Source organism: Dipodomys spectabilis, unplaced genomic scaffold (assembly GCF_019054845.1).
Source record: "Dipodomys spectabilis isolate Male_0828 unplaced genomic scaffold, ASM1905484v1 ptg000043l, whole genome shotgun sequence".
Lineage (NCBI taxonomy): Eukaryota > Metazoa > Chordata > Mammalia > Rodentia > Heteromyidae > Dipodomys > Dipodomys spectabilis.
The window spans coordinates 15665215-15809393 of NW_024870720.1; the positions used below are offsets into that span (position 1 = coordinate 15665215).

At 39.7% G+C, this 144179-nt stretch overlaps 1 protein-coding gene across 2 annotated transcripts; it reads right to left on the reverse strand.

Moving 5' to 3' along the window:
- Positions 1-39091: 39091 nt before the first annotated feature.
- Positions 39092-84609, reverse strand: Kdr (kinase insert domain receptor). Of its 2 annotated transcripts, XM_042678072.1 has the most exons (31): positions 84490-84609; positions 80568-80661; positions 77888-78084; positions 74773-74903; positions 74395-74563; positions 73685-73824; positions 72874-73057; positions 71446-71560; positions 71195-71358; positions 68820-68976; positions 67827-67950; positions 67087-67195; positions 66339-66680; positions 64614-64760; positions 63888-64019; positions 60468-60574; positions 59904-60039; positions 59437-59541; positions 58317-58430; positions 57509-57597; positions 56771-56924; positions 54751-54848; positions 52572-52694; positions 52314-52425; positions 51963-52062; positions 51401-51506; positions 50135-50286; positions 44295-44394; positions 43722-43807; positions 40698-40932; positions 39092-40666 (listed from the first exon to the last, which is right to left on the reverse strand). In XM_042678072.1, the coding sequence occupies exons 1-30, from the start codon at positions 84575-84577 to the stop codon at positions 40710-40712; spliced, it is 4098 nt and encodes a 1365-aa protein (XP_042534006.1). In that variant the 5' UTR covers positions 84578-84609; the 3' UTR covers positions 39092-40666; positions 40698-40709. The 2 variants fall into 2 exon arrangements, with proteins under 2 accessions (XP_042534006.1, XP_042534005.1); XM_042678071.1 differs by having other exon boundaries at positions 39092-40932.
- Positions 84610-144179: the final 59570 nt, after the last annotated feature.

The following is a 144179-nucleotide window of genomic DNA, read 5'->3' on the forward strand; positions in this document are numbered from 1 at the left end:
AATTCAAACTCCATTACTGAAACAATAAAAAGCAGTCAGAGCAAAAAATCACAGAGGCACAAACTGAATTGGCAACTAATTTCTCATTAACCATAATGAAAGTCAGAAAAGATGAAATATTTTCTAAAACAAGAGGAGAATAATTATTAACTTCAATTGTCTTTCAAGGAGACACTCAAGTCTTTCAAGAAGATTCTTTCAAGTAATTTTCAGAAGAAGGAAAATTGGGAGATCCTTTCTAAAGGAATTGTCTGAGATGTCTTGCAGGAAGAAGTAAAGCAGACTCTGGGGAAGTCAGAGACACAGGAAGAAACAGTGAGTCAATGGAGTGGATGAGTTTCAAAAGCTGTTACAGTGCGTGGACTGAGAAGGGCCGTGTCAGTTGAGAGGTTATGTATAGAAGAGCTAAAGTACTGGACACAGTAATTGCAGAGAGTTGTAAGCTGCGAAGGAGAGAACACAGTTAAAAGTATCTGAAGATTCTGTTAGAGAAGAATAAATGGATAAATTAACTTTGGCTTTTGTTAAGGTAAAACGTGTTCTAAAATTTCTGGGGAATCGCTTAAAAATAAGAATAGACATAATCTCTGTTTAATTAAGGGAAAAATAAAGTGAGAAAAAAGGCAAACTGAGCCCCCCCAAAATGAAAAAAGACACCAAGGGAAAGGTTCAAAAAGAAATGGACTCATTACCTGATTTATGTAACTGAAGTTCTTCTGTACATCACCCTTACAATAACAAGAAAATACATTGAAAAAGAAAACTAAAGACATGCAAAGACAAATAGAAAGAAAAGACAAATGAAAACACAATACGAATGGTAAAAATAAGTCCAGTAATTAAATGCAAATGCATTGATTCTCTAGTCAAAGTTAAGCACCATCCAACTGGAAAAAGCAGTAAATTCGTTTATATTTTATTTATAAGATACCCAGTTAAAAACAGATATACAGTAGGTTGAGAGTAAAAAGAGGAAAAGCATCATGCAAATATTAAATAAAATCTAAGCTGATATCAGAGAATTGATTGAAATGAATAAGCACTGTTAAAAGGCAAATATCACTCTGTAATTTTTAAATTACATCTTGATTTTGGCAAACTGGCATTACTTTCAAACATATATAGAATGTGTATGAAAACAGACTATGTATGAGTCATAGAATAAGTCCCAATAAATTTCAAAGAACTCATACAAAGCAAGTTAACTGACAGAAAAAGCAATCACGTCAGAATTCAATAACGAAATATAGCCATATCCTCCTTTACAAAAATTCAAATATATTTCTAAATGACTTCAAAGAAGGAGTTATGACGAAAATGTTTAGCTAATGAAATATGGTAAGATGCACCTGAAGCAATAAATATCTGAAAATTAGAAAAGGTAAATTCTTTTCTAAACAGTGAAGATTTTAAACGTTTGCAAGTTAAATATAGAACTGAAGAGTCTAGTAACCGAACAACAGAACATATAGAAAGCAGAAAGAAAGAAGTAGTAGATATAAAAGCCACTTAAGAAAAATTTAATCAAGGAGGTGATCTCTACACTGAAAACTATAACACACTGATGAGAGAAATTGCAGAAGACACAAATACAAGGAAAAAGAGTCCATGTTCTAGATTACAAGAATTTATATTGTTAAAATGTCCATAACACCCAAAGTGGTCAATTTAATCCCTATCAAAATACCCAAATTGACCAACTTAATCCCTATCAAAATATCAACAGCTTTTTTCACAGAAAAGGTGTTTAAATGTTAAAAATTCATATGAACCATGAAAGACCCCAAAATAACCAAAACAATTTTCAGCAAAAGCAACAAAGCTGGAGATATCTGATTTCAAAATATACTAAAAGGCCTGTGGCTCAAGTGGTAGAGGCATAAGCATAAAACCCAGAGTTCAAATCCCAGTACTGTCTAAATACACCGCAAAGCTATAATAATTAAAACAGCATTGCACATGTATAACAACAGACATAGAAAGCCTTTGTATATTTTCCTCAACAGTGGTCTTGGAACTATATGCCCATGGATACCAACTGTCTACTTTATAGAAATAAGTGTTCACTATCAGAGAAATACAGAGTAGAACTATGACATAGATGAGTAACCTTATAATCAAGCAACTTTAATCCATTTTGATATGGCTGGTTCATATGGTAATTCTATGTTTAATTTTCTTTGAGGTTAGAATTTTATTGGCTATATTAATTTACAACACTACAAATAGAATTGTAAGGATTTCTATTCTCCATATCAGTGCCAACACCTGTTACCATTCATCTTTTTAATAATAACCAGTATGACAGGTAGCGGGTGATATCACAAACCTGTCACAAGGTGATGATATCGCCTCACTGTATCTTTTGCAAGTATGAGATAATACCTGAAGTGACATCTCATTCCTGTTAAAAGGTGATCTCTCCTATGGCGAGACTGGCTATTATTGAAAACGTGGTGATAGCAGGTATTGATGGGAATGTAGAAGAAATTAAAATCAGCATACTAAGAGACATGCTCCATGTCATGCTATTCATAATATTCAGGATGCAGAAGTAGCTCAAGTGTCCATCAACAGATGAAAGTGGTAGATAGCTCTAAAAAGTGGGAAATCTTCTCTGACAACATGGATGAGCCTAGAAGGTCATGATGTTAAGTGAATGAATCCAGGCACAGAGAGACAAAGAGTATATGATCTCATTGACATATGAATCCAAAACATTGGATTCACTCAAGTAGAGTAGAATGGTAGAGGCTGGGAGAGAGGAGCAGTGGGGGAAAAGAGAGACCTGGGTCATGAATACAGAGGTACAGTGAGATAGAAAACTAAGTCCTTGTGTTCTACTACACATCAGGGTGACATAGTGGGTACTGTATTGAAAACTAGCAAGCAGAAAAGATTGCAAATGTCCTCATCACAAAGAAATGAACAATGCTATAGGGGATGGATAGGCTAATTACCCTGATTTGATCATTCTACAATGTACTGATGTATGGAAGATTATATTCACACTGATTATTCACTGATTATTCACTGATGCATTGAGATTGTGTTCCACAAACACATGCAATTGTTATTTATTAATAATAATCCCAGGGAGGGACTCAAGGGGAAGGGAAAGTGGGAAAAAAATGAGAGAGGGGGTAACAACATTTCGACAAGAAATGTACTCATTACCTTACTTATGTAACTGTAACTCCTCTGTACATCACCCTTACAGCAAAATAAAAGTAAATTAAAAGATAATAACAATCTTTATGTACAATACTTGTAATCTCAAGAATGTATTCCAGTATTCCTCATGAAATTGGAATGAGCTGTGTCCTTCCCCCAACTTCCCATCCTCCTGCCTTTTTATCTGAACTCACCACCATCCTGCATACCCTGGCCGTAAAAAGCAGTGGGTTACATGTAGACATTCCCTAACAAGCTTTCTTTAGCATTGCTTGTGTGTCCACGGATAGCAACGATGCTCCATTAACAGTCTTCTATATATTTCCTGGTGCCCAAGTCATAAGAATTTCTCCAAAGTGGAATTGCCAACTCAAAGAAATGTCACTGGTATCAATGCTAGATTTTCAAAGAACCTTACTAACTTACAATCATGGTAGTAATAGATCATTTCTTTGGAGACATCGGTTCCTCTGGACTGTCACAGAAAGATGGTCTCAGAACAAAGACTAGATCAGTACAGCTAGCACAGCCAGGGTTCCAGTTCCATCACTGTCTCCCTCCAGGATCACCACCCTCCCAGTAAGGAACAGAGGGAACGGTAGCCATGTCTACACCTTTAGTTCAGTGTGAGCAGCACTGGGGGAGGGGTCTGTTTCCGCTCATCTCCACAGTGGCAAAACACTCCAGGATGTCTATTCTTCTGCTGCATATGGAATTTCCTGGACTCCACTTCATTGCCTGGGATGGGGGCTGATTAGATGCAGCTATTTCTAGGCATCCTTTCCTTTGCTTTCCTGAAAAATGATTGTGTTAGCAACATATTTTTAGGTGGGGCTACATTATTCTCATACATTTTCTTCTTCACCCAAGAATTACAAACCAAGTTCTCTTCCAGAATCATAACATCCCTATACCCCATTCCCACACCCCCACACTAGCAGCTAATGCTGTTTTCAACAATCTTACTACTTATAATTCTGTTTATGTATTAATTCTGTATTTCTATCAGTTTGAGGTCTTTTTTTTCTTGTGCAATTAAATGCATGAGGTTTCCTTCCACCTTCCCACCCACCCTCACCCCTTCCCACATATCTATTTATGGATTCCTATTCCCTTTTCCAGAAACATCCTTTCAGTAGCAAAACTCAGTGCCCCAGGGATACTAGGCTCCACCATGATGAGTAAATTTCTTTTCACTCTCTCATTATTGGCTGGCTTCCACCAACAGCAGCTAATTTCTTTGTAGCTACTTGGGGTAAATAGATTAGATTACAAGTGTTGCTACTTATCTCATTCTAGAATCAATGATCCAATTCACATGATCACCCACAATAAATCTGAAGAAACTATTACACAGAAGCCCTTGTAGTTGATTGGTTAGTATTTCCTCAAATGCATCATTTACAAAAGCAATGCCTTTTGTCGCAGCCTGTTTCTGAGACAATTAGGAACTATTGAAATGCTTATGTGTTTACTGTTGGTTGATGGCCATTTCTTTTCAGTCTAATGTTTGAATCTTATCCTCCATTTCTCACCAACTCCTCTGTTTTTGTTACCTCTGTGTTCTGCTTGCTAAACCCTTTTCCAGCAGATGCCCAGTTTAAGACCCAGCTGATCCTCAACTTCCATCTGCTCCAGTGATTTTAATGAAACTGAAATATGGTCATTTTGATCCTTGAAACAAATCATAGCCAAGATCGTCTGCCTTCTGCCTTCCCAGGTCCAGCTGGCCGTGTCAGAGGAAGGCTGCTGAGGGCTGAGTGGGTGGACACTTGCAAAGTACCCTGACTGTCATTCCAAGATCTGCATGGTAATGGGTGTGCTAATGGAGAACGCCTGTTCTTCCTCTTTAGGGTTTGCCTAAGGCTGGAACTCCTGTTTTCTCCAATCAGGTAAGCGTGGAGTATTTATGATTCGGGAAGGAGTTCTGTATCTAATTACAGACTGGGACTTAAGATTCGGGCAGGATAAAAAAAGATGGATAATAATTTCTCCCATAGGTTGAGTGTGCGTCCTATGAAGAAGGCGACTTGTGCTACATTTTAAGCAATATTCTTTCACTTTGTTTTGTTTTGCAGGGGTTGAGGGTCAAACCCACGGTCTTACATGTGCCAGCAAAGTGCCCTTCCATTGAGCTGCAATTCCCCCAGCACTCACTTTTTCCTATACTTCTTGTGTTAATATTCTGGGTATTATTGTCCACATGAGAAACCCAAATCTAAGGAAGGTTGTATGTATCTTCTACATTATTCAATTAATCCATACAGACATAAATTCAGGTAAATCACACGGAGGCTGTTAGTCACGATACCATCCTGCCTTCCTCCTCAAAAAATAAATCATAAGCCAGAATTATGTGGAGCTGCCTGAAAGGAGGTTACAGAGAGTTGGCAGTACATGGGCCTAGTCACGAGCTATTGAGAGCATCATTCTCCATCATGACTCAGTATACACATACATACCTGGGACAAAATTTTACTTAGCCCTAAAATTTCACATGCTCTAATTCTAGTTGTGCACTCCATCTTTCTAGTTTAATCTTCCTCTGAAAATAGTTTTGGATGTGGCTATTAAATGGACTGTACATTGCATAGATACCAATCTATACACAGGAATAAATGTGAAGATTGGGTCTCCAAGGTGTGTTAAAGACCCAACAGAGGGTTTTACAATTCATAATCCTTGATCTCCTGGGTGATGTACCAAATCACACAATATCTGAGTAGCAGCTCAGATGGAGCCCAGGTCTTTGGGCTTTCCTGAACCAGAGTGGTTTTGATCAAGGGCAATGTGTCCAAAAGGATGGTTTCTCTCTTGGCAAAGTCTTCACTGGGGTGGAAGAAACCTCAAGATTGTGGGAGTCTCACCTACTCCACAATGAGGCTCGCCCAAGGTCACAGGATGCCAGAGCACAAGCATCTCAGTCCAATCCCAGCCTCTGTGTTTATATTGATCACTCAGCAAAAATCCCCTGGAAAGCTCTTCCACCATACCAATGGCCAGGCAACCTAAGATTAATTTAATCACATTTCTTAGGGGAGGGGTGTTTTCTAAAGTTTCTCCCAGCTGGGTTGAATAACAGAGCTACTACCTTAATGCAGTGTAGACGATTATCTCTTAAAACTTCTCAGTAATCCCTCAAGCCCTCGGAGATAGCTCTTTAAGGGACCTGGAGTCCTGACTCAGATTCACAGTCAAGAGTAACTGCCCTTCCATCCAATTCATCTGGTGCTACGAGATCCCTTTAGCCCATGTTTATCCCTCTGCTAAATAACACACTTAACCAACGCAGCGCTTATGTCTTACTCATGGCTGTATCCAAGTGTGCAATAAATATTTACAGCATGCCCTTTGTTCAGATGGCACTTCTTTGCCAAACCATCCAGGCCCCTGTATCTACTGTGCTTCAGTTGTCACTCCTAACAAGAGTGATTAAAATGCACCTCAGTGTCAGCACTACACAGGATGAAAAGGAAAGTTCACTCCAGATGACAGAATCTTGACAGGCAGTGAGGCTGCAGACTCCCTTCTCAGGTTCTTTGGTTTGCTCTCCACGTCTGCCCCTCCAGTTATCTTTCCTGCTTTTTTCAGATCCTCCAGTGTATTTGACAAAGTTAGTGATGCCCAGTGCAGTGTGCAGAGCTTTGAACAGGAAGTGGGGAAGGAGGACTTCCTGTCCTGGTTCAGACCCATCAGTGTACTGTGAACCAGGGCCTCACCTTTCCGTTTTGTTCACTTGGAATGACAACATTCCTGATTCAATTGTCACCCTCAGTTCCCTCTCCCTCTTGGGGATTATATAAGAACCCCTTATATATCTATCCATATAAACAAGCTTCATTCAGGTCCTTGAGATTTTCTGAGGACAACCATGTATAAATATAAGGTACCTTTTGTTATTGTTTGTGGCCCAAGGGATTTGCAGAAAGAAGTTGGGAGCCAGCCATGGTAATTTTTATAGGCAGAAAATAGCAGTTGGGAAAACAACGTGATGTGAGGAGCACAATGTTCTTATCGAGCAGACAGAATTATCTTTCCCAGGCAGCCATGAACACAAAACACCTGGTACACACGTTTCCTGACCCTTCACATATTTTGAAAGCAAGAGACCTTTACCCTGACCTGTCAAGCAATGATCTTCATGAACTTCTGTCCAGAGACTCCACTGTTATCTTGGCTTGCTTCTGTGGGCTGAAATGGTAAACACCGCTGATCCTTACTAATAGGACACCTTCTATCCTAGCCATCACTCAGACCTTATCAGATGCGCACATGCATTTTTTTCTTCCTTCAAACATAGCTGCTGGATGGGGCTCATTCACCCATGTCAGAGGCAAAAACAATCCAGGGGCTCCCTGCCTCCAGCCCAACTCTGAGTTGGGTACAGTTGAGGAGGTAGGGTCTGGAAAGTTTACCTGATAACTGTTTAAAGTCTTTTGGGAGAGTAAACAAAATAAAGTCTCTGAAAGTCTTAAGATAATAATAGCAATCTATTCATGATAAATGTACTGCCTACCTAGAAGGCACAAAGGTGTTTTTTTTTAATGTAGAGATTAGTATAAGAATGAAAGGATGTGGTCACAGGTACTCAATGATGTCAGTTAAGTGACTGAAGGAAAATGTGAAAAAAAGATGAAAAGCTTTGGAAGTGGTGGAGAAAGAAGTGAACAGCCATGGCCAGAAACACAACTCAGCACAGTAAGGACTGATTTGGAGGCAAAGCAGATTAGCCCTGGTTTGCCATTTTCCAGCTATGTGACTCAGAAGTTTTGTGAGCTCTCTGCACAGTACTTCTTTAACTCTAGCACCAGCACTTCCAAAGTAAAGCTAGCACAACTTCCCCAGACTTAAACTACTTACTTCTTTCTTTCCTGATGTTGCCCAAATTAAGCATGTAGTGGATGCATAAAAAATAGTTCTTACATGGATGAATGAGCTCTGACTCAAAGAATAGCTTTTACAAGATGTAGTGTAATTTACTTGTTAGAGGAAAGAAGGAGGAGCTCCTCAAAAGGATGAGGGGAGGGAATCTTGTGTACAGTTTTTCTGCATCCTCAGATCCCAGTAGGCTTTAATCCAAAGTCTGACAAGTGAATGAAGTTCTCCTACACCCTTTGCACCACGATTTTCCTCACTCAGTATTCTTTCTTTCAGCTTCTCTCATTTTTAAATGCTGGATTGGGGAAAAGGAAAGGAAGAGAGCAGTTGTCACATCTCTCCAAGATATAGCTGTGGATCTGAGAAGAACAGGTGGAGCCTCCTGTCTTAAGTCAGAGTCCATAGACTCAAGGGCTGAGATAGAGTGAGTATCTTTGCAATTGCTATAAGGGGAAACTCAGAGGAGGAGAAGGAAGCAAAACAGAGCAGGGAAGAAGCAATAGTGGGATATGGGCTCAACTACAGTGCGTCAGTTTGGTCCTACGGGTAACTCAGGAACAAGAATGGCCTCCAGAATGCCCCACCTTGCAGACAGGGGGCTGTGCTGTTACACCTCTGTATTACTAACTGGCTACAAGCCACACTCAGAGGGAGGAGCTAACCTCCCAGGTATTTCTGTGGACCAGGGCAGGTCTACAGCAATGAGTACAAATGACACCATTGGTCCTAAACACAACAATGAGTGATGGGGGAGCTCGCCTGGTAAAGGATCTGAGCAGCACAGCCTCAGCCCTATGGTACACTGAAAACAGATGATACGAAGAGTGTGCCATGGTGAAGTGTATTGTGATGGTTGGAGCACTAGAGTGCATATATCCCTTTATACCTAAGGCTCCATAGTAATTCAATTTCCATTCTTCAAGAGTACTGAATTAGCCAGCTTTCCTTAGCCAAGCCTTTACTTAAAGTCCATGGACAAAGGTTGGTATGCCCAAGGGAGAACTCCAATGGTGTAACTCCTCTGAACAACTAAGAAACAGTTTAACAAACAACAGGAACCTGAAGCATGTTTTGTCAGGGAAAGTGATAAAAGGGTGAGAGCGAGAGTTCAATAAATGGAGAGAGGAAGGGTGCATAAATACAATCATTATAGTCAATGTATAGTACGGAAAAGTTGAGCTACATAACTTAACGGTATGCCTGGGATTGGGAAAGATGAAGGGAAATAGTAGCAGGGTGACACTGATCAAGTTTCATTATACTCATAATCCACCTTGTTGAAATCCCTTTGCACAAAAATAAAAATAAAATAAAACTCATGGACTCCTGCTTCACCAACAAGTCTAATCTATCTGGACTGGTTCCTCACTCCTTTCCAGATTAGGATCAGCCAACTAGAAAGGGCACAGAGGTCTTTGATGACCAGAGCAGAAACACAAACCCTCAAAGCCTCTGCAATCTGGAAGTTTGGGTTGAGAACCCCAGAGAGTTGTGAGTTCGTATCTAAAAGGGTTAAGATTTACAACTCAATGAAAATGCTATAAGTCAACAAGAGAAGGTGTTCTTTTTTTTTTTTAAAGGCTATATTTGGCATTCTATGTTCAAGAACACAACTTATTTTTTAAAAGATAATCATCTGAAATCTGGAAGTTTAAGGTGAATTAATAATTGAATGGACATTTTATATCCATAATATCTTCTGTCAGTCATGCTAGAGAAGAGATGTAACCAACTCCATTCAGGAGCTCACAGAGCCTTTTCAGAATGGGCTGTAATTTAAAAGCTCCAATAATCTTGACTCTACCTGGCATGATTGGAACTGATAGAAGTTTCTACAATCACTCATTGGTTCAGTATAGAGAGCTCTAGTGTGATAGCAGCTCAAATCCCTTCCCTGTCATTAACAGCTGTGTGATCTTCACCAAGTCATTTATCTTCTCTGAGTCCTGGGCTCTTCATCTGTAAAGAGAACTTGCTAGTACTTATTACATTCATTAATATTTATATTGCCATATATTATACGATGTTTTGTTAAACTTAGCATGATAACAATATGATCATACTGTCTCATGGGTCCATTGTAAGTAATGAGTAAAAAACACTTGTGAAATTTCCTTGGGAGGGGCTAGTGATGATGAAAATAAAAGCAGAGAATTTGGAAAAGCATTCTTTCCATCCCTTCCTTCTGTACAGTGAAACATTTGAACATTTTTATAAACCCATCAAGCTGGTGAACTGCACATGAATGTTACTTTCTGCAGGGTTATTTGGTCCTGATGCATTGCCATCTGGCCTTCTATGCTGCCCTCCCAGGGGCTGACCTGTCTTCCATTTCTCTGTCCTCTTTCAGAATGGCTGCCTCTAGAGAACAGGGCTTCTCAGGAAGGAATTGCACAATGAGAAATGCTAATCTGCCAAGGCTGGAACATTTTTTTCCTGGAGCACTTTCAGGAATGTGTCATAAGAGGTGGGAGAGATGGGCAAGGAAACAGAGAGGACTAGGCACCGGTCACCAGGTAATAAAAGGTCCAAACATTCCTTCTCCAAATCTAATGAAGACATCAATCTTCATTAAGTCAAAGAGTCTGGGGTCCCCAGCAGTGAGGTGTTTTTTTTTTTTTCTGGGCTATTTCAAAAAGCTGGAGAAACAATGACCAAAATGCAGGCCATAGACCCAGAGGCAACAAATTCTAGAACTTGATGATATCTGTTTTCAACAAGGGTTGAATTTGCCCATAGTTATCATCACTGAACATGGGCTTCAGGCTCAGTGGTGTTCCAGACCCGGCCCACACCAATGCCCTATTCACAACTCATCCAACTGCATGTTCACCAATGTCATATTGGTCATCCTGGGGGCAGCATTTACACCATGGAAGTCAGCAACTGACACAAATAAGGCTGTATTTCCCCTTAGAAAGTCATCTTACCAACTTACCACCACATAACTACACATCCAAATGTCGACAAGATGTCTGGAATTTGGAAATAGCTTCCAAAAGATCAGTGTTGTTCTTGAATGTCCTTGCTAGCCAGTCAAAAAAAAGTAAGTATTGTATATGTAACAATCAGAAATTCTTACTTTTATGATTCCAGATTCATCTTCTTCATACAGAATTTCTTCTTTTTTCTTCAGGTAAAGGTGGAGATGAAGGTGAAGCATGAAGTACTGTTTTCTCCTCTGCTTTGCCCACCTGGCTAACTTAGCCATCAGTGTTTCCTAGGCTATGCCCACACAGGTGCAGAAGATGCTCTAGAAAGCAAACTCTCTACAGATAGGAAATGCTACAAGCTTGGAGCTCACTACAGGAAAACAAGAGATAACATGCTCTTCTCCACATACAGAAAAAAATTGTAAAACATTTGGATTCAGCTCAAAATGAAACTTCGAAGGAGAATATGCCTTTTCTCCTGCTTTCCATGGTAGGAAGGTGATTTTTTTTAAAACACAAATGTACATCTTTCCTGGACTAACATCCTGTGGCTATAGCTGATGCTTTTCATCACATGAGGCTGGAAAGAAAAAATGAACACTGATAGAGCACCTACTAGGTATTAGAATATTTTATTTCATTATCACAGAAACCATGCCAGGATGGCACTGATAGTTCCACTTTTCCAGGGAAGGAAAGGAGGGAAGTATTTAAAATTACCTAGTCTCTTAATCCATTTATTGTTGCTATAACAGAATGCCTGAGACTGGGTAATACATACAGTAAAGAAGTTGAGCTCACAGTTCTGAAGGTTCACAGATTTGCATCTAGTGAGAGTCTCCTGCTGGATAGAACATGGTGAGAAAACAGGAGAACCATGAGCACATGCAGAAAGCACAAAACTGAAGGAGCAGGCTTGCTTCATAGCAACCTACTCCTGTGAGAGTAAACACCCTACCCCTGAAAAAGTGTGGATCTCACATACCAACCCGATCAGTTCTTAAAGGCCCCACTACCCCTCAATACTTACACCAGAGACCAGATTTCAATATAACTTTCAAAAACCATATTCAACCACACCATTAACTCATGGCTTGGGGGCTGGAATTATAATACATGTCTTACTTCTGGTATGTGTTCTTTTCTTTCCAAGACTTCTTTCCTTTCCTTTCTTTCTTTCTTTATTCTTTTCCTCTTCTTCTTAAATGTACTGTGGTTTGAACTCAGGGCCTCAAACTTGCTTAGGCTCAACTCTCCCACTAAGCCATACCTCCAGCACTTCTAGTAGCTGAGCTCAACTACTATTGATCAGATCAATACAGAGACATGGCATAGGCTGATTGTGGTCCGTTGCAGCTAGACTTCCATAGGAATATGAACTGCATTGTCTAATGAAAGAAAGGCAAGGGATTCCCCCCATATTACAGCTTGTAATTCTTAAAATCCTTAAAAAGTTTTGAGACAACCACCAAACCATTGTTGTCATAATCATTAAAAATATGTAATAGGAGACAAATGTGTTTATCAGAAGAGAACCTTAGACAAGACTTATAACGGTATTTTGCTTTTAAATGCCCCTGTTCTAATAGTATAAACCCACTTCTCCTAACTCCAGCCTCCAAATTGTGATTTGGTTTTCTATTGTTATTTAATGGAATAGTTGTTGTTTAAAGAAAGAAAATACTATTTCATCCAGTAATTGTACAGTTAGAGAAAATACCTGGCAGCTTGTACTTGTCACAATGGCAGTTGTATTATTTGGGAAGATTGTATCATAGCCTTGGCTTATTAGTATGACATATTCCCCTTAGTTTCCTGGGTTATACCCCAACAAAAGAATGTTGTCCTATCAAGTTGCAATGATAGAGATGTCATGATGCTCATACTTCATACAGTTTGCTAAACCCTTTTGAAATAATTTCCTCAAAAGAACTTTAAAACCCATTGAAATTAGAAGAATAGATTATTTTACATTTTGTTTGATTTAGAGGATATATTGCATTGATTTCTAAACAATATGCCTAGTACAGCTGTACTACGTTTTTTAAAAAGCCATATGCAAGATAAGTTTAGAAAAAAATCACTCATACACACATAACAATTGAATCAATAAGACAAACAGAAAGAGAACATCTTAAAAGCAGTGTTCAAATACAGATATATGTGTCAGGGATAAGAATATGAATTATTTGTTATCAGAAACTATGTAAATCAGAAGACATGCCAGCAAGAAATAGAGCGGCATCATGGAATTCTGTATGCAACCAAGAATTATGCAAAAATCAAGGTGGTATAAAAAACATTTGCAGAAGAAAGAAGGCTGTAAGAAAAAAATTCCAGAAGAAAGAATTTAATGTAAGCAGATCTACACCACAATAGATGCTGGCAATAATGTGTCAGTCTAAGAAGAAATGATACTACATATAAATGTATACAGGCAGGAAGGAAAAAATAGTAAGGAAACTAGGCTTTAGGGTTCTCATTTCCAGCTGGGTTTATAAGTTCCCACTCTATCATAACAACAGGTTCGATGAGCTATGACTTCAACCACTCTTTCTCAGTTCCTCAGAGAAGTCCCTGCCAAAACTAGAACAACAGGCTTATGTGCAGAGAATGACAACTTAACCAGAACTGAAACTTGTAAGCAGAAATCACCTCAGAAATCGGCACTAAGGTAGTTACACCTACAGTGCATCTAAAATGATCATTAGCTGGAAACCACATAAACAACTCTGGGAATTTAAAACTCTGGAAAGACCCAATCATAGCAAGGTTCCAACACTTCCATGAGTTTCATCATCAAAGCCCCACCAATTACTCACAGTAAATAGCAGAGAAGAAGAAAAAAGAGCTTTTGTGCTCCTCTAGGAAAAAGGGAAAGCAACTATTTTGAAGTATGCCAGAGCATTCTGTTTTTCATAAAAAGGCTTTCTCTCTGAGAAATTGTTTTGCCAAAGCCTAACTGACCTAGGGCAAGAGAAATATCCCAGTCTGGCCAGTTCTAACCTTTCACAAAGAGCCAGGAAAACACCCATCTTCAGCTCCCTCTAGCCAACCTATACCAAAAGTGATGAGGATGGCCACAACATTGAGAAGTTCCTGTAAAGCTTACTGCCCAAGGATGCAAGCTGACCTGACCGTAGGACCATAAAATGCTTCTTGCCCTCTCCTCTACCACCACTTTGATAATGGCCCATTTGCTATAATTCCTTGTATCAACTACATCATGTCCATTCTTTAATCCCAAATTACAAAGCCTAATAAATCTTCAGATTGAAGACTGAACAACCTCAAAACCAGAATCAGAGTACAACAAAAAAATTGAAATTAGCATGCTAAGAAGTATTTTTAAAACTATGATTAATAGGCATAGAACTTTAATGGAAAAGCAGAAAATATGCAAGATGTATAATGCAAGTACAGAGGTAGAAATTCTAAGCAAGGACAAAATAGAAATGTTAGAGATCAAAACCACTGTAACAAAAATGAGAAATGCCTTTTATAGGATCATTAGTAGACTGGGCATGGCTCAGCACAGAATCTCTATGTTTAACTACATGACAAAAGAAACTTCCCAAACTAAGGAATAAAGAAAAATACACAAAGAAGAAAATAAAAATGGGACAAGATATTCAGGAACTGTGAGGCAATTAAAAAGATGACAACATATACATAACAGGAATGCTAAATGGATAAGAGAGTACAAATAATGCTTGAAGCATTAGTGATAGAGAATTTTCTCCAAAATTAATACTAGAGATCAAACTACAGATCCAGAGAGCCCAAAGAGCATGTAAAAGAATCAATGCCAAACAATTACACCTGGGAAGAACATAGTTAAACTTCAAAAAAATAAAGATAACAAATAAAATTTTAAAAGAAACCCAGAGGCTGGAAAGGTGGCTCAGTGGTAGAGTGCTTGCCTTGCACGCATGAGGCCTTGGGTTCAATTCCTCAGCACCACATAAGGAGAAAAAGTCGAAAGTGGCACTGTGGCTCAAGTGGTAGAGCTCTAGCCTTGAGCTGAAGAGCTGAGGAACAGTGCCCAGGTCCAGAGTCCAGGCCCCACAACCGACAAAAGAAAAGAAAAGAAAAGAAAAGAAACCCAAAGGAATAAGTCACCTTTCCTCTAGAAGAGCAAATATAAAATTAGAACTGATTTCTCATTATTTCTTCTCATGCAAGTAAGATAATAGTGGAGTGAAAACTGAAGTATTAAGTGAAAAACATAAAACATGGTCAATATAAAATACTATACCTAGCTAAATTATCCTTAAAGGGGAAGCAGAAATAAAGACTTTTAGGCAAAATAAGAGAATTTGTTGCTATTAAATCTGCCTTATAAGAAATGTAAAAAAAAAAAGTTATTAAAAAAGGAGATATTTCCAAACTCAGATCTACATTAAAAAAAGAAGAGCATCGCCTGGTACCAGTAGCTCATACCTATAATCCTAGTTACTCAGGAGACCTAACTCGGAGGATCTCAGTTCAAAGTCAACCTGGGCAGGAAAATTGGTGAGATTCTTGCATTCTTACCTCCAATAAACTATTAAAAAATCAGAAGTGGAGCTGTGGCTCAAGTGGTAGAGTATTAGCAAAATAGAGTGGTAGAGAGAGCAAAATAGCACAGGTCACTGCCCAGGCCCTGAGTTTGAGCCCCAGGGCCAGCACAGAAACAAAAGAAAAGAAAAGAAAAAGAGCATCATATAAGAAATAAAGGTAAAAGATAAAACAAAAACTCTTACTTATATTCTTAATTGGCAACAGAAATGATTTGTTCAAAATAGTGATAACAATATATTTGTACCCTTTTGTATGTATTTATAAATAATTTAAACTAAGTTTAAAGACAATTCAACTTTCAGAACTTGTAGTATATAGTGAAAGCAATGCTTAGAGAGAAACCCATGGCACTGAATGCATATATTAGAAAAGAAGGTAAGTAAAGAATCTTACTTAGGAAAAATAAATAAGAGTGATTTGAATCCAAAGTAAGAAGAAAATAAATACGTGTGTGTGTGTGTGTGTGTGTGTGCAATCCTGGGGCTGGAATTCAAGGCCTGGGCACTGACTGTTCTTGAACATAAGCACTACTACTTGAGTCACAGCTCTGCTTCTGGCTTTTTGCTGGTTAATTAGAGGTCAGAGTCTCACAGATTTTCCTGCCTAGGCTGGCTTTGAACAGAGATCCTCAGATTTCTGAAAACCTAGGATTATAGGTATGGGCTATTGGTACCTGGTACAAAAAAATAATTTTAAAAGACTAAAAATCAATGTAATTGAGAAAAAATAAAAAATATATCTGCTTAAAAAGATCTGTAAGATTGGTATGCATCTAACTAGGTTAAGAGGCCAAAAATTAGTAATATCCGAAGTGAAAGGAAACATCACTACAGATTTCACAGACGTATAGGGATAAAGAATCTTTTTTTTCTGACAAGGACCATTTGGTTATTAGTAAAACTTTATGAGCCATATAAATTTATCAATATAGACATACATCTGTAGGCAACTGACAAAATTCTTTATGTATCTGTTCTGTCATTTACCAAATGTTTCAAGGGCCTTATAGAACTCATGGGCTGGACTTCCTGCTTTAGAAGAAACCCTATTAACAACTTGCTCAGATGAAGTGAGTTGCCCACTTAGATGAGGGAGACCAATTTCTTTTTTTTTTTTTTTTTTTAAATTTTATTTTATTTTATTTGAGAACATACTGTACAGAGGGGTTACAATTACATGGGCAGGATAATGCATACATTTCTTACCAAGCATTGCAGCCTCCTCCTTTGTTTACCCTTCACCTCCCTTCCCAGCCTCCCCCCTCCCTCCCAACCAATCATACCCCCCCTCCCCCCCCCCCACCAACATTGTAAAGCTGGTTTTGACATGACATTTTGTACTTCTCATTGTTGCAACAGGTCCACCTGAATCCTTAAACGACTTGTTTGTCCCCATCTCCTCCACATGTTATACTGACATCAAATATAGTGAAAGCGGGGGTTACACTGTGGGGGAGGGACATACAAAGCAACAAAGAAATAATCTTATAAATGCGTTAGAAACACATGCATGAAAGAAACAAAAACATTAAAATACATATTTGAGGTTTTGTTTTCCTAACATCACATTATCTGACTTTTTCCGCTTGACTCATACCTATACTAGATATTGCAAATAAGGGAAACCATGGGACCTATGTTTCTTTGGGCCTGGCTTACTTCACTTAATATAATTTTTTCCAACCCTTTCCATTTCCTAACAAATGGGGAAATGTCATTCTTTCTGATGGAGGCATAGAATTCCATTGTGTATATATACCACATCTTCTTGATCCATTCATCTACTGAGGGGCCAATTTCTTGAAAGAAACTATTTGGCAAAATTCAAACATAAAGAAATTGGGGTATAAATAAGAAATGGAGTCAACAATTATTAATTTTCTTCAAATTGAAAGTACTACATCCAGATAAGGTCACTGGTAAATTGTAACAAACATTCAATGAAGAAATTATACCAATTTTCTGCAGACTCTTTTAGAAGATAGAAATTGATTAATTTTAAATTCATTAAGGCATTCACCCACAATGAATCAGAAGATACTCTTAGCGGAGGAACACAAAGATGAAATGCTTCTGTGCCTCTGACCACATAAAATAATATTTCTTAAAATGAACTCTAGAAAAAGTTAATGAGGATTTTTTTCTCTTCTTTTTGTCTTGTTTGTTCACTTATCTGTCTTTGGGAGGGGGAATAAGTGGGCCACAAAACTGGAGGGATAAAGGGTGAACAAATGCTATAGTAGTACTTAATAGACATTATGTTAAAAATGAACTATACAACTTGTGGGTGGGGATAGAATGGAAAAACTGGGAGAGATCAAAGGAAGGCGTGACCTTGTCCAAAAAGAAATATACTCATTATGTGACTTACAAAATGGTAATCTTTTCACATACCACCTTTATAATAATATTAAACAATTTAATTAAATTTAAAAAGAGAAATGGCATGTTTTTAATTATTCCTCTCAGGGAATCATTACCTAAATACCAAGGCTAAACAAATACACTATAAAGAAGGAAAACTACTTAGTCTCTTATGTACATAGATGCAGAAATCCTCAATAAGTATTAGCAAATTAATACAGGTGTAACTATACAACATTATACAGTGGAATTTATTCTAGGTATGCAAGGATGGTTCAATTAATTTAAACAATTAATGTAACACATAACATCAACAAGCTAAAGTAAAAAAAATAACCCACACACAATTTTATCAATAGATACAGAAGAAAGTACTGAAGAGTCCAACACTTCCTAGCAAACTCATTTCTAACTGCAGTAGTACAAAAAAGAGAGAAAGGCAGAAAGGTACGAAGGAAAGGAGGGAGGGAGGGAAGGAAGGAGGTGAAAAACACACATATTCACTCACTCATGATTTTAAAATAATGAGCAAACCAAGAAGCAAGGGAAATTTCCTTGTCTGGGTAAAGAACACCTTTTTTTAAGCCCCTGCAGCTAACCTCATACTTAATAGTGAAAATTTTGTAGATTTCCTGCTAAGAATAGTAAGTAGGCCGAGCTAGACCCTCCCAACACTGTTCTTCATCATTGTACTGAAATTCCTATTGCCTGCCATCTTCTAATACTGGAGACCAAACTGTTAACTGAACCCTTGGAAGCTATGCTCAAACCTTATACAAACCATAAAAAAAATTTTAATGAATATTACTAAGTGAAAGAAATCCATCTGATATAGATATATACTATACAATTTTAGCCATGGCATTCTGGAAAGGCAATATTTTCAAGTATGGAAAAAGATGAGTGGGTCCTATAGGTGTCAGGGACTAGATCAGAGAGAAGAACAAACAGAAAAGGCTCAGATAATTTTTAGAAGAGCGAGATTGTTTTATATGATACTGCAGAGGTAAATACATGCAAGCCATAAAAGGAATACCATCCTGACGTGACTTAGGGATTTTGGATGATTATGTCTGGTAATATTTGGATAATGTCACTGTAACACATGTGCCCCTGTGGTTTAGGATGCCAATGCCATGCATTGTTTGGATAAAGAATGTATGGAAACTCTCACTTATTTTTTTCTGAAAATCTATGGCTTTTCTAAATAAAATAAAGCTTATTCAGTTTTTTTTATTAATGAGTAACTACAAAAGATAGATTTTGTTCCTTTTCTTAATGTCCTTGAAGGTAATGTTACTGCATTGTGGCATTTATAGAAATAGATAAAAGTAAAATATATGATGACATATTGCAAGAAGACAGTGAGAGACAGTAGTGGAGTATGTTATTGCAAAGTTATGAAATGATATGGATTACTTCAAATGGACTGTGATACGATAAAGTATGTGTTATAGGAAAGAAAGACAGAGGCAGAGACAGAGACTGGTTGTATGCATCTATAAGCCCAAAATTTGGGAGACAGGCACAAATTCAGGACAGTCTAGGTAATACAGTCACATTCTTTCTTTTAAAAAATTAAATTAAAAAGAATAAAATAGTGTAAGAAAAGAATGGAGGAAAAGAAGTAAAATGAAGAAAACAAATAGACAACTTGACCCTATTATTTAAAATATATAATGTTTTCCAGTGATAGCCCATAGAACATTTACCATAGGCCATATCTTGGCCATAAAACAAATTTTAATAAAATTCCAAAACACTGAAAATTATAAAATATTCTCCTACCCATGAAAGAAATTAACAAGCAATAATACCAAACATACCTAATAAACTTCCTGTACATTAAGAAATCAGCAATGTGCTTCTTTCTAAGTAATCCTGGATTTGAGAAGATACATTACAAACAAAGTTAGAAAAATATTTCAACTAATATTAGTGGAAATATAATATGTTCTTTATGGAGATCAACAAACGTAAAAGTTACAACTGATCATATGATTCCAATATACTCTCTGGCCTTTGCCTACCCCCAATGTAGTTAAATCACAACTCTCACACATGGATTGAGGGAGTACAGAATGAATGGTACACTTACTTCAGAACAGTTTGGCAATGTTAAGAAGGCTTTATAAAGTTATGTAGATGCCTATTGACTCATCAATTTCAATTCTAAGTATTTACCCCTAAAAGATCAAACTGCAGTTCCCAGAGGACTGGTACAAGACTGTGCACAGTGGCTCTAGTTACTAACATCCCAAACTGGGAACAGTCCAAGTGTTCAGAGAAGAAAACTGTCATATTCATGACACGAATATGGCTCCGTAAAGTAGATGAACTACTGATGCATATAACAATATAGGTGAACCTTAAAAATATAATGCTGGCATTATTTACCATAGCTAAGATATGGAACCAACCCAGATGCCCCTCAGTAGATGAATGGATCAAGAAAATGTGGTATATATACACAATGGAATTCTATGCCTCCATCAGAAAGAATGACATTGCTCCATTTGTTAGGAAATGGAAAAACTTGGAAAAAATTATATTAAGTGAAGTAAGCCAGGCCCAAAGAAACGTAGGTCCCATGGTTTCCCTTATTTGTAATATCTAGTATATGTATGAGTCAAGCGGAAAAGGCCAGATAATGTGATGTCAGGAAAATGAACCCTTAGATGTGTATTTTAATGTCTTTTTCTTTCATGCATGTGTTTCTAACACATTTATAAGATTATCTCTTTGTTGCTTTGTATGTCCCTCCCCCACAGTATAACCCCTGCTTTCACTATGTTTGATGTCAGTATAACTTGTGGAGGAGATGGGGAAAAACCAGTTGTTTAAGGATACAGGTGGACCTGTTGCAACAATGAGAAGTACAAGTTGTCATGTCCAAAACGAGCTTTACAACGTTGGTGCGGGGGGGGGGGGGGGGGGGAAGGAGAAGGATTGGGATTAGGGGGGAGGGGGGAGGCTGGGAAGGGATGTGAAGGGTAAACAAAGGAGGAGGCTGCAATGCTTGGTAAGAAATGTACACATTATCCTGCCCATGTAACTGTAACTCCTCTGTACAGTATGTTCACAAATAAAATTAAATTAAAAAAAATATATAATGCTGATTTTTAAAAATGCTTTTCTTTAATCTTTTAAAAAATTATTATGGTGGGATGATGTATACAGGGATTACCGTTATGAACTCAGGAAAAGAGTACATTTCTTTTTGAACAATATCACTCCTTCCCTCAGTCTCTCCAGTTTTTCCCTCCTATCCCCTCTCACAAGTTGTATAGTTCATTTTCAACATTGTATCTAGTGAGTACCATTGCTACATTTGTTCACCCTTTTCCCTCTTTTTCTGTGCCCCTCCTTACCCTCCAAAAGACAGCTAAATGAACAAACAAGGAAAAGAAAACAAAAAATACAGCAACAAAAACTCTCTAGCTTGCTTTTCCTGGAGTTCATTGTGATAAATATTATTTTATATAATCAGCTGTACAAAGCCATTGTGCCCTTGAGATCCTCTCCTAAGAACATCCTCCTTTGGTTTCACTCTGTGTGAATGCCTAGAGTCCTGTATAATTTACCATGTCCCAGTGTGTGTGTTGTTTTTTATACTATCCAGTGTGTTTATGTATAGATTTAAAGGCACATTCTAATTACCATGCAACCTATGTTTCTTTATGTCTGGCTTACTTCACTTAGTATAACTTTTTCATATCTTTCTTTCTGATGGATGAATAGAATTCCATTGTGTATTTATACCACATTTTCTGAATCCATTTGTTCACTGAAAGACATCTGTGTTGATTCCATATCTTGGCTATGGTAAACAATGCTGCAATGAACAGGGTTGTGCTAGTAGCTTAGCCTTGTCTGTGTTCTATTGAAAAAATACCCTGGAGTAGAATTGCTGGGTCATTAGGAAGCTGTATATTTAGTCTTTTGAGGAACCTCCATACTGCTTTCCAGAGTGATTGAGCAAGTTTACATTCCCACCAACAGTGTAATAGTGTTCCCTTTTGGCCACATCCCCACCAGCATATGTTATGGTTAGTTTTCTTGATAATGGCCATTCTAACCAGAGTGAGATGGAATCTCAATGTTTAAAATGCTTTATACAGAATGTGCACTGTATAAATTCACTTATTCAAAACTCTACTATGAGAAAAACTAATGTGTGGTGATACCTCATCAGGGGTATCATTGGTGGGTAGGGGACTGGAGGGGCATAAGACAATTTGCTGGTTTGATATTGCTGTCCTACATCTTCAAAATGGTCTGAGGAATATGTGCACATACATCATCAAAATCATCAAAATCACTAATTAGGTATATGTATTCAATATAGGTTTGTAAATGTTACATAAAATGAAATAATAAAGAGAAGCATTATGATGGCTAGATTTTGCTTAACTACACAATAAAGAAAATTATGCATGGATTAATGAAAGGGTAAGTACTTGCACAAATAATATATTTACTTCTATGTTAATCATAAACTCTAAGCAAGGGCATAAATTGCTCATTTTAAAATTCTTTCAACTATGCTATATGTTAATTTTTTAATATTAAATATACTAAAAAATACTCAGGCCCAAAAATATTTTAGGAAAGGAGGAAGAGACAGGAAGTGAGTGGTTAAGGAGTTGCTTCTTTTTCTTTGTGGTGATTCTTGCTTTATAGATAGAAGAAAATGTTTCTATAAAAATTGAGTAAACAAAGATCCCAGTAGAGTAGAATTTTACAGGATATCTATATTAAGTGGCTTCAAATCCTTCCAGAATATTTCGGAAATGCCCAGGTTCCTGAAGTTGTAGGATATTTCCTTGCCTGAATTTGCCATGGTCTGTTCATGGATGGTAGCTTGAACTAGGAATTCCAGATGCAGTAAGCTTTGGCTTCCAAAAACACTCAGGCTGGGAGACCTATTGAAAGGACAAAGTCTATAAATGGATTGCTCAAAAGATCTCATTATTCCAAAATTGCCTGAAGAATAGCTCTTACATATTCCAGAAAGGATACCAGGGGAACAAGCCTTACACCTATCTTGGCCACTATTTCATTCTCAGTACTTAACTGCAGTGTCTAGCACAAAGTAGGTCATATTAAATATTTGTAGAATAAATAAATAAATAAATACCTAATAATTGCTCTTGGAAATGTCTGGATAACTCTCTACATATGAATCACACATTTCAACTGTTTACTCTGGAACACACACACAAAGCCTTCCTTGAATTAACAACTTGTAAATGTTTGTCTAAAATGATTGATATACCTTCTCAATAAAAGAACTGAAACAAGAACTGCTGCTACCATTGGTTGAACTACACTATAAATGCTATCATATAGAAGTACTCTGAAGCTGGTAATTGTCAATCCTGAGGGAGGGATTAGATTAGCAAGCTACTACCAAGGTAACTAAGGAAGGATAAACTGCAAAACTAAAGCATCCAACTATACGTCGCCTCACTGTAAAGCTTATTTACTGCAAACAAATAAAACAGCAGAAAATACACTTGCTCCATACAATAGAAATCATAAATGAATTCAGAAAAGCTATGATATAGTGAAGTTGCCTTTCCCCATGTGCATATATGGAGAGTCCGCTCTTGGCAAACTTTGGCTGTAGACCTTGGTGTGTGATGTATGTAGTATCTGCCCAAACAATTACAAGGAGGAAGGAAGCACATCCTTTCTGGCCTTTGGCCTCTCCCTTCCTCAACCTCTAATTCACACACGCTCATCCAAATCAGAAAAGCTGTTTCTGCTTGCAGTAGAAATAGTGGCTTGGGGATCATTCTTCTTCTCAGCAGAGTGTTTGAGTGTGGGTGTTTGTTTTTTGTTTTGTTTTGTTCTGTTTAGACATCTGTACAATGAGAGAAGACCACTCCTGGGGTTTGTTGATTCTCCATGCCCTTCCTCAATGGAGACTAGACCTCTCCCTCTCCCTCAAGGAAGCGCTGTCCATCACTGGGCAGGGACTTATTATGACATCCCTAAACAACAGGACAAGAATAGAACCCACATGAGGACACAGGGACCACATACCTGAGGAAGATGCTTATACTGCCCAGAGTCAGGAGGTGCCTCACCTTTGTCTTTACTGAAACCTTCCACTTCCCGTTATTGCCTCCTTTTCTCTATGCTGGAAACTTTCTCATCCAGTTGGCATCTTTTTTAGGTGGCATCTTTTTTATAAACACATGGGCCTGAGTTAATCCATGGTAAAATGCCAAGCTACTACAAGCAGACTCTCAGGAAAAGAGTCACTATTATATTAATGACCAAGGTTCCTTTACCACAGACGCTCGTTATAGCACATATAAAAACTGATTGAATGAAAAAGAAAAGTCTAATATTTTTAAAATATGTATATAGATGAGATATGTTATAATTTGGAGTCACTCAAGCTGTGATCTAAGGATTAAGGTTTGAAAGCCAGCAAGGCCAGAAAAGTCTGAGTCTTTTTTCATCAAAAAGCCAAAGGTGAAGCTGTGGCTCAAGTGGTAGAATGCCAGCTTTGAGAGGAAAAAGCCAAGTGAGGGCTCAGAACCCTGTGTTCAAGTTCCAGTATTGGCACAAGAAATAAAAATTAAATGTGTGTTGCTCCAAATGATCAGAGCAGTGAACTCAAATGTCTCTGGCCAAGGGAAGATTCCAGCAGCACTGCCAGTTGGTTGCTAACTTTCACCATGTTTCAGAATCTACTAGGAAGTTTAAACAATATGGACCCCAAGTTATTCTAATGTGAAGTCAAGTCAGAGACAGACCTTTCCTGGTCAGCTCTTTGATTCTTATCATGGGATTGATGTGGACACATTTGTGGAAAAGCCACCCATTGTTTTCCTTCAGTGCTCAAGAGATCTGCTTAGGTATCAGCCACAGTCTCCCCTGAGACTGACTGAAATCATAGCATTTACATGGATCCACTATTGCTTCTGTTTCTTGGCTGTTTAGAACAAAACTCTCCCAAGGTGAGTTCCAAGTAATTCTGGATGCTTGTACCATGTTAAAAATCCATGATGTGAACTGGCATGGTAGTATATGCCTGAAATCTAAGTACCTGGGAGACTGAATCTTCCCTTGTGAGTTCAAGGCCATCCTAGGCTACATAGCAAGCCCCTAGCTCCAAAAGCAAAACAAAGAATCAAAGACATGATTAAACCCGCTACTGATTATTTTATAAAAGAGTTCATTATAATCTCAAAATAGTTCTTCAAACACCAAAGGGTTTGGCTCAAGTGGAAGAACATGAGTTCAAACCCCAGTCTTGCAAAAAAAAAAAAAAAAAAGTTTGTAAGCTGTTGCCTTTAATACAACATTGTACATTTCAGTAAACATTGAGTTTAAGTTTGGCTCTCTACTTAATATTTAAATATGTTGAGCTTGGGGTTTGTACATTACAGAAGGCACAGTACTCTTAAGGCCGATTTTTTTTTTTAATGAATTGCCAACCAGCTTCAGAAAGTGTGAGTCAAGGATATTCAAGTTGCTCTTAGCAAAAAGGCTTTAAATAGCATGTGCTTAAAAGAGGTTTCAACAAGCACTCAAATAGCACCCAGAGCATCAGTTCCCAAACCCAGAACATGGACGGTTCCATACTGAACAGCTGGTGGATGACAGGTGAGATGGGGTAATGTTTTTACTGTTGAGACAAAAAGTGAATAAAATCATTGAGCCCCAAATAAGAATGGGCTAGAAGCACACCGGCCTACAGAGACAATTATACACCTAGGCACTAACTCTTCGCAGGCACAGCTATAACAATTAATATAAGAAGTGGGCTGCCAATAAAACACAGTAAGCCAGACTCCAAACATACCAGGATCCGATGTGGGAACCTGGGCAGACCTGCCACACTACTGATGGTTTTCGTGCCAGTAAACAGCAAGTGAGTTAATCATTGCAGTGGTTTATCTCAGCGCTCCCTGAAGCTGCTAGTGCTTAGCTCATAGGTAATGTGTTCATCAGTAGGCAAGGGGAAGGCTTTATCAGAATGACTTTGTGATTGTTACTAGGCCTCAGGGCAAAAGTACCCTTAAGGGCCCCAGCCAGCTCCTGGTGAGACATTATCTCCTTAAAGGCTCTGGAAAAGGGGCCAGGCATTTAGAAGATTTCCATCATGCTGGCCCCACAACACTCCCACACATACTTTTGTAAAATCTAATGTTGGGCTGCCTCAAATCACAAAATGGCAATCGATAAGATATGGAGAGGACTGTGTTTTCCTGTAGCATTGCCTGACTCACCTGGCCACTCTATGTCCCAGTCCTACCTGGTCCTGGCTGGCTACAAAGCCATATGCTTTCCTGCTATCCTACACCTGGTGTCCTACTGTCCCCTGGTAGAGACTCGGTGCTGTATGATACAGCCTAATTCTCATAGACTGACAACCCCAATAGGTTACAGAGGCCAGCAGGGCTTGAGACTTAATTAAGAGCCCGGTGGAAGAGTTCACTTGCTATTTAAGAGAAGCTGCCACTTAGAGTGATTCCATTTCTAGAAAGTTTCCATTACATGTCAGTGGATGGGAGACCCCATGAGCCTTGTAAAGAGAGCTATGAAGAGCTATGATATCACTATCTGTGTCCACAGTAAATGCAAACTGAATTTTCAGAGTAGGCATTTTCAGTGTTCACATATTTCTGGTGGGAATACCCCCAGAAGAGAAAGAAAATGCCAGTCTTACATTTCAAACCAGGTGTGCTACTCAATTACTCAAGCTCAGAAAGTCTGAGAGGCTTTTACTTCCTTCCTTTCTTCCCTCCTTCCTTCCTTTCTTCCTTCCTTCATTCCTTCCTCTCTCTCTATGTGTCTCTCTCTCTGTCTCTGTCTCTGTCTCTCTCTTTGCTAATACTAGGACTTGAACTCAGGGTTCTTATTTAGCTTTTCACTCCAGGCTGGTGCTCTACCACTTGAGGCATATCTCCACTTCTGGCTTTGCTGGTTAATGGTGATAAGAGTCTCTCAGATTTGTCTCCTTGAACTGGCTTTAAACCAGGATTGTCAGATCTCAGCCTTTTGAGTAGCTAAGATTGTAAGAGTGAGCTACCAGGACTTGCCTCAGTGAGCCTTTCTAACTGCAGGGCTAACTGGCCAATCCCAAAATTTGACCAAAATCCTGTCTCTGCATCATCCCTTCCTGACTGTTAATAAGTGAAAGGGGGTGGGGGAAAGGGGAAGAACAGGTCAAGAAAGCCATGGATGTGGGGAGGTGAATATATTCAAAGTATATTGTATGTATTTAGGACGTCACAGTGCAACTCACTTTATTTATTTATTTATTCATTTATTTATTTATGTATTTTTGCCGGTCATGGGGCCTGAACTCTGGGCCTAGGCACTGCCCCTCAGTTCTTCAGCTCAAAGCTAGCGCTCTACCACTTGAGCCACAGAGCCACCTCCGGCTTTTTCTGCTTATGTGGTGCTGAGGAATCAAACCCAGGGCCTCATGCTTGCAAGGCAAACACTCTACCACTGAGCCACCTTCCCAGCCCACAACTCACTATTTTGTACGGTTAATTTATGCTAGTAATAAATGAAAACAATCCTGTCCTGATGTGAAAAAGAAAAAAGAAAGCCCCACCACTAGAAAATGGAGGAAACACAAAAATAAGATAACAAGTGGTTTCCACTATGCTGGATTCTTTTCCATCTACGGAAGTTCCCAAGCATGGGGAAGATGGCTCAGTGGTAGAGTGCTTGCCTAGCATGCATGAAGCCCTGGTTCGATTCCTCAGTACCACATACACAGAAAAAGCCAGAAGTGGCACTATGGTTCAAACGATAGAGTGCTAGCTTTGAGCAAAAAGAAGCTCAAGGACAGGACCTGGCCCAGAGTTCAAGCCCTAGGACTGGCAAAAAGAAGTTCCCAAGTGACATACCATGAACTATGACAGGAAAGCTCCAGTAAATTCTGAAAGATCAAACCCCTCAGCTCAAGGAGAAGGTAAGTAGAAGAGCATATTGTTGAAGCTTCTGCCAGTCTTCATTTCTACATTGATTCTGGGTTGATTTTGATAACAAACTCTAGGATCCATGTCTCATGTCTATACCTGAATCTTCTATTTATTAATCGTAATTTTGAATAGAAAACTCAAGTTGTCTAAACCTCAGTTTACTCATCTGTAAATTGACAATAGTATTAAGTTCTAGCTATAGGGCTGCTATGAGAAATACATCACAGAACAGATATACACCTGCTTAGTACTACGCCTAACAGAGTAAGCTCTTAATGACAGATTGGCCAGGTACTGATGGCTCACTCCTGTAATCCTAGCTACTTGGCAGACTGAGAACTGAGGATCCCAGTTCAAAGCCAGCCTGGGCAGGAAAGTCCATGAGACTCTTTTTCTCCAATTAACCACCAAAAAAGTAGAAGTGGAGCTGTGGCTCAAAGTGGTAGAGTGCTAGCCCACAACCAACCATCCCCACCCAAAATTATAGATTGTTGTTGCTATTTTTATTAATAGTAAATCAATAAAAAGTAATCCATGCAATGAAGGCTTTTAGTAGTTATTTGAGTTTGTGTAAGAGCCCTTCCTTCTGACAGATGGTTAACCCCTATGAAACAACAGCTTTCATGCTTTTGTCTAACCTCTTCTTGGCCATTCTGGAGGGAAAGTAGCCTTCACCAAGATCCCTTGGTCCTCCCAGACAACCTAACATCACAGAGTGGAGCCTTGAAGTTAGCAGAAAACACTGAGTGCCCTACCATGCTGAGCCTTGATATGACTTCTTCAAAGTCTCCCTTATTGTGGAAACAAAAGGTTTAAAGGCTCTTGGTCTTTCAGAACTGTGGCTCCTCCAGACCTATTTCCTTAAGAGCTAAAACTACTGTAAGCCTGGCCTCCTAATCCATCATCAGGTGCCAGTCTAGCAATCTAGCAGGAAGAGATACCTGCCCTCCGCTTGGTTCCTCTGGGGCGAGCTCACCGTAATTTATGAGCCAGAAGAGCGCCCCTTTCCACATCGACTTAATATGCTAACAGCTAATTACATTTGTGTAGAGATTATACTTCACATTGTCCAGCTTTATGGAAACAAACTCTTGGCTTCCTCAGATTCCCTGAAACAGCTCCTTATCTTAGAGAGTGAGATCTTTATCAGTGCCATATGTTCCAGGGCCTGGGCAGTTTCCAAATGACCCTAGCAAAGCCTCCTGGGCCTAATCAGTCTTCAAGCTGGAGGAAGGCCTAAATGGGGGTCTCAACCTGAAGTGGGGGGGGGGTAGGGGGAAGGAGGTCTCAGCCAAGAAGATTTGTTCCTGCCTTCTGTCCTCCATAAACCTGTCAAAGACCCAGGGTCTGGACCAAAAATGGCCACACATTAGCTCCCCCCCCCAAGGTGATCAACCCTTCCTTTGTCAACCTTTATTCAATATGGAGCCTGAGTGTGCAAATCCCAGGGAAGGGGCAGGGGGTGAACTTACTTTAGCTGAGACAAAATGAAGTCTTCACCTTTCCTGGATTGCTATGGAAGGGCTATTTTAGTAATACCCTTGTGTACACAGGACATGTCTTTGGCTTTTAACTCACAAGTTAAGGCTTTCCAACCCCAGAGGAAATAAGTCAATGTTACTAGTTTCCTTTCTCCATGATGGTGGCGAGGGAGGCTCAGCATGCCACCATCATAGTGAGGCAGTCCCCAGCATCTGGCCACTCAGCATTTCACCACAATGGCCAGGGAGGCCTCAGTTCTCAACACCATTTTCTTAAGGCTTGGGAATTCCCCAGCCTTGGCAGACACTGAAAAGACTCCTTGCCTTGGTTTGTAACAATTCAGTTCAAGACTTTGTCTTAAGGAACTTGAACGGGGGCTGGAGAGTGCAAAGAGCAGGAAATGTCTCCCCATTTGCAAAACCCAGGGGCCAGAGGAACACCACTGGAAAGCTCCAGCCTGTGACTCACAGGCTCACTTCCCTGCTTACCCTAGCCTGGACTCCAGCCCCTCGGCCAGAGTCTCGACTCCTCTTCCTGTCTCCATTCCTCCCAGACCCCTGAACAAAGCAGAAGTCCGGAGTCTACGGCAAAGACTGAAGTGTTGTGTATATACTTGGGCGTCATTTGTGGAAGCAGCTATTTGGAAAAAAAATAATCATAACTTCCTTGCCCTCAGGAGAACTTAGTGAGGTCTTAGACATTTGTTCTTAAAGCCCTTGAGACAGAAACCTTGTTATTAGTTCTCAAAAAAGGAGTCAGCTTCATGCATTGCTTTTCATTGATTTCTTTTATCAACTGCTTACATGTACCAAGTGTTGTACGAAATACTTTATGCATATTATTTTAATTCTTACAGTCACTTTATGAGTCATGCACTATTATGATCTCCTCTTTATGAAGATGTGGACTAAGGAAAGCTAAATGAGTCTGCAGTGATCGCATGGTGCAGCTCAAATCCAAATGCAAGGGCTGTGTCACCCAAGAACCTGCATGCTTGGTCTCTGATGTGTGAGGCTGAAAGGGTATTTGGAGCCTCCTGGTCCAGCCCAGATTCTCCCTTGAGCCCTCTCCAGCACCTGTTTTGTCAGAACAGCCACCACCTGCTCTAGGGAGAAGAGGAATCAAGAGGTCCAAAGAAAGGACACGTGCTACAGAATCAGATGATTTATGGCGGCAGCATGCAGGTGTGCTCCCATTACCACTTCCACATGCTTATAAGCATCGAGGGTCCAAGTCCAAGTACATCTGACCAGCATGGAGGGAGCAGGACACCCCCTGCCTTTTGGCCATGTTCAGTTGGAAAACCCAACACACCCCCAAAACACAGTCCACAACAGCTTCTGAAGAGATTTTTGCACTTGCTGGTGTTCAGGAGCGCAGGAATCAGAATTCTATCAGTCACTTTGTGAACAGAACCCCACCAGCTGGCTAAGATTCTGTTCACTAGGTGACTGATGATATCATGGCTGTCCATCGATATTTACTGCGTGCTAATGATCAGGCATTGTTTTAAGTGCCAGAAATACAGCAGGGAACAGAAGCAGTCTAAGGTACTGGAAATGATTCAGCCATTTTTAACTTTTCTCATGTCTTCTGGATGTCATTTTCAATTTTTCAATATTTGGACATTTTTTGCACTCTTGTGATGCCTCATGTGACATATATCTTACTTTTACACTTGAAGCAATTGGCAGGAAAAAAATCAGCATTTCAAATTGGTGTGATTAGTTTGAATCCCGACACAGAATTTCATCTTAATGGCAAGTACATAATATAATCTTACCCTGAATCAGCTATTGAGAAATGATTCAATAATAGTCATGAAAAGTTTAAACCCATATCCCTCAACTTGTAAAAAACCATGGCATAAAGAAAATATGAAAACTAATCTATGAAATTTCCTGGAAATTGTCATTTCAAGTTACTATAAAATTTTAAGACTATTCTTAAAGGTTTTGGTTTATTAATAATTTTAATTTGATGAGTTTACTTATTGAGTAAATTCACCATGTAAAAACTGTAATAGATTACTGTTTATTCTGACAAACTAATAGTGTTTATATAATTCGAAGTTACTTGTTTATTTTATTTTGTTTTGTTGCATTTTTGTGGGGTGGTATGGAGAGTCAGGGGAATACAATTGCTAGGCAGGTACTCTATCACTTGAACCATGTTCCTTAGTCCTTATAATTCATGGCCATTTCCATCTGAAAATTTATGTAGAAAACTTGTATAGAAAAATCACCTTATTAAGCCAACTAAGCCGGACCCAAAGAAACATAGGCTTCATGGTTTTGCTAATTTGTAATGATTAGTATATGTCTAGGATAGTCCTACACACAATAGCTCAATATCTATGTACATATGACCATATAAAGTGATGCTAATTGAAATGAACTCCAAGATATGGAAACAAGAGTTGTGGATTTTTGGTTTTTTGGTTTTGTACCGTGTGAAGTTATTTCTTTTTTCTTTCTTTTTTCCCACCCTTTAGTTTATACTCTGCTGTCACTGTTTTTGATTCTGATACCCTGTGTCTTATATATATTTATCTGATTTGGGGAAGGGAAGGAGAATAACAAAATGATGAGACAAAAGACAAAGGGTGAACCAATGCAACAGCAATACTCACAAGACACTATGTTGGAAATGAACTTTACAATTTGCCGGGAGGGAAGTCGGAGGGGAGGGAAAATGGGAGAAAATGAGGGAGGGGGTAACACTGTTGGACAAGAAATGTAGTCATTACCTTACTTATGTAACTGTAACCCCTCTGTACATCATCTTTACAATGAAAGAAAAGATAAAAAGAAAAATCATTTTAACTTTTTTGACCCAGCCTCCAAATCCTGACCAGTACACTCTTCCTGAGTCAACTCTCTTACATGATACCCTGCTCAAACATGTCTTCTACTAATTTAAAATAATGAGTCTACATTTATAATTCAAGGGGACTTCACTGAGATAACTCCATAGATGTGTTCTGTACTGTGAACAAGCACTATTGCCCATGTTCCCTTCCTTCCACTCACTATATATATATATATATATATATATATGCATAATATATATATAATCCTATTTATCCTCAGCTCATTTCCTCCCCTCCAGCTGATCCTCCCACAACATATAATTTCCCTTTTACATTCATGTCAGCAGTTTGTTCTTCATGATAGGAGAGAAATATCAGAGAAAAACAGTACATTCTACTGGAGACTTTCATCTGGGTTGTCAGTGGGAAAGATTGTTAACTAGAAGTCTATGAGAACTCGTAGGTCACAAACTGTAAGTGAACCTAACTTGACTCACATCCGTTGACTAATCTCCATGGGGACTCCCATCAAGATGTTCCGTAGTAATTAATGGTGAATATTGTTGACTAATAATCTTTAATAACTCTTAGTAACATCATGATAAGGACATAATGGTAGCTAACATTCCTTGATTGCCTTCCACCTATCAGGTGGCATGTTTCATGCTTTACATAGATCCCATTGAATCCTCATTCCGATGAAAAGCATAAGGTTCAAAGACAATGTAACTAATGTGTGACACAGTTTCTTCCTTTGGGGAGCCAGGCGTTTATTATGACATTGACCTTGTATGTTTATTCATTGCCCAATAGATTTATATTGTAGGTAACACTGCCCTAAAGATAAGAATTTGGAAGGCAATACTTAGATTTTTAATAGCACTTGGTCACCTTAACATGTAATGAGCTTCAGCTCACTGCTTTTAAGAGGAAAGATTCCATTCTGGTTCTTAACATGTCTCCAAGGTCTTCAGTAAACTAGATTGAATCCTGGTGTGATCTTGCATATGGAATCTTAAAACCTCAACAGCCAACCTTCATTCATCATCTGATTAAAACAATACCCAGCTGAAGGTGCTCATTGCAAGGATTTCATGAAATAATATATGAAGCAATGACTGGCAATTGGTAGTAATCAACATTAGTTCACCACCCTTCAAAGTGCCCAAGTCTAACTAATGGCCTATCACCATGAAATAAACATAATGCAAGCAATAAATATGTGTGTGCTTACTAAAAATTCGATCTTGATTAAATTTGTTCTAACAGATAAGCCGCTCGAAATTAATACTCATGGAAACTTTCTGAAGGGAGTATTATTAGCAACCTGAGTAAGATTTAACTCAGGAGTGAGTTCTGGCCTGCCACTTCCTGCCTTGTTCCTCCAGCTAAGCAGCAGTATGTTCTCCACTGCTACCCTATTACCAGAGACTATAAGAATTGAAGCAGGGAAGAGCTTTGAAATCCACTAATAAATCAGGTGAAAAGAGAAGGAGAGTCCTTTTTTCTTATTTCATGACAGCTCTTCAAGGTAATTTGCCAAGTATATTGGACAGGACAGGGCCAGAAAAAAAGCACAGTATTGTATCACGATCTACCTAGGATGAACTGAAGAAAGATGCATTTCTTCTAGTACTAGCTGCTCAAAAGAGTCTCAAGATAATTTATACAGAACCACACTTCATTTGGTGAAAAAGGTGTCTTTGGGAAGTGTTGCACACTGCCTGATCACCTTTTTTGAAATGCTCAAGAGGAAACCACTGAAACAATTCTTACTAGAACTTTCTTAAGCAAAACTTATCATGACAATTGGATTTATTCTTTCTATATCCTGGGTTTTCAACCATTAGAAAAGTTTTAAGTGCAGAACAGTAGTATAAAGGACAACCCATGTTACCTATAATAACACCAAAGACTCCTTCTGTGTGCTCTTCAGTCCCTGCCAACATGGAACTCTTCCAAAGCATTGTCAGACTCTCTTCTTGCTTTACAAGTCCCATGCAAATTTGCAACAAGGTGAACTAGATACAGCAAAGCCTAATTTTCTTAGCCTACAGCCAAATAAACAAAAATGAAAATAAAACCCAGCTCTTAACTCATTCCTCCCAGGTGCTTCTTGAGTCTCAAATAAGATTAGATGACTTACATGATAAATCTATGTAATACAATGCCTAAAACAGTTTCTGAACACAGCCTAGAATGAGCCAATAAGAGACTCTGCTCAATCCACAAAGGTGAGACTATGAAGATGCAGAGCGTACTAGAGTAAGAGTAGAGTTCTTCTCCACTATGATTCTGTGGGCAATCCTTAACCTATTTATTTCTTTTTGGTGCCAATCCTGGGGCTTGAACTCAGGGCTAAGGTGCTATCTCTGGGCTTTTTTTTTTTTTTTACTCAAAGCTAATGATCTGCCACTTGAGACACAGCTTCACTGTGTCTGGTATTTTGGGTGCTAAATTGGAGATAAGAGTCTCATGGACTTTCCCGACTGGGCTGGCTGTGAACCACAACCCACGATCCTCATCCAGGATTATAGGAATGAGACATAGGCACCTGCCTAAGAAACTAATTTTAACCACTACCGACCTGTAGGTGTCCAGCATATACCTAATTCTCAACAACACTTGTGGAGACCATTGCCTGAGAGCCCTCTTGCAGACCCTGCCCTCACCCACCCAATTCACACTGTGACACTTAGATGTTCCTTTAGGGTCTTTATTACAAGAGTTAATATTAATATACTTTTAGAAAGAATATCTGTCACATTGTAAGCACTTAATAGATACACTCAAATATGAACAAACAATTGCTTATTTGAAGTTCAGAAATAAGAGCTGAGCTTCTGACACTTGACTTCAGTGGGAAGCCTTGTTTTTTACCCACTATCTGCCAGGTCATTGAACACCAGCTTCCTGTATAGCCTGGAAAATGAATATAGGATATTGTTGTTGATCTTACAATGAGTCTGAATTCTCTGCCTTGTCTGGACTTCTATTCCCAGTTATATACTCTCTGTGTGAATGAGTCAAACATGAAATGATGTTAGCCTCTTTTATCAGGATATGTTATTTTGGCTTAACAAGATTCCATGGTTCTATTAAACCTCTCTCTAAGCATTAGCTTAGAGGATGAGTTAGTTCTTGTCTAATGTCCTGTGAGCCCAAGAGTTAGTACCTTTAGCTAAAAATTTAAGCTTCCTTCTTTTTATTCCTCTGCTATGTTTTAATATATTTCTCCAAAGTTCATGTGTTAAAAAATGTAATCCCCAGAGTCATATATTAAGGAGAGTTGAGACTTTAGGAAGGTAATAGAGGACCCTATGGTGGCCTTCATGGCTACATAGGAAGTGGAAGACAGATGCTGGTAGACCAGCAGCCCACTTGCTCTTTCAATGTGTGATATCTTCCATCATATTGCGATGTAACAAGAAGGTCTTCACTAGAAGCCAGCACTTTCATATTAGACTTGCCAGCTTTCTGGAAGCTATATAGACTACTCTTCTTTGTAAATACCTGTTTGTGGTAGTCAGTTACAGTAACGGAGGGTAGCATAATACAACCCCAGAAGTATTACTTCCTAGGGAAAAAAAGGGACAAACAGAACAAAGCTGGAAAAAACTAGTGCAAATGCCAGTTTCTACTCTCTGCCCTTTTTCTAAAAGTTAAAAGCTTCCCTCAATGAAAGTATGAGATTATGCTGTCAACCAGTTGGGGTAAGTACACTGATTACATGTTCTAAAGTATTTGGTGTAAGCAATAGGTCAGACTAAGATAAAAAGAAAACACATAAAGCCACCTATTTTGTCTTCATTCTTTTATATCTAGCCTTAAAAAATATTTAGTAAAATCACCAAATTTGGCATTGTCTTAGAGGCATCAAAAACTGTCATGAAAATCCTATGTTATACAAAGTATAGGAGTAAGTCAGGTTCAGAGTGACACAGGAAACATGTGTTCTCTCCTACATGGAAGTTAGATAAAAAATTATAAACATATGAAAACATATACAGGGTTATATGTATATGTACACATATATATGCACACACATAAAATATTGTCTAAAATATAGTATATCCAGGGGAGGATCCCAAGGGTATAACTCCTTTCAATAACTTATAGTTTAACACAATGATACTAGGAAGTTGAAATACGCGTCATTGGGGATGGGGGTGAACACATGAATAGAGAGGGGAAGGGTGAGTAAATGCAGTCATAATGAATATTCAATGTACCTATGTAACAATGGACCCAGGTAAATGAGGGGATGGGTGGGGTTGGGAGAGAGGGAGGAGAATGATAGAAGGGATGACGTTGATCAAGATGTATTCCACTTGCAAGCTGACACTTTGAATTGAAACCCCTTTGTACACTACTTAAAGACAAGACTTTAAAAAAATATTTTAGAAAAAGCAGCTCAGGTACAATTTGATGGGCTGGAGCTGAAGTTTACTGAGTGTCAGTCAGTTTCCTACAGCCCTTGTCTTATCAGTACATTCCATGTAATCCTTCCTAAGGCAGACCCCTTATCTCTGAGTCAGACTTCTGCTGGACTGGTATGTTCCACCTCTTTAGATCCAGAACTTCAGGCCTGAAGTTATGAAAGCTTATGAAAGTTTTCTCTGAGTTGCTCCTCCCAGATTCTACTACCCCATTCCATTCCAGTCAAAATATGAGCAAACAATTTTTATCATTTTAAAGTCTTTCTCACTTAAAAGCGTTCTATGGCCTTTCCTAGAATTTGGACTACAGATTGCTTTGAAAAAAAAATCTGTATAGATTTTTATTACTTATGCCTAAACCCTTCTCATGGAGGAGATTTCACTTAACATACAATTTCATCAGAAACAGGCTAGTTCCCGTTTTGAGCTATGGTTAGGGACTAATCCAAGAATGCACTGACATGCACCCCGCCCCTAAGGGAATGCTGCAAAGGGGACATGCAAGTGTCCACGCTTGTGTAGTAAACTCTGCTTGCTTTTTTAAGCTTTCTGAATTCCCTTATATTTTATTACATGTGATGAATATCCAAGTCAGAGAAAGAGAGACAGACAAGCTAAGGAGACAAGGGGAAACTGGATTCAGTTAGAAACTACAAAATTGCAGTCTTACGTTGCAGTTTTTACATTTTTTCTGTCCTTCATTGCCAAGGATAATGGAATGGGCAATGATAGGGGAATCTAATTTAAGGGTCATTGACTTGAACCTCCCAACATGCTCCCCTCTCCTGTCATGCTGTGGAGGAGAAAGGCTTCCAGGGTTACCCTGCAGTGAAGAGAAAGGTTAGAGGGTAGAGAAAAAGAAGGCAGAGAGAGACAGAAGCTTTGAGAGGCAGGAGGAGGAAAGAGAGCAAAGGAAGGCAGGAGGCCACCGAAGCTGTGGCTTCGATCTTGCTCTCAAATACACCAAATGCCTCCAATTAACACTTTGAAAGTACATCCATGCAGGAAGCACTTTTAAAAGCCACATTTTTCCCCCTTCAATACAGGGCAAGTAAGGTGAGAATTAAAAAGAAAAAGAAAAAGGAAAAAAAAAAACCTCTGAACAAGACATGCATGACGTAAGGCAGAGAGAAGAGAAAGGCCCAAACCACTCCTCTTCTTTGTCCTGCCCAACGTACAAGAAGCTTTGCTTTAAAAAGTGTGAAGCTGTAGCTGAATGTAAAGTCTTGACATTGGAAACCATGCCAGGAGCCACTCAGGAGAAACAACCCTTTATTAAAAAGTGAAGAAAAGCTTGTTTTCCTACCAGGTCTTTCCATCCTGAAACACCTCATTTTTCTGGAAGAAGCTGTGGACAGGGAGAGATGAGTAACTCTGCAGAGCCAATCCTACCTTGAGTTTAACAAAGTTTGGCAGAAGACCCTTATCCCAACCAGTTCCTTGGGCTTGGTTAAATGATGTCCCCAGGAACCACACACACAGCCTTCTATTCCACTATCATGAAAGTTGTGCAGAATGTCTTAGTGAAATGATAAGGACTGAAAAATGGTACCAGGCAGACAATTCTGATTTCTGGGAAAGAGGTGTAATTTATAAATAGAGTTGTCACAATTGATGATTTGGTTGGGAAAACAGTCAAGGCAGATCCTATCTCACTCCATATATGAAGATAAATCCCAAATAAGTTTAGATGCCATCAAAGAAGAAAATTTAGAGTAAAGAGTTATTGGAGAACATGTCTTAGGATAAAATAACTAAGGAGCCAATTTAAAACAAAAACAAATAAAATTTGACTAGACAAGCATTTGAAAGTCTGATATTTTTAAAAAATGAACACAAACAATAAGACTACTTCTTGATATCAATGATGTGTTACATAACAATGCTTTCTCAGTTCAGGAAAAGGTAATCACTAAACATTTTAATAATGGTTGTTGGGTCTAGGAGCTCATGCCTATAAATCCTACCTACCCAGGAGGCTGAGATCTAAGGCTCATGGTTTGAAGCTAATTCAGGCAGACAAATCTGTGAGATTCTTATCTCCAATTACCCACAACAAGCTAAAAGTAGAAGTGCAGTTCAAAGGGTAGAGCACCAACCTTAAACGAGAAAGCCAAGCAAGAGTGCAAGGCTCTGAGTTCAATTCTCAGTACTGGAACACAGAAAAAAAGTGTAATGGGTATGATATTTTAACTATGAAAGAGCATGAAACATTACCAGAGACAGTGTGTCTGCCCTGTGCCTCTCTGAGGTCTGGCTGTCTGTCTCAATCATCCCTTACCTCCTGAAGTTGAATCAGTATTCTCATAGACATGACCTTCCCTAGAAGACCACAGAATCTCCTGAATACCTTAATAGCACTTAGGATAGGACACAAACGTGTTTGTGTGTGAATTACTTGCATAATGGAAAAGAGCAAGAAGAAGTAATCTCAAACCAGAAATTATTCTCCTCAAAATAGTTTTGATAATGTTATTCTATCATCTATTTTACTATGAATATGTTTATTGGCTTATGAAGTATGTGAACAGTTTATGAAAATACTCTATAAGGATAAAAAAATAAGTAAAAAGGACAACCATATTACATCTATTCCCTCCTACTCCAGTTTAGTAATGAAAGAAGTGATGGGCAGATTAATACAACCTTGGAAAAGAGTTCTTTAAATTTTTTGTTTTTTTTTTAATAAAATGACATCAGTTGTTGCGAGCATTACAATCTTCGTTATGCTACATAATACTGATACAAATGTGAATAGTACAAAGTTCATTATATATAATATAAGGTTTTAATATATTACATTTGTTCTACATAACTGACTATAAATATATGTGCCATAGCATGTTTTATAGTCATTGTTTCCAGCGTTTCACACTATGGTACCAAACAAAAAAATACATTTCCTTTAAAAAAAAAAAAAGAAGGGTAAAAATCAGTAGAAAACAGCTTTACATGTTAAAAGTCTAAACAATACAATAGATGTTGTTACAATTTTGGCTATAAGGGAATCTGAAATCTGGCTAGTAGAGAGTAAACAAACCAAATCAGGTTATCTGGAGGGTAGAAGCCACAAACTAAAGTACTGATGAACTGGGTGTGAGAATGCTTGGGGATCATGGAAAGAAAAAAGAAAAAAAGATGAATTCTTCTTGAAACTTCACCCCATAGCTTAACTCTGAATCCACTGCGTTCAGTCTCAAACATCTCCCGTGGAGACAGATAAGTGGGTATTCACCCAGAAAACCCAAAAGTCGCTCTGTCCAGCCTGGACTCTTCAACACCACAGGGAACCTCAAGCCCAATGTCATTTCTTTGTGGTGTTCTGAATAAAGGATCAGCCTGGGAGACAAGGCAGCCAGAGCAACATCATTTCCTTCCTGGAGCTGGTCCAGGGGCCACGTAAGAGTCCGGAAGGAACTCTCATTAGGAGTCGGAAACAGCACAGGGACCTTGCCTTTAGCCCAACTGGGGAGAGCACGCAACCTTCTAAAAGCAGGATCTTCATCTGCAGCTTTTGTATTTCCTAACCATCTCCACCAGACCTAACACAATGCACAGCCAGGCTCCAGTGCTTTTGCCAAACGGGCTGGCGTCTACCTTACGATCAGTCCCAAACCACACTTTCAACAGAGCCTTTCAGGTGGACTCGGCCCTACAAATCCTGCCCATCTTTAACACCCAAAGCACTTCCACTGCCTGGTTTATCATTTCGTTTTAAAGAACTGTCCACTCCCTAGGGATGGCTATGGCTTGGGGACTGGGGGAACCGTTTCTTGACCATCTTTTGTTCTAACTCGGAGCAAGACCTGCCGCAGGGTGCCTTCTACATGGTTTTTCAATGAATCAAAGACAGAACAAGGTCAACTGTGGAAGGAGACACAAACACATTCTTGGGTCACAAGCATCTTCTCAGGAAGTGCTTAGAGGTATAGCTCCCCGACTGTCCAAGGTCCTTTTCCTATTCTTTTCTTTTCTTTTTTCCTGAAATGAAATTCAAATGTAGCTACTTCCTGGTGGTGGAAAGATCAGCACTTGAAAATCTGAGCAGCAGCACCTCGTGTGATTTTTCAGGAGTAAGGTATGTGTGTGATGGCTGCTTCATTTTAAGCAGGGGAGACACTCAGAGTGGTCCCCAGGTCAGACTGGAGGTTCTGGCCCGGGCTTCCAACTTGCACAGCAGACTCTACCAGCTTTAAAAGTTCGGCCTCCTCACTGGAGTACACAGTGGTGTCTGTGTCATCAGAGTGATACCCGGATTGGTAGCCACTTGTCTGGTTGGAGCCTTCCGATGCAACAGACTCCCTGCTTTTGCTGGGCATCAGTCCACTGTGGGAGAAACACAACCAAATGAGCTGGAGGACCGAAGACATTTCTTTGGCTTCTTACCCTAACCCCATTGCTGGCTTCATGTGGGCTGTAATCTCCCTGGAGACAACAGCTCTGCTCTCTCCCAGTTGTTAATCAGCATATCAAAATTTACGCAGACAAGGTCTATTTTCAGGTACGAGCATGAATTAGTAGTTGGAGATAAGTCCTCTTATTCAGGTCCAAGTCTTTCAAGCCTGGGGTGAGATGAAAGGCCAGTGCTGCTGAGCTATGCAGCGTCTCTGACCAATGGAACATTTTTATGGCCTTGCTGACTGACAAGTTTGTATACAATGATAGGAGCCAATAGGCCCCTTTCATGATATTAAAGAAAATCGGGGTGCTTTGAAAGCTCACTTGTGTTTCCTCCACTCCGTTGATTAGGAGACTACGGGGCATGCATAGTGTTAATAAAGTCCTTGAGCAACTTTCAGCTCGAATAGCTGGAAGCAGTGTGCAATCAAACCAGATATGTCAAAAACTGTTTTTTACCCATCAAAAGCACATTCCTGGGATGGACTGAGGACCCATCACTCAGCAACAGCCAGAGAATGTTTTCAGTGACAAAGTAATCGTGCCGAGGCTTACCCATGTCGGCCATGTTAATCTAAGACCTCAGTCTTTGCAATTTCTCTAAGGTTTCTTTTCTCCTTAATATATGTTTTATTCAAGTTATTCCTAGTAAAAAACTGACCAAAAAATCAGGATTACAGGCTCATGCCTGTAATCTTAGCTAGCAGGATGCCAAAATCTGAGGATCGTGGTTCAAAGCCAGCCCTAAGAGGAAAGTTCATGAGACTCTTAGCTCCAATTAGTCACCAAAAAGCCAGAGTGAAGCTATATTTTAAATGGTAAAGCACTAGCCTTGAGCAAAAGAGCCCAAGGATGGCATCCAAGCCTTGAGTTCAAGCTCTAGACCTCTCTCTCTTTCTTTCTCTTTCTCTCTTTCTCTTTCTCTTTCTCTCTCTCTCTCTCTCTCGCTCTCACACACACATACACACACACACACTCACACACATATGATTTTAATAACTCTGTGTTCCTCTATAGCTTAAAAGCCTTCTCAGAGAACTGGAAATAGGTATTCTTTTAATCCAACCTCATAAAAGTTGTTTAAAAATGTCTTTTTTTTCTTTTCTTTCCTTTTTTTTGCCAGTCATGGGGCTTGAACTCTGGGCCTGGGCGCTGTCCCTCAGCTCTTCAGCTCAAGGCTAGCACTCTACCACTTGAGCCACAGTGCCACTTCCAGTTTTCTGAGTGGTTTATTGGAGATAAGAGCCTCACGGCCTTTGCTGTCTGGGCTGGCTTTGAACTGCGATCCTCAGATCTCTGCTTCCTGAGTAGCCAAGATTACAGGCGGGAGCCACCAGCACCTGGATAAAAGTGTCCTAAACAGTGGTTTGACAACTGACACTTAGTAGTTACAAAATAAACATGTTTTGAATAGATAATGAACCATCTGAGTGGTTTTCAAATTTTCTTGTCAAGCCTTAAAAAAATAAAATCACATAATAGCACACTATTCTTGTTGCTATTATTATCACATAAGCATAAGCATCACTCAAAAACCCATGGATATTCATTCCCATTTCTTATAACAACTACATTACAGATTGAAAAAAATCTTTTCTATTCTTGCCAAAAAGAAATCCTCTTGCAAATATATAACAAGTTTTACCCTATACCTATTACGATTTTTCTTTGTGAGCTGGTCCTGAGGCTTGAACTCGGCCTTATGTTCTTGCTTAGTTCCTTCTCCCTACCCACTTACAGACTCAAGGTTGGTTCTCTACCACTTGAGTCAGACCTCCACGTCTAGTTTTTTGCTGGCTAATTGGAACTAAGTATCTCATGAACTTTTCTGCCTAGGCTGACTTTGAATCACGATCCTTAGATCTCAGCTTCCTGAATTGCTAAGATTACAGATGTGAGCCACTAGTGCCCACCCCTATTGTTCTTATATAGAAATGTTCAGTATTTTTTGTGTTAAAATAATGTGCACCTTTTAAAAGCAAAAGACAATTTTTGTTGCCCCATGCAGGGGAGGTTCCATTCAAAACCTTTTTTTTGTCTGGTTCTGGGCCTTGAACTCAGGGTCTGGGCACTGTCCCTGAGCTTCTTTTGCTTAAGGATAACACTCTACCACTTGAGCCACAGCACCACTTCTGGATTTTTCTGTTTATATGGTACTGAGGAATCGAACCCAGGGTTTCATGCATGCTAGGCAAGCACTCTACCACTAAGCCATATTCCCAGCCCCTCAAAAACAAATTCAACTTTCTGCATGATCAAATACTTAATGATTTAAACAATGACATTTAAAGTTTTAAGTAAATAAACCTATATCTATTTATATGCCATACTTCTTAGGGCAGATGCATCCATTTGTGTACTGGTTTGAAAATTTTTCTGAGTCCACAGAGATATTACTAATCAATCATCTTGGTAATGAGTTCTATAATACCAGAGCCATAGAAACATGGTAATAATAAATTCATTCAGAAATTCCCTAGTAGTCATGAATCTGTTCATAGAAATTGACTAAATCCTCAAATTTACTGTAGAATTTTTTTACATTTGTCATTTCACTGATTCAGCCCTTTATTGGGTTGCTAATTTAAGGTTGCTAATTTCACCAGCCATCAAACATGAAAAGTAAAACTGAACTTACATTAAAAGTCCTAAGTTCCTTCCTAAAGGTCCTATGAAAAATTGTCCTCCCCCCCCATACACACATACACAAATCTTACCCAAAAGATGGAGCTAATTTGGTTCTGTCTTCCAAAGTTTTCAGTTCTTCTGATGCAAGAACCATGCCACTGTCTGTCTGGTTGTCCTTTTAAAGAGATAGTGAGATGTCGCCATTGATTGAGAGTATGCACTGAGCAGTTATTTAATTAAACTCATTTCTTAGCCCATTTAGCAGATAATACAGGCCAACTTCCTACCAAGAAAGGTAAAGCTATCAGAGATAGAAATTGTATATGCCATAAAAGGAAACAACTGTTTCCTAGAAGTAGAGTGAGACCAAGGAGAAGAGAAAACATAGAAAGTAACTCAGGATGCCAGCATCTAGCCTTCTCTTTACTATGCTGCCAATTAGTGAGATTGGATATGATGCTAAACTCTACTGAACTTTGGACCAGGCACTTTTCTTATGGAAAACCCAAAGTTCCTTCTCCATAATGTCTCCACGATGCACGTAGTCTCAAGGATAGCATTATAATGAAGCTCCAAGACTCAAATGCTTAGGCTAATATTTATCCAGATAGTGTTTCATCCTTAGTATTATTTCTAAGACTATTTTTAAAAGATGTACTTACATCTGGGATTACTTTGACTTCTGGTTCTTCCAGTGGGATATCTTCAAATGTTTTTACGCTCACTGGCCGGCTCTTTCGCTTACTGTTCTGCAGATACTGACTGCGAAAGAACAAATATTTATATTTGAGTGGTGGTATATTTGGTTGCAGATACCGCAAATGATACCTAAGTTCATTATCTTTCAACCACAAGTTTAATAACAACCTTCAAAATATCCTCTGGAAAAAGAAAAATAACTTTTAAAAACATCTTTCTTTGCTAAGCACATACTGAAGGCTTAATTTCCTGTAAAAGTCCATTTGAAAGTATAATATAACTCAGAAGACTCTGTTCCTTTGAATTGTGCTTCTGAGGTCCAGTGTTGGACTAGAGACAACAGCAGACTAAGCAATCAACCGCCTTCAGCCTGGCCTCCCACTGCAGGCCATTCCTTCTCTGTGCTCTGGACATATTACCAGGTGGTTCACATCTTTCCAGCCATCCCCAAAGAAAGTTGCTCTGGAAAATAAATGCTCACGGAACAATCTGGGCAGAGGAAACATCACAGGTCTTCCTAAAGGTCACATAGTCAGCCATGATCTAAAGACAGCTTCTTCCTTCCACATGTAGTCTAAGTGCAGAAAGTAGGGTGGACTGAGTCTCACTCACCCCTATTTTTAGCTCCCTTAGTTGCCTATCTGAATCAGGAAATAGAAATGGCTTAAGAGTATCAAAAAAAGAGTTTCAAGATAGCTTGTGTGTTTCTGACAACACTGATACCCAAGGATGTTAGGTACACTGATTACACAAACTTGAGAGAAAGTCATGAATAGTTCTATGCCTCAGTTGCCCCCTCCCTTTAAAAATAAAAGGTACTGGTAAGTCCTATCAATGTACATTAGAGGCACTTACGCAAATATCATGAGTCCTAGCTTTATATAATCAATACACACTAATAAATATCAAATCATTTTTAACACTGGTAAAAGCTACCTCTCCCTAGTTTACAAGGAAATCATGGCAAACCCTGGAACTGGTGTCTTTACCAAGAGCAATGTTCTGTCAATCAAAGCTTGTTTTTCCACTCTTGAATTTCAAAGAGTATCCATTTCCTTCAGGGGTTCAAATAATGAGATGTGTCAAGCAATGCATCACCTATTCCCTGGAGGTTATGCCTTCCCTGGCTGTCACTCGGCCTTCAGGGAGACCTGTAACCCTATCAAAAACTGTGGGAGGCAAGTGGAGATAAGGGAAGTCCTCATAGGAAAGGCCCACAGAGATAGTAAACACATTCTTTACTTTTATCCCAGTGGACTTTCCAGGCAAGCAGCTTTCTGAAGCAAGTTGCAAACATCTCAGCCAAAGGAGAAGAATGGAAGCTGAAGGTCTCTTCCCGAAAGAGTTAATTCCTCATTGCCCAGTGGTAAGAATGAGATTTATGGGAAACATCCTCACTCAGGAGTCCCCACAAGAGAGAGGACATAAAATGCAGGGAACAAGACAAGTAAATCCAGTCCCTAGAAGTAGTGTGTGTCAAAAACTGCTGGTGGTATGGTCAGTCCTTCATTCACTCATTCAGGAAGCCCTTCCTGAGACTCTGCGAAGCACTGTGCTGAATGCTTCTCCAAGCCTCATCTCTTGGACTATTCACCCCAAGCCTCATCTCTTGGACTATTCACAGTGGCCCATTCAGGGGAAGGGTGTATTATCAGACCAACTTTTCAGAAGAGGAAATTGAGGCACCGAACAGTGAAATTGTTTGTCTACAATCACACAGCTAGAATTTGGGATTGTTACACGGAGGGCAATGGGAATCCATGGGAGACCTGTCATTGACAAAGTAAGGTAAGATTGATTCTGGGCCAGGTACCATGGCTCACACCTATAATCCCAGCTACTTAGGGTGGAGGTTGTGAAGAGAAGAAGATCCAAATCTGAGGGAAAGCCAGACAAAAGCATGAGACCCTGTATAAAAAACATACTAAAGCAAAAGGCCTAGAAGCATGGCCCAAGAGATAGAGAGAAAGCCTGTTTAATAAGAGTGAGGCCTTGAGTTGAAATCCCAATACTACAGAGAAAGAGGAAGGGGGAGGGAGAGAGACAGAGAGAGAGAGACAGAGATTGAGACAGAGAAAAAAGAAAACTGATTCTGGATTGAGAAGGGTAAGCCCAGAGGCAGGGAGACCAAGGAGGAAGTAGGAAATATTACATTTATGAAAGAAGGGCAGCTTAATTAAATAAAAGAAATAGTTTCAGGGGGCTGGGAAGGTAGCTCAGTGTTACAATGCTTGCTCTGCATGCATGAGCCCCTGGGTTTGATTCCTCAGCACCACATAAACAGAAAAGGCCAGAAGTGGCTCAAGTGGTAGAGCACTAGCCTTGCGCTGAAGAGCTGAGGGACAGCGCCCAGGCCCAAGGTTCAGGCCCCATGACCAACAACAACCAAACAAACAAAAAAGTAGTTTCAGACATCTAGGTACAGAACCCAGCAGAGTCCGTGGGTTTGGGCAGTAATGAAGCTGCCTTAGAAAGAACAACTCTTTGAATTCTAAGCCCAGTAATTAAAAAAAAAAACAACAGGCACAGTCCCTCACAGCTGACAAGTCATTTTCACAGATATTGTTGCATCTGCTCCTTACAAGACTACAAAACAGATCTTCTTATTTCCCATTTGGAAATGAGGAATCTAAGACTGTGTGTGTGTTGCGGGGGTGGAGGAGGTGGCTAAGAAAGGGGAGAAGTGCGGCTCAAAGGCAGGTTTACAGACTCTTAGAGCCCATGTGGGGTTTTCTTCCCTGACTCCACTCCCTTGGAAGAGTATCAGGAAGGAAAGAAGTGAGCAGCAGGCAGGATTGCTCCAGGCTCTGTTGAGCTCATAGGAAGCGCACAGTGCTCTCCTCATTCCCACGGGTGTACTGACCATGTGGCGGGCAGGGTGGAGAAAGGATAGTCCTCTTTCAAACCAACTAATAGGAGATCCAAATTCATGGTCATCTATCCATCAGGCTGTCCCAGGCATCCTTTACCATGGGTATTTAATCATCACTAGCAATTTACCAAAATGAGGAAAACTTATATATCAGGGGCTTTGCTTTCTCTGGAAGAAAAAAAAATGCCAAGGAATCTTTGATAAGGTGCACAGAGTGGGAGGCAACACTCCCCAGAGGAAATGACAGAGCAACCGCAGATGGTCCCCAAGCTGCCCTTGATGAGAGATGAGTCCAAAGAGTATATACTTTGTTGCAGGAAGCATGCAAACTTGGGGCCAGCGTTGACCCACAGGGGAAATTAGAAACAAAGCTAAGTCTAGACATAGTGGTCCTTCTCCTCCACCCCCTCACACACACACAGACACTTCTCAGCCTCTTCTCTAAATAAATAGTGAACAAATATGTTAAAAATAGTTTTAAGGGACAACAAATCATGAAGTTGGCTCCCACCATCATGTTTTTGTCCAGCTCTAGTTATAATACGATGGAGTTGAGAATTAGGAGAAAGCAAGCGAGAAAGCCTCAGCTTTCCTACTTGGCTGGAAATGTGAGGGGATAGAACAAGGCCTCAGAGAGTCCCACAGGCTCTTTCCATTCTCCCCAGAGAAACTGAACCTCTTGAGAACCCCACAACGAAGCACACAGTGTATAGATGCCACACTACAGCATTTCCTATAACACAGATGATTTCAAGGCAATCAGGAGAAAAGAAGCAGGGAGTTGGGGCAGGGAGAAGGAGGATAAAAAATTCTAATCTAATTTTTTTCTACTTATGGGTAGCTAAAAGAGGAAATAGACTAGAAAGATCAACTCAGAACTCACAGACAGAAAACCAGAGCTAGGCCAGAGCTGGAAACATGGTGTCACATTTGTCCACGTTTCTGGGGATAAATGCTAACAGTCCCTTTTTAGACCCATTATCACTCTGGCACTTCCATTATGCAAACAGGATTTCATCTCCTGCTCAACACCATCTGAAAAAGCACCCAACATACCAAGAGGCTCCAAGTGGGAGCTTCACACAACTTGGTCACAAAACATAGGGAATATCATACACCACCGAACATCTCTCTGATTAAGGAGTAGGTAATACTATCATGGTAGGACACAGAAAGCCAGAGGAAACTGAACTTGGATTCTGTAAACATGGGAATCCCATGTCGTGATTCTTGCTATCCCAGACCCCTCCTGGGACCAGGGGAAAATATCACTGAGTTAGACAATAAAGAACCTGAGTTGATCTCAGGGTTGTGACTGTAAACAACTCACTAAATAGCTATTCTTTATTAAGTGCTTTCAAGTGCCAGACACTAAGAAACGCATTATGTTATGCATTTCTCCAAACAAGCTTTTGCAAAGAGCACCCGTGGCCTTACCTCATTTCACAGATAAAGAAACTGAGGGAAAAGTTAGATGGCTTTTGACACACCACAAAGTAGTGAAAAGGTAGGACTAGAGATCTCACCCAGATGTACTTGCCTCTAATGTCTAGCTCTTTAATCATACTATTGTGTGGTTCCCAGGTAATTGAGCTGAGCCTGGGGTTCAACATCTGCATCCAAAATGGATCGTAATTTTTAAAAGTTCTCATGTGTGCAAAATCTGGTAATATATGGAAAACTTCTTTGAAAGATGCCAAATGCTCTTGATATAAATGGAATGGTTATCTGGGCACCAATGGCTCACTCCTGTAATCCTAACTACTCGGCAGGTTGAGATCTAGGGATCATGGTTTGAAGCCAACCTAGGCACAAAAGTCTGTGAGACTCTTATCTCCAAGTAACCACTACAAAGCCAGAAATGGAGGTGTTGCTCAAATAGTATAGTGCTAGTCTTGAGTGAAAAAACAAAGAGCTAGACCCTATATCAATAAGCATGCATACGTGCGTGCATGCGCACGCACGCACACACACACACACACACACACACACACACCAGAATGGACAACTCACTTGTTGGTATCTAACCTTTCTAAGCTTTCTCTCTTCTCCTTCCTCACAGTTCCTACTGCCCTGCAGGATTCATGGGACAAACTATCTGTCCCTAGTGCTGCCTCCTCAGCCTCTGTGTTGTGACAACCATGCCAAGGGCTTTACACAAAAGCAAGCTCTTTGCTCCTCTCTGTAGTCTCAGGACATTCAGAAGGCCAGTCTGGACCCATACTATTAACCACTAGGACAACACCCATAGCAAAGTGAAGCAGTCCCAGGCTTAAGAAAATCAATTTTAATAATCTATTGTAGAAAACCTTATCAACTCTTTTCTAATGCCCAGGTGCCTGGTAGGGGGAGGTGGGAGAAAAAGAGAAAGCTGTCTGCACAATCCTTTGCAAACCAGGACAGGACTGTTGTACAAATGTTTGAAATAAGCCCAGACGTCCCGTTATGCAAATAAATCCGACTGGAGAGAGGATGTAGCGTCCACTCTAATTCAGAACACTGCACCATAGCGTGATGTTTCTTTGTCAGAGAGCCATAAGTGTGTTCTCATATATGTACAGAACTCTTCTTTTCTGAATCTTTCCTAAGCCATTTAATTCACATTAATAAAAGCATACATGGGGATAATTTTAATACAGATGCCTTGGTGAAATTGCCTTCTTTTTGTGGAGATTAACGAACTGTGGCATTCTAGCTATTTACAGCTGTGGGGCTTGGGATTCCTAAAGGCAGAGCTGTGGCAGCAACATGGGTCACAGATGGGAGGCGGCTCACCTACCCAGACCTTCTTCAGGGAACACTCCAGTTAAAAGAGTATCAGGACTTGAATTACAGGGAAGTGGAGCACAGCAGCCTTATAAAATATCTTCCTTCCCCCTCCCCAGATGGCCTTGATGTCCCCCCTGAAGGGATGTTGGCCATTTACACTACCTGATTCCTGCTGTGTTATCATAATGGAATTTGGGGTCGCACACTTCCTCTTCCTCCATACAGGAAACAGGTGAGGTAGGCAGAGAGAGTCCAGAATCCTCTTCCATGCTCAGAGTCTCTGATATTGGAAGAACAATGTAGTCTTTGCCATCCTGAAACAATAAACACCCAGCGCCATTGTTACGGCTTCAGCCCTTCAAGGGCCTTCTCGTGAAAACAAAGGGCCTGGAAGCTATTGGCTAGGGGTGCCTTATTTCCTATATCTGAATGGGAGTCTTTGAGTTAGTGTTAAAACACTGACAAAAGCAAAAGGGCACTTGCCAGGCCTGTGTCTATGAAGGTATATCAAAGGCACTAAATAAAAACAAGATGGGTAAAAGGACCACAGAGAATGGTAGTGACCAACAAGACAACCCAAGCTATGGTAACAGAGATAATGACAAAACACACAGAGCTATGCAGAGCTGAGCAATTGTTTCTCCACCCACTCCTCTCTACACACACCAGCTTCTCCAGAGCCTAGCATACATTTTAACCTCTACATTCCAAGGCAATAGAAAAATGGACCATATTCTAAAAAGGAAAGCACTACAAATGGGTAGGAGAATGGCTACTGAGGAAAAAAAAGTAGCACATTTTAATGTTATTTCTCAAAAGAAAGGGTAATCGGATATATTAAAATGTTTGGAAGTTTTTAATGGATGAAAACAGATTTGACCCATTGTCCTCTAGCTGTTCAAAAGAAAAGAAAGAGGATATTGGCTTCTGTTTGTAGTAAGAGCTGTTGATTGGAGATGAACTAACTTTCTAAAAGTTTCTAAAAGGCCATAAGTCTAACATCATACAGTTGAAGCATGAGAGAAGGTCTGGGACTTTACCAGTGGGGGACAAAGAAATCTATCATCCACACTTTGGATGTATTTTTGCCTGTAAAATTTATTTAAAATTATTGAAAATTCATTCCATCATTGACATTCTAAAGTTCAACCCATTTTTTTGTAAAGTTAGAACAGCATTTGGAGATATAACAAAAGATAAGTAGTTGGAATAAAAGTTATTTGTTCCTAGGCTATGGATTAGGGGCTCACTCTCTAAAAGGATAATTACAGCTTTTAAAAAGCACTATTACTCAGATTTGGAAGAACAAAACTCCTTCTTCAGTGGCTAAGAAGATGTAGCATGGAGCTATGAGGAGGTTTAGACAGAAGCAAAATCCTTACAATGAAGTTATTTTTGTAGAAGCTTCTCAAACAGAGGTTTACAAACCTGCTGAGCATTTGCTTGTAGGAGATTTCCCAAATGTTCCACCAGTTCTGAAAATGTGGGTCTTTGATTGGGCTCTTCATGCCAGCAATCAAGCATGGTCTGGTACCTAAAGAAGCAAAGTAGAGATTGCATCAACTGCCTCTTTTCTTCAGGATCTGATGCTCAAATAAGCTCTTGAATGGCAAGGATTTAGCGAGAGTCCATCCTGAGCTGAGATGCTAAATAGAGATGCAAAACTGTGTAAGATACTCAGAGGTCCCTATGTGTATAGAAAAGAAAATATCACACACACACACACACACACACACACACACACACACACACACACACAAGAATGTAATAAAAACTATTTGGCATGGCTAATAAAGTACTCAGATTTCAAGAAGCAGTGGCTGTTCCAAGACCTCAGTGGCTTGAGATTATTAAGAAAGGTTCCAAGGGAAAAGAAGGACACAAACTAGACTATGAAGGAGATCTGTATAAAGAAAATTCCTCTAGGCATAAAAAAATTTGGAAGCAAAGAGAGAAAACAAGAACTAAGTGATGTTTTTTAAAGTCTTACATTTCTGGTGTGGTGTAGTCAGGAGCCCTCATTCTAGTCCCTTCTTTCAATCGTCGACAAAATTCTTCATCAATCTTTACCCCAGGATATGGAGAAGCACCTAGAGCAAATCAAGAAAGAGGGCTTATGTGGTTTGTTTTTCTCTTCTATAAAGCCCTGAATTCGATTCTTGAATAGCCTCATCATCTATGTACTATATCTTCTGTGTTTTTACTTGTAGATTTTGAAATCCAAACCTTTCAAGAAATTTCACTTGATAGAAGTAAAAAGACAACAGAGGAAAAGATGTATTAGGATCATGAACCTCTATCATCTTAGGCAAAGTCTGGACAGAGAGACAAAGAGACTTACCTAAGGAAAATATTTCCCAGAGCAAAACACCAAAGGACCACACATCACTCTGAATTGTGTACACTCGGTCAAAGATGGTTTCCGGGGCCATCCATTTCAAAGGCAAACGGGCCTGGGAGGATGACAGACAACAATCAGAACCCAAATTAGCAAAGAAAAAAATTTTTTCTTTGCCCCTCAACACATGTTCTTCAATCTGCTATGAAAAGTTCCAATTCTTCAATTTAATAGGTTACAGTGTTCATCTTAGAAACTTACATCTCCTTTTCTCACATAATCTGGGTCTTTATAAATATCCCGAGCCAGGCCAAAGTCACAGATTTTAACCACATTCTTCTCCGACAAGAGGATGTTTCGTGCTGCCAGGTCTCTGTGGATGCACTACCGAAACAACAATATGTGTATTAGGTCCCTACACAGCTGATCGCTTTTACATCTGTTGTGATCTCATGCTTCAGAAAAAAATCCCACATCACAGAAGCAACTGATTAACAAGTATCTTTCATCAACACTTCAGGAAAAATGTCCGTGAGCTTTGTGGAGACACACATCTGCTTATTTCATAAAGAGCCCCAGCCTTTTCAGTTAAATGATTAAGTCAGGGTATGATGATGGTGTCATATTTTACAATGTGTTTCTGATCACATCCACACATCCCTTTTATCTGGCACCAAATTTGGTTTAAAAAAATACCGTTATTTTAAGGAGTCCCCAGAATGGAGTTCTCTTGAGTGAATGCACAGAAATTAGAAACAAGGTGCTCTCCTTGGCTGCGGATCTTTTTTATACTTTCCTAATCCATTGGAAACTGGAAGTGGGCTGGCTATGATGGTGGTTCCCAGAGCAGCTCACACTATTTCCAAAGTGTTAGTTATTACCATAAAGGCCTTGGAAGGCAATGCCAGCCTAACACACATCGAGCTGGTTCTCTAGCACAGTAGAAGGTAAAATGGAATTCACCTTAGCTTTAAACCTTCTCTTCAACTCCTCAAGTTCTTTCTCTCTGTCTTCTAAGTCCATCTAACTTCATCTACTAAGCAGCTATCATAATTACGACCAAAATCCTCATTGAAGCACCACAGATAAATCTGTGAGAATAAGAGTCTCATAGAGCATGGGGAATGAATAAAAACTTGATACATTTTAGATGAGACTCTGTGTGAGTGCAGAGATTATCATGGAGGGCAGGCATTTTCCTGACCCCATCCAACCACCTGACACCCCAGTCTGCAGAGTACTCCCTTATGGATGAAACATACTCAGAAGAACATTGACTAGTATGATTAACCAAAATTAGCAGGTCCATGTAACATACAGTACTTCTATTTTCCCTTGTACTGAAGAGCTTTTCTTTCTTAATCTGACAACTAGGTAGCATTTGAGAAATCACCTGGTAGATACAAGAAAAACTTAAGGGTTCCCAGCTTCTAACCACCATCCCAATCCCTTCCTAGACTCCAAAAGGAATCCTATTCAATGATGAGTTCTGGCCTTAAAATAATAATGATGATGGTGATACCAACAACAACAAAATCAAATAGCTAGAGATTTCATTGTAATTCATAACTAAAAAAACATTTAAGTGTCCCTTTTCCTAATAGGCTGCTACACATGTATTGTGTCAACAGAAAACTTTTCCTGAATATTAATTTGAGTCTTTCTTGCTTAATGTAAACGTATTCAGCTTACCTTCCCTCCATGACTATGATGTTTACAACCTTTGTAATATTTGTAACTTGTCACGTCTCCACCTCTGCCTTTGTTTGGCCTACTTTCTAATTTTAGTTCTTGTAATCATTCTCATCTGAAGCCTGTCTTTCCGGCTTTCTAATTATACTACTAACAAATACTTTTTGATGGGTGGTAATGAATATAAAATAAATTAAAAATAGACTCTCCTACACCAAGATAGTTACAAGGCTCAGTCCCCACCCCCCACCCCACACTACCTCCTCTAGGTTATTGCTTAAATGTCATATTCTCAGTAAGTTTTTCTCCCCCACCTTGTTTAAAATTATAATACACACCAGTAGAAGCACATGTGCATGCAAACATGCCACTTCCGTATACTCTACAAGCCCTTCCTGATTTATTTTCCCCATGGAGTATACCTTCATCTAACCTGCTATGTATGTTGCTTGTTTATGTTGTTTATTATTTGTTTCATTCACCAGAAATAAGGCCATAAGAATGGAGAGCTTTGCTTGGTGGTCAGCACAGCAATGTTTATACTGCCTGGTATTTAGCAATGCTAGCTAGCTGAGTATTCTTTATACAAATTAAGTTCATGAAATCCTTTCATTAGAAGAAAAAAAAACCTCACTAGGAGAGCTCTTCCAAAGCCCTAGAAATCTCTGAATTTCCATTTCAAACAGGTACCAGGCTGGTGCTGGACACCAAGTCTGTGATCTGCTCATACCTCCGTGATTTGTCTTACCTTCCTTGATGCCAAGAACTCCATCCCCTTGGCCACTTGGAAACTGTAACAGATGAGGTGTTCCAAGGTCAGAAAGTCCTTGTACAAGTCCTCAGACACTGTCAGAAGAGGCAAGAGAACACGGATGAATATGCCCATAGTCAGTACATTAGTATTCTAAGTCTGCCAGAGAAAATTTCAGGAAGGAGAAGCAGAGAGGAAAGTGCCTCTCTCATCTGTGCATTTTCCAAAGCCTAATATGATTAGCCTTCATCATACTGATTTCTTTTTTTAAGAGAAATACTGGCTTTTCCATTTTAAGCAAATTGAACTGGGTAAACCCAGAATGGAGAACAGAGAAAGAAGACTTTCAAATTTACTGTTTTAAGCTGTTACTGGTTTTTATTCCTTTTTTTTCATGTATCCAAAAGGACTAACAACAGTTTCATATCAAGAACGCTAAAAATAAAACAACAATATTCAGGGCCATCAAATCTTTTTCTCTCTCCGGGCTTTGTCTTGAGACAAAGACCACAGGTCAAACTACACTCTACAATGGGTAACTAAAAATACCAGGACAAGATTTACTTCTGTCACTTCCAAACTTAAAAGTGCTGCAAATACATTAAATTTGACCAGCAAGGATATTTTATTTTCCCTCCAAGGATATGAATGCAAGATAACAAGAACATGAAAGAAAGATGAATTTATGTAAATGGGTAATATTTACTTCAGGGCAAGTGGTACAAATAAATACTAAGACACTGATGAGTATTTCAAAATGATCCACTAACTTTGGTCTGGTAAGATAAGACTTATGGTCTCTTGCCTGGATACAAAAATCAGAATAAATACAAACTTAGTTGTAATAATAATAATAAAAGGCTACAAGTAATAAAAAGGCTAAAAGTAATAAAAGGCTACAAGACTTTTTACTCAATGAATTTTTATACTTCGAGCTCAAAGGCTCTATGGGAACCATTCATGAAACCTTCATTTATAAAAAATAAAGCAAAATACTGAGCTTATCATTCTAGGCCCTTTCTATTCCCAACACCACCTTACTCCCTTGGGTTTTCAGATCAATGGCCACCTTTGTGTGAGCAAGGAGAATCAGAGTAGAGATCACTCCACTAGATGTGGGTGCCATTACATAAGGCCTGCACAACCTCCCCATGCTCCTCCGGCCAGCGCCAGCCTCATGGTGCCTACTTCATCTTCTAAAGGAAAGAAGTTACATATAAGTTCTAGCTATAGACTGTTCTATCTGAATACGTGGGTTTCTTCTCTAGGGAAGAGAAGAGAAGAGAAGAGAAGAGAAGAGAAGAGAAGAGAAGAGAAGAGAAGAGAAGAGAAGAGAAGAGAAGAGAAGAGAAGGTAGAGCCAGATGTCAAGAAGCTTCATCTCTATGTCCATAGCGCTGTCCCTTCGCCTTCCAAGGAAAGCAGTCATTCAGGGTATCCTGGAACTAACTCAAGTCGTAGAGATTGCTGAGGCCACAGATCCAACCACCCATAAAAGACCACTAAGATCTTTGGGAACTTAACAGAAGCAGACAAATCTGCTTGTGAAGATGAAGGCTGGTTAGAAGATGAGGGAAGAATGGAATAGAGACAAAGGATGGCTCCTAAACTGTCCCAGGGAAGGTTCGCTGAAAGGGTCCAGTTGTGCTGATGAACAGTACAAAGGAGGTTGAAGCACTAAAAGCAATGGGAAGCTAATCAAGTTTCAGACAGCCTCCTCTCCCTTCCAGAATATGGCCTGGAGTCTTTCCTGCCAATAAATCCTGGTCCAGTATTTGAAGACTGTTGGTTTGATTATTGTCAACTGCTCTCCCTATTCGGCTCCCTAGATTTCTCAGAATAGCCTTGTTTGGCCTTCCTACTTCAGAGCAGACCACATTTCACTTTTAAAGAGACTGAGTAGAAGCCGACCAGGAATAAATATCTTTTTATCCCATGACCAAGTCCTTGCCATGCCCTGATCACTGGTCCATCCTCACAAGCACATACTTCAGCACAGAGCAATCAAGGATTGGTACCTTCTTCCTCCTCCACATCACTGAGAGATTTCTCCTCAACAAATCCTGAGCTGGCTGAGCTCTGGCTGCTGGTGATGCTGTCCAAGCGGCGTTTTAGATCCACGGAAATTTCACCAACATAGTCTTTTCCATGACGGAACCGTGCACCTTTGGTCTGTGAAGAAGCAGATAAACTAGTTCATTGAATAAAATGTAGTGGAGTATAGAAACAGTTGAAGTACTCACAAAAGCAGAACCAAAAGAAAAAAAAGACATCAATTTCAAGACATTGCAGATCTGAGATGAAATTGAGGACAAGTTTTACACATCATAGGGTTTCTTTTCCACAGCCAAGCTCCTTCATTAGCTGAAAATGATAATTGACTCATTTCACATTGCATTCAGATGTATTCCCATTCGAGTACCCTCATAGGTACTTCTAGGACAGGTACTCTTGCATGTCTGTCTTCAGAGGAGGAAGAATAGAATCTTCCCCCAGTTCTTCCCCCTCCTTTGCTGTCCCTGTTCTCTCCCCAGCTCTGATACCTTCAGGAACTTTAAATCACAAAAATAAAACATAAGGGAGCATAGGTCTCTCCAGAAGGAAAGAAGAGGGAGTTACATAGATCAAGAGTGCGAGTGAGACATCCCTCACAAGTTCCCCCATCGAATCTCAAGTGAAAAACAAATGCAGACCAGATAGAATGAGTCTTCCTCCATGCGACAACATGGCCAAAGAGCACTTAAGAAACACTGTACCTTGTAGGGAATGAATTCATTCCTCTTGCCCCGTAAGTAGGTTGAGAGGTTGCCGAACTTGCAGAATTCCACAATCACCATGAGAGGGCCTGCAGATGGCACGCCATGTTAACAGAACATATATTTTTGCTTCTGTTTCTCACTAAGTGCTCAGTAAATCGATCAACCCAAAAATGTCCCAGAGGACATCTGTATATGACCTTTCATTGGAACAGAGTCACATAAATTGATCCTATATTATAAAGTGATCCTATCTTATAGCTTTTCTTTTTCCAAAAGGCAAAATCTACCACAGGATTAGCCAAATGTCAGAAGAAAACCTATCTACTCTCATTCCAATGCAATTACCTGAGGATTTTATTTTGGGGGGAGCAGTACTGGGGTATGAACCCAGGATCAGTGCTAAGTAAGCACTCTACCAACTAAGCCATGCATCCAGCCTTTTAGTTTGTCTTTACATTTTTACCTGGAACCAGCCTCAGAAAGATCTTCCAACCTCTGCCTTCAGAGAAGCTAAAATAACAGGTGTACCTCATTACACCTGGCCCTGAGGATACTTTTTCTTAAGGTCCATTGCTTTCAATTGTTGCTGTTTATTTTTCTCATCTGTATAAGTACTGTATAAGTTAACAAATTGTACCATAGTGATGTGACAGTCTTTAATTTAGAGGAAGATTTAGAACAATGTAACTGTAGTGTCCACGAAATTTCAGAATCTGAAAAGTATTCAGAATCATAGCTACAGTAGTTGCATTGTTTCCCTCAAATACTGGCAGAGAAGCAACCAGAAATACACACAGGGACTCACCTCCTGGCTTTGTGCAGGCACCTAGAAGATTGACCACATTGAGATGGTGGCCAATATGAATGAGGATCTTGAGTTCAGACATGAGGGCTCGGTGTTCGCTGTGTGTTGCTCCTTCTACAGATTCAAAATAAAAAGGGAAATCATAAATGTGGGCCTCAACCTACAAAGATTGCTTCCCCTCCCACCACTGCATGCAACTGTATACCTTACCTTCCCAGGGTAACACAGCTGTAACCTAGTAACCTAGCTGTAACCTATAGAATGGGTGCATTTTCTTTTTTTTAATAACTTTTTTATTGTGAAAATACCGTACAAAGGGGTTACGATTACATGAGCAAGGTAATAAGTACATTTCTTATCAAGCATTGTTGCCTCCTCCTTTGTTTTTTTCCACTGCCATCCCTGCCCTCCCATCTCCATGGCCACACTCCCCATCCCCAAAGTTGTAAGGTTCCTTTTTCAACATAGATTTTGTACATCTCATTGTTGTAATGGGTCCACCTGTATCCCTATTTAAACAATTTGTTTTTCCCCTCCTCTCCCCAAATTATACCAACATCAAATACAGTGAAAACAGGGGTTATACCATGTGGGAGGGACTTATGAAGAAACAAAATAATCATCTTATAAATATGTTAGAAACAATAGCAAGAAAGAAAAAACCACTTGTGTCCTCATCTTGGGAATCATTCTCTGAAGAACTAAGTACAAAACCTGTTTTTGAAATTCAAAATTAAATTCTTACTTTAATGGACCCCAAATATTTGATATTTAAAGGACTCTATTCCAAATTCTTCTTTTCTTTTCCTCTTTGATATCCTTTTTCCCTATCCCCAGGACTACCAAGTTCAATTGTGTGAGCAAGCTGAGAAGTGCAGAAAGACAGCCAAGACTCCTAGTTAGGAGTGACATCTGCTCCTACCTAGGCTTGCCACACCATGAACATGGACATAAAGTGACAAAGCAGGAATCTGCTTCTAATTTTCACAAAGGAATTATATCTCCAGGCTTGATTGGTTGTCCAATGTAAGATCAGAGCCACTAATAGAAGCTTGATATCATGTCTAATAACTGGATGAAACGCAAGGAGAGAGACACTTCCATAGAATTTTGCTTTTACCTTTCAACATCTTGACGGCCACTGTCTTACAAGTTGCTACCTTGTCAATTCCAAAGGCATCTGCCTCTATCACTTGACCAAAAGCACCACGGCCAAGAGGTTTACCTGGAATCAATGGTCAGAAAATGGACTTGGGTTATCACATCGCCAAAGTGATACACAAACAGTCCAACTGGGCATGGTGGTTGTATCCCCCTATTTAACATGGCAACCCAGTTCATTCCCTTGACTGGGTTTAATTATGTACTCTCCATGTATTTTCCAAATGCCCTGCTTTGGGTGGCTAATCAAGGACCCTCCCCCTAAGAGATTAAATCAGAAATTACCCAAATTCAAGAAATAAAATTATTATTTAAGAACCACAATGCTTAAAAATCCAAATAAACTAGATTTATTATTGTTATCATGAAAGAGGAGGAGTTGGCCTGGTCAACCCAAAACCAAATTAATATTAATTGAAAATGCACCTAGTTTTAGCCGGTCTCTGGGAAATTCCCATTTGCTGGCATCATAAGGCAGGCGTTCACAATGTTCATCCAAGGGCAGTTCATCTGGATCCATGACAATAGACAAGTAGCCTGTCTTCAGTTCCCCTCCATTGGCCTGGAAAGCATCAACCCTTCCAGTCACATACACCCTGTTGTTTAGTAGTTGTTTTGTGTACTTATTGCTGTTGTTTAATAAGAGCTTCATTTGTGACATCTCATTTTCTAATAAAGCTCATGGAACTTGAGAGTAGTCCTATTAAACCCCTGCTTCCAGTGTACCCTTAAGCCCCAAATGAGTTCAGATTTTTTTTTAAAATCTTAATTACACAAGACAGTCCAACCCCTTTTCCCCTCTAGTGGCTCCTATCAATTAATGCCCCATGATCCAGCCAAAGAAAATGGGCAAGAATGTTATTGTATTCAAGTAAAAATGTGCCCATTGAGCCAATAACAATGGGAAGAAACATCTCAAAGAACCCCAGTCCCCTTTCATTAATCATGAAAACCAACATGTGAGGGACAGAAGGGACATTATTTCGTTACCCGCTTAATGGTCCGCAGAACAATGACAAGTAGTAGCCAGAAGAACATGGCAATCACTGCAGTGCCTACGAGAATAATGACTTCCAAGTTGGTCTTTTCCTGGGCACCTGGAAAAGGTGAGTTGAATGCATCACATCACAATTGAATGAGTGTCAGCATTTGGAAACTCATAGCTTTCAGGATCAGATGACCTCAAACTTACCTACTTCAGATGGAGTCCCAAGCATTCTTAATGGAAAATTTAAGGCTTACAAAACACTCATTCTGAGACTCTCCAGCAGTACACTCACTATAAGAACCTCCGGCAGTAAAATTCTAAAGTAATTCAGGATAGACATACAAATGTCTATCCTTCAAATGTGTTGAGAAAGAGTATTCTTCAATGGAAAGAAAACAGATGATGGTCTACAGAGAAAAAAAGGAAGTCTGTTTGGGGAAAATAAAGTCTAATTTTACCTATCCTGATACTCAATGTCATGACATGAGTAGAATTTGAAAAAGGACTGTTTAAGAAACCACACAAAGAAGTAAATGTAGCCCTTTGACCAGAGATCTACTCACAATCACACACCTACTATATACTCATTACTTTAAAAATAGCACCTCATTAATTCAGATAACAAAACAGAAGATCAGAGAAGTTAAGCTACTCAATTGAGGACCCTCACCCTAGTCCCTGGGTCAATCAAGAGGTGACCATGCCCTTGCTCTTGTGAGAAGAAGCAAGCCTGTGTTAGAAAAAGAGGCATGGCCCAGTAATGAAAGTTTAAAGGCAGGTGTGGAAGAGAAAAGAAAACACTTGGTCAGGGAAAGCCACAGGACAGCTCCAAGTGGGGAAATTAAATGCAGAAGGAGGCTTTCAACCCAGAGTGATTAGCACAGAGATGATAAGGAAGCAATTATCACTGAGGATCTCCCTCTGTCTATTCACACTGTGCAGTGTGAATCGACTGCTGCCCAAGCTGTGAGAATGGCCCACAGCCGTCTCAAGTCCTCAAGAAGGCAATCAATTAATTAGCTGGAAAAATAAGTTAGCAGTTGCAAGGCAAGCTCTGGGGATGTCTAGAAATAGATTGTTTCATTGGTGATCCTAGGGAAGTAATTCTTTATCTATATGTATAGATTTAAATGTCCATTTATACAAGAGAGTAGGAAGGTCCAAGATCCAACTGGCTAAGCAAGTTCATGTATTAATATGCCCATAAGAATCCTTGGGAGCCTAGAAAGCTTATTAAGAATCCCTGTCCCCTTGTCAGGCGCTGGTGGCTCACACCTGTAATCCTAGCTACTCAGGAGGCTGAGATCTGAGGATCACAGTTCAAAGCCAGCCCAGGCAGAAAAGTCCATGAGACTCTTATCTCCAATTGACCACTAGAAAACCGGAAGTGGAGCTATGGCTCAAGCAGTAGAGCGCTTGCCTTGAGCTAAAGAGCGCAGGGACAGCACCCAAGCCCAGAGTTCAAGCCCCATGACCAACAACAACAAAAAAAGAATTGCTATCCCTTCTCTTACTATTCTCTATCATCTCTGTGCCAATGTGCTCAATTAGGCATTTGTAACCAGTTGCAGACAGCTGACAGAGGGAGGCAGGGCACCAGAGACTCATCTTAAGACATCAATCCCTTCAGAAATGACAAAACCACTGCATCCTTTGAAGTCTGCATTTCCAACAGCAGTTCATGAAATAGTAATAAGCCTATGAGTTGTAAACATGTCAATCTGTCTAGATGCAATACTCCACAAATAGGTGTGACTTATTACAGAGAGCAACAGCTAGAGTTTGAGAGACAAGTTAGGATGAGTTCATAGAAATTCGTCAGCCCCTTCTATCACCTGCCTGGCTTTCTTCCCCTTGCACACCATCCCATCGTCTACACACTAGTTTCCCTGTTTCCCTGGTGAGTTACGAAAGAAAAAAGACAGAAATATATTTCTTCTTAAGGAAAAATAGTCTGCCACAAATTACTGTTCCACAGGGAGAAAATGCTAGATTTTGTATCTCTCTTACACACACACACACACACACACACACACACACATACTTTCTTCCAAATCTAGATAGGAATACACATTTTCCCATTTTAAAACGGCCATGACTTATTGTTTACAAGGGAATCTTAACTGTCTCTCATCCAATGAAAATTCTGAAGCCTTGTGACTGATTGAATAGCACTGACTTTTGTGATTAAACTGAAATTCTGAGTAAATACAGAAGCATCTTTTCTATAGCTTAATCTAGCCATCCAAAGAATCAAGGATGGGAGAATATCTGTCTTACCTGGCTAAGAATTGTCCCCACCTTGAAAACTGCATAGACAGGAATTGTGTTGCCAACAGAAGTAAAATAATATTCATTGTGTCTTCTAGTTAGAAGATTATATTCTTATTGAAGAAGGTGTACAAAATACTCCTTGAGCATCCCAGTCCAAAAATCCAAAACCCAAATGCTCAAAATCAGGAATTCGTTGAGCACTGCTGTGAAGCCCATGTGCAAAGTTCCACAGGGGACTTCATGTGATGATTGGTGTAAGATCAAAATGCAGACATCCTAACAATAGTGTATAAAAGTGCCTTCAGGCTGTATAAATGAGGTTTACATGAAACAAATGAATTTTTGTGTTTACACCTACTCTCCTGTCTGATACCCAAAAATATCTACAACGTATATGCAAATATTCCAAAATCTGAAAAAAATAACAATATCTGAAACATTTCTGATTCCAAGTACTTTGGATAAGAGATACTTAGCCTGTACAAAGAATATTTAAAAATCACCCACATGTTCTGTGGGTGGGAGGGAGGCCATGAGATGGGAAGCACACAAACGGAGCAAAGACAGTCTTTTTATTCAATGTACATTACATACAAACTGAACTACCTAACTTGAGGGCAGGGATGGATGGGGAAAGATGAGAGAGAGCAATGGAAGGGGTGAACATTGATCAAAATGCAATGTACTCATCACTGAATTCTGAAACTGAAGCCCCTTTGTACAACTACTTAATAAAACATACATTTTATTCTGCCACTTCATTTATTATTTTTATTTATAGAAGGAGTTGAAACAAATCTTAAAGGTGTTTTCCTTTTTCCCCTAAATATGAATCATACAAGTAAAACCAACTTAACTATAAACATGTAGCAAAGTAAGGGGAAAGTAGCACAACCCAAGAACAAAGGCTGGGGGGGAGTAGGAGGGTGCAGTCCATATATAACAAATGCCATGATTCACCTGCCCAGGTGAATATATATGTGTAATATATACATATATATGTAATATATATACATATATAATGTATACATATATATGTAATGTATATACATATATATATTATCATCCACTATATCTAACCCAAGTATGTGAGTACATGAAAGATCCAAACTAAAAGTCATCTGATGTGCTTATGCCATCACACTGACCTTGTATTATGAAAAACGTTTCCACTCTTGCACATCCCAGCACATTACAGGCCTGGCAGGTGTAGAGGCCTCCATCCTCCTTCCTCACTCTGCGGATAGTCAGGTTACGGTTCCCGTCTTTTAATATTATACCTAAGAGAGGAAAGGCAGTGAGGGTGCTTTTTGTTCTAATGATGCAATTTGTGGAGATTTTCAGGAATACTTTGTTGTTGTTGTTTTTGGTTGGTCATGGAGCTTGAATTCTGGGTCTAGGCACTGTCCCTGAGCTCTTCAGCTCAAAGCAAGTGCTCTACCACTTAAACCACAGCACCACTTCTGGTTTCTGGTGGTTAATTGGAGGTGAGAGTCTCACGAACTTTCCTGCCCGGGCTGGCTTTGAACCGCAATCCTCAAATCTCAGCCTCCTGGGTAGCTAGGATTACAGGCGTGAGCCACAGGTGCTTTTTGTTTTTAACGCAACAGCTGCCCTTCATTTTGTGCTGTTATCTAACTCCAAAGTGGCATGACACATAGCCTTGACTATTGACTGATCTCCCATGAAGCTTCTATGAAAACTCAAGAAGACTCCAAATACTCTGCTTCCAAGTCTAGGAAATGAGTCAGACATTTCACATGAATACTGCTTTGTGTCTCCTTTTTAAACCAATCAAGAAATACAATAAATGTTTATATCACACATTCCCTAGGGAAACTCTACATCCAAAGAGATGGACAGGTTCTATTCACCTGAATCTTCTACTAGTGTGTCATTATCTTTAAACCAGGTGATCTGTGGAGGGGGGTTCCCAGATGCTGTACAGGCAACTTCGATGGTCTCGCCAATAGTCGTCGTCTGATTCTCTAGGTTTCCTGTGATCATGGGAGCCATGCGCTCTGCAGATACAAAAAAGAAAGCACAGAAACTGTAGCTATAACTAGTGGAATGGTTTTCATATCTGTAAACAGCTAGAAAGTGTAAATTTCAACCTATCAGTTTACTAGGCTGACCTTAATGTTGTTGGTCACTAAGTCAAATAAAATGAGTAAGAACAGTTCTGACACATTATTGGATGTCTTAATGTATTAACATCAGTGATCCTGCTGAAAAGACATGAAATAAAGGCTCAGGGTCACGCTTATAGATCTTATTCCGGGAGGGCGGGGCGGGGGGGAAATTGTCCTCTCATAAAAGTCCAAGCCAGGGCTGGGAAGGTGGCTCAGTGGTAGAGCACTTGCCTTGCATGCACAAGGCCCTGGGTTCAATTCCTCAGCACCACATAAGCAGGAAAAAAAAAAGGCCGGAAGTGGTGCTGTGGCTCAAGTGGTAGAGCACTCGCCTTGAGCTGAAGAGCTGAGGGACAGTGCCCAGGCCCCCCCCCCAAAAAAAAAGTCCAAGCCAACAGGTCTTCCTGCTAAGTTTGCCAGACTTTAATGAAAGAATGCTCTGTATTTATTTGATAACTTTCACAAAACTCACATATACTCGTTTTGTTATTCACTCAGTTGTATGTAATGAATAGCCAGGCTATATTAGCCTTATTTTTACATAAAATAACTTACAGTTCAGGGGATCAAACAGCTTTTCAGATTCCTTATAACTTAGTAAATAGATGAAATAATAATGGAATCTGATGAGTCTAAAACTAGTCCAATTTCCACCAAAACACAACCAAGACAGATTTCAGGAAAGCCAGAGATACAGAAATACACTTGGACACTTTTACTTCTATCACCTGAGTCTTTAAAGAATCAAGTCTTATGTTAGCGTCTGCAGATACTTCCTAAAATATGCCAAAGCCCTGAGCAAGGCACTACTCATACAATCTGAGTGTAAATGCACTGAACCTTATGACACTCTTCATATAAAATAGAAAAACATAGCTACTTAGGACCATGTGGGATGCACTCAGAGGCATGGAGAGTGGGTACAACATCCCTTATGGGTCCTTTAGGTCCTAAACCCATCCCTCCATCATTCTGCCCATACAGCAGGCATTTCACTGAGCACCTCTGAATACTGGTATGTTCTCTGATCAGAGCCTACAGCATGAAGCAAAACAGAAACCAATCCCAGTGCACATGGACATAGAGACCTCATAGTACCCAATGCTTGCCTGTGTTCTCATCCCATCCATCACTGCGAACTTCTGGCACCGTCTTCTCTCCCAGTAGATATCCCACAATGGGTAGACTTACATCAATCAATGTCCAAGAACAAAGCAGAGAACTGACCCCTTCTTGCACATACTAGTGAGTGAGCTCATCATAGAGGTTTAGCAGAATCACGCTATTTGCTTTTTTAACATACCAATTCACCAATGTTAGCTTCCTTCTTCCTCCAGAGCATTCCCTGCATGAATGTGTACTAGCTTACTGCATAAGCTCCCAGGCAGTACAACTTTTCACAGAGCACCTATTTACACGATCTATTTACAGCATGCCAATTGCCTGATCCAGAGTTGCCTCCCTTACCTAAGATGATGAGCTGCCTGACCACGCAATGTCTCTTCCTGGTCTTCCGGTCTTGAGCAGAACAGACATAGTCTCCTTGGTCCCGCAAGGTTGCATTCTGGAACTCCATAACCAAATTATCACTTGTGTTGTTAGAGAACATGGTGGCATTCAGTCTCCAAAGAGCATCCAAGTTCTTGCAAATAGGTGTGAGCAGCTCTCCTGTGTGGGTCGGTAGAACCTGAGGGCCTAGCTTGTACCATGTGAGGTTCTCAAACATAGTCCTGTCCGCAGTACACCACAGAGACACACGCTCCTGCTCGGTGGGCTGGGTAGCAGGTTGTAAAGTAATTTCAGGTCCCTCTGAAATGTAAAGCCCAGTGTTAGAGGATGATTTTACCTCAGATGGTACACTATCATCTTCTTGTTGCCTTCAGGCTGCTACATAATACAAACAAGCAGAGTTCTAATAGTATGATCATTTACTATAAGGAGACAGCGAACTGGATGGTTGAGATTCCAGAATGTCTTGGGGCTTAAAGCATGCATGAAACCATTCTCTCTTTAGTGAAGGTTTATGAACTGATTTCACATAAGCCCAAGAGGTATCTGAGCAATTTTCATTTATGCACAAAATCATCACCATTAATAAACCAACTTCTTCCACTGGGCCATGCCACTCATATCAATGGCAAGGACACAAGAGCATTTCAGAGCTCAGACATACTTTGTGAAGGACCCATCCCATCCTCCAGAGAAGAGTACTCACTGGTCACGTGGAAAGAGATCACCCTCTCTCCTTTCCCAGCTCTGTTGATGGCTTCACATTTGTACAAAGCTGAAACATTTGCAGCTTGGATGACAAGAGTACTCACAGTCTGGGGGGGAAAAAACTTAGGTTATTAAAAAACCTAGTCTGTATTCTTGTATATGCATTCAGACTAAAACTGAGCAGTCCCCACAATTTCTGTGACCTCTACTGCACTTCAGTCACATTCCCACACTGACCACCCTCAAATTCACAATTCTAATCAGTTTGGTATGTAGCTCACACAATATCCAAGAAGTGTTTTGAGAAATCATCAGATTAATACTGTGATTTAATACAATAACATGATGCACATTTTTCTGATGTTTATAGAATCAGAATTAACTTACAGTGGATGTAGACATAAAATGCATACATGTGTTATTCTTCTCTGATAAACTCTTAGTAATCTAATGGGCACTGATGCACATTTTTCTGATGTTTATAGAATCAGAATTAACTTACAGTGGATGTAGACATAAAATGCATCCATGTGTTATTCTCTCTGAGAAACTCTTAGTAATCTAATGGGCACTGCTGAGAGTCAATGGTGCTTTCAAACTGACTTACAGTGCTAGTATTCTATTATCCAATCTATTTGATTATTAATCTCCAATATGCCTCATATACTAATAGACCATACTTCCACAAAGAGAGGGAAATAGAGATAAATTTTCCAAATGAAAGAACTTGACACTCACTTTGTTTTTTCCTTCAATTAGGGCATATTGATTTTTCTTGACTTCAATTTTATTTCCTCCCTGGAAATCTTCCACATTTCTCCATTCATTACAAGTATACGAGTTTGTCATTGAAAGAGTATGGCTACAAGAGAGGGTGCAACATCAGGTTATGACTTGTCTTTAATTCAAATTGGGTTCCATGGGTCAGGCTTTGTTTATTATGTTCTTAGAAATAATTTTCAGGATAGCCTACCACTTAACAAGACTTGGCGCCAATTAAAAATAGGCCTCAATAAGGAGGGGAAAAGTCCTAGGTAGATTTCATTCAGGATACAGGAGGGAAGCAGCTATTTTAGGAACAAACTTCCATTCATAAATTGGATCGACAAGACAATTCAAGTTTATTTAGTTCAAAGGAAAGTAAGGAAACTTAGAAGTCACTAGGCTTCTGAAAGTCATTTCTCTGGACCCGTGGCCTTTGTGTAGGAAATAGTCAGAAACTAATAGTGGTCATTTCAAAAACAACAACAGGAAGTGGACTTCTTGGGGGTGGTGAGGGTGGTTGTTGTTTTCCCTAAGGATGTCTGGACTTGTGTTAGAACTTGATAAGCCTAGCCTGAGACTCTGAGGGCTGGGCTAGGTTATCACTGCCTCCCATCCATCAGCACTTCCTCTAAGAGATGGGCCTTCTCACAGATAAGAAAGATCAGTGTGCTAGTTTCCAGCTGATTTGTAGAAGAAGAAAAACCCACAGGCTGACAATTAGTAAATTAATGAATAACCTGTTTGGAAGAAGTATATGCCAAGGAGCCACCTAAGAAGAAAGAGCTTGCCAGGGACACAATGGGATATCCCAACTAAAGATGTGTGCTACAACCTAGATACAAAGCCAAGCACCACTTAGTATCCACTTTTAGGCAGGGCCTTCTTGGCTTAGAATGGAGTTGCAATATGGCATGACTATAAGAGTGCAGAAATGTCAAGAGCAGCAGACTTCATGATCCTCCTCACCTGGACTTGTAGGAGCACTCTTTCTCCAACTGCCAGTACCAGTAGATATGATGTGGGGGAGGGTTGGCATAGACTGTGCACGTCAGTGTTTGCGTGGTGCCATATTGGTAGGAATCCATGGGAGAGATCAGAGCTTTCTCACCAATCTGGGGTGGGACTGGAGACAGGAAAGACAACTTCTAAATTGCCAATCGGCTTTGAGGAATGAACGAAGAGGCTTTCAGCAACCAGAGCTGACATTTTAAAGCTCCTTGTTTTTACACCCACTTTCTTTCACTAAAAAAATCTGGACATGAAAAAAAAAAAAAAAATCTGGACATGGGCTGGGAAGGTGGCTCAGTGGTAGAGTGCTTGCCTCGCATGCATGAGGCCCTGGGTTCGATTCCTCAGCACCACGTAAGCAGAAAAATCCAGAAGTGGCGCTGTGGCTCAAGTGCTAGAACACTAGCCTTGAGCATTGAGCTGAGGGACAGTGCCCAGGCCAACAGACCAAAAAAAATAAATAAATAAAATATCTGGACTTGTAAATAAGAGATTTCAGAACCAATAATAATAAGAAGTTGATAATAATAAAAACAAATAAACTGAGTGATGTTATGCAAGCCTCACATCTCATGCCTCCACATAGAGGTCATTCTTTCTCTCTTCTAATCTCCCTCGTGTTGGAATAAAGACATTACAATTATGCACCAAACACTGTTTTAGATATTATCGTGATTCATGCATTTCATCTTCACAACCACATTTATTATGCCCACTTAGCATATGAAAAGAATGAAACAAAAAACTTAAGGAGCCAATCCAAGGTCACTCACTTAGTATGTGGCTTGACCTCAGACAAACCCACACACTGATTTCTGAATGCAAACACTACTCAACCACTACATACAAAGGAAGGCATGAGTCCTTGTGGAATACACCTCTTCACTCTCCCTCTGCCTCTTCCTTCCCTTTTCTTCTTTCCTTTCCTTTCTCCCTTCCTTCTTTCCCTCTTTCCTCCTCCTCTTCTTTTAGTTCAAAAGTCCCTACACAAAACTATTATTTTACTGCTGTCAACCTCAAGCTTCTCTCAGACAGACAGAGAGAGAGAGAGAGAGAGAGAGAGCATGTCAAGGCTAATAGCCACAGGAATGTGTTCTATACAGATTTACACCTTCCTTTGTACATTCAGAACCTGACTTCACTTTTGTATTTACCTCATACAACAGAGTAAATGTTGTGGTGAATTAGATGCTTGTTGACTTCATGAAGTGCTAAAAAGGGAGTTATTCGATGTCTATTTTGCTGTTCTCATGGCTTGATCCTTTCCTTCTCTCATCCTACTTACTAACTTTCCAGTCTCTCCCCTTTCCCATATACCTTGGACACTCATCCTTCTAAGCAACCTCTTCAGAGCCTGTTATCTTTAAAATACTCTCTGAAGAAAGAAATGAAGCCAGGTCCAGCAGACACACAGAGGAGTATCAGGACATATAGGGAGTGGCTTAATGTCTTGAGAGACTATCTTGAAGTTTTAATGTGCCGTGCCAGTAGGGAACACAACAAAGGAGCATTTCTCAAACTGCAGCAAGATATTAATGGATTTACTCAAGGGAAAAAGTTCTCCCATCAGATAAGTTTGTCAAATCTTGAATATTCTGTCTCTCTCCCTGGAAACTGGCAATAGTCATTAGCATATTAAAGATTTCCAGAAGCCCTGCAATGAAGACATGTTTTATATCACTTTTTCCTCTCCCACATTCCCTTGACCCATGGCACTCTTCTTCCCCCACCTCAAATACTTATTTAGGTCTTTCACTTTGAAAAAAAAGTAGTTCATCCTTAAATCAAAAGCTTATTCTCTTTCCTTCACAGGCTCAGAGGCAGATCTTGGACTCTAAGCACGCCAACCATGTCCACGTGCAAAGGCCTTCTGAGACAGGATCTGCCTGTGTGTCTCTAGTTGTAGTTGACACACTAACTACAGCATCAAACTAACACTTCTCACAAAATGCAAAGTGAAGAGTCTGAAACATCTGCATACCAGGTGTTCAATCCCATGCCACAAGAACAAAGAGAGAGCTTGACAGCTGACTCCGTAGACAATCAATGCCCAGAATTTGGTTATTGGTACCTTCTACTTTCATTTGGCATCTGACTGCCACACTGCCTATTTCTATGGTGTTTTAAGGAAACATGGCCAGGGCACCCCATTCAATATCTCATTTCTACTCTTGTCTCTTAGATCATTTTTCCCATTTTTATGCACTGATCCAGTTATGATGTGGGAAAGGAAGCCAGCAGGAGGCAAATGAATGAGAGGTTGGTAGCTTAGAAGGACTTAATCGTACTAGCCCTAATAAAAGCTTGAGAGGAAGGAGATCAAATGGACTCACCATTCACAACCACAGAGACCATGTGGCTCTGCCTTTCTTTGGAAATAGGATTGGTAAGGATGATGGTGTAATTTCCTGTGTCTTTTTCACTTGCTTCCATAATTGTCAGTACATGGCCCACTTTGATCGTGTAATTGGACTCAATGGGTCTTCCATTTTTATACCTAGGGGAGGAAATCCAAGGAATCAATGCAATGCAAAAGTTGTGCTCTCATGTGAAACAATGCTTTGCCTTTGCTTCCCATAATTACCATTTGATTTCAGGGGTTGGGTAACCCAGGTACTTCACAGGGATTCTGACACGGTCTCCCACTATGGCTTCCACCAAAGATTCCATACCACTACCAAAAGCAACGAAAGGTTTCGCTAGAAGAAAATAAAATAAAAGCAATGATGCTTGTAAATGTCACCTTACAGTAAATGGCTTTTTGGTTTTGTTTCTTGTTTCTAGTATCGTCTTCTCCTAGAGGTCACATCGTCACTTTTCTCTTGGTTTTGCATTGTCATTCCTCTTTCCTAAGTGTCCTCGCACAGGCTAGGGAACCTCTTCTGTGCAGCTTTCTCTAAGTCACCAATGATCACAGAGACTCTTCAGCACCCACAAGGCTCTCCACAAGTTATTGTGCCCAGCACTCAGTTGTCAGAACCCTTTATTTGTCTCTATGCTATTCTAGCTTTAGGCTTAAAATACCAGTTCCCTCACCTCCTCAGTGTCTCTTGCCCTGACTTCTTTGGGTTTCAGGTTTGTGTCTTAAATATTCCAATTGGGATGTGTAATGGGCATCTTTAAATGGACATATTCAATACTGTTTCCCAAATCCTCGTCTTTCCTCTGTCTTCTCTCAACAGTTGATGCTAATCACCTTCTACTCTTGATCATCTTCTACTCCTTTTCTTCTTATACCCCTCAGAATGTCGTGCTGATTACACCTTCAAAGAAGATCCAGAATCAGATCACTTCTTAATACCTCCACTTTGACTCTCCTGGAAGCAATTAGCCTCTTGACTGGTCTCCCTCCTGCCCTGACTTCTTTAAAGTATTCCCTAGAAAGTACTGAGTAATTCTAAAACATCATAAGCCAGAGCCTGCCTGTCTCTTATGCATTCTCATCAATGAAACCTAAAATCCTTACTAAAGCTGATAAAAAGAGATCTATAGATCTATACAAATTACTGCAACTGAGACATTTCTATGGATACAACGGAGAAAGTGAATCATTAGGTGATTTATATGAATGAACCCCTCAGAAAGTGGTTGAATCTGAATTGCCCCAAGTTGCAAAGTTTGTACTTATTCAAGCATGCTTTTCAGCATTACAGTACAATGAAATGTTCAAACCACCCGAGAGAGGAACACTGTACTTGGTATAGTAACAATTAAAATTTCAGCAACAACTTAAGATAATATTTAGTGTTGAGGAAAGTATATAATTTTAGTTTAAAGTTGGGATTTTTTATTTTTTTTTATTTCATTTTATTTGTGAACATACTGTACAGAGGGGTTACAATTAAAGTTGGGATTTTTTAAACCTAAGCTCCTGACCCTAAAGCTTATGTTCTTGACTTTTAGGTCATGTGTCTTTTCTCAAAAGCATCTTCTAAATGAGTAAGATGGCCTAAATTTGTCATCTCACTTGTCCAGGCACAGAATGATTTCCAAAGAGGCAGACGTAACTTACCATAGACTCGGACAAATGTGCTGTTCTTCTTGGTCATTAGTCCACTGGATGCTGTACAGTTGTACCACCCTTGGTCACTCCGGGATACACTATCTATCGTCAAGGTGCTCAAAAATTTCTTCATCACAGTGCCAGGTGGTGGTTTTAGGTCGCGATTTACAATTCTCCTATGCTGATGCTGATGCTTAAAAGAAAAAGGCACTAAATTGAACTTCCCAAGCCAACACCACTTTATCCAATAACTTCCAGATAAATAAAATCCTGTCTCTTGATGAACACTAATTAATGTTAGTAGCAGGGACTTTTAACATTCTGTAAGCAACAAGTCTATTTGCATTCAGGATACATAAATGAAAGCAAGTGAATTAGGATTTTTTTAAATTTTTGATGAGAATCAGATAGATATGGTCTGTGAAAACACAGCACTATGACCACTTTTTCAGGAGATGTGTACCTTGAGCCTCCTTTTAAAAAGAAAATTCCTTATAGGGAAAATATTGTAGATCAAGGGCTGTTGAAAACAGAGAAGTAACACAATATGGAAAGATGTAACCATCTAGAGAAAACCGATATTCACAGTGTGGTGGCAGAGCTACTAGCACTGAATCTTTTTTTCTAGATTGCTGCTTATAGTCTACAAACTTCCTAAAGCCTGTGTGTGTGTGTGTGTGTGTGTGTGTGTGTGTGTGTGTGTGTGTGTGTGTGTGCGAATGACTTTATATTTTATCAAGTCAAGAGGATTCTTAAGCAAATTTTATTGGGATTTACTTTCAAAGAATTTAGAGGTCTGGCCTTGAATTGCTAGTGTTACCTTTGAAGAAGGATACTCCCAGTTGAAGTCAAGCCCTACATTTAGCTCTGTTCTGGCTGTACAATTCAAGACAAGCTTCTCTCCAACAGACAGTTCAATTCCATGAGGAGGACTCAGAACCACATCATAAATCCTGTATCCTGGAGAAAGCAAATAGAAAAAGAAATAAATGGAAACAGAAAAGAAACCTATGAATTAGCACAATTGTTTTTTAAGCAATACAAAATGTGTTATCATTTGCTCCTCAGGGCCTCAACAATACTTGGTAGCTTTCAGGAGGGAAAAAAGTCTACCAAGAGTTTGGCATTTTTATCACTACCTTCAGGGTTCTCAAAGATGTTGTAGCCCAGTGGGTAGAAAAGTCTGGGCCAATGGGGTCAGTTTTACTAAACTGCTTAACTTTCCAGAAAATAGTTCCAATTCAAAGAGCTGAAACCAGGCAATGCTATATTAATTTTTTCATAAAATGGACACATAGGATAATATTCTTTTCCATCCTTGGTCTCAGCAAGGAAAGAGAAAAAACTCCATTGTGCATCTATTTACTTGGTAAAAAAAAATAGATGCAATTAATTGTCCTGCCCCATATCCTGAGTTAATATATTTTTAATATCCTTCTTTCACCCTACACCTCAATCTCCAGATCTCCATGTAGAAAGCCACTCTGTCCTGTCTGGTATTAACAATATAGGAAGGAAATATCTTCTTACCTACAACCACAACGATGTACATAATAGACTGATAACTTTCATCATTAATTTTTGCTTCACAGAAGACCATGCCAGCATAGCTGATCATGTAACTGGGAATAGTAAAGCCAGTCTCACTGTCCCAGGAAATTCGATTTCCATCAGGAATGAATCTCTTTTCTGGGTACCTCTGGATAACAAAAGAAACATCATGATAGTGATCATTATAGGAGATAGATTATTTTGAACAGTGCAAGCTGGTTTTATGCTCTGTCATTTTAACACTTCCTAAAGAATCTTTACAGTCTATAGTGCATATGATATTGGAAACAGGCTACCCATTTTCACAGTCACTCAAAATCATGCAGATTTGAGAGATGATAGAAAAATGAAACTCACCGCACAAAGTGACACATTGAGGTTTGAAACGGACCCACGACATGGAATCACCACAGTTTTGTTTTTGTTTTCAGTGATGTACACTACTCCGTGTTGATCACTGACAGAAGCAATGAATGGTGATCTGTAATCTAGAAGAAAAAAGACTTTCACCAGTGAGTTGCTGACATAAGAGAAAGCCATCTTTCAAGCTCATAAATGCTAAGGAAGTAAGTAATTGAAACTGATGTCTTTCACAGGCAAAAGCATCCACAAATGAGTCTATAGGCATCTATCTGTTCCAATGGTGCACACGTGTGTGCATGTGTGTGTGTCTGTGTGTAAGAGAGAGAGAGAGAGAACAAGTCAGACAGGCAGAGAATATTAAAGACAATTCCCAGAATGAGATGGTCTTCTTTCACAAAGAGCATCAGCAGCAAGATGAATCTATTTTAAGAAGTTTCACATTTTAACAGAATACTATGTTTTTGTCAAAATGAAGAAACATACTTATTTTAAAATTAAAATGAAGTTTATACACTAAGCCAATGAGTTTTGCAATTTTAAAAAATTCATCTTCTCCTTGGACAACTAATGAAAATACTATGAAAACAAATTATGATCTTTAAATGAAAACTAATAATTTCTGAATTCAATTACTCATGAGAATTTATTATATGGCATTTTAAGAGTGTGAAGACTGCAGAGAAGTGGCTTTATAAAAACAATATTCATGACCACATTTAAAGATTATGCCATTATTAATATCTCCAACAACAAATATTTGAAAAGCCACACTACCAAAGACTGAGAAGGAAACTAAAGAGATTTTACTGTCACTCAATCATTATTCTTATAATGTTAGCATGCTGCTGGAAACACACTTAAATCCCCAAAGATAGAAATGGTGTGGTGTGGCATCATGCTAGAAATCTCAGAGATAAAACAAGATAACATTTCATCTGGCTATTCCCCACCTATCTGATGGAGTATTTTCAAAGGTGAAGAAAGAGTTAATTAAACCAAAGGGAAGAAAAGCAGCTAATTCCCTGCAACAGCAAAAGTTTGATTTCCTTCCCAGCTGGAAAGCACGGAAAAGCAGCCAATCTAGCCCACCACATGCCATAGCCATTATCTTCCGAGACCAGAGCCCACTTCCTGGCTCCATCCATTGCTGGAGAGAACAGGGTCAAAAGACTAAGGAAGTTAGGTGGGGATGGGGGCAGCGGGGTAGAGAGGGACATTAAAAGACCTGTCTGCAGGGAATACTACATTTAGTGTTTTCTTTCCCATTGTTAAACTTCATGTCCAAAACCTTGGATAGCTCAGCTTAGAATACTGAGCTGCAACAGGAAGCAGAATTTAATGGTGCATCCAAGGCAACGACAAGAGAAATAAGCAGTGCCAGATATTGTCACTTCTTCATGCTGCCTACCTTTCATCCACATGTTATGGAATATTATATAACTTGCCTACAGAGAGAACCTTTGGAAGCTAAATTAACCCTTTGACATAAGACTAAAGCTATTCAGTAAATCCGTTCTATTTCTATAGCCCTAAAAGGGAAGTAAACAAAAGGAACCCAAACAGCCACCCATGCTCTCAAAATAAAATGTTTACTGTAAGTGGCAAAATGAATTTTCACATGTCTCCAGGTTTCCTGACTGGAGGAGAAGGAAGTAACGAGATATTATGGGAGAGGTTCATCTTGTAGTATTTCCAGGCAGGCTAAAAGCAGGAAATCCTTGCAATCTTCTAAGAAAGCCTCCTCTCCCAAGACTGCCAGATCAAAAGGGGCCAGAAATTCTCTACGATCTGAGCCCTTGTCTCTTTCAAATCCTACGGGGGCAGGGGGGGGGGGGAGAAGGGAAGGAGGAGGGCATGGAATTCTGTCTTGGACTGTGCATACCCTGAGCAAAACTCATCCCCAACCATTGTGCAATTCAAGAGAGACACAGGTTATTGGGATGGTCTACCCCCACTTTTCCACGCACTGGAATGACACCACTGACATGTAAGTAGAGGTATGCCAGCACATCTCCACAACTGATAACATTCCTGTCCCTTAAAACTTGCTTCTGGGAACAACAACAACAAAAAGTAAGTCTTACATCTGGAATGCAAAGTTTCATATAAACAGATAAATAAAATATCTCTAAAAATCCACCCTTTGCTGATAAGAAAAGTCAGATAGCCAAGCAAAATATGAGGCAGCCCATACACGCTTCAAAATTGTACAGGTATAATTATAGGTAATCTCATTCATTAAAACGGGGGCTTTTACTCAGGGTCTGATCCTTGAGGCAAGTGCTCTACCACTTGAGACACACCTCCAGCCTTTAAAACATAGTGTCCGACACTATGCTTAAAAAATAGTGTATGACATTCAAAATATTAAAGAAAGCATAATTCATATTATAAATACTGACTATGTGTAACATTATGTGAATTTTAAGTTGGTCTTTCTGGTGTGAGTTTTAGATTGCAAGCCATACTGGGTCACAAAGACAAGAAATGTCATCTCTCAGGGTCCTTTGGAAATACAGTGTTTGCAAATGAATGAGAAAAAATATTTTTATTAAGTGTAAGTAGGAAAAGGAAAGATTCTATACAAAATACATAAAACAACAACAAAAAAAAACCCTCCAGAGTCCTTGGCTGGTTTCCTATGCATTCTTTCACAAACCTCTCACCCTTTTGCAGATAACATATCTCACCACAGAAACCTCTCTATAATTTACTCTCCCCCCCCCCCCCACATCTTCCTTGATTTCAAAGATTTCAAGGTTGTTGGTGTTGGTGTCGCCCCCGGCCCCCGCCACCCCACCTCAAAGACCAGAAGGTTTTTTGTGAGTCTCCACAGCCAATGAAGGATCGCTGATTTACCACAGAGAAAAGATTAGAGCCCAACTAACTGAGCCATAGACATCCTCCAGGGACAGACGTCCTCCAGAACCATCCATGAGTCATTTCTGAGGAAGCCTGGGGGAGGGGAGGAAGTATTTTGTATATTCCGTTTGGCCAACAGCCCTTGTCTTTGAGCAGCCCTTTTGTTGGGCAGGATTCTTCTTTGTGCCTATTGTGTTTTAGGACTGGTTAAGTGGCCATGGGAAATGCATTCTCTTCTACCACTTACCTTGAACATAGACATACACAACAGAGGCCACGTCGGTGTCTCGGTAGAAGCACTTGTAGGCTCCGGTATCATTTCCGACCACTTTGGGAATGGTGAGTGTCTTACAGAAGATGCTGTCGCTGCACTCGGTCACCTCCACCCTTTCCTCAGAACCACTCTGAGTGTTGGGCCAAAGCCAGTCCAAGTCCCTCTGTCCTCTGAAAAATTAATTCCAGGAAAGTATTCATGTGAAGGACCACACCATAGGGCTGGCTTCTAAGACAACGGAAGGTTTAGTTCTCTAAGTCATGTAAGTGACTCAACAGACAATTTAATCCTGGCAAGTTGTGACAACAGATGACCAAATGCTGTGGGGTCAGCCTCAGAAGTTACTGCTGGAGAGAAAGCCCTGCACTTTCTAAAACTCGCACATTCATTTCTTCAACAAGTACTCATCAAACATCCACTATGGACTGAGCATTGTTTAGAACTAAAGCCACAGCAGTGACCAAATAAGAAGCAATGCCTGAAGCCGAGCATCAGTGGCTTGTGTCTAGTAATCCTAACTACTCAGTAGGCTATGATCTGAGAACTGTGGTTCAAAGCCAGCCCAGGCAGCAAAGTCCATGAGACTCTTATCTCCAATTAACCACCAAAAAGCCAGAAGTAGAGCTGTGGCTCAAGTAGTAGAGTGCCAATACTGAGTTGAAGAAAGAACTAAAGGAAAGCACCCAGATCCTGAGTTCAAGCTTCAGTACCAACACAAACACACACACACACACACACAAAAGCAATGCCTTAAGGTCTAGGAGTGTAGCTCAATGGTAGAGCATTTGCCTCATATTGCTCAAGCCCTGGCTTCTGTCGTCTGCACTGAAATCTCAGTCTAACCACAGAAGTTAATGCAACTTAAAAGGAAGGTTCAAAAGGATGAAAGACGCACAGAGAAGGGGGGAATGTGCTAGAAGGAGGGGATTTGATGGCACCGGTCATCAAGTATATTGAGCAGACTAGTGTTCCTGGCAGAAGGGACAGAAAATGCAAAGGCCCCGGGCAGAGGCACACCTGGGGTATAAGGAGAACAGCAAGGAAGTCAGATTAACTAGAGCAGAGTGAGAGTAAACAGGAGAGTAAGAGATGAGGCTAGGAGAGAGGGGATAGAAAAATGAATTAGTAGAAAGCTCAGGACTCTGTGAGTGACTTCTGAACCTGAGTCCATGGCATTCTGTCATATGCTGTTACAACTTCTCAATAATTGTCTGTTGGTCTTTGTAAAGATCCCATTAAAAAAGATTACTTTTAATGAGCATGGATCTACAAGACCTCAAAGAAGAGAGACAATACCAAGAAAACTGTAATGTTATTGACCCTCCATTCAAAGTGCTCGACATTTTCATGAAGTTATAGCTGATCATTGAAGTCACTTTCAACATGCTCCCTGCCTTGTTCCAAACCTAAGAAATGTTTCTACCAAGTTTCAAAAGGGACTATAGAATCTTTGTGGGTTTTAAGCAGCCTTAGATTCTGAGAATAGGTAAAAGGGAAATCAACTGGGAACTAGCAAGCTAAAAACAAAAATAAAACAAAAACAAAAAAAAAACCAGCACTTCTGGGTTTCTTCCCAAGAGCTGGGGGATGGTGATCTACCCCTAATAAGTGAACCCCCATAAACAGGGACTTTCATAGCACAACCTAAAGTAGATTTTCACTATTCTGCTTACCACTTGGTATTGATTCTTCCAGAATAAAGCAATGGCAGTAAGCAGGCAAGAACCTCTGTGGATCCCAACCCTCATTTGGAGAGACAACATGGTCTTGAGTCAACACCTTCTCTGTTCCTCAGAAACCTCTTGATCTTTCATGAATGACCACTACATTCAACCCCAAACTCTACTGGCTATCCTTGTCCACACCCAATTTTTCATTCTCCTCCTCCTGTTCCTTCTTCTTTTCTTTTCTTTTCTTTCTTTTTTTTTTTTTTTGCTAGTAGTGAGGTTTGAACTCAGGGTCTCATGACTTCACTAATAGCTGGCTCTCTACCACTTGAGGCATGCCTCCACTTCTGACTTTTTGCTGGTAAGTTGGAGATAAAAGTCTCTTGAATATGACTGCCTGAGCTGACTCTGAACTGTGACCCACGGATCTCAGCTAGGATTATAAGTATAAGCCACTAGCCACTAGCAGCTAACAGCCTATTCTTGTAAAATCACAAATCAATAGATGACCTCTTGGGGGCAAGTGAGAAAATAGTCATCTCAGAACATCAAAGTGGAGCCTGGGAGCAAGCCTGTGTAGGCAGGCCATTCACTCAGTAGAACTCCTGGATAAATTGAATTGCTACAACACTCAGAATTTACCATGAAATGAGGTTTTTATGAAGGGCTAAAAGGATGCCCAAAAGCCATTCTAAGTCAAATAAATTGACTTAAATCTTCAACTTTATTAGTATGTCCTCAACTGCATTTATTTCTTGTCCATTGTATGCTAGTGCTATGTGGGTGTGATGTACATGGACATGTAGAAAAATAGTAGAAAAACTAGCAGCAAACTATGACATTATCACATGGGTTCTTAGAAACCTCACTACTTGTGGACAATTACTATCACACTGTTATAATTCTGCCTTATTGGAAATTATTTTCTCTTCAATAAACCATGAATTGTTTAACACAGGAAATGTGAATCTAAAATAAATTCTTACCTGCAAGTAATTTGAAGAGTTGTGTTAGCCATAATAGTAAGGATGTCTTTTTGTATGCTGAGGGAAGGTGGATGAACAGAATCATTAGGCAAACCTAGAAACAAATTAAATAATTTAGAGTTAGACCCAATAGGAAACACCTTCCATAAACAATGCATACTCTAATCTTTAAAAAAAAAAAAAAAGGCCTCTTCAGCAATTCATTGTATAAAACTGAGATTTTACTTTTCCCCATTCCCAGTAAAAGTTCACAAGCTGTGTCATAACAGGAAGAATGGGCAGATGGTCAGAAACCAACACAACAGTTCTGCAATTCATGGTGCTAGGGTGGAGTTCCTGTTTTCCTGCATTGCCAACTTCAAGGTCTTACAAAAGGATATGGGACATTGAAACCAAATGAACCTTCATCTGATGATCTCAGTCCCTTGGGAAAGGATGCACTGACATTTCTTATAAAACATAGGATGTACACATCTGACCAAATGCTGATTAGTGAATACTGCTTAGAGAGAGTTCTATACAGCTCATCTATGTATCCTGAGAGGGGTTAAAGTGACTATGACCTTGTCTCATTGTCCTTTGTCAATTTGTTGGTGTACTTCCTCTGGTAACTGAGCAGCAAAGGTTGAAAAAATGGCTCAGAAGATAATACAATAAAATGGGAGGATGAGCAATAGAATTTGCACATACACACATATTAATACACTTTTCCTCAGAGAGTAGGACTAAAAATAATGTAATGCTAATTAACTACAGTTGAGGAATCTCAACACATTAATTACAGCTCTGAGCTCACACAAGAAACCTGTCTTTACCTAGAGGTTTAAGAAGCAATACCAAAAAGTACCATGGAATACATTCTCTACCATGGATCACATTATAGCAAAATAACTGAGTTCTCTGTCAACTAAAGATGAAGAACTATCAGGTGTTGAAAAAGCGTGAAAGAGAAACTGTCCACTATGATAGACCATTAAGAGAGATCAAGATCTTCAAGATACCAGATTAAAAAGTAATTGACCTACTAGAGTTAGTAATGCATACTATAATCCCAGCACTCAAGAAACTGAAGCAGGACTCTGAGTTCGAGGCCAGCCTAGGCTACAATAGTGAACCTTGTCTCTAGAGGAGAAGAAAGAAATTGATGCTGAACAAGCAACCAAGCTTTCTAACCAACATAAACTAACAACACACAATTCCCTTGACCTAAACTGGTATTGACTTTGTTGGGCAACTAAGTGAACATGAGCAAATACAAGCACACATGAGGCAGTATGGATAAAAAACACAAGCAAATAACCAGAGCAAACAAAGTGCATTGAATCTGTGGCTCCTGAAGAAGCGTTAGCAAATGGACAACTGACCACACATATTCCCACAGGTACAAATAGATGTGCAAAATAGACTGCTGGTATAACTAGATTTCTTAATCAATTATATAGTCTCAAGAACCATGGAAACTAAGAAACTAATTGACATCGGTAGTCACATGTTTCAGCAGTGGTTTTTCAACTTTCTGCTATCTTATGATGCACCTAGACCCACAAACCTACAGCATTTGGGCTCTAGGAGCAGTCTTGAACAGCTACAGGCTTATGTAGACTTGCTCAATTAATTAGCATTAAAGAGGATTATCTGACACAAGTAAACAACAAAGCAAACTGTTCAAAGGCAAGTCTTGCAATAATAAAGGAAAGGAAATGTAAAGAATTCATTTAAATGGATTGCCCTTGGAAGTTGACTGAGAGACTTTAGTTCAGGAATATACTGAAGGAACTAACTTCACATGACTCTTCTAACAATCCAAATAAGATAGAAACTATTAATTGGGTATATTTGCGTGAGGAAAAGAAACAATAGTAAAATGAGTAACTTCAATAAGGTATGTCTACCCTGCCACCAAAGTAAGAACCTCCTTTTTCTTGTACTGCTAGGGATCAAACCCAGGGCCTCCACACACTAGACAAATGTTCCCTCACTGTGCTGCAACTCCAGTCTCTGAAAGATTCTTGGAGTTCTCTCATAAAATATGGTCGCAATCATTTCTCACGCTAGACACCTTCACTATATAAATTTTTTAAGATATGTTCTCCATTCATAGGAAGCCAAGACACCACACGATTCCAGAGACACATTCTACCACACTAATCCATTCAACACGCTTATCAATAATGACTTCAGATATACATCTAAAGAACAACATTGATTTCTTCTCCCTCCATTAAGCTTCATTCATTTGCAGTGACAAGTTTGAGACCTACTCTTCCGAAAGTTCTAAATGAAATGCCCCTAAGAGGTACATATGCTACTACTCAATAAAAGCCCTTTTATGTTCAAATCTTATAACCAACATTAATTAATTTGTGCACTGTTACCCTTCCAGCTCAAAGAGGAGAAGGAAAAACAACAGTGGCTCTGTCTCTAAAATTTGATGGCACCAATTATAGCCCAATCCAATTAAGCAAGTTGCACACTCCAAGAGGGCAAGCTCAACTTCTATTCAGGGCAACCAGATTACCGTTGTGCTGCGCACCATGAAACACCCCAGCTTGTTTAAAAGCAACGCGTTGCTTTGTGGGAGATAGAACAAGCATGTGTTCCGGATTTTCACTCTCTCCCCCAGAAACCAGGAAAGCCCAGTCTTGGCAGGGACAAATGAGTACCCATGATGAGCCAAATCATTATCAAGAAAATACAATAACAGTAGCCAGATAATCACTACCATATATGTCAGCGTCTCTTAGGACATATGATTCCTTGAGAATGAATATGATTGAAGTATATGAAAACAGAACAATAGAACTTGTTGAAATTGCTTTAGAAGTGCAGTGGGAGGAGAGGAGAGGTTGAGCCAGATCCATTCTATGTATGTGTGGAGATGTCATAATGAACCCCCTTCGGTTGTATAAGTTAATTAAATGCTAATTTAAAAATCTTTATAAAATCTTTTTAAAGACATGTGAGTCTTTTCTTTTAATGCAAGCAAAGTGTTAACAGAATTGTTTTACTGGTTCCTCTTTCTCATCCTCCAAAGGTTAGAAATCTAGAAATCGGTCTACAAACTGTAGGTTGGGGGAAGGAGGAAAGAGTGAGGGAGAAGAGGAGGATAGAAGAGAGGAAAGCCATACAGAAACAGAGGGAGGGAGGGAGAGAGAGAGAGAGAGAGAGAGAGAGAGAGAGAGAGAGAGAGAAGAAAAACAGGGGCAACAAGAGCTATGCATCCAAAGCTTGTCTGCAATCTTGAAAGGGACCTGTTAAGTGAACGGGAAAGTGGCGCTAGAAGTAGGCAGCAAGCTCGCAGAAGTTCATGCAGCTTGAATTTCTGACGAAAGCCTCTATCTACCCCGTTGTTTTGATAAAGTGTCAGAGAAATGGAGACAAGTCCCAAAGTTCCCCCTTCTCTGAGAGGAGAGCTGGACAGGGGAAGCATCCCTCCATCTGCCTACCCTTCCAATAGTAAGTGGCGCGAGAATTCCATCTAACAAGAAATGCCAGGCAGCAAGAGCTGCCATCGGGCCACCGGCCTGAGGTTCCCTTCGCGGCTTCCCTTCCCGGGACAGGGCTGGGGTGATGTGCGCAGCCACACAACGTGTCACCGCCTGTTCTCGCCTGCGGGAGCAGCTCGGGCCAGCCAGCCCAGGGCACCTTCCTACTCCCGCCTCCCCAGAGCCCCAGGGTGCCGGGGCTCCGCAGGACACGCTCCAGCCGAGCCTTCAGTGGAACGCCTGAAGCGTGGAAAAGGATCTTGACTAAGAGCCATCTGGGACACCCCCACCCCCACCCCCGATCTCGCTGCCTCAGTTTGCCTAGTTGTTAAATGCAAGTCCCTTCCCACTCTCGGACCGCAGGACTCCAAGTTAGATCCGCTCCCCGCCCGCACCCGGCTCCTCCAGCCTGGTTCCTAGGAAGTGGGCTCTCTTACCCACGGAGGCGACCTGGGTCTCCACGCAGAGCCACAGAGCGACCGCCAGCAGCGCCTGGCTATCCATCTTGCACCTCGCGCTGGGCATGGCCCCCGGACTCTGGGGCGCAGGCTTGACCCGCACAGAAGGAGCGGAGATGGATGGCACCCCACCCCCCAGCCCCCAAGCCCCCGCAGCCCAGAACTGGGGAAGGCGCAGGGAGAAGGCGCCCCGGCCCGCAGGGCTGTCTGCAGACACAGGTAGAAGAGGTTATCCTGGCCGCAGGACCGGATCGAGGCTTGCAGTAGCGCTCGAGTTCAGTGTCCTCACGGACGGAGGAAACGCAGAGGCTCCGCCAGCGCCCGCTCTCCCTCCCCGAGTCCTGGGACTCAGTGCGCGCGGGTGAGGGCTCCCCACCAACTCTAGAGCAGGGGGGCGGGGCCCTGCGGACCGGGGCGGGGCTGCTCTGCGCCCGCCCCGCCCTCATTGGTTGGGCTGCCTGGCCGCTCGGCTTTCCACGCCCACTACACATCCCCACCTGCCCCGTCCCATCCTGGTGCTCCTGACAAGTGTGTTTCTGCTTGGAAAGAAACTGTAGCCCTGAACTGTCTGCAAGCCACTCAAGGTTCAGTGGGTTGCTTGGCCCCGGAGATCTTGGGGAATGTCACCAGGAGTACAATGAGGGACACTGTGCCCTCACCCAGCGCATCAAAGAGCTCAACCCTGTCGGCTGCCCTGCGGGTCCCAGGGATCTCCCAGCAAGGATCCCAGGAGCAAACAGGGAGACGTGAATGTTGGGGCCCAGATGTAGGGGGTCCCAAGCTGTCGGTGACTTGAGCCTCCCTCCCCCCGACCCCAACCTGGGGGATTTGGTTTTCAGGTGCTTTGGAGTAGGCTACAGGAAAACCTCCCTCTGAATGCCTTTAATGAGGAAATCCACTTGTGGTGTTGCCAAGGTTCTTGTTCTTTCCTCGTCTGCTTGGCAGCTTTTGAGTGTTTTTGCAGCTATCTCCTGAATCCTTGGAGGCATTTCAGTTTTCGGACTTCTTCCAGACTCTGGCCCCAAAATGCTACAGCCGTCTCTAGAGAGCGCCAGCGTAGTCCGAATAACGATCATAGGAAGAGAGCTTGCCTACTGCATCTCAGGACAAGGAACCCCCACCCTGACCCACCAGGTCCCTTTTCAGAGCAGAGCTCCAAGCCAAGACACCCACCACCAGCCAAGGATAAAGAGGCCGTCGACCCTCCAGGACTTCACTGGATAGGCAATGAAGCGAAAGCTCCCAAACCCAGGGCCCCCAGGACGCTAGATGACCAAACCTCTCAACGTGCTCTGCGTATGTAGACTTCATCTAGCGCTGTTGAAAAAGAAGCAGATCACTTTTCACCCAAGGTTGGTCCTTCTAATTTACTCTCCACTCTTCCTTACGTCTGGAGAGTGACAGCCAATGTCCCCTAATTTTATGAGTTTTTTACTTCTCAGGTGTATCCAGATGCTGTGTGTGTGTGTGTGTGTGTGTGTGTGTGTGTCCTAGGACCTGAACTAAATCAAAGCCTGGGCGCTGTCCCAAAGGTATGTCTTTTTGGTTTTTTTTTTTTTTTTTTTTTTGCTGAAGGCTAGTGCTCTACCACTTGAGACATAGTTCTATTCTGTTGTGGTTGTTTTTTTTTTTGGGGGGGGGGGAAGCAGAGATTGTGTTTAATTGGAGATAAGCATCTCACAGATTCTCCTGCTCTGGCTTCCAACAGTGATTCTCCAAACTCAGCCTTCTGAGCAGCTAAGATTATAGGCTCATGGGCCACAAGTACCTGCTCCAGATACATTTGTTCTTTATTTTTCAACTTAAAAAATCATTAAGTAATTGTACAAAGGAGTTGACATTCAAAAAAGCAGTTTACCAATACAATGTATTTCAGCCATCATCATCCTCACCCATTCACTTTTTCAAATGACAACCTAAAAGACCATCCTTCTTTTTTTTGTCTAATCCAAACTAGATGCATTGTACATAGTTTAACATATTGCTTTTCTTCCTCCATTTAAAATATTTAATGTGATTTCTCTTTCTCTTACATATGTAGAAGTTGGCTATTACAATATTTTTAATACTCCCTGAAACATAACAAGTGTACACAGTTAAATATTTGAAGTGGGCAGGTCTTCCTTTGCAGAGGCAAGCATTTCTTTTGCTTTTGTTTTCTTCTTTTGTGCAGGTTCTGGAGCTTGAACTCAGGACCTGGATATTGTCCCTGAGCCTTTTCACTCAAGGCTAGGATGCTACTACTTGAGCCACAGCTCCACTTCTGGCTTTTAGGTGGTCAACTGGAAATAAGATTCACAGGGACTTTCCTGCCTAGACTGGCTTCAAAGCCAGTCTGCCTAGACTGGTTTACAGATGTAAACCACATCGTTGGTGCCAGGCTTTTAAAAAATTTATCCCTCATTTGTGGTAGATAGAATGTCCCTATAAATCTACAAGTAAACACACTGCGTGGCATGCAAGTGATTACAGGTGAATTAACTGAAGTATAATACACCCTATGGAGAACTCAAATAGTAAAATTTTTTGTAAAGACTAAGTTAAAGCCCAACAAAATCAGCACTGGGAAATGGGTACATACAAGAGGAGGGATGGGGCTAAAGGTGAGGGATAGAGGAATGAAGAAGGAAGTGGAGGAGAATGCAGTCAAGAATTCATTGTATATACACCAAATTGAGAAAAGGAAGGGAAGGGGTGGGTTGAAAAGGTATGAGAATGTCAAAGGGAATGACACTGATACTGATAAGATGCATGGTATTCATAAACCGCTTTGTTAAATGGCAAATCCTTTGTAAAAGCTACTTAAAGATAATAAAAGAATTTTGAATTGTTATTTATTTACTTGTTTATTTTCAAGGCAAGCATTTCTGTTTATTTTTTACCAAGCAAATCTTATGAACATGCAGATTTGGGTACATTTTCTTCCTCTTTTCACAAATGGGAACATGATATAAATGCTGTTTGAGAGCCTACTCCTTTCATTTTAAAGTACACATTAGATATCATTCCTTTTCAGCACTTTAAGCTTTCAACACTTTCATTCTGTGTGTGTGTGTGAGAGAGAGAGAGAGAAAGACAGAGAGACAGAGAGAGAGAATGAGTACTGGAGCTTGAACTCAAGGCCTGGATGGTGTCCCTGAGCTGTTTCACACAGGCTGGCACTCCAGCACATGAGCCACAGCTCCACTTCTGGCTCTTGCTGGTTAACTGGATGTAAAAGTTTATGGACTTTCCTGCCAGGGCTGTCTTCCAATGGTGATCCTCAGAACTCAGCCTTCTGAATAGCTAGGTTTACTGGCATGAACTCTTGGCTCACCCCATTCTTTTAAAACTCTTTTAAATAATATTCCAAATATGTAGATACAAAAATATTTATCTAGGGCACTCTTATTTCAGGGATAGGAGAGGAAACTTAAACTTTTTCCTGCTTGCAAAGTCAGCAAGTAAACCAAGATTGGTTCTGAAAGTGTTGAATCTGGAGAGGGAGAGAGGTCTTGATTTGGGAAAGGTAATGGCTCTCCATCTCCAGACAAGTCTTCTCTCACAATGTTATTTACAATTCATGACACTTCCTCTCCCATGTCTTCCTTAAGAAGATAGTGTCCCTTCCGAATACAGATCAGAGCCTGCTAGCCTGGCTGATATCCCCTTCAGAAGTCTCAGAGTGAATGATATCTCTTTGATAGCCACAGGACCAGAATTTGGCAGCAAATCCTGCTGAAATAAGCCTTAGAGAAATGCCTTGTGTTTGGGAAAATGGCAAAGTCTGTAAAAAGGAAAACAAGAAAGTTCCATATGTAATTGGCCTCCTATTGTTTGGGAAGTGTTGCAAAAAAGAGACATCTTGGTGAGTGATCCAGTAGTGGAAGGTGGTTGTCCACTAGCAAAGTGTCCCAGTGTGTTCAGTGTCCATGGTTGGTGTGTAGACACATCTGGAGAAATCACAGAGAAGTGGCTAAGAGCAGATTCTGGGAACACACTGCGTGGATTTGATTCCCAGGTCTGTCACTTACAATCTACATGATCATGACCAACTTGCTGGTTGTTTTTTCATGCAGCATGCAGGAGATTATAGAAGTACCTTTTTCATAGAGGTTATTCAAAAGTTATATGAGGTACTCAACACACAGTACTTGGAATAGGACTCAAGCGTTAGTACACATAGGACCCAAGACACACAAAATTCCAAATGCATGCTTAAAAAAAACAATGTGGTGTTAGCTACATCACAAAGCATAGGGCTTTTGCCTGCTGCCAGGTCTGCATTACTGATATGATGCAATCATTCTGCAGTATTTATGAAAACCTACTATGTCCTGGACATTGTACTATATACTGGAGTAACAATGGTTGAACATAAGGACAACCTGAGGTGAAATGAACTGTCATCACAAACAGCTTCGCCTAGAGCAAACTGAATCAGAGTTCTCTGGGGCTTCAGCTATTATTTGGGCTTCTGAACACAGAATGTATATTGGTTTATATCCAAGACACTGCAAACATAGCACTCTGATTCCCAAAGTTGGTTCCATCACCATATGTGTGTATAGATGTATGTATTTGCATAACATAATTGTATAAAATTACATTTTAATTCATTCTTACAATGTACATGGTCATACTTACCCCCCTTATATGCTCTTGTTCCCTCTTCCTTTCCTGCTGGTTCCCTTTCTCCCAAATTTGGACTTCATATCTTAACAAGTAAGTATTCAGATTGTCAAAAGGTTAATGACTGTGGAAGTTGGATGGGGAATACAAAAAGGCTCATTTCACTCTTGCTTTTATTTTCACACATTTGAAGATTTCCATGTTTTAAAAAATTCAGTTTCAGCCATTATAATCAGAGTGATACCCCATCCAGTATAAAGCCATCAATCTCCCCATGGTCAGTATCATGATACACCTAGAACAAAAATTGAAGTAGCCGTAAGCATCATCTTTTCATTTCAGGAATCAGCTTCTTCATCTCTAAATGCGAGTGATAATTCTTCTCAAGCCTACTACTAGAATTATTATGGAACTCAAGTGAGATCATCTTATGACAGTGTTCTACAAACCATAAAACCCTTTACACACACAGTGGCGTTGGTGATAAAGATTTTCTCAGTCATGTTTGCTCTCTGTCCCAGAAGGTATTTCCACGACTTTTAATTAGCTGGCTGATACCCACTGCCCATTCCCACATCTGAAAATTGTTTTCAACATCACGAATATCAACCGCTGGAAATTATTCCCTATCTTTTTGCATATACATATAGAAATACGCATGCAACTATAGAAGCAATAGATACATGATTTTCTATATGTACAATAGAAAATTTTGCACTGAGTATCTAGAAGAACACATCACAAACAAATGCCTCCCTCTGAGAAGTGGTTGAGGCAGAGACAGATGGACAGGAACTTACACCTCTGCTGTGCATATGCCTACAATATTTTTGAAACTAAGAAAGTATCACTTTAATAAATAAACACTATAAACCAAGATCAACTCTCTGTTCTAGTGGCAGCTACATGTGAAAATATTGCCAATTATTAGTTACATATTTGCATAACACTTCCTCATATTTACTGCATTTAATTTGTTTCCCACACTTGTTTGTATTGTAACTTACCAGAGTCTATGACTACCTTATCAGATGTGGGCTCCGTATCATGGCCCATCCTTACTCATAACAATTGTATTAGGGGTGGATAACAAACATGCCTTTTATTTATCATCATCTGCCCTTTTTTTACACACCCATATTTATTTTACTCCCTATGTGACTTATATTTTTAACTTAAAGTGTATTATTACAATCAAGAAAGCTAAGTCTGGGGCTGGGAAGGTGGCTTAGTGATAAGAGTGCTCGCCTTGCATGCATGGGGCCCTGGGTTCGATTCCTCAGCACCACATAAGCAGATAAAGCCGAAAGTGGTACTGTGGCTCAAGTGGTAGAGCGCTAGCCTTGAGCTGAAGATCTGAGGGACAGTGCCCAGGCCCAGCCACGACTGACCAAAAAAAAAATAAAAAAAGCTAAGTCACCTCAAAGTTGGGCCTGCCTTAGATGCTTTCATCAATGTTCAATTTCATTCATGATGTCTCTCATTCTAATAGCTACAAAAAGATTTCCCATTCTCTTTGTGAAGCAGACTACACAGCTCTTCATCGCTTGCTACTTCTAAAGGAAAAGTACCAGTTACTATAAATGTATGTGCCCAAGATCCCTCCTCCAAACTCTCTGACATAGTTTCTTGGAACAAATCACACAAGGATAAGTTAAAGTTATATAAAAGATGCAGAAATTGAATGATTAGCTGAAAATCTTTGCAGCACCAGAGAAAGATGCCAGAAAACAATAGAAGTAGCAACACTTGTTGCACATATAATTTGAGTACAGACTGTTTTGAAGGCCCCTTTATTCTTGGCCTCATTCTCACAGTGAGCACTACTAGCAATCCTTCAAACGAAGAGATTATCTGTTCTTAATGTAAGAATATGCTCTTTTGCCTTTCTAAATGTCTTGTGAGCTAAACAATGTTAAATTTGTTTGAAATTAATGCAAACTTTTGACCATTATTCAGCACATGTGATGAAGACAAGACCCTCTACAATTTAAAGTAATAATAATAATAATAATTATTATTATTATAAAAGGATATTGAAGAGATACTTGTGTGTGAAGTATTATCCTTGGAGTACCTTATTTAATATGCATAATAATAGAGATAATTCTGTAATTATTCTCATGTAATGGAAGGGTCAGGTTTAGAAGGTTTAAATGACTTTCTATTATCTCACAACTATATGTGATCATTTCAAGTTTTAATTACAGAAAGATAATGATAATTATGCATGCAAGGTAGACCCCTTCAGGCACATACAATATCTTGTCTCATTCAAGACATGATACTAAGTTTATGCCATTGGTTTCCTCTATTTCTTCATGATGATCAATTCTATTTTCCTAGATATGTGAACAGCCAAGCATGCTTAAGGAGAGGCACTCTGAGAGGCTGATCAAGGATGCAGGAAAGCCAAGTAATTAAACCTTTTTTTTTTACCCCATCCCAGGAAATCCCAGTTTCAATGAATCTTTCCCTTCTACTTAAATTTCAAACCACTGATTTCTCCAAAGAAAGAAAAGCAATTGCTTCTATATACATGATCTCTTACACATTTTGCACAGCTCTTTCTTGCCATCAGTTTTTAATCATTTATCCTCCTGGGCATCCTTCAATACCCAGCTCAAATATACATACCAAGTAATATTTTCTTTTTCATTCAGTTGTCTTTTCAATTGAGCTCTTCCAAAAGAAACAAGATACCAAACTTCGCCTAAGCAAGTAGTTTAAAGGGATAGCTGTTGGGGAAAAATAAAAGTGGTTACAGATATGATGGTGGTGCTTATTTAATAAAATATAATTGGACAGAGCTATTCTGAAGATAATGTGCTCTATAAAAATGTTCTTTATATATTCATTCATACATTCACATTTAAATATTAGTCTTACATATAGTAAATAAATCCAGAATTATACTCAATATATACTCTATCTTTGAAAAATTCATATGGGCTATTTTGTTATTCATACAACTAGAGGATTACTTTCTCTTTCCTTTATACAGACAACATTTCCATGATTTGTGACAACATAGTCTTAGGTTTATATATCTGTTTCTCTCCCCGAAAGAGCACTTACATCAAATCCATTCTGTATGCCTAGTGCCTAACACCTCTCAATTCATTAATGACACCATAATTATAATTTTTGTCATTTCTATTTCTACTAATCTTTATTTCTCCTTTCCTGATTCTTGGGTACCCTTAAGTGTCCTTACAGGGAGCAATTTATTGAAGCATATAGAGCCATATAATGTCAGCAGAAACAGAGTTACTTCATTCATAATTAATCAGTGGAAATGAAATGTCCTGTTTTTAATTTTGAACAATGAAAAAGAAATAGAGCATTCACAAAATTTATGTGTGCTATGCAAGTGCTATTTGAGTTTCAAGTCTCTGCCATTTGTATACTACTTCACCATATATTAATAGGCTTTTCCCTCTTAAAGCTTACCAAGTTTTCCCAAAGAAATGGAATAGTACCAACAAAAGCTTTTGTGTTCTAGGTGTTACAAGTCCCCAGACCCTTAGTGGAAGGATCTATATACTTCCTGGTTAGCTGTTCTAGTTTGCAACCATATTGTCATTGTCACAGAATAATGATAACATCTCCTAGTAGTGTTCCTTCACCAACATTGAGAGCTACTCAATGACAGCAGAAAAGTCTTATGCTCCTTGCATATAATTTTAGTCTCCAGAGTTTCTAAAACATTAGTAAAGAATCCCTTGAGGCCCAAATAAAAATTCCCTTTGAGCAGCGTTTCTGAACGTTCATTTCTAACATATCACTGCCTTGGTGCACATCACCAAACCATCCACAAGGACTGCCTCACACAGAGAATTTTTTAAATAAAGTGAAAAGTACAGCCTTAGATCTAATTGGTCATTATCCAGAAAATCAAGCAGGCTGGTTTTAGGCAGAGGAAAGGCTGTAAAGGATTCATTTCATTCACTGACTATGTATTATACATAGAAGTTCCAGATGTGGTAAAAGAGACTCTAGTAAAAAAAAAAAAAAAAAAGGACCACACAAAAATATTAGACATAAAATAGTCTCTGGAATGGACAACACCATCTATATTTCTTTATCCAGATGAAACTTGACCTTGCTTCTCCCTAAAGCTACTTTGGTGTCTGGTACTTTTTAACTTGTCTTCAGAAATGTTCTTAAAAGAGAAAAAGTCATCTCTCACTTTCTCTCTTCAAATACAACAGTTCTTTTTCATTCTCCACCCTGCCCACCATGTTCTTGGTATCTATCCTTTTGTCTATCTGTTCCTTGGAACTCTGTCTCCACTTGAAGCTCATCTGTCTTCACCTGTGCCCATCTACCAATCTAGCCAATACCCTTCATTGGCTTAGACTCCCTCGCTCAACTCTAAGCATAATCTTTCCTATTCACAATACTGCTCAACCTTGTCAAATCTTTCATTTTTCCTGGTCCTGAGGCTTGAACTCAGGGCCTGGAAACTGACCCTGAGCTTCTTTTGCTCAAGGTTAGTGCTCTGTGACTTCAGCCACAATGCTACTTCAGACCTTTTCTGTATGTAAGAGTCTCACGGATTTTCCTGCCAGGGCTGGTTTCAAACCACTATCCTCAGATCTCTTGGCCTCCTGAGTAGCTAGGATTATAGGCATGAGCTACTGGCATCCAGCTTTGTCAAATCTTTCCCAACTTTTCTGTTCTTTTTAGTTTGTTCTTACATTATATTAGCATTCTTCTGTTCACATCTTTTGGCTAGATTTCCAGAATAATGTGTCTGAGAATCAAACACCTATCTTCACCTTAAACTATCATTATAGTTTTTGTACTGACCTGATGACTCCTAATATCAAATGTTGAGCACCATTCTACTCATAATCTCAGAAGAGTAAGACATTAGCAATGGATGCTAGATCACATGTGGAGTTGCTCTCGACAATCATTCATAAGATTCATAAGGGACAGCATGGCAATGTTCCCTTACATGCCATTCATTCTCTAGAATGGAACTCATAGAACTGTGTTGACCCTCAATCCAGTTTCCTGTATAATGGCTAATAAGCCCCCCTAGAAGTGGATGTTGACTATTGGCATCTTGAAGAAATATTTATAAGATTCTTCACAACCACACTTGGCACCCCAGAACTTCCTCTGCTATGTGACTGCGACAGGAATTTGCAAGACATAAACATTAGGTTTCACCCAACACTGGACACAGAACTCTGCTGCAGTGCCAGGAACCTAGTCCTGAAGCATAAGATAGATTTCTGAGCACTGTATTCATTCAGCAAAGCCTTAACTTACATTCTAACCATGATAATTACAATGTACCTACTCAAATTCTAGAAGTCTAGACTTTAAAAGTGCTACTCAGACACTGGACATATTGTTATTTATTTAATTTTTAAATTAAATAAATTTAAATTAACTAAATTAATTAAACTTATTTATTTATTTTAATTAATTAAATTTATTTATTTATTTATTTTAAATTAAATTGATTTAATTTAAATTTAGTTAATTTTTAAATTTCTCTTACCTATGTAACATCTATCAGAGAATTTATTGATTAATCATAAATCAATGATTCTCAATCTTGGTGGCATGTTAGAATTTTAGGTTGAATTTGGACCAACACTGTACCTGGCACCTTTCTTTAAAAGAAACCTGACTGGCAGATTTGACTGATAGACAGCCATCACATTTAACTCACTCATGGAAATAGAAAGATCCTGCCAATACTTTGAAATGGAATCACAGTAGCTTTAGGACTATCTCATTCATTAGTAAGAGAGTCACAATAAACTTTCTAATCAGTACAAAAAATATATTAGAAATTTAAAAAGTGTAACTTGCAAGAACAAAATAATTTATTCTAAAAATCTCAAAATTATCCATAGCACTTTTAATTTTTTCACTCTCCCCACAAAAACCTATTTAATGTGAGTCAATTTGAATGTGTTTGTCATGAATCAAGTGAATCTTCCATTAGGAAAAAGTACCCATAACAACGTATTCAAGCATCTTTGAACATTTCAAATTATTCAATAAAAGTCAGCATGAAATATCATATTTAACACTAAAAATATCAAAGAAACTGGACACAGTGGCTCATGTCTATTATCTTAGTTACTAAGGAGGCTGAAATCTGAGGATTGTAGTTTGAAGCCAACATTAGCAGGAAAATCTAGATGTGGAGGTGTGACTCCAGTGGTAGAACATTACCTTTCAGTGCAAAAGCTCAAGAACAGTACTTAGACCCTGAGTTCAAGTCCCACTACTGGCACAAATAAAAAGGTCAAGGAAATAGGAGTTTGAGGTCAAAGACTAGAAAGTATAGTTCATGTGATAGAAAATTATAGCTTTCTAAGATCTTTTCTTCAGACACAAGTTAAGTTCTCCATTTTTTGAGTTATACTTTTCATTAAATGCCATTGGGTGAAGGAAGAATTAGTTGAGAGAGATTGGATGGAGGAAGGCACTCAGATTTATTCTGACAAAAATAAATGACCTAAATCAGTTTTTCTGATCTGAATACACTGCTGAATTCAATATATTTTGTGGTGTCTTTCACGTTTCTTAAAGTCAAAGCCAACTTCCAATAAGTTAGAGTAACGTATTCAGATAGCTCTTATATCTACGGTCAAAAATTCTTCTTTATGGTGTAAAATAAGAAGTCCAGATTATAACCATGCTTGAAATTCTTTGTATCTGTGTGGAATTAAAAATTTCCATATGTGTGTTAGTAGTTTTAAACAGTAAGAATGTGTAAAATCAATAAGAATGTATTATCCTAGCATTTCTATGGGACAGTAGTGTGGAAAGAGTCTATCTGGATTGCTTTGGTTTGATGGCACATAATGTAGGCGAAATGGTATCCAGACATACAGTCAGTCATGTGATGGCTTGACTGTGGCCACACCTATTTCTAGTGTGGCTATTGATAGAAGGATACCTGTAGTGTCCCCCTCCCTGTACGGTAAGGACCTTCCATACAGTTTCTCTAATGACATGACTTGACCTCCTTATACCAAGTGATTCAAGATAGGAAGATGAAATCTGCAATGTCTTTTTATGATCTAGATTCAGAAATCATACACAATGTCTTATTACTTCACAAGTTAGGCATATTGAATGTGAGAACACATTAGCACCAGGACAGAAGTCATTGATTGGGAGCATCTTAAAGTTGACTACTTTCTCTCATTAGCATACTACAGTTTTGAACATCCAAATATTGACCAGAGTTTAATAGAGTTATCCCAAAATGCTTCATGCTTTTGGTGCCATTGTTAATGGTTCTGTTTTTCTAAGTTTTAAAATGATGGTTGGTCATGGTAACAATATATTAGTAGCAATAGATAATTTCCTGTATGCTATGTAGTATGACTTTCTTAGAGTACTCAGTCATGTCAATAATTCTATGATACATGTACAGTTACTATACTCAATTTAAATATGAGAAAATTAAAGCACAAAAGTCCAGGAATTCATCTACAGAGAGATGACTTTCAAAATAATTCCATCTAGGACTGGGAAGGTGGCTCAGTGGTAGAATGCGTGCCTTGCATGCATGAGGCCCTGGGTTTGATTCCTCAGCACCACATAAGCAGAAAAAGCCGGAGGTGGCGCTATGGCTCAAGTGGTAGAGCGCTAGCCTTGAGCTGAAGAGCTGAGAGACAGAGCCCAGGCCCAGAGTTCAGGCCTCACAACCGACAATAATAATAATAATATCTCAAAATAGTTCCATCTAAAGAACTTAATATAAGTAATTCCTCAAAGGTAACCATGTTCTATTACGAGGAAGAAGTAAGTAGTATTTTAAGACTTATATGTGATGTTGCATAATTCTTCAAAGCCCCTGATTCTTCTGGATAGCTGAGCAAATCTCTATGGGATAGTTGTTTTGACTATATCATTCAAAACTTATTTAATAGTTCTGTTCTCCACAGCTAAGATATTAAATTAAATTTTTCTTTCCACATTTGGATTCACAAATAGGTCAAAGGGCCAGCTTAGTGTGAAATATGTACAAGGCACACACATAGCCAGACACGTACTCAGACACACCCCTGTTCAATGTCATGTATACACAAGCATTACCATTTATACCCTGGGGTTTTAGCTATCTTTAGCCAGACTGGTTTTGCTTGGCAAACTGCAGACTCCCTACAGGTGGCACCTATTCTCTGTGGAGTGTTTCCTTTTCCCAGAACCAAAATACTGGCACCGTGCAACTCCTCGCCCTTCTCAACATCTGTTTCTGCTTATGTGCCAGCTAAAACCACCTGACCTGTGAAAAAACAAAACCAAAGTTCATGGCCATTGCCCACTGAAATGTCATGTTCTGGACTACTCAGACCCTGCAAACACAGCTTGGGAAATTCATGTGGAATGCCAAGCAGAGGTCCTTAGGAAAGACTAAGACACTTAAAACTAAACCTTAGGAAAGACTAAGAAAAGAAATTTCCCTTACTCATCCATTGGAGTTAATTGGAAAATAAAGTAAGGCTGTAGAATCTAGAGAAATAAATTCATAATGTAACTAATTATTCCCAATTGCCTCTGAATATTGCATATTGTCGCAGAGGTAACTCAAAGCAGGCGGAGAGGAAAATCAGAATAAGAACATTAGAAAGTATGCAACACTAAACAATGGGTTTACAGGACAAGAGTAAGTGTGGAAGAGTTGGGGTAACAAGAATCCCTCAATGTTGATGAGATTTTTTTAAGTAATTGGTTGGGCAGTCTGCAATCCTAACAATTCAGGAGATAGAGATCTGAGAATCACAGTTCAAAGCCAGACTGGAGAGGAAAGTCCATGAGACTCTTCAACTCTTCTCCTGGCTTTAAAAGCCAGAAGTAGAGCTATGACTCAAGTGGCTCAAGGATATCACCCTTGCATGATCCCATTTAGTTAAAAAGAACAATTGACTCCATACATAGACATTATACACAAACCAACTCTAAAAGCCAATATAAGACACAATTAAGAATACAGAGTGTTGCAGTATTAGCAGTTGACTATTACTGTTTATTATTTCGGTGTTAGTGGGGTTTTCAAATACCGATTACATTTACAGTGTTTCAATAATTGTCTAACATATATGGATATATGTGTACAATATTTACATATTTACTTGTTAGATTCCCTGTTTTACCAAAACATCCTGGAGACTCAAAGTGAATTAGTCTATTAACAAAAGATCCATGGACAGCAATCATTACATATTAAGAATGGTCATTATGCACAGATTTTTATTTATTTAATCATTGCCTCACAGAAAAGGACCATTTCGTCAGGCAACAGAGGGATGAATACTTTCACTTCTGGGTGCAAAGCAAAAGAATCTCCCAGAATTCTCAGCATCTTACATTTGAAAACTGAAACAACCACCAGGCTCTTGGAATTGAACCAAAATTGTGAAAAGCTCAAGGTCTGAGAAATAGGAAAGAAGATGCTACTGTTCTGTATTCGTTGATGGTATTGATAGCTGCCAGCCTTGAACAGATGGAAGAATTCTAGACCTCCACATGGCCTTTCTTCTTCTGGTCCTAAAGAGCTCAGAACAGGGAGGCTGTTGGTAAAAAGCTTTCTGTTTAGGATCTAGAGTTGGCCATTCTGCTGATTCACCAGTTCAGGGAAAGTTTGTTGATGCAGCCCTTTGTCTTCCGCTTGGCTTGAATAAAATCAGGAAAAGTAGACTCAACTAGTACTTTCTGTGCCTTTTCTCAGGGTCCACATGTTTCCTGACCCTTGACCTTTCTTCTGTGCAGAGGCAGTCACCTGTCCATGGGCTTAGCTGACAGGGACTATCCTGCCCATCTCTACAGCCTGAACCCATCGCTGCAGCCCATCTGGCTGTCTATGTCTCCAAATGATTCACTTGTCCAGTCATCATGAGATGACACCAAACTGCTTTTCTTACTTAACTGGAATGGAGACCTTTGAACTGGAGAGTTAGAGGGTACCCTTTAACCCAACTAACTTCAATTCTACTCAAATCTTGGAAAGTAAATTGGACTTCCACAGTTTTTCTTTCTGATATTTATTAAGGAAGGGGTAATGAGAAGACCTTTAAGGTGACTAAGAGCAAAGAGCACTTACTTATATTTTCTGACCATATAAGTAAAATATAATATTTTACTTATAAAGTATAAATATATATACTTATATAAAATATAATAATTTACCATTTCCTGATTCGTTTTGAGACTGAGCAGCTTTTTTAAAGTCTTTACTGTATTTAACTCGTATGCCACAAACACTTATCAGAAACTGTTGACACTAAATGAGTGTGAACCAGCCACACAAGGCCTAGCTGATAAGGTAATCACTGTCCTGGGTGCTCACTCCCTCTTGTCAGTGCCAGGGAAGGCAGAAGAGATTTCCCACTACAGTACTAGCATTCTCGTTCTCTCTTTATTCTCCTGTGTTCTTTCAATCATTTTCCTTTAAAATAAAAAAAGTTGACATTGGGATTACTTAATATGATTATTTAAATGACATTGGGATTATTGAAATGATTAATTATTTATGAACAATTTGCTCAACTATATGAGGAAGAAAAAATGAAGTAAAACCTAAATGCTCCAATTATGGCAATTTTCCTTAAAGATTTCAATGTCCAAATTCATGCCAATGGATATGAAGGGGAAAAAAGGGTATTCTACATTTGTGGTGGAAATCCAAAATGTTTCAGCCTGTAGGGGAAGTGATCAGCTAAAGCATCTATTGGAAAAAAAGTATGTATGTCTTCAGCCCTCAAACTTCACTCCTGGGTATCTTACAATGGAAACAATGACGCTGACATGCAATGCCCCATGAATGAGGTCAGTACTCGCTCTTCAAGGGCAGTGGGAATCTCCCAGGGATCTTGTTCAAAGGAGATTCTACCTCACTTGCAATAGAACTTGAAGTGTTGCATATGGAAAAAGCTCCCAGCTAATATCTATACTGCCAGCTCCTGGACTAAGGGACCTGAGTACCAAAGGTATTGCTAATAAGCTAAAAATCACAAACAATGAATACTCATCAGTAGGCTCAACAAAACATAAAATAGCCACATAATTGAGTATCATGAAGGCATATAAAATAATGAAATTAAGATATACTGATTAGTTTCAAGAGAACTTCAAGTGTGTGTATCATTATATTATAACAGAGAAAATATAAGTGAATACTCATTGCTTTTAGTCATATCAAAGGAGATATGAGAGATAGGGAGAAAATAAGACCAAAAAAGAGGAAGAAGAAAAAACTCTTAAAATGTATATATTAAAAATGACATTTATATCTAATTAATATACACTAACACATACATGTGATTGTCTATATAAAGAATTAAAAATGTATAAGATCAAAGTTAAAATTATATTAAGTGAAGTAAGCCAGGCCCAAAGAAACATAGGTCCCATGGTTTCCCTTATTTGCAATAAGTAGTATATGTCTGAGATAAGCAGAAACGGTCAGATAAATTGATGTTAGGCAAAATGAACTCTAAGATAAGGACTCAAATGTTTTTTTTCTTTCTTGCGATTGTTTCTAACATATTTATAAGATGATTTCTTTGTTGCTTTGTATGTCCCTCCCCCACCTGTTTTCACTGTATTTGATGTTGGTATAATTTGGGGAGGGGAAGGGAAAAAATAAATTGTTTAAATAGGGATACAGGTGGACCTATTGCAACAATGAGATGTACAAGACATTATGTCAAGAAACAAACTTTACAACTTTGGCCTGGGGGGTATGGGGCGGGGGGGGGGAGATGGGAAGGGATGGGAAGGGGAAACAAAGGAGGAGGCAACAATGCTTGGTAAGAAATGTACTCATTACCTTGTCCATATAATTGTAACCCCTCTGTACGGTATTTTCACAATAAAAAAAGTAAAAGATCAATGTAACAATGTTAAATAAAAAACATCAAAATCTAGATTCTTCCCTCCCATTAAATAGCTTTTCAAATGTTCCTTACCTGTGCTGGGTGTTAGTGGCTCACACCTGTAATCCTAGCTACTCAAGAGGCTGAGATCTGAGAATCACAGTTCAAAGCCAGTCCAGGCAGGAAAAGTCTGTGAGACTCCTGTCTCCAGTTAGCCACCAGATGACCTGAAGTGTCACTATGACTCAAAGTGGCAGAGCATTAGCAAAAAGAGCTCAGGGACAGTGCCCAAGCCCTGAATTCAAGCCCCATAGCCAAAAAAAGTCACTTACCTTTCTTGAACTAAAATCTCTAATAATGCCTGTGTTCCACAAATTCTATACTCCCTGATTCTAAAACTCTAGCTGTACAACCATTTTGGAAGTTTGGCACTTCCTCAGAGTGTTAACTGTAAGGTCACTGCACAATACAAAAATTCCATATGAGGGCTGGGAAGGTGGCTCAGTGATAGAGCGCTTGCCTTGCATGCGTGAGGCCCTGGGTTCGATTCCTCAGCACCACATAAGCAAAAAGAAAAAAGCCAGAAGTGGTGCTGTGGCTCAAGTGGTAGAGCACTAGCCTTGAGCTGAAGAGCTGAGGGACAGCGCCCAGGCCCAGAGTTCAGGCCCCACGACCGGACCCAAAAAAAAAAATTCCATATGACACAAAATAGCTGTATGATATTCTATTTGTAGACATGCTACAATTTATTTAACTATTCCTAGACAGATATTTGAGCTACCAATAGCCTTTGGCAAATAATTCTACCATGAATACATCCATAACTAAATTCATGTATTTATTATTTTTGTTTCTTTACACTAAAAAATTACTCATATTCTTATTTCTCCTCCTCTTCCTCCTCCTTTTCCTCCTTCTCCTTCTTGTTTTTTCTTCTGGCTGTCCTGGGGCTTTAACTCAGGAGTTAGGTGCTGTCCCTGAGCGTGTTTATGCTCAAGACTAGTGCTCTATCGTTTGAGCCAGAGCACCACTTCTGGATTTTTCTGAGTAGCTTATTGAAGATAAGAGTCTCACACTTATCCTGCCTATGCTGGCTTCAAATCATGATCCTCCTGAGTAGCTAAAATTACTAGCTTGAGCCACCAGTGCCTGGCTGGGCTATATTCTTAAATGTGCACTATTAGGTCAAAATCCATATCAATTTAAATTTCAACAGATACAGAAATGTTTTAGCAATTTCTACAACATGACAGCAATTTATCTCCAACAATAATATATGAGCACCCCATTCTTCTTGCCTCCATTTTATGTTGTCAATATTGTAAACTTAGTGCAATCTAATGGGAGGAATTGTTCATCATTATTTACATTTCCTGAGCACTACCTCAGAATATCAATGTGGGATTCTCCACATATGCTCTTATGGTATTTCCCTGTCATCCCATCCATCCCTCTATCCTCCTCCAACACAGAAACAGAATTCAAAGAGAACTCAGACCTAAGCACAAAATAGTGAACTTAAGCGAATGTTTTTCCTCTCCCCAAATATAGGTAGGATGATAGAAAGCCTAACTAGCAAGCACAAGACTGAGTTCAAACACCAAGACTTCTTCCTAAGAAAATTCTTTGTCCAGGTGCTGGGAAGGTAGCTCAGTGATAGAGTGCTTGCTTTGCATGCATGAGGCCCTGGGTTAGATTCCTCAGCACCACATAAGCAGAAAAAGCCAGAAGTGGCCCTGTGGCTCAAATGATAGAGCGCTATCCTTGAGCTGAAGTGCTGAGGGACAGTGGCCAGGCCCAGAGTTCAAGCCCCATGACTGACAAAAGACAAAAAGAAAAGAAAACTCTTTGTCCATGACTTGTTAAACCCTTCTACCATATGAATCACGTATGAACTTCCTCTGGTTAATCATCGGAATCAGCCATGGTTTGAATCTTTAGGTTACCAGATCAATGTTTCCCCTTCATGTCTTCTGTGTCTGCCTTTCTTTAAAAAAAAAATGTTTCTTTTATCATCATTATTATCAGCCTACATCATTTGTACGAAAAAGCTTTCATTGTGACATTTCCATACATCTCACCCCCTCTTTCACTGTTCGTTACTCCCTCTCTCAAGAAAGTTTCTTCAATTTCAAGATTAGTTCAGTGTTTCATTGGATTGTCTCCTGACAGCATAGTGATGATTTAAAGATGTTATTTTTTTCTTCCATGTAGATTCTTAGTGCATCTGGATGGTGTAAATCAGGGTCTGATCAGTTTTATTGCACTTATCACCTGTTTCACTTTGGACCAGTTACTGTGTTCCAGTGTTTTCATCTGCAAATGAAAACTATAATAGTAACTCTCTCAAAGTTGCTGCTTTTTTTCCTCTGTGGAAATGTATTAACAGTTTATTAAACATTTTCAATTTTAAAGAAAGGTCAAGCTTAGAAATATAAAGTCAACATATCCACTTGGATCTGTTCCATTGATCTATGTATGAATAGCATACTATTTTATTGTAAGTTTTATAACAAATTTTAACCCTGTTCCTAATCTCTTTCAAAAGAAAAAAAGTTTTGATGGGTTCTCAGTATTATTCGTGTAGATAAACAAAAAAAAATGTATCCCACAACATTTATTTATATAAATATTAAATTATCTTACAAATAATTTCAAATGAAGGAATAAGTCACCAGCTCAGTGCTATCCAGAAGGGAGCAGAGATCAAATTCATATGAAAAGTAGAGATCAATCCAGGCCCCAGTGGCTCATACCTGTAATCCTAGCTATTCAGGAGGCTGACAGCGGTGCGGTTTGAAGCCAGCCTAGGCAAAAAAGTCCATGAGACTCTTATCACCCATTAGCCACCAAAAAGCCTTAAGTGGAGCTGCGGCTCAAGTGGTAAAGTGACAGCTTTGAGAAAAAAAAAAACTAAGTGAGGGCACCTAGGCCCTGAGTTCAAGACTTATCATCAGCATGTGCATACACACACACACACACACACACACACACAAGAAAAAACTAGAAATCAGTGTGATCCACTCAGGCCGCTCACAATTTTAGCATGAGGATGCAAACTCAAGAAGCTATGGGTTTGGGAAGTGTTATCAAGTTCATTCTTCATTCGTCCATCCATCCATCCATCCATCCATCCATCCATCCATCCATCCATCCATCCATCCATGCCTCTATCCATCCATCCAATTGAATGTATTCCACTATTTTGTGATCACTGCTCCATTACAGAAACCTAAACTTGTACACCTGTAAAGACACAGAGGCAAAACAAGCCACTCAGAAGCCACTGTTTTACCAACTGTCCTTAGTCTGAACCTCTTAGCTTCTCCTGACACCCTACCAAGGGGCACAACAGAGGGATTCTCTTGTGTTTACTTTGAACTGTGTTTAGCACATATGCTTTCTAGGATAAAATCGTTTATCTGGTTTTGCAAAATCATTTCCTGTCGTTCCAAGATCAAGCACCATCTTGACTTGTAAACATAAGATCTTCTGTCCGCCCCAACAGCCTAGAGGGCACCAATTCAGGTTTCCCTTCCGATCGTGACCAGGAAGAAGCCCAATAAATATTTCAAACATAAAAGGATTGTTATAACAAAGGGGTTTTAAAATCCTCCCCAGTTATCTGAAGAGAGCTTTCCGTTTCATTTTGTTTTTACTTCTACCCTTCTGAGATTTTTTTTTTTCAGAATAAAACAGAACACTTTTTGCACAGACGGATTGATGTTAGGAAATACACAACAGCAACAAAAAAATAAAAACGAAAAGTCAAAGTAGAGAATTCACAAAGATACAGGTACTAAGGGGGAGAAACAAGTGATCCTAAGAAGACAATACGAATGCAGGACAGCCTTGGTAATCCCCCAGGCAGGATGCCCCTCCTGATAGAGAGCAATTTGGCTTCAATGACATCTCCGTGTACTTGTGTTATAAACACAAACCTATCAGGATACGCATTACACACACCTTTCTTGACATGGCAAATGGTGCCTGGCTCCCAAGATAAGCTTTATGGAGAGTGAAGTGGGAACACAAAAGAAGGAGGTGAGAGTCCCGGAGAACACACTCCCCTTAATCCTTTGATCTTACCAAAGCGATCAGTGATAAAAAGAAGCATCATTCTTACTTTCTCCCCTTCCAGAGATTAAAATTAGAGGCTAAACATCATCAAAGATGGCTAACTTAAAGGTTGTAGCAGCTTGCAGACCTCGAACTAAGACCCACAGCAAATGACAATGCGTATGGATCTTTTGGGTAGCAGACATTTTAATTGGCAATTAATGATACATAATTACAGAGGACAATGTGTTTGCACAATACACATACACAGGATCCAATGATCAGATCAGGCTAAACTGATATATACGTCACCTTATGGCATGGGAACTTTCAAAGTTCTCTCTACATGGTATTTTGGGTTCTTGTGGATTTTTGACTGTTGTTTGCTATTTGGTGTGTGTGTGTGTGTGTGTGTGTGTGTGTGTGTGTGTGTGTGTGTGTGTGCATGCGCGCACATGTATTGGAGTTTCAACACAGGGCCTAGAGCTTTCATTTGACCTTTTTTTCCTCTCTCTTCTCAAGGCTGGCACTCTACTACAGTATGTTAGTCACAGCTCCACTTCTAGTCCTTTGCTGATTAACTGAAGATTAGAATCTCCGGGATTTTCCTCTCCAGAGCTGTCTTCGAACCAAAACCCTGAATAGCTAGAATTACATGAGCAAGCCACCAGCACCCAGCTTAGCTAGAGATTTTGAAATACAGCTAACTATTGTCATAGTCATCTCCCCGTGGTGCAGAACCTTGGAAATTATCCCCACTGCCAGCTTTAGTTCCTCAAAGTCCCTCACATTGCCATACTGGAGGAATTCCAAGAGACATTTTTCTTCGAATCTAAGATTAAAGAAATCAAGTAATGCACCCTCCTCCACCCTGGGAAATGGTTACAGCCCCCTAGCAGCCCATGCTAATTTATATGTTTAAATTTAAAGAAAATTAAGCTTTGCAGTGGAGAATTTAGTTAATCCAGGGGTAAGAGTGACTGGCTCAAGTACAAGTGACAGTACAACAAAAGCATCGGGAAAGTTAGTAGAATCAGAAGAATATATTCAGAGCTACTTTGGTATCAGTTCTATCATGGGTAAAGGGGTATAAGCAAGAACACATAATCCAAGCCCATAAGACTGTCTTTGAGTTGGAATAATACAAGGCAGTAAGTTAAGGTCACACAGGGAAGCACATGAACTATCATAAATCTACAACCCTACTGAGACCAGGCATGTAATTAGACTCTCAATACAGAGAAAAAGCACTCTTTTGGATCTTCTTAGAATGAGATTATAAAGAGGCAGAATTCAAACCTTTAAACCTATTAATTGTTCTACTTACAGTATTTTTTTCCCTTGAAATACAGCTCTGAGGTTTTTTTTTCTCCTGCAAGTTCTGATGATGTCATTGATCTGGAAGGGATTTTTCTCTTTTGAATTTTCAAGTTTATGTACATATTTCATATATTTAATTATATTCAACCATTTGAAAATAACCTGACCTCAAATAAACTAAATAATAAAATCATATTTTCCCTGATGAATTAAGTTAGGCTTCGCTGGAACTATGAAACACCCTATTAAACTGTTTAATCATGGGTAAATGAACTTCAAATTCATTTCTCCATCTGATGTCTGATTGTCTCATGATTTAGGCTATATAAATGCTCAAAATGGAGAGTGAAGTAATGATTTAGCTTAATACAATAAATTAGGAATTTGAAGCCCCTTTAATAATCGCTAACATTTATACCATACTTGGTTCATTAAAACTCGTAGGAAGGAATTGCTTCTTTTGCCCTGAAACAGAACCCTGGAGGTAGTTAAAAAGAATTGGGATCTAACCGAGTCCACCTCTAGCTTGAGGAGTCCCTTTCGCTCCATTCTTCCCTGTACTTATTGCCTACAGGAGCTCAGGGGCTCCTTTTAGACCCCTATTCAATCAAGATGAAATCTAATAGAGATCCATTCCCTCTGTCTAGGAAGAACTCAGTGCTAGGTTCACTCATCTGTTCCCAAGCCCTTGCCTGGCTCCCCTGCGCGCGCACACCCACACACACACACCTGTGTCACAGAATACTGGCTACATTCTTGTCACCCAGTACCATCCTGTGCCACCTGCTGACTCTGGGGTCCCAATCTGTGTCTTCATTACCATGAGCTTCACTCCCTGACACCTTGTGACCCCTTAAAATAGAAAAAGATCTCAGGCAGTGGCCCATCCCTACCAGAGGCTGCGGGGCTGAAATACAGAGTCTGAAATACAGAGATGCTGCCTTTTCCATTTTGGGTTTGGGCTTTGTTTTATTTCTAGGTCTAGCAATGTGGATTGCACAAAACTTTCAGCAAATTCTTTTTTCTAGGTACCAGACTTTCCTCTAGGTCAGTTGTATGAAAAGTCTATTTTTAAAGAATCTGATATAAGTGCATTCTCTCTGTGTTTCTCTCTGTGTCTCTCTTTCTTTCCTTCCCTCCCTCCCTGAATTTTTTTATGCCCTTCATTGTGGATTTGAAGTGGCTCTTATAATAGTAAGTAAACGTTTTTGAGTTTCTAAGGTAAAAAAAAAATATGCCAGGTGTTATTAAAATTGGGGTAATATAAACAGTACGACCTGGAGTATGTATGCAGTCTTACTCAAGTACAAGACATGAGAGCTGTTAATACTTTATTGCAATAATGGTGCTGCAACCTCTCTAGCTCTTAGTTCTCACTGTATGCCAAGCCAGGTGCGAATACCATAGGAGCATTAATTACAGTTACATTCCTTATCTCACTTCATCAGAATCCTTTGGGATGGGCACCCTTAGATCCCCATTTTAGAAATGAGAAAATTGGCTAAGAAGGGAGTAGGAACTGACTCCAAGATGTATATCTCTGATCGCTGCACAATCCTGTCTCTATATGTTCCTAGAGAGTAAAAAGCAATAGCTCAGATTAATTGTTTTGTTTAGGTACCAACACTTCAAGTCCTTGTGTTTACTAGGCAGGTACTCTATCACTTGGGCCAACCCTTTTTGTTTTAGTTATTTTTGAGAGCAGAGCTCCACTAATGTTTTTGCTTAGGCTGACCTTGAACTACAAGCAGAAGCCACCATGCCCAGCCTCTTAGATGATTTTTTTTTTTTTTTTTGGTCCATTGCGGGGCTTGAACTCTGGGCCTGGGCACTGTCCCTGAACTCTTTAACCCAAGGCTAGTGCTCTACCAGTTGAGACACAGCACCACTTCCAGTTTTCTGAATGGTTTATTGGAGATAAGAGTCTCACAGACTTTCCTGCCCAGGCTGGCTTTGAACCATGATCCTCAGATCTCAGCCTCCTGAGTAGCTAGGATTACAGGCGTGAGCCACTGGTGCCCAGCTAAGATAAATTTCTATCAGTGTTATTTATTAAAGCATTACACTTGAATGGAGCCATTGGATGAGAACTTTAAGCACTGTTCTCCAGCCTAGACTTAAGGCACATATGGAAATTGCAGCCCCATTTTACAGACTTGGAAATAGCAACTCACAGTCACTAAGCTCCTTGGATAAAGTTCATGGCATTAGTTTGAGGCAAAGCCAGGCCACAAACCCACATTAACCTGACACTAAAGCTTATGGTCTGACCCACAACACTCTGGCTTTTTCTGAAAGGGAACTAAGCCAGATCTGAATATAACTAAATCTCTCTCTAGCCACCTGGCACCATCACTGATGTTATTACAATCATCTTCTCTGTGAAGCCCAGGGGCCAGGGACTCTGCATATGAGCCTCGGAGAACAGTGATAATGGCCTTCAAGTCAGACACTCAGACCCCACCCAGGCTACTCACACCCAGCTGTGCCCGCTGCCTGACCTCCAGGGGCATTTGAGGTCCTGATCTCTACTCTAGGAATGGCCTTGTGTGACTATGACAGACTTGCGTTGAATAGGAAATAAATTCTTGTCCATTGAGAATGACTTAAACACCTCGAGTTAGGGAATTCCCATTTCAAGGTCTTCTTGGCATTGGACCAATTTTGTTTTGCAATCCTCTATCATGTGTCTAAAATGTGGTCCCTGGTGACAGACAGGTGGCGCTGGCTCTGGCCTCTATGGCAAATGATCCTTTCAACATAGGCTCAAGTCAAGTTCCCTTTGGGAACTCTGGTCTCTGAAGTCTCCTTGCTGTCTCTGTAGATCGCCATTCCATCTTTTCCAAGTCCTCTTTCTTCTCTCAGGATCTCAAGGAGCCCTGAGGGGTGGGGACAGTCTTTTATGTGAAGGGATCCATGTGCTAGGGTGGGGAGATGCTCTTCTGCAAAGAGAAATGTGGCATCCACCAAACTCCAGATAAGAACTGGGATGTCAGAGTCAAGACCAAAGAGGAAGAAAGGACACCTAGTCTTCGCAAAACAGAGATATGACTTCGCATGATAAGGCTGGACAGACAGGGGATTTGTACATCAACGCTGGCTATCTAAGTGCCATGTGGTTGTCAGAAACACATTTGGGAAGGAGGAGAAAGAAAAATACGATTTCTTCTCCTGACATATTTTGGAGATGAGCCAATAAAGAGATAGTATCCTCACTGTGATATTTCTTTTTCCTTTCCACAACATTATAAAAATGAACAGAATATTGCACCATTTTATTTCTCCAGGCTATACACTTGTATAGGAATGGATTCTTCCTTTCTGGGTATAGACTATTTAGATTTTAAGTTATTAGAGGTGTAGCTTTTAAGCTTACGCTAACTTAAGGGATAAAGGTTTTATTTATGTCTTTATTGAACAAACGTCCAAGGGGTTCTGGCTTCAGATCTGGCTGGGTCCAGATATTCATTTGGTGTCATCAAGAATTAGTATCTGTTACCGCCTGGCACTTTACTCCTTTGCGTTGGCTTTGTTCTCTGGCATGTTCTCCCTCTGTGGCGGTAACCTGGCCTCCGGCAACACTAGATATGAATTCTGCCAGCTTAGCAAACCGGCAAAAAGAAATCCTCTGTCTCCCAAGAAGTCAAGTAAGAACATAAGGATTATCACTGTTTGGTCTGGCACTGGTCAAGGGCCCACCCAGAATTAGTTACCATGGCCATGGGGATGTGGACCCAACTCACCAGCATAGCCCATGGGTAGCACTATTTCCATCCAAGCCAGAAAATCAACCTCAGAGAGACACTGTCCAAAAGAAAGAGATGGGTAGTACACATAGAAAGGCAGAAGGCAGGCCAAACCACAGGTCATGAACTTGCTGCACTCAGAATTTGGAGTAGGGCTGCATTAATTCAGTGGTCTCCTTTTTCCAGCATTGAGTTCCTTAGTATCTGAGTCTAAAAAAGCAAACCAGAAAAGTAAAAATTATTCTTTTCATTGGATCACTAAATACAATAATACAGGAGCCAAAGTAACAACACAAAGAACTTTTAAAGTAAGATTCCTTGGCTAGTCTTGGAGACCTAATAGTTATCTTCAGGTAATATTAAACATCAAATGTGATTCATTACAACTGCCACATATTCATTTCTGAGGCTCCTCCATGAGCTTCATAGAGAGCCAGCTCTTAATTATTACAGGACATAGAAGAGGAGGAATCATGGATCAAACCTGAAGTCTGCTTTGAGCCAACATATTCAGACTCTTTCCCAGATAAGACTTCACCCCAGCTGCAGTGAGCAACAATGCTGCCTCATTTGACTTCAACATCTGGTAAAACTGCTCCCACACATATCTAGATAGGGCTGTGGTCATTCACTTCTCAAAATACACTTCTCTCTGATTAATTCAATACCAACTTATCCACATGCAGAAGAAGAAAAAGAGCACTGTATCATCTGGGCAGAAAAGATCCAATTAACTGAAAACTCAAAGAAAAAGAAAAGAAAGACCTAGTGGTGAAAATCAAATCCAAAGTTTCCATTTTAAGCCAAATTTCATCCTGCCTTGTTCCCCTCTCCAAGTTAGCCAAGACCCCAACTATCTATCCTTAAGCATTTTGGTTTCTGTAATTGACCTAAGCATAAACAGACAGTCTGAGAGAGACACTGTACAGTAAAAGCTAGAACTTGGAAGTCAAGAGACAGTAGAGGAACCAGTTGAGGAAAAAGCAAAGCAAGAAGTGGTCTAGAGAAGCTGGAGGGAGCAGAGGCCAATGTGAAGGAACTGGTTAGTGACCTTCTGCTTGGTGGTCATTTTCCACTCATCCTAGCCTCTCCCCCTCCAGCTACTAACTAACCTCATTGTATTGTTTTGTTATTGCTGTTGTTGTTTGATGGGGATTGTTTGGTTTATGCTGATACTAAAGCATGAACGCAGAGCCTTGTGCTCTCACTTGGCTTTTTCTACTCAAGGCTGATATACTACCACTTAAGCCATATCTCCATTTCCCCTCATTGTATTCTCTAACTCCACATCCTCTTTCAGAAATCTTCAGATAGGCCTCTTGTTGTACCCAGCTTGATTGCTAACTGTCCAGTCTGAACAGTGATTTGTGCTGCTATCCCTACAACTAGCTCACATAGACTTTCTATATGCCAGGCAGGAGGACAAACCTCCAAGTATTTATACCAATCCTTACCATATTCCCACAGAGTATCATTCTATTGTAATGCTCATTCCCCCTAGATAAGGAAAATTGGCTTAAAATGAGAAACTCACTTACTTGCTCAAATTTAGTAACAAAAAATGGTAGAAAAGAAGAAACCTTTGTCTAGTCTCACATGACATGGCCAGACTGTTTAGCTTGTAAGTAAAACTATGATTCTCTTTTTAGTATATACATGTGATGAAAATGTAGAGATTACATTCTCTCACGTGAAGCCTATTAGAACACTAGGAATAATTAAAACCATAAAAATTGCTTTGCAGGATCCAAGACATTGTAGTCACATTGAACTCCAAAGATTGGTGGGAGTTTTATTTCCCCGAAGAGCACAGATGTCTTTGTTGACTGAGAAAGAAAAGAGATCCTATCACAGTGACTGACTTAGTGGTGGAGGCCTTAAGTTCTGGCTCCCAAAAATAAATCACATACACAAAAAAAACCCCTCCCATTATGACTATAGAACAAATAGCTAACATGTGGTAGAAGTCACACTGCAAATGGTGTTAGGAGACCTCAGTCTCAACTCACAAGTCACCTAAGCACTGTGGGCTGTGAGGATGACAATCACACAGCAGCACCTGTGTACTAACAAGCCTGCCATTACTGTAACAAAATACCTGAGATAATCCACTTATTAAGAGACTGTAATCCCAGCTACTTGGGAGACAGAAATCGGGGGACTGTGGTTTGAGGCTAGCTTGGCCAACGAATTCAAGAGATTCCATCTCATTCCTCAGGATATTTCTGCCTCTACTTTCAGGGAACCCCTGAGCTGTTTGCAGTTTTGGTTTTCCTGGAATCCTAGTACATAGAAATATGTTTGAGCTCTTTCATCAATATCACTGTGCACATTTTTGCTGTGTTGCTTTTTATTGCTGAGTAGTATGCCATAGCAGAAACATATAACAATTTGCTTTTCCATCCACCAAATCATAGACATTCAATTTGTTTCCACTTTTTTTAACTACTATGAATATGACTGCTGTGAAAGATGGGGTCATGACTTAAGTGACTCAATTTTAAGACCCCCCCAACTTCAAACTCTGGTACTGCTATGATTTTTCCATAAAAAATCTTTAAGTGACATATGAATTTCTCAGGAATAAATGGGTAGAAGTAGAATTGGTGGGTCCTCCTTAAGTGGGTATTTAACTTCATAGAATACTGTAGGTGTTTGCCACGGTGTTTGTCATAGCACCATTTTACAGCTGTGTATATGACATTGTAGCCAATCTTTTCTTTCAGTACTAGGGTTTGAATTCAGCACTTTACACTTGCTGGCATTCTACCACTTGAGCCATGCCTCTAGACCAGCTTTTTGCTAGTTACTTTGAAAATAGAGTCTCTTTGTCTTTTCTAGGCTGCCTTCAAAGTACAATCTTGTGGGTCTCAGCCTCCTAAGTATCTAGGATTAGAGCTATGAGCCACCAGTAGTGAACTCTAGGTGCTTATGTGAAAAGTCTGGGTTAAAAAATTTTGCGGGTCGCATCCATTTTGTCTAATTGCAGAGTTAAGAAAAGAACTGAGAGGGCTAGGTCCTTTTTTGTTTTAACAGTCATTGCCTCATAGCACAAGAAAACAAAGGAGATGCTTCTCATATTTGTCTAAGTGGCAGGATAATAAACAATTTTTTTCATCTTCTAATATTTTCAAATAAATAAAGCCATTAATTCTACAGGAATCCCTGCTTCCCTGGGGACTCTGCAACACAGCTGCCGAGCTGCTAGTCTCCTGGAAGGCCTTGAAAACAGACCATAGCTGAGGGCTTTCCAGCATCTCCAGAAACCTAGGAGGAATGAAATGTTCACTGCTACGCTGGTAACATGGAGCTGCTCCAGACCTGTAACTCCACGCAGGCTCTTGAGACACTCAGAAGGGTATAATTTAAACTTCAGCTGTCGTTATCATTTCTTATTATTTCTAAGGAGAGAAAATGCTTGGCTTCCTAAGTGCTGTTTGACATTCACAGGCTTTCCAAACACTAACACAGATTCACACAGATCCAACAGACCCACAAAGCACTGGATGGGTAGTGGTTCTACCATGTTTTTAAAACCTGCAAAATCTCTACAGCGTTCCCTTTATCGGAAGCAAATGGAAATGGGGCCCCCTTGCCTGTGGCTGCCTGAGACAGAGAACTTCCGGTCAGGTACCCCTGTTTGTCAATTAGCAGCTTGACGGTCTCCAGGTCCAGAGTGACCTTGCTGTAATCTCCCTTTCATTCATTCACGCCAGGCAGGGAGCAGTAAATAATGTGCTGTGAGAGACCTTCAGCTTTGTGCATCTGTGCTGGACCACCCTGCCCCTCTCCCCTGGGTGCTAGGGTCGGGGCTGGTGGGCTCTGCACTGCCTTCAGCCCAGCGTGTCTGGGCCTTTAGTCATAGCTTCAGAGCTGCTCGTCCAGGAAAAGCCCATTGTTCCTATACTTCCGGATCACTTACTTCCTGTCATTTTTCCCCCCAAAGGGAAAGAAGAAAGGCAATTCTAAAGTTGCACAGGGCTCTGCTTCATTTCACAATTGTAGTTTATTATAATTATGGACTTCATTTGGGAGCCATGTAAACATATGATAACCTGCCTGACCTCACAGATAGTGTCTCTAAGCTACCTGAGCCCCTAGGATGACTGTAGCTCTGCTTTTATGCACAACTTCATGCTGTTTCAACTCTTTTTGTTCTCAGATCTCAATGAAGCCTGTGCCTTGTGATTATCCATAATGTAAGTGTTAGCCAGAGACCCACTGCATGACAAGAGGAAGATGCTCAGGTCCAGGAGCTGAGACCTTCCCAAGCTAGGGAGAGGATGCCAGCACATGAATACCTGGAACTTCTCCTCACTCTTCCCATCCTTCCCAAATCACACTAAAATAAGAACTGGGGCAGACAAATGGGAGTCTTGCTGCCCAGAAGGAACTGAGTCACTAAGGGCAGAAATGACGGGGAACTCAAGGAACCAAGAGCCTGGGTTTGAGTCTTGGCACAGCATACATACACACACACACACACACACACACACGCACACACACACACACACACATATCAACAGACATACATATGTGCACACACATACAAACATACATCAAAGGACTTGCTCTGTGCCTGGCATTCTCTTTAAGCGTTTTTATGCACTTTAGGAGAAGGGGAAGAGGTTGTTTTGTTATGTGCATTTGGGTTTTGTTGTTGAGACTAGCTTCTTGCTGCCATTGCTCAAGCTGGTCTTGAATCCTTGCTCTTCTGCCTCCCGAATAGCCTGGGATTAAAGGCACACAACTGCATTTGGCTTTATAAACACTATCTGGGTTCATTATCACATGCCTCAATGAGGGAGTCATTTTAATTCTCCATATGTGTTTTGTTTGTTAGGTAAGCATTGTACCACCAAGATTTACCCCAGCACTAGCACACTGTACACATTAACATGTATACACTGCATATTAATAAACTACCTGAGCCACATTAACTCATCCTTCTCTATCCTTTAATTTGCTAGGTCTGTGATTTCCAGGAAATCACTTAAGTAATTGAACTTTAATGGCTTTATGCCTTAGAATGAAAAGAATAAAACCAATAGAATCCACTTCTGTATTGTGTTGGGAATTAAGTGGATTTATGTATATATTTACCAGACACATACAAAATAATTTCTGTTCCCTCCTTACCTCAGCTTTGGTTTGCTTCTAGATAAAATGCTTATTATCACCAGATTGTTAGAAGAATTTAGCGAGGAAACATGAAAACTGCTTTGGAACCATAATTTGATATACAAAATTAATCACTATTTTCCTTGGATACATTTTGAATAAAGATATATGACAACGCCTAAATTAATAACATAGTGCTTATGCACGTATTCGTTTGATAGCCTCTAAGGAGATACGCTTGACATTTGTCAAAAATAAACATGTAAACAAATATTCTTTGAACCAGAGTTTCCAACTTCCAAAGAGTAAAGAAATATACAAGGAGGTCCAGCTGTAAAACTGGGAAGGGACTGAAATAACTTAAAGACTTAGTACAAAGGGCTGTTTATAGAAATGGAGTTTTTAAACAGCAGAATACTATAAATAATTATTTTTTTAACTCTTCATGTGGTGGCATGAAATGACTCCCAAGACCCATTGCTAAACGGAGAAAGATGTAATCAATATAAAAATATTTACTAGATGTTTTGGATTCTTCATTTCACAAGTCTTTGCAATATGATGTGTGTTTTACATTCCTGTACCTCAGTCCAGAGTGTGTTACGTACACAGGCACACATGTGAACACTGGAGGTATAGACCTCTCCATGAAATGCTGCTCACAACCCTTCTTTCTAGGCAGAAAAATCTCTCTGAAGTTAAGAGGTAAGAGAATTACTTTTTACTCCAAACCTCTTCTTCTATTTGAGTAAGATAAATAAAAAGCATTTCCACAGCAATCTTGACAGTAATTTCTTACTCACACTGGTTTACATACAGAGACAAGTGATTCATGCTGTGCAAAGACAATTATCAGCAATGAACTATTCCTTCCTATTCCTTTTATTTGTGTCATTATTCAGTCATTTAAGGCCTCTATCTCAGGGACAAGTGACTTGAGAGCAATAATTTACCACCAAGAGAATGGAATGGGGAAATCTTCTAAAACTGTGAAAACTCATCAAAGTAGAAATAAGAGTTTTATAGCCGATTTATAGCTGAGTATAAAATGACCCTGAGAAGAGGGGATCTGTGCAAGCATTCCCACTGTAAACTCTGAAAAGGCTCTATGATGGGACACAGAACAGGAAGCTGAGGGAGGAAGGGAACTAACAGGCAAGAACAGGAAGAAGGGAACAGGAAGAACAGGTAAGGAAAATGGAGGAAACAGGAAACAATTGATGTTCTCTTTACCTCTTAAGAGGAAGACTTCATTCCAGACCAGGAGAAAAGACTGGTCTTCTTCAAGTAAGAAAAAGGGTCTGCTTCTAATCCTTCCCACAGGGGAGGGAAAAGAGGGGAGTGTTGGAGGAGGCAAGAGCAGGGTAGATTGGTGAGCTGAAGGGAAAAGGACATTAAATACACTAGGGGAAGATTCCAGAGAAGTGTGAGATATATGATGGCGGAGAACAGTACTAAGAAAAAAAATATGCTGTGACCAGAGATCAGCAATCAGGACATTTATCAAAGCATTGTTCATGACCCAGAAACACGGAAGACAAACCCAGTGTTTACATTGAAGGTTTTGTTGTGATACAATTCAGGGAGGAAAGAAAATTATAAAACAGTAGGATATTGCAATTCTACTCTTAAAAACAACCATGTACTCCTGTGCATACACACACACATGAACACATGCACACATATGCACACACATGCACAAACAGGGTTGGGGATACAAATGCATGAGATTGTTGAAAGGGGTGACACTGATCAAGTCATATTGTGTTCATAAACTGCATTGTTAAATCGAAACTCCTTTGTACAAATACTTAGAGATTTAAAGATAATTTTTTAAGTAACGTGGTAGGGCTATAGGTTATTTATAGTTATTTTTCTAACAATGTGCAAGAATATGAGAAGAGAGTCAAAAATCTTTCTCACACCTACTGGAGACATACACAGAGAAGAAGTACCCTGATTTGATCTTCTATTAATTCAGTCTTCTTCAAAATTTTCCGTTACTGAGAAGGAAACATCAGCATTTCATGCTATCTATTCTGAAAAACAGTTCAACCCAGTGTATTCGGTAGTTCTCTTAACCAATCACCACTGGTATGCAGCTACAGTGCCTATTTAAACTGAAGTGCTAATTAACACAATTTAGCTCCCCACACATCTAGGAAATTTGATTTCCCTGTAATTCTGTGAAGCAATTCTCAAAAAAGAGGTTTTTCACTGCCCTTTACTCAGAAATCTCGTACTCTTTGCCAAGGTCTTCTCAGAGATGAAACAATTAAGTTGTTCTATGGTTTAAAATGCAAAAGTAGATATAAAAGACGTTCAGATAATATGCAGGTAATTGTGCTAGAGTGTAAGGATTATGAATGATATTATTTTATAGTCCAAATTTATATCCCAATGTTATTTTTTACAATAAAAAATAATGGGTTGAACCTAGGTGCCAGTGGTTTATGTCTATAATTATAACTACACAACAGAGATCTGATTGATGATCATAGTTCAAAGTCAGCAAGGGCAGGCAAATCTGACAGGTTCTTATCTCCAGTTAACCAGCAAAAATCCAGAAGTAGAGGCATGGCTCAGATGTTACAGTGCCATCTACGAGTAATAACAATATAGCAAAAACAGTAATTATAATAATAATAATAATGGTTTGAGATGAGTTAAAAGACAGAACTAGAGTAAGATATGGAAAATTACTACACAACAGGGTTCCCAGAGTTAACAGTAACTAATTGTAGGTGAAATAGATGAAAGACAGTATTTGAAACAAAGAAATATAAACATTATTTGCTCAGATTTGATCATTATTCTTGCATGCAGGTATTGAAATATCACACTATCACCCATAAATGTGTGTCCAATTACAACATGTCAAAAAACAAAATCGAAATAAATCAACAATGGTTAATAGTGAAGAAACCTTAATTCCTTCTTGTCACTAGCTATATTTTGAGTGTTTGGATACCACTGTGGTTCATGAATACCATGTTGGATATATTGAATGCCTGTATTATTGTAAATGTTGCACGGGACAGCAAAACTCTAGATAATGTTTCCTTATTGGTCCTCTCAGCTATCTCTGCACCTCCAAGCTGGCTGGCTCTGGATGAGGTCTGGGTGATACTTGGATGTGTGCAGAAAGAATCGTGGCCCGCCTTTCTCCATTTGATGGGCAAGAATCCTGTCATTTCTGCTGGTCTTTAGTGAGTCCAGGCTGCCTTGGACCCTTCAGTGACCTTTGGCTTCTCATGTAAATATTCCTCTGTCAACTTGCTAGCTCTAGGGGTGCCTTACAGAAGCCCAGTCTCTTATCTGTCCCTCTGACACTACCCCTCTAGTCCACACAGAAAGTTTGGGGATATAGGGAAGCCAATGTGATCATGTGACCGCTTTGGTGACCCACACTATTGTCTAGATCCATTGGAATTCTCTCGGGGCTCTCTATCACTCCAAGCTCAGTACCTCAAGACACAAGAATCTACACAACCAGATGCTTCCCACAACCAACTCTGGTCTTTAAGTCTGCAGATAGATGAAGCTTTTATAGAGTCTGGTGCACTGAGGACCTCTCTAAACAGGCTACCCAAGTAGCCCGAGTAAGGCCCTCCCCTCAGACTTGACTGCTGTCTAGCTGGCTCAGACACCTGTGGTCACTCAGAGAAAAAGGTCTCGACGCCTGCTTCTTACCTCACCCTAGTCTGTTTTCTTCACCTGTGGACTTTTCTTCTTCTCAGACCTCCTAAGGGCTGAGAGGGGCTGCAATATTCATTTACCTCCCAGAGTTATATGGCACAACATCAAACCTGGTAACTAGGCTTTCTCACCCCTAACCGAAGGCCCTTTCCTTTGTGTATTTTAGGGGGAAATTAAGGAATTTAGGAAATCCCTCCTAAAACAATAGCTGGCTTGGAAGGCCATTGTCTTCTAGCAGAGAGCAATTTTATTTTCACAGTAGGGTGAGATTAGTACTTGTGCCTCTGTCTTCACATTCTATATGTAAGAGTTCTAATCTCTGAACCTTCTCCTTCTGGCTTCCCATCCCACCCACACAGGCAAAGGATATTCTGCTCCCCACCAGAGGCCAAGGTCACTTCCTGCAAAGACCAACCAGAACAAAGCAAATGACCAAGTTTCAAGGCACCACAGCATTTACATTAAAGCAGAAAAATGCTTATTTTTTTAATCTTCCATTACAATAGTTGGCCTAGACTAATAAAAACCGTCTTTAGAAAGGAAATCATTCTTAATGTCACATTTTCTAATGTCATTATGGAGGGATCAAATGGATGCTAAGGAGTTAGCATCCAACATCCCCACCACACAAGTGATGCATGACTTTGGGCAAGTGCTTTCCAGCTCTTGGCTTCAGCTACCACAGTGCTGAGATGGAAAGTGCTCTAACGCCCATCACATAGTATGGTGAAAATTAAATGAAATGATGTCTGCAAGGCACCGTGCCTGTAACGCTATTCAGGAAGCATCCAGAATACTCGTAGTAAACAGAAAATTTTAGAACAACAGCAGAACAGTAATAGCCTCATTTTTGTATTTAGGCCCAGGATTGCACTTCTGTAAAAAAAAAAAAAAGAGCATAGGTATCATCATTTGGTGATTTTTAACCTCAGAATACAATAGAATAACAAGGATGATGGATACCTCACAAGCCACTACCCCAAAACTCCATCCAGCACTTGCTTGTCCTGACAGAAGTTCCCCAACTACATCCCACCACATTCTGCCCTATGAAAGTAATTTATATTCACAGTGGGTTTTTTCTGTTCTCAGACAGTTTCTAAGTTATATACATATACATTTTGTATAAACAGGAGTAAATGACTACATAAAGGCAGCTTTTCTTTTTCTCCTCGTTTAATAGTGTGTTGTCCTGACAGTTCCTCGTTATTGTATTTTCCTGACAATTCCCATTTCTGGCATTGCTTGTAGGTCATGATTCTAGATTTCTCCAATAACACTGGAGCCTGGCAGCACTCTCCAGGGCAGCTGGGCAGCTGCTCTGGCTCTGCAGTATGCAGACGCTGTGCCTCGCTGCCATTGCCATCCAGAGTTTGAGGAGCAGATCATTTCTCTTCTATTGGCTGGGTGGGAGATGTGAAAACTAGGTCTGTCGAGAGGGCAAATGTTGACATCACTTAAAATTGTAAAGCTGTTCCCTTTTCAACTACATCTAAGGCTATGGCATATTCAACAGAGGCAAGATGCTCTCTACGGAGGATAGATTTGAATTTTTAATACAGCCACTCTTGGGTGAATATGATCAAAGTACATTATATGCATGTGTGGAAATATCACAATGAAAGCCATCTGCACAATGAAAATATGCTAATTAAAAAACAGTCAATCTTTAACAGATAGAAGGAGAAGGAGAGAGCAACCATTCTAACTACTTTTATGGATAAATACCAAGACTCAAAAAAGGAAAGGGAATTTGTTTACGATCCTTTTGTTAAATAATGACATGTCTGTTTAAGAAAGAAAAAAATATATATTGAGAAAATGAGACCAAAATGTAAACTTGCACCTAGTATGTGCTAATCACTATACCAAGATTTTAAAAATATTTATAAGTTAAAATTGCATTCGATCACTATAAATTGAACATTTACTACCTCTCGACCTGTGTCAAGTTGCTTGACAGGCACATCCTCAAACAGTTCACAATCTATTGCCTCCTGGAAACTACCAATCCTCCACCAGGGTCAATTCACATTGTGTCTTAGAGTGTGTGAGACTGTGAAAATACCTTCCTACTATACACTCCTGAACATCCTCAAATGGACACTCATGGAATTCACTTATTTCTCCAAAGTCATGTTCAAAGAAAGGGCTGAGCAGCATTCTGACTCCCTCCCTAACCCTCTGGTTTCCTGCCATAGCCTGCCCTGCCACAGCATGGCATTTGGCACTAGGTAACCTGGCATTGCTGTGAGTGCATAGTGTCTGTGAGCTACCACACGCAGAGGTGGCAGCAATGTCCCCAACTCTGTCTACCAGTGACTATACCCCTTACAAAAGAACAGAGTCTATCTTTAAAACAAAACAAAAAACCTCTCTCTGCATACTTCAGATTCCTAATGTAATTACAAGTAGAGAAGAGCAAACCAAACTGCAAGCACATACTTAACATATATAACATAGAAGCCACCAGCATTAAGTTGCAACTTCTTACAGGTTTCTCAGTGCTTTCACAACATTAGGCATGGAGCTTTTGCAAGCCCAGCAGGTGCACAGGTATCCTCACTCTTACCTTTCCAACTGGCCAGAGATGCTGGGGACAAGCAAACCTGCCCAAGATGGCAGCCAAGGTGGATAAGAGCTCATCCAGGCACCCAGAGTTCTTTTTCTCCTAAATCAGCTGTCTATATTTATTAATGTAGGTCATTTTATAAGGGCAACAAGGAATATTATCATCCTATTGAGTTCACTGCATATATGCAAGGCTATTTCTTTTCAAGGTGCCTCAGAGACCATTTAAACTGTAAAGACGTGTTCCAGCCAGGCTGTCACTCTCAAAGCAAACAAGCGGCCTGGCTCAAGTTTCCCTTCCTTGGTGTTTTCTTATCTGTCTCCCCCCAACCCCAATAGCTGAGCCCCCATGGGTGAGTGGGGTCAGGAAGTGGCATACAGCCTCTGTTTTTATTCTCTGTGTGGAAATTTTCTAATTATAGGTCACACCAAGAGTTTCCATTCTCCCCCATGGCAGTTAACCCTGTTTGTGTAACTTAATAAGCAAAGACTCAGAGCTTTCTTTTTTTTTTTTTTAAGACTGAAACCATGGAGCTTTTAATGAGGAATCAAACTCATTCTCTTATCTTTCTGAGTAGTAAATAGCTGTCTGTTATCTGCTTAGTCTGTAGCTGAAATGACAATCTCCTCTCTGGTTAGAGTTTTACAGTCTGATTACGCCTCACACTTCCTGTGCTAGCCATCAGAAGCAGAAACACACACACACACACACACACACACACACACACACACACCTACATTTGCACATAGTTCCTTAAAACTTTAAAACTCCAAACTTCCTAGAATAAAGAGATGATGCATTATAGAATCTATAAACAATAGATTCGAGATAAGATACTGATAAGGAGTCTATTGAGAGCATGAATGGAGTGAGAATTTAGAGAACTGTTATGCTTTAGAAGATACAAGCTATGAGGTTAACTTAAAAGCTTGTATTCTAACTGTGTAGGTATGTCTTCCCTAACTGCCTAAAAATAAATTCAAGAAATTTGTCACATTGGTCTGTGACAAACACAGATCTTATGACACATTGGCCTGGATCTACAAAGGAAAAAGAAAAAAGGAAAAGATCCCATGTTTAAAAGGCAAAATATTTTGAAGGTATATTTTTTTTCAAGTCAAGACACAGTTACAAACCAGGTACCAGTGGCTCACATCTATAACCCTAGCTACTCAGGAAGATGGAACCTAGAGGATCATGGTTCAAAGCCAATCCTGGCAGAAAAGTCCACCTTCAAAATAACCAACAAGAAGTCAGTTTACTCAACAGGCTGAGATCTGAGGATTATGGTTTGAGGCCAGCCAGGGCAGGAAAGTCTGTGAGACACTTATGTCCAATTAATTATCAAAAAAAAAAAAAAAAAAAGCCAAAGTGCAACTGTGGCTCAAGTGGCAGAGCACTAATCTTGAGGGAGGGGAGGAGCTTAGAGACAATGCCTAAGCCCTGAGTTTCAAGCCCCCGGGACTGGCATACACAAAAAATCAGGCCAGAGGTATAGTTCAAGTAGTAGAAACTAGCCTAACAAATACAAGGCTCTGAGTTCCAACCTCAGGCCAGCAAAAAAAAAAAAAAAAAAAGGAAATACCTGTTCTTTTCTCCAAGCAGTATAGAAAAACAGAAATCTCTTTTGTAGAACAGCCCCAACAAGAGAATCTGCAGAGGAGATGTCAAGTAGCAAGTGGTGGGAAGAGCCCCTGACCCTGATGATTCTGACTAATATTAACTACTACAAAATTAACCTTTGGATTATCCCCTGGGGACTGAAGAACACACCTAAATGAAGGAAAACTAATTTATGAACCAGGCTGCCAAGTGAGATCAAGGAAGGTGTTTGCTATTCAGGAAGCTTTCAAAAAAAAAAAAAAAACAGCTCTGAAGCAGGAAGATAGAGCCGGAAAAGAAAAGAGTCAACTGACCCCAAAGAGTCACTTTGCTTTGTAAAGCAGCCTCACCACTGAGATGTTTTTAGCCATCTCCTTCCATGGGAGAGAGTAAATGAGGCTCTGGGGGAGCAGAGAGCGAACATAAATGCCATCACACCACCATTATGCCTTTATCTGGAAATTCCCAAGAAGGCTCATTCAGGGGAGAGTTGAGACCACTTAAATGGATATTTGCCCTGCTTTAGATGATTCCTCGATATCTTTTTTTAATTCACATCCCATTTTGATATATGGAAAAAAATCTTACCCTATTCTCGACTAGACTTCAGTATGTTCCTCTGTGAGCATGCATGCAAGAATCCCAAAGAACGATCTACCAGCCAGGAAGAATTTGGGGTGTTTTCCTTTTCTGTTATTGACCTTATGAGAAGAATACATCTTTCCCATTATTTTAGGCTGATACAGAATATCTCGTGTCTAGAGTACCATGTTGTTTTCTGCTATATTTTATTATTTAATATAATATTATTTAATGTATTATATATTTCTCACAAGAATACACAGCCTCTTTCTCTTCTTCCCAACACCTCTCCAAGCTCTTTAAAAAAAATCACTCCTTTAGGACTTAGGCCAGGAGAATTAGCACCATGACGGTGCTTGGCTGAGGAAGGAGAAATCTGGGTGCTTACTGCATTCTTGTGAGAGGAAGTAAGAAAACACTCCAGAAAGTGAGCATAAGGCTAAGGACAGTGAGGAACGGGCAGTCTGATCAGGGTTCATTGTCTACATATATGAACATGTCAGAGTGAAACCCCTTTGTACAACTAATTGATGTTAATTAAAAATGTGAGAGGGGGAGAACATAAGGAGAGGAAAAGAAGGATAGTTAGATTAATTAGATATATAAAATAAGTATTCTGTGAAGAGAATCAAATCAAGTAAAAGTAGACCTTGAAGCTCTGGAGCTATAACAATGAATGACTCCAAAGACATGTTGAAGCATCCAGACCGCACCATGCTTTGGGGCCAATGTTTAAAGATGCCCATTCTTCAAGGCGCTTTCATCTTCTGAATATCAGTACAATTTATTGATACTCTTTAGGAGCAAGAAACTTAGCTCCTGCCTATTTTAAATGGTCCTGGAAACCTGTATAACTCTATGATGTCTAAAGTGTGAATGGTATTCCATATAAGGTCCTTCGATCAGTCTACACAATGCCCAATGATACAGCTCACCTGGGAATCTCTTGTTGAGGATCTATCAATCACCACAACCTTGAAACGCTGGAACTTACCTATACAGCATCATGTAGCTCTGCTCCTGGCTTGCAGAATGCTCTCAGAAGGGGTCAGTTGGTTGAATAAATGAACAGATGAATAAATGGATGACCTCTCTTTAACCCAAGATCACTAAAAAAGTAAAAAGGGGACTGAGAAGGTGGCTCAGTGGTAGAGCACTTGCCTTGCATGTATGAGGCCCTGGGTTCGATTCCTCAGCACCACATAAGCAAAAAGAAAAAAGCCGGAAGTGGCACTGTGGCTCAAGTGGTAGAGCGCTAACCTTGAGCTGAAGAGCTGAGGGACAGCGCCCAGGCCCAGAGTTCAGGCCCAACGACCAGACCCAAAAAACAAAACGCAAAACAAAACAAAAACCTAAACATAAAAAAGTAAAAAGTAGGCTCCTACACACCAGATCCTATGCCAAACTCATATGCTAACAGGAGCATTCCCTTGAAAACCTTGCAGCATTTTTGATCTCCCTAGAAGGAACTTGTTGAAGTCCTTCCACAGATGACTCATTCAACAAGTGATTTAAGTCATTCAGAAAGTGGTGAGTTGAAAACCATATGATCCCATGTGCCAGGGATCCCATGATCCCTGCCACAGCAGGTCCATCTCTAATCTGTCCTGCCCAAGGGTTGGCTGCACCTCCTGGAAACACTGAGCTCCTTTCTGAGGCCAGTTCATGGGAGAGAAGGCACCAGAGGCTCACAGTTGGATTGTCTTGTCTCTACAAAGGCAACATTACTCTCTTAAAGCAATTTGGGTCCGAAATGAGATCACACAACGGTTCTGAGCATGGTCTATATTTATAAGAGTCACCTTTGAAATCAATTACTAGCAACTTATTCAGAGAACAGGTCCTTCGTGACCTGTGTATACACCACCACCAAGGCTTATGGCACCTTCTGAAATCTCCTAGCCACTAGATGGCACCGAAGCTCAAATGTCATAGATGTACTTGGAACAGGTCCTTCTCCACCCCACCCCAACATCTTAGATAATAATACCAACATGCATTACAAAAGCAGCATGGTTAAGTACTCACTACAAGCCAGCTACTCTTGCAGAATCTCCATGAGCACCCTCTCACTGAGTCCTCGCCTAGATTCTCTAAGGGAAGGCACATTACCAGTTCTGTTTTACAATAAACAGATTTAAAGCCAAGAATCATACAGACATTTGCACAGCTAGGAACAGGCAGAGCAAAGACTTTAACCCAGGCACCTTGACTCTACAGCCCAGCACTCTGCATTTTACTTCCTCCTAGGCAATTGTTGACCTCACACTTAGCTGCTGAGCCCATGTTCAGCACCCAGATTATTTTTGAAATTCCTTTAAACAAATCATCTCTTCAGGGGAAAAAAGAAAAGCTTCCTTCAGGCCATATAAATGTGTTAAGCACAAGCCAGGACTCAGATGTTCTGGAGTTATTTAGCCAAGGGCACAGACTCACAAGAACATCATCCAAGTGGTGAAGAAGCATCACAAGGCATGGTGGAGTGTAGCAGTCAGCCAGAGTGAGCTACAATGTCTCCCCAGGAGGAAGAGATTCCAGGGAGAAACTGAGAGGGACCCTGGCTCCCTCTGACCCATCACAGGATGGACAGCAGGTTGCAGCATCTTGAGCCACTGGTACTGTGTCTGTTAAAATAAAAGCTAAAGTGTTCCCTGTCTTCTTGTGAGTTAAAAATAAACTGTGTTCATTGCTATGTACCTAATGCTTGGTGAGGTACAATATATTATTAAGACTCTTCCTCTGCCTTTTCTCTGTAACTTAGGACCTCTTCTTTGATCTTTTCACCCTAGTCTTTCTCTCACAATCCACATCTGGCTGCAAAGAACTGGATTTTTGTTTGTTTTTTATTGTTGGTTTGGTTTGGTTTGTTGCCAGTACTCAGGCTTGAACTCAGGGACGGTAACTCCCAATTGACTTTTTTTCCTTCAAGGCTATTGGCTCTACCACGTGAACCATGTCCCCAATTCCAGCTTTTTGCTGGTTAATTGGAGAGAATTGTTGAACAGCCTTTTCTGCCTAGACTGACTTCAATCTGTGATTCTCAGGTATCAACCTTCTAATTACAGGGAGGAGCCTACAGCTTCCTAGATCTTATCAGATCTGCTCCGCCCAGCTCAAGTCATTGAGACTCACCAGATGGAAGCCTTACTAGAGGGTAAGGTCTTCCTTCACTCACTTCTAGCCTGTCTCTCTCCTTCCTCATCTCTCCTATCTGGCCTTCCTCTTTCACTGTAGGGTAGCCAGGGAAGATTCTTTACTATGCCCAAACATTTATCTATTCTTCTTCTCAGCTGCTCCCTTTACCCATCTGTGCTTTGTGTTATGGAACATAAGAGCCACTGGCCTTGACTCCAGGTTTAGAATCTTCCTTTGAAGAATAATACAGCGGGTATCACATAGCTAAGAGGTAGGCATGTGGTCTATGTCAGACCTCTCAGGCCACCTCACCTTGAATTTTTCAGCTTGAGAGCAATGACCCAACCCAACAGTCTTGGAGTTACCTTATCTGCAGAGATCATGCTCTGAATAAAAAAATTACAGGCTGTAATTTAATCCCTAAGACTTGTTTCCTAGAGACACAGACTTTATGTGTTTTTCCCTTCTCCCACTTCCCTATGGTCAGGGTTTAATCTTGGCAATTTGTTATACAAAACAATCCTTCATGGTTCAGTTCAAATGGTAACTCCTCCATGAAATTTCCTTTAAGCACACTGTACGGCATTATTAGTGCACATTTTTCCCCCATAGATGGTTAGCTACTTACAGACAGAACTGAAGTTTGCTTATCTTTGAATGTCCAGTGTCTAGACTGCTAGCAACATGGTCATTTTTATATGAATATTTGTGGACTTGAATGGCAAGCCAATTAAGATGCAATGTTTCAACTGGTATTTATAGGACTTTTTTTAAACTTCACATAGTACATTAAAAACAACAATAAAGAAAAACCTCTTGCTTCCATATCTTGGAGTTTATTTCTCTTAGAATCATCTTATATGGTCATATGTACATAGCTATTGAGAAGTTATATTCTGTAGTGTTCATGTATGTTATGTATGTCTCATTGAACTTCTTTTTACTCAATCAGTCATCTACAACCACTACTTCATTTCAAGAGATCCCACAGATTACAGTGTCTTTGAGAGTACTCCACAGATCCAGAAACTTCCGACTTTTGCCCTGCTTCTCCCTCTGCTGAAATGTCAGGCCTCTGGCAGCTGTCATTAGAGGATCCCAAATAAGCTTGCGAATAACAATGGGAAGTGTCACAATTCCCTGGGTGGTTGTTGTTGTTCTTTTTTTTTAAAACCTTCACAGGAAGAGCCTGACTATGGTGGAATCTATGTTTAGACTGTTGTCTTTTGTATTTAGTTTAGTAAACTGTATTTCAAGGCCCCCAGGATGCAAGCTATACTCATTACACGCACAAACAATTTCCCTTCAATGTGATTTACATGTCAGAACAATAAAAGGCTATTAAAAAGTGAGTGCTGCAGTATGAAACTGACCCATAGTTCATGAAAACCCTGAAATGAGCACAACGAACTGTTTTTTGAAGGACAGACATAAATACGATAGGGCCAAGAATGTTTTTTTGTTTTTTTGGCTTTTTTCCTAGTTCCATCATGAAAAGATTTTGCTTCTCCTTTTTTAAAATATGATATTGTTGTAAAGCAAGAGGAGGGAAAGGACGTCAAGTAGAGATGACAATGATCTTAATATTCACTCATCCTACCAAAAGGCTTTTAAATGGGGGAAATCTGAGGATAGGTAAGGGCTCCTAACAAGAGACGTTTTAGGCCTTTTGTATAGCCACTAAATTGAGTACTTCCATAAGTCCTAGAACTTGCTCACTCCCAATAATTGTTTACTGAACACCCATCCAGGCAAAAATGAAACTCCCCATTACAAAAAGTTGCTTCATAGGAGAAAATACTCAAATATTTTCCCTTCATATCCCAAAGATTGAATATTTAATGTAACCTATGCTCTGTAAGTAACTCTGAGGTCATTAGCCATGCATAAAAGCAAAATGTGTAGGCTGGGAAGATGGAATAGATACTTCCTCTCACTAACTACAACTAAAAACTCCAGACATTAGTAGACAGACACTAATCATGCCAGTTCCTTGATCTTGAACTTCTAGCCTCCAGAACTGTGAGAAATAAATTTCCACTGTCCATAAATTATTCAATTGTGGTATTTTGCTATCTCAATGTAAATGAGCTAAGATAATAGCCCAACATCCCACCAGGGTAATATCACAGAGAAGCAAAGAAGAAGCAGGACTTTCATCTCTGCAAACTGTTAACAAGCTCCCACCTCCAGAGTAGCAGAGGAAACCACATGGAATCTTGGGATTCTACTGCAACCCAACAGTAAGTACAAAGTGTTCTCTCTCCCTGTCAAATGATACCATAGAAGGCCTAAGAAAAGTTCAACATAACCAAATAGCAACAAGCCAAATCCCACTGCACCATCAGTGGAGATCAAATTGGAGGGAAAAGCTTTACCTCCATGACCTAGCAGTCATAATAAGCTCTTACCTCAAGTGTCAATATACTTTCTTTTCTACCTGGTAGTAACACCATTTGTCCTTCTGCTAGGACTGTACTAGATAAAGCTCACTAAAGAGGAAGACTTAAATAAGATGCAGAGTCTCATAACACAGGACAAAAAAAAATGTCTAAGAATGCTATAGTAATTCACATTATAATTAAGCTTCTGAAAAGTAAAGACAAAACAAAAACTTGAAAGCAGCCAAAAAAATTTATAATGAACAAACAATTAGAATGACAGTAGAGCTCTCATCAAAAACTGTGTGGGCCAGAAGGAATTGGCACAACATTTCTCATGTGTTGAAAGAGCTGTCAACCTAGAACTGTATATCAGGAAAAGTATGCTAAGGAATTAAGGAGAAAGAAAGATAGTCTCAGAAAACAAAAAAACAGAAACAAAAACATAAAATCCCTAAGAGAATTAATCATCATCAGTCCTATCCTAAAAAGTTAGCTAATCCCTTTTAAGCCAAAATTATAAAAAAGAAAACTGAGCATCTGAGAGGAATAAAGTACACCTTAAGGAAAACATGAATAAATATAATATGCTTTTATTTTCCTCTTGTTTTTCAAGTTATATTTGTTGAAGCAAAAATTATAGAATTATAATTATAAAAATTATAAGCTACCTGGTATGGTTCTAAATGTATGTAGGAAATGATTAAGATAATTACATTATAAAAGAGAGGTTTAAAAAGAACATTAAAAAGCCTGGTACTGGTGCTTCAAGCCTGTAGTCTACTCAGGAGGCTGAGATCTGAGGATTGCAGTTTGAAGCCAGCCCAGGCAGGAAATCTGTACCACTCTTCTCTCCAATAAACTATGAAGAAGAAAGAGGAGGATGAGGAGGAGGAGGAGGAGGAAGAGGAGGAGGAAGAGGAGAAGGAGGAGGAAGAAGAAGAGGAGGAGAAGGAAGAGAAAGAAAGAGGAAGCAAGAAAGGAAGGAAGGAAGGAAGGAAGGAAGGAAGGAAGGAAGGAAGGAAGGAAGGAAGGAAGGGAGGAAGGAAGGAAGGAAGGAAGGAAGGAAGGAAGGAAGGAAGGAAGGAAGAGGAGCCGTGGCTCAAGTGGTAGAGTGCTAGTTTTGAGCAGGAACAGTGCTCAGGATCTGAGTTCAAGCCTCAGGACAAGCATACAAAAATATGAAGGTAAGGATATGACAACTGAAATGGTAAAATGGTAAAGCCAGGAGATTTTGCTGAGCCAGGTACATATAATGTACAAGCACTAAGAAGCTATATAAACGGATACATCCAAAAGCATAAATGAAAATGGTGTTCAAAAGTCTTTAAGTAATATATAGAAATACAAGATCAAGAAAAGGGAAACAAAAATAAAGAAAACTAAAACTAAAATAGAAGCCTGAACCATATAAGATACAACTATTTTCAATACAAATGGTTTGTATACACCAACTAAGACATATTGGTAAAAATGAATTAGAAACATGTTATCCAAATAAAATGATACAGGCAGTCTGAAAAATAAATAGATAGAAAGGCACCATATGGAGGTACTAAAAGAATGCAGGAAACATATATTAATAACAGATAATACAAACTTCAAAATATAAACAAAGAAATTATAGAATACTAAATACACTAAAATCCACTAAGATATCATAACACTCCTAAATGCATAAGTGCAAAAATAATAGATATATATTGCTTCAAATCACATGAAGGAAAACTTGACAGAAAGTAAACAATCTGACAAATGTACAATTACACCTAGAGAATTCTGTATCCTCCATACTACATGGTAAATCAATGTAAAAGAAACCAACAACACTATCAAACAATAGCTACTAAACAACATTATAGATCATTCTATCTAATAATAATAGGGCATACATTATTTACAACTGTCCACAAAACACCAAAGCAGACTGTATGTTGACCATTTAAAAAACAACTAATTGAAAGAAATGCAATCAAAGAGTATATGTTATCTTACATCAATAGACCTGAACTAAAAATCAGTAACATAAAGTTAACAGGAAATTCTCCAAACACATGGGAACTAAACAACACACTCCTAAGTAATTAATGAGTCAAAGAGGTAGTCTCAGAGAAAATTAAGATTGCATCAAAAATGAAAATACAACATATCAAAATCTGTGAGATAAAGCCAAAGCAGTGCTGATAACAAACTTACAGCAAACTTCAGTGTGTTTCAGAAAAATGTCTAGGCTTCAACCTAAAAGAACACTAAAAAAAAAAACAAAAAGAAAGAAAGAAGAAAGGAATGCTTTTAAATCAATGAAATTGAAAAAAATTAAAATAAGAGAAAAATCAACAAAGCAAAGAGCCAGACTGACAAAGGAGAGAAAATATAAATTACCAATGTATCAGAAATCGTAAAGAAATGATACCACTATGACCTTTCAGACATCAAAGGAATAATAAAAGGATACGAAAAAGCTCCACACATGTTTAACGTCAATAAAATGGGCCACTTCCTCAATAAACACAAACTACAATATGAGAGAGAACAATTGAATAGCTATAATTATCTATTTAAGGAACTGAGTTCTTGATTTTAAGACTCCCAACAAAGAAATTTCTAGGCCCAGATGGTTTCACTGAAGAAGTCTAACAAACGTTTACAGAAGCCTCCATGATCTCTTTACAAAGTTTATCTGAATTAGGGAAGGGGAACAACAGAATGGTGAGACAAAGGACAAAGAGGGGAAATGCAACAGCGACACTCACAAGACAAGATGTAGGAACTGATCTGTACAACTTGGGGGGCGGGGATTGGGGGAAGAGAGAAAGTAGGAAAAAGTGAGGAGGGGGTAACAAATTAGACAAGCAATGTACTTATTACCTTACGTATGGAGCTGTAACCCCTCTATACATTGCCTTGACAATTAAAACAAAACTTTGAAACTAAAAAAAAGAAAAAAGAAAAGAAGGAAATGCTACCCAACTCATTTTATAAAGCTATCAGTATTCTAATATCAAAATGAATATAGTACATTGGGAAAAAGAAACTACAGAACAATATTCTTCAGGAATAAAAGCAAAATTTCCCAATCAAATACAAGCAACTAAAATTCACCAACATAAAAAAGACTGTGCATTATGACCAAACAGGATTCATTCTAGTAAAGAAATCCCATTCAATGCTCAAAATTTCACCAATATAATATAGTGTATTAATAGGTTAAGAAAGAAGTATCAGAGATCATATAAGTTAGTACAGAAAAAAAAGCATTCAACAAAATTCAGTACACTCATGTTAAGCACTTTCAGATAAATAAGAATAGAGAGGAATTTCCGCAGCTTGATAAGCATCACCTGACATCATACTTCAAGAAGAAATTAATGCTTTTCCAATAAGACTAGGACAAAGCAAAATACCCACTCCCACTACTCATATTCAACATAGTGTTCAGATTTCTACCCTACACAACAAAGCAGGAAAATGAAAGAAAAGTCCTATTGAAGGAATAGAGAAGGAATAAAGGAAGACAAAGTCTGATGTTGATTTCGAATTGCACAATTGTTAACATAGAAAATTTCCAACTATTCTACAAAAAATGTTTTTCCTAAGAAATAAGTTTAACAAAGTTCCAGAATATAAGCTAAGCAAACTAAGCTCAATTATATTATATACTACATATATACACTATATATATACGTGTATATACATACATATATACATATATATACACATACTATATAAAAATATTTATATAAATATATATAATATATAAATATATGCTAGCAATGGATCCTTAATTAACATAATGCAATTTACATTCACCTAAGTAAAATAAATGATTTAGATATAAATTTCACAACAAAACATGTACAAAACCTGTATGATGCAAACTATACAACACTGATGACAAAATAAAATTTAAATAACTCTTAATTTAAATACTCTTAATAATTTAAATACTCTTAATGCTTAAGTTTTACTATTTTCTTCTAACTTATACCTCAATTTCATAATCTTTTCTTTGACTATATCTAATAAGTTATTTGAACATCTATTTAGTTTTTCATTTCAATTATTGTTATCAAATACTGATGAGCTTTCTTTTATAATTTCTAGGTTTATACTGAAACTCTCTGCTTAAATCCTGTGTCTGCTACTTCAAATACCAAGTATTTTGTTGAGTATTCTAATTTAATTTTCCTTGATTTTTGATCTACTGATGTACCTGGTAAATTTTTATCATGTGACAGACATTGATGACAAAGACTATAGAAATAATCAATTCTGACATTTTAGTCCTATTGTGATTGTTTACTTTTGCTCCTGGCAGGCAAAAAGCTAATCCCCTAATGTTGGTTTCAAAAGCATTGAGCTTTCATGAAAAGAAGTTTGGTGTTTGTAAGGGTTTTCCATATTTATTATCATTCCTAGAGTGATATTTTGGCAGATCCCAGATGAAATCCTGGGAGCTCTTCCTTCTTTTTTTTTTTTTATTGTGAAAATACTGTACAGAGGGATTACAATTACATGGGCAAGATAATGAGTACATTTCTTATCAAGCATTGTAGCCTCCTCCTTTGTTTCCCCTTCCTCCTACCCCCTCCCATCCTCCCCCCCACTGCCCCCCCTACCCAATCCTCCTGCCTCCCCCTCCCCCCCCACCAAAGTGAGCTCTTCTTTCTTGGTGGGCCCTAAGTTTCAGTATTGTTCCTTCAGCTACACCATGTTCAACGGTAACTTGGCTTAAACTCTTGGTGTTCCTTATTCTGTTCAGTTTCTTCATGTTTCACCAACCAATTGTCTATATCACCCAATGCCTCAACAGAAAATGGCAACAAAGATTTGGTTTGCCTTTGGGTTTTTCTTATCTTGGTAACTTTGAAATGCCCTCAAAGGCATATTTTAGTGTATTTTTAATTGTATACATCATCTCTAAACAGTTCAAGGACTAATGCACAACTTATCAATACCAAAGGGATGGCTCATTTTTTTCCAGAGTGAACTATAATCTCCTGTGTCTTCCATCTTAAATTGATCCACCAACTGAGCTTGAAGGTACAAGATGCCAAGGATACTGAGATTCTTTTTTTTTAATCAAGAGAGAACAAAAAACATTACAAGTAGGCTAGTTTTTATAGTGTATTAACTGATCTACATTCACTTTTGAATAACCAATTTTACACTTTTGGGGATTGAACTCAAGGCTTCATGCTTACACCAGGGAGACATGAGCAACACAACCACTTGAGCCAAACCTCCAACCCATTTGTGCCTTATTTTTGAGGTCTCACTTTAGACTTTGACCAGTCTCAACTGTGATCCTCCAATTTCGCTTCTCTGTGTCACTGGGAATGAAAGCTACACACCACTGCATCTAGCCACATATTAGGATGGAATCTTGTAAACTTTTATGCCTGGGCTGCCCTCAAACTATGATCCTCAGTTTCTACAGGCTTGAGTCACCACCACAACTCCTTCTCCCAGGTTGCTTGTTTTTAAGTTCTGGCAAGGGTTTACTTTTGTAGTACAGGGATAAAAAAGAAATAGAAAAAAATTAATATTTCTGCTCCCCATAAAGGAAACGGGAGCTAAAGATTTCTCTACCAGGCTTTGGACAACAACGTAAGTCAAAAGAAGACTCATTACTACTTCAGGAAATTGACTGTATTAGAAACTGTCCTTTCCTACCAGGAGTTTATCACCTCTATGTAGAAAAACATATAAACACATTCTCATAGTCTTAGGTAGTACAGTATATGTTAAATATATGATATAAGGCACATAAATCAGATGTGGTGTTGTAAGGTAAATTATCAGAGAAGCCACAATTTGTAGGATGGAATCTTGGAGTCTTTATTACACAGCAGGCTGCAGACAGCCAGTTGTTACAAATGCCAGCAGTCCACAAACACAACACAGATAGGAAACAGGCCAGAGAGGAAAAAAAGAACAAAAACAATACTAACAAACCAATTCAGCTCTAATTGAGCACTGAATTGGGATGCCATGATGACCAGAGAACAGACAGGACACAGAACATAGGAACACAGAGACACATGTGGCGTGGCACCAGGGCAACATGCTGGTCCGGACTTAATTAGGATCCAAACACTTCCAGTTCTGGGCACCAGACTGACAGGTTCAGCAACCTATCAGTCAAGTGCCCTACCCTGTCTCCAGGGATCCAGGTATGTCCATCACTTGATGGGGTTGGGGGGGGGGGGCGGGTAATCACCTTCCCCCACCATGAAAGCAAGCTAACATCTCCATCTCTCCCAGGCAGAGCCCTCCTAGCTCACCTTGAGCTAGTCATCTGCATTTCAAAGGATGGCTGGTCTCACCTCTAGGCCTTGGAGCTGGGTGGATATTCCCATCTCCTGCTTAGACACCAGGATGGCTGCAAGAAATTATTTACAATTTTCCACCTTACTTCAGTAGTTGTATATAAATTTTTAGATATATGATGCATATGATTAAGGCGGTCCCATTACACTTACATCTCTTGATAGAGTAAGAATTCCTTATGAGGACTGGGAAGGTGGCTCAGTGGTAAAGTTCTTGCCTTGCATGCATAAGGCCCTGGGTTTGATTCCTCAGCACCACATAAGCAGAAAAAGCCGAAGTGGTGCTGTGGCTCAAGTGGTAGAGCGTTAGCCTTGAGCTGAGGAGCTGAGGGACAGTGCCCAGGCCCAGAGTTCAGGCCCCACGACCGACCCCCCCAAAAAAAACTTCCTTATGAGCAGTAGTTATGCCTTTGAGCTGTTAGCCTTAGAGGTCAACAATATAACTATGAAACAAATGACAGCCTTTGAATCTTTTTAACTGGCCAAGATAATAATCTCTCTGGGAATTCACAAGAGGGCAAATTTTGAACTGACATCTATGGGTAAAACTATCTTAAAGACACAGGATGAGGAAGATTTCTATTACAATTCTGAGTTCAATGAGGCAGGATGTAAGACTGAATATGGGATTGAATATGGTACTAGTTTTCTATAGCCCACAAACTGTGGCTTGAAATAACACAAATTTATTACTTGTAAATCTGAAATTCATCTAACAAGACCAAAACCAATGTATCACTAGGGTTTTCTACAGACTCCAGGGAAGAACTCTGCCTCTTCATCTTCCAGAGGCTACTTCAACTCCTTGGTTTGTGAATCTCTCCTTAATGGTCCAATGCATCACTCCAACCTCTGCTATTTGTTATTACCTTCCATCTGTTTGCTTAAGGGCTCTCGCGATTAGCCTAGACCCACTCCAATTTTTGTAAGGTGAATCATCCCAGAAGTCACATTTTGAAATATGAAATATTAGAGTCTTTAGTATACACTTAGCAGGCTGCAGGTGGCCTGTTGTTACAAAGGCCTGCAGCCCCCAAATACACATAACACAGCTAGGAAGCATGAGGAAAGGAAGAACAAAAACAATACCAACAAGCCAATTCAGCTCCGATGGAGATCTGAATTGGGACGCCATGATAGAGACAAGACAGGAGACAGGACTCAGGACACAATCACAGAGACACTTAGCCTTCTGGCAGCTGGGCTGGTCTGGGCAGGGTGGGGACCAGGGGGACGGATCCACAGGAAATTCCCAGTCCCAGGCACTGGACTGACAGATTCAGTAACCTATCAGCCAAGTGCCTGCCCCTGTCTCCAGAATTCCAGGCACGCCCATCACCTGGGAGGCAGGTAATGGGCAAGGGGCATTTCCTCCCTGAGCATGAAGATGCCAGACCCTACTATCCAACCATGTGGCCAATATGGCACGAGCCAGACCTGACCTCCTTACTTCATTATAATCTAAAATAATCCCTCCATCTCTGGAGCTTAACATGATCATCCGTTAAAACTTTTTTGTTGTCAGTTAACATATTCACGGGTTCTGTGCATTGAGTTGTAGACTATCTGGAAAGTCATTATTCTGTCTCCCACAGATGTTTCAAGATCAGATACAATGGTCTTCAAAGTATGCTCCCTGGACCAGAGGAACTACCATCACATGGCAATTTCTAGAAATGCAAATTTCTCAGATCTCATTCCAGACCTACTGAATCAAAGACACTAGGGACCCAGCAATCCATGCTGTGATTCTGATACACACTAAAGCTTGAGAACCACTGGCCTGAAGTTTGGAAAAGTCATAAAAGGCTCAGAGGAATATGGATCAATGGATTTCAGAGACAGTGATTGCCACAGCACTAGAACACTGAGATTAGGATGATGACAAGATAAAGGGTCTATTGCAGCTCAACTTCTGGCTTCTCATGTGAATTTGGAGAATTCTTAAACTCCCATAAATTAATTCCTTCACTAGAAATTCTCTATTTCATGAAGCATACAATTAATCTGCTCAAATTCACAAATTGAACAGATTGTCCTAGAGAAACTTTTAAACCTGCAAATCAAAATTTTACTCTAAAGATTTCCAGATTAGCACACTCACATTGTCTAAAATTATAGACACATTCAAAAGATGAGTTTAGTAATATTGTAATTTCTGAACATCTTCCTCAAACTAGCTCCAGTAACAGTTATATTCATCAACTACTTTGCCAGTCTATTTTTCCCCCTCTTAACAAGCAGCACAGTTAGGATTTCTTAACTGTTTATCTCTTAGAAGGCTAGGCACTCCAAAGAAAAGATTTGCAGGTGACCTCCCAGGAGGGTTGATTTAGGGCAGAGGACAATTGCCTTTCCAAAGGCAGAGAAATGGAGCCATTTAGAATTGTGCTCTCCTGGAAGCAAACAGGAAACAGGAAGCTCTCTGTCAGCCATTCTTACCCTGCCCTCAGGGCAGGAAAAGCAAGAGAGGAGTCACGTGGGTTACTAGGACCCAGCCCAGGAAATAAGATGGCTTATACAGTCAGTAGACCAGGGCTGAGGAGGGTTCAGACAACCCCTGCTGCCCAGGATAACTCTCCTGGCAACCAGATAACACTCTGTTATAATACTGAACACTGAGGAAATGGGGAGAAATGTATACTCCAAAACACATTAATTAGGTTCTAAACAAAAGAGAGATAATCGTTTTGTCAGGCAGCAGTAAACAAGCAGGAGAAAGCTACCTTCTATCTCCAAAATGCTCTCAGGAAACATCACACTACATCACTATAGCATTCAACTGCAAGAATACAAAATGCACATGATATAAGATGAATTATAGCACCCCATAGCAAATAATCTGTAAGAGCATTCAAACCACACCTCACATATGTTACTGGACCTACTCTCCTAAATTTGGGAAAATACACCCACAGTTTGGAAAAATGGTGTTAACATATCTTCACAAAATTAACAATATTCTACAATGTACCTGAAATTTGAGAAAGAAGAAAGCCAGTTGTTGAATGTGCCCCATATCTCAACGTAAAAATACCACTGCAATTAAACATTTTAAAATCTCCTTCAGGGTAATCAACAGGTTCCACAGTATCACTATAAGAGATCTCTGTTGTGAGATCGCATTAGTAAAACAAAATGAACCAGAACTGAAATCACAGATGAGGTGCTGGCTCTATCTACCACCAAATCAAGTGATTTGAGAATATGGAAATCGTGTTCTTCCTCCTTCTCCTCTCTCAGCAACCATACCAGCAACCTAGTTACCCACAGAACACTTGAGAGTCATTTTTGTCTTTATCCTCCTCTCCCTTATTTTGCTCGTTCATCTTGGTTGTCAACCTGACTGGATTGATAAACATATAAGAGTTGGTAAGGCACACTTCCAAGTGTGTCCATGCGGATGTTGCCAGAGATGATTGGCATGTGGGTCAGCAAAAAGAGAGGGAAGATCTGCTCTGAATGTGCATGGCAATAGACTAGGGCCCAAATAAAGCAAAAAGCAAAGAAAGACATTTGGAAACCCACAACTTTGAATCCTCCTAAACAGGTGCATTTTTGTGGCACCTATTCTCTCAAAACATCCCATTCCAGAGTGTTCAGCCTTTGAATGTTGACATGGAAACAACTCTTCTGGGGGTTCCAGACTTATGTTGTCTTATTCTGAGAAAACAATAAAAGCCCAAACACCCTCAGCACACTAAATACAATAACCATTGTGTGTGCTATCTCACTACCCCACAAGAAATTAGTCATTCCTTCATCAGCGTAAAAAAAAATAAATAAACCACTTCACCTTATATATTTTGCCAGCCTTAGTGTTTGAACTCAGGGCTTCTTACAGCTAGGTAGATGCTCAACTACTTAAGCCATGGCCCTACCCCTGTTTGCTTTGCTTATTTTTGAGATATGGTCTCCATTTTTGCCCAAGACCATGATCCTTATTTATGCTTCCTGTGTATCTAGGATGACGAATTATGCCACTATACCCAGCTTTTTCTGTTGAGATGAGCTCTTTTTTGCCCAGGCTGACCTGTGATCCAGTCTCAGCCACCTTTATAGCTAGGATGACAGATATATACTACTGCTCCCAGCTATTGGCTGAGACAGGGTTTTTCATGCTTTTGTGCTCAAGCTGGTCTTGAACTATGATTCTCCTAACCTCTATATCCTGAGTAGCTAGAATTATAGTTGTCCATCATATATTATTTTTAATATGATTATTGTGTATGCTTTTTTCATTGAGAACTTAACAGTTTATAAAAGGGCACAAGTCTCAATTAGACAACGGTTAATTTTTACATATGTGTGCACTTATAACTACCCTAAATGTTTGAAGGTATCAAACATTTGTAGCATCTCAGTGATCCGGCTTGTATCCCTCCTGGTCAATTATTTTCTGCCTGATGGTAACCTCAATTAGACTCCTATCATCATGGATTCATTTCCCTTCCTTTTAATACACAATCTTATGGTAGCCACCCTTTTCTACACTATGGCACTTTATGCACATACTATAATGCGTTTGTCTAGTCTCCTATGGATAGACATTTGGGTGTTTCCACTTGAGAACTGTTATGAATAGATCTGAGTTGAATCTTCGTGTGTATGTCTTTTTATGGATGTAAGCCTTCATTTCTGCTGGTCATATGTATGTCTTGCTAGAATATGGAGTTGAAAGGTGATTTACATTAGTGTGTACCATTAAACAGTTTTCCAAAGTAGTTACACCATTTTCTAAATCGATGGGTAATTCTAATACCTAGGCCATCTTCCTGTGAGTTTTTCTATGTGTCTATTCCCCAGACACAGTCCTTTGTGTCCACAGTTCTCTATGTGGTCCCATCTCACCCCTTCAATAAATAGAGTACAATTACCATTGAAAGTTTACATTGCACATGAGCAAAAGATTGAATCCATTCATGGAGCCTGGTAAAGGAAAGAGGTTAGGAATGCTGCCTAATCAAAAGAAAATCCATTACTTTTCTTTTGGGCCCTGTCCAGAGATGACACCTGCCTTTCCTAGCTTTGCCAACACCCCAGTCATCCAAAGTGAAGTGGAATTTTTGGCTCTGTTCTCAACTTCCCTAGCTCCCAACCAATTGCCCCAAGGCCCAGGCCCCCCTAGCTGCTTAGTCTGGTTTTAAACTTGCTGATATGCATTGGGTCAGTCACCAAAGCACTAAAAAACATTACAGACTAGTAAACCCCCTAAGCTATGTTTTGTTGTGTTCTGTAACTCTGTGCAGGTTCCCTCTGAAATGAGCTAAGTACACCCTGCCACTAACTCTCCATCCTGCCTGCCTTCTAAGGTGGAATTAATTACTGACAAAATCATCCCCCTCAACTCATAGATAAAACATCACCTTCCAGAGAATGGAAACTCCCAAAGATGGGAGGCCCTTGATGTGTTTTCGCAGATGGAGGGGATTAGTTACGCAAACACCCAAGAGGGAAGATTGGATTACTGAGGAAGTACTCCTCAGTCTTCCAGCTCTCCTTGAGGCTGAATTTTCCTTCCTTCCTGTTTTTTGCCTCTGAGTATTCAATTTTTCACTCTTCTTTATTTCTTCAAGGGTTGTTGCACGAGCTGCAGCAGCTGCTGCTAATGCCTCCTCCTCCTCCTCCTCCTCCTCCTCCTCCTCCTCCTCCTCCTCCTCCTCTTCCTCTTCCTCCTCCTGCTCCTCTTTCTTCTTCTTCTTCTCCTTCTCCTCCTTCTCCTTCTTCTCCTTCTCCTCCTTCTCCTTCTCCTTCTTCTTCTTCTTCGACTATTTTCTGCTTTGTGATGTCCCTGTTAATAAAACATGGGCTTCAACAACCACTGTCAAGGGAAGCCCACTGCTGCCTGAAACCAGCCTTCCCTGAGTTGCAGTAAAATAGAACTCCCAGAGATGAAGCTTCATAAAAGTGCAAGTGGAATATACATACTGCTACTATTTCTTTTTACTCCAAGAGGTGAAATTTAATTAGCATGTCCTTTTCATTTTTAAATAAGGGAAGGGGATTTTAATTAAAACAAGTTCCATGTGTCTGAGTTATCCACTATCAACTATGTTAATCAATAGGAGATCTGATCTGGCAGCAGACAGCCATGTTTTGCTACAGGGGCACTTCCTCCTAAGCAATGCACGGTGAGGTACCACTGTATCCCAGCACTAGAGAGACCGAGACAGGACAATTATGAATTCCAGACTCGTTTGAGACTCTGCCTCAAAAAAGCAAAATAAAAATAGAAAGATACACTTAAATAAAAATGCGATGTATAAGTATTTCTGGAAATCCAAAGGCTTTTTATCAACCTGAACCACTCACTCTCTTCTTTCAAAATCACAATGAAATGACTGTGAATTCATAGAAATCACAAAAGGCAACAGGTCAAGAGGTCAAGTTCACCTGGCAGGGCAGGATGGAGAAACAAAGTTAAGAATCTGGCTATTTCTTTGGGAAAAGAGCAAGCAATTTAGTGTTATTTGTGATTTTTTTTTGCAGGCTCACAGATATCTTCCCCAGTCTCTCCCACTGCCAAGTCACTATACCACTCACCCTCAAGAGTCCCAAAGAAGATGACATGTAAATGGCAGTTAATTTCCAACTAAGATGCTGCTCTACATAAAAAAAAAAAAAAAAGAAAGAAAGAAAGAAAAGAAAAGAAAACGCTACCGCCACCTCAGGACTCTGTCAGCCGGGAACAACTGCAATTCAACCCGCCACCACACTGGGATTTTTAAAATGTTGACAAAAGAAGGTTAAACCATGACAACATTGACATCAATTCTCATCATGAGAATAACAAATTACACACAGTTCTATCCTGCTAGTACTAATTGTATTTGGCACATTTAATTTTACATAATTGTACACATAGCATAGGCACATTACTTTTACATTCAGCTTTCTTTGTGTAACATTATCCTTAGCACATTCTTGTGTTTCCAGTCCTAGCATTTTATTTTTATCATAACTGTCCAAAGCTTTTATCTAATGTTGTCATCACCAATGTCTGCTGGCTGGTTTAAAAGTTGTAAGAGCACACACTAAGTTACACAACTTAACTATAATAATTAAACCAGTCTCCCAAAAAAGTGAACATAGCTGCAACACCAGCTTTGGTAAACTTTTGAGTCCTGTGACCTACAATTGGAGAAAGAGGAGAAGCAAAAGGAGGAGAGGAGAAAGAGGAGGAACAGGAGAAGGAAGAAGAGAAGAATAAAAGAGAAGAATGAGGAGGGGAGATGAAACAAAGGAAGAGGAGAAGGAAGAGGAGAGAAGAGGGAAGAAGAAGAAAAGGAGGAAGAGGAGGAGGAGGAAGAAGGAGGAGGAGGAGAAGGAGAAGAAGAAGAGGAGGAAGAGGAGGAGGAGGAGGAAGAAGAAGGAAGAGGAGAAAGAGGAGGAAGAAGAAGGAGGAGGAGGAGAAGGAGGAGAAGAAGAAGAGGAGGAGGAGGAGAAGGAGGAGGAGAAGAAGAAGAGGAGGAAGAGGAGGAGAAATAATTATTATTATGGTTTAAGAAACTAAACAATCCAGTAAGTAGATTTTTCAAAGCCAAGCTACTACTAGATTAGTGTGTATGGATGCCTATTGAAGTGTGCTTGCTGTGTACAGTCCTCAGCACACATGATGACATTGAACTGAAAGCAGCTTCAGCCACTGGATGCAGAGGTGGAGTGCTGAGCATCCGAACTGCAGTGTGGGAAGCAGGATTGTGTGTTGGGTTCAGAGAGACAAAGATGCACTGGAGCTATTCAGTAGGAATGTGGAGAAGTAAGTCAGCAAATACTGACTTGGCTCACTGTGATGTGTGCTCATTAAATGTACTTAAGATGAATTAAATTTTTTCACTTAAAATGGTGATGATATGAAAACTGAATGTATCAAAATATTAACAAATGCTTGTTCTGTATAAGGGATACTGGGATATTTCTTTTTGGTTTATACTTCATAATTTTTCTGTAATAATTAAGTATATTTTTACCTTAAAACTTTGTTTGAAGCGGGGCACCTATAGTTCACACATGTAATCCTTGGTACTTGGTGAAGACCAACAGGATCACAATTCCAGCTCAGGCCCATAAAAATATATTTTGAGAAATGCTCTCAATAGAAAAGATTGGATGTGGTGGCTGGTACCTGGTCTCTGTCATCCAGCTAAAGCATAAAGAGGGGGACCAGGGACCATGCCAGCCCAAGCAAAAGCAAGACATTGTCTCCCAGTAACCAGAACAAAAGGGGCGGGAGATGACGCTCAAGGGATAGAGTATCTGCTTAGTAAGTATGAAGTCTTGAGCTCAAATTCCAGGATTTCCAGAAAACAAAATACATTGACAATAATAATAATAATAATAACCATTTACTGAGTGTTCACTATGTGGCCAGGACTCTACTACATGCTTTCTATTATGTTTAACCATTTAATTCTATTCTAATCCTTAAAAAAAAAAAAAACAAAAAAAAAAAAGGCTGAAAGCCAAGCACCGGTGTCTCACGCCTGTAATCCTAGCTACCCAAGAGGCTGAGATCTGAGGATCACAGTTCAAAGCCAGCCCAGGCAGGAAAGTCTGGGAGACTCTTATCTCCAATAAACCACTAGAAAACAGGAAGTGGCACTGTGACTCAAGCAGTAGAGAGCTTTCCTTGAGCTGAAGAGCTG

Coding starts and splice junctions, on each gene's coding strand:
- Kdr (XM_042678072.1), bottom strand. CDS start 84,577: ATGCCCAGCGCGAGGTGCAAGATGGATAGCCAGGCGCTGCTGGCGGTC. Junction 73,058..73,684: donor GGGAGTATCCTTCTTCAAAG/GTAACACTAGCA, acceptor TTTTCTTTTAAG/CATCAGCATCAGCATAGGAG. Junction 52,063..52,313: donor CTGGGAAATATTTTCCTTAG/GTAAGTCTCTTT, acceptor GATTTGCTCTAG/GTGCTTCTCCATATCCTGGG.